The sequence below is a fragment of the Buteo buteo genome, chromosome 8, assembly GCF_964188355.1.
Source record: "Buteo buteo chromosome 8, bButBut1.hap1.1, whole genome shotgun sequence".
Lineage (NCBI taxonomy): Eukaryota > Metazoa > Chordata > Aves > Accipitriformes > Accipitridae > Buteo > Buteo buteo.
This window is the reverse complement of record NC_134178.1, coordinates 18,022,875-18,132,303: the sequence shown is the minus strand read 5'-3', so window position 1 is coordinate 18,132,303 and position 109,429 is coordinate 18,022,875. Positions and strand designations below refer to the sequence as shown.

Below are 109,429 nucleotides of genomic sequence, written 5' to 3'. Positions count from 1 at the left end.
TGATAGAACGGGAAGCATTTAGAGATTGCTAGCTTGAGGGGTGACTGGCTTGTCCTGTGACTGTGCGTTTTGCTTTAGGTAAACAAAACCAACCAAAGTCGATGGTTCATCTCACTTTTACAGTATTTATGTAACATTTATGTCATTTATTTAAAAGGAAAAGAGCCCAGTTCATGTTTTTCTGGAAGGGGTAGGATAGCATTACTTGATTCATTGTACTATGTGCAACTCACCACCTCTTTTTGTCAGGGGTGCCGAGTGGTGGTGGCCTCTCCTAGGAGTTGTTGTCTGTGCAGTAAAGCGATGAGCGGTATTGTGGCGGTGGCTGGTGTTGGCTTCTTCAGAGTCTTTCTTTCACTGTCAAGTTCAGCATACTGTCTCCCAGGCATTTCTCCGAGTAAATTTAGTGTTACATGTCCCGGAAACAGTGGAGAGCCTTCATTGCCATGGATGGCAAAAACTGGTCATAAAACTTTGCAGACTCCAGTTGGGTATTGCATTTAGCACATACCTGACTTGTTCAAATGGAAGCAAAATGTACTGATAGGAAGACTAAGTACAGTCAAGTCCTTGTTATCCAGGGTAATCTCAAGTAATACACATGCTACAGGACATGCTGAAGAGTTCACCTTGACATCTCTACAAACAGCTGAGAGACCAGCTCAGGATCCAGCCAGGAGACAGTGGAGCTGCTTTTATATGGAGCTGTTTTAGGTTTGGCAACTTATCTTTGCTTCTGTGCCACACAAAATCAAACATACTGATTCAAGACAAGAACTTCAAGGCCCTAGAAATAATACTGCTGCATTTAGGCCACGCGGTATCTGAGCCTGAAACCCAGCAGAGGCTGAGCTGCTCCACCTCTGCATCACAGATAGGCCACCTGCAAGGTTAATTAAATCACTTAATATGTGTTGCTTAAGCAACCTCAAGAGGACACACTTGGTTTAGTTTTACTATCCTATAATTCTTAAAATTCAATCAGTTTTAACTTGTAACACATCATGGCAGTATAAAAGAGTGGTGATAGAAAGAAAAGCTACATAAAGCACCCTGTGAATGAACTTCAAAAAAACTGTATGCAGTTTTGCTAGAAGTACTTAGAGGCAGATGCCATCTGCAGCAGAAGACGGAACCTATTCAGCCCTGACTATCGTGACCAAGAGTGTGGGCACTTCCAAATGGACGTGCTGGGGTTTGGCGTAGGGGCATAACACCATTTATCCTTCTCTCTTCCAATGTATCCGCACCACAGTGCAGCTAGGAAAGAAGGAAATGTTCATCTTGTTCTACAGCCAAGACACCAGAAACTATATTTTATAAAGCAACTTCTGTAATCTATTGTTAGCCACAGACATCAAAGGAGGTACTTACTCCCAAGTCAATGCAGAAGACTTTTCATAGTCATGAGCATGAAGTTATGGGCAGTATTATCAATAGTTGAATACATTCTAGTCAGAGACACTCTTTTCAGGGCAGAAAGGAAAGATGGTCCAAGTGGTTAGACTGCTGATCAGTCACTGCAGGATGCATTTCAACTCTCTGTGACTAATACCCTGCATGACCTAAGTCAAGTCTATAGTGATTCATCAACACTTAAAAGTTTTGTCATTTTTTTACCATATATTTTGCATTCTCAATGCCATCACCTGCATGTAGCTACCTCATTGTTGCAGGACTTAACATGAGTACATTTTTTTCCAGATGGGAAATAGAATGATCAATGATGAAATGGCTTCCTGGAAATTTTGCAGTCTTCAACTAGGAAGCTCATGGCTTTTTCCTGTAGGATCCTATCACTTGCCTAGGTGGATTGCCAATCTGGACTTAAATTATGATGCCCCAAACAGTATTGATTTGTATTAAAAAATGTTTCTGAGCTCATTGGTATACATTGGTATTATTCTCCTTTCTTGATTTTCACCAAGACAAATAACAGAAGAATCAAGGCAATAGTATGTAGAATGCTAAAGAAATGGAATTTTGCTATTACAAACACTTCTCAAGTTTACATTCATTATAACCTTTCCCTAACAAGAAAGGCTGAATTTTTATCTTTTCATAACTTCTGAACTCTGTTCTCTGATTTTTCAGGGATGGCCTCTCCAAAGCACTCACTTCGTGAGAAACTTAGTGAATGTTAGCTCAGAAATTACATCAAGGATTATTATTGCCTGGCAATGTGGTGTGTTAACCTTGTGAGCATTCATTCTACTAAGAAGGTGACATTCCCGTTCTGAGTCTTGAATAATTAAAATGCTGTTATTTAATTAATCTGTCAAGTGATTATATACAGGAAATGTAGCTGGCATAATGTTGGAACTACAGCAAAAAGCAAAGTCAGCTCACGCAGGCCAACAGTAACCATCACAGCATTGCATGGTGCTTCTTGTTAAGTGAACTGTGCTTGAGTAAAATAAGCAATTTGGGGGTGAAAGATTCAAGTCTTCTTGTTCAGCACTTTAGCTGTCCAGTTCACTCCAGTTTAGGCTTCTTCCTAAGTGTTGATTTTGCTTGGAGAAGTAAATTTACCCATTTTTGTTTCTACTCATAATATTGCAGAGTTATAAAGTCAGTGTTGCTCAGTTCCACACTCCAGGACCAGTATGTTAATCAAGGACAGTGGACACAAAAGCAGTCCTATCTCTGGCTGCTTGTTTCACCTATGCATTCTCCTTCCCCTTCTCTCAAATCCTCCCTTGCCAAACATTTGTGCGCCTGTGCGATGAACCAGATTAGGGAAGAGATCTGCATTAAGACTAACCCAAAAGAAGCCTGGCCAGCTTTCAGCTTTCCGGCTCACTACATGGCTGTGCAAAATCTTGACCTGGCACAAGGAAAGATGAAGGGAGACAGGGCAGCAGTCTCCGTGTGGCAGTGCTGCCTTATGCTATCTTCAAATATTTCTGGAACTGCCCTATTGGTACAGTGCTTTTATTGAAGCTTATGCTAGCTACATTTTTTAAAGTCAGAATACCACTAAAGCTAAAATACATATGTATGTTTGTGATTATTAATATATACAATATGCATACATATTAATCTGTATTAAACAATCACTAAAACGTCTCTTTCTGTTATAATCAGGAGTTACTTGGTACTTACTGGCTAATCATGACTTTGACTTGGCCTTGATCTTTTTTTAGCTACTCATCTACACCATTTAAATTCTGCACAGACATTGCCATCCTAAAAGACCATCCAAAGGTCAGAGGGTTGGCTATTGGCAGTTGGCTGCCCTTTCACCAGCCAAAATCTATTACTGTACATGTGGAAATCCCCATCTTATCTGTAGGCACATGTTTGTCAAATTCTAGGATGGCAAAATTTTAACAAGATCTTCAGAAGTTCATAAAAAGGACAGAATGTTAATTTCTGTTTGCTTATTCAGCAGTGGGAACCTGAGCAATTGGAAAAGAAGGGATAGAAAAGTATCATCTGCTGAAGTTGTAACATCTGACTGTGTTTGTCCAACAGCACTGACATCTGGCCAATGAAAAAATGTGAGTGGCATCTTGAGGGAAGCCTGAGGACCATACCTAGTTTGCAGAGAATCATGCTTATACCTGAAACAGAGAATTGTGAACCACATAGGGCTGAACATTCAGGGTGAACATAATTCTCTTAGTAACAGCAGCAGCAGTTACCTCAGCTTTTCCCAGATTGTGCTTATCTCACTTGTGACATAATGAGAAGGAGCACTCTCATCAACTGGAGTACTTCTAATCAACTAAGTACTTAGGTCATTGGTCCACAGCTCCTGGGTTAAATGCTACCCTCATCCCAGGCTTATCTCACTTGCTGGTGCAGAGGATAGCAAACCAGACAGGAAAGCAAGATTTTCTTACCATTTGTGTATTCTTACCTCAGTGTATGTGCTTTCTGCTATAGCTAATCCAGTTAGCTCAAGTCACTGGAAAGCACTTCTGGGGATTTTAGAGCACTATTGCCTTTGCATGGGATCAGTAGATTAAATTGTTTGAAAATGTTGACATATTAAAATAGTGGTGACAGTCCCCAGCTCAGTTAAGGATCCAGTATGTTTGATTCTAACTGCACAAGTGGCAAGAGTTCAGAGGTTCCTCTGAACAAACAAGATTGGAAAAGATGATAGTCTCAGAAAGGAATCGATGCTGTTTGTATTGACTTTGTATTGCAAATACAATCAAGGTATAAAATCATGCTGTGACACTGATACAGTACAGACCAAAATACAATTCAAGAGCCTCTACTTCATGAGAGAAAGCAAAATTGTTGAGGTCTTTCTGGTTTTGATGTCATAAGAAAGCAAGCATAATTGAGCAAAAATGACATGTCTTCTAGATGGTGAGTTCTGTTTTACATGAGGTCAAGTCCAGTATCAGGTAAGGGCTAGAGAAACATCTCTCTTCAGTTTTCAAAGTGGTAATATGTGAACTTTTTTCCAGTGGAGTGCACAGGAGCCTGCAAATACAAGCCAACTGCTTTTGAAAGTTCGTCTGTTCTTGTTGGGGTGGGAAGAATTTATCAGTACCTATATGGATGTGGAAACTTGGAGAACATCAAACTGCTGAGTGAAGGAAATAGCAATTTTAGGCTGTAATTAGAAAAGTGGAAGAGGGTGGCAGGCTCAGCATTGAAGAGATGAAGACTTCTGCAGAAATAGCACCCAAAGGAAGTCATGAAGAGTAAAATAAATAACAACTCTCTGCAGACTCCTGGAAAAAAAGCTGCTACCACACCTGATTTGCACTTCTTTCAGCTCTGCAGACACTAAAAAGAAAAAATTGTGGCTAAAAGGTAGGGTTCTGAGATCAAGACCACAACTTACGGTGGTTTGGCACCTGGACCACTGAGATCTGTGGTCTTCTTTCTTCACTGTGCCATGCCTTGATGTGGATGCCCAATCTGCAATTTTCTAAGAATGGTCTAAACCAGTACTAGATCTTCAGGACACAGACGGAGGTTTTCACAATTTTTAATACTTTGTTTCTCTACTCGAATAATTTTAAAGACCTTGTCCAAGGAACTAAAAATTTTGTTTCTCACGTTGTCCCCATTCTTATTTGGGGATTAATTTTAGGGTTCTTAATCATGTGTCATCTGAATATACCTGTTAAGAAATCCATTAATTCTCCAGAATTCAGGCCAGTGGGAGTTTTGTGGCCCACCTGTCGCTGAATCAGGCCCAGGGTCTGCAGAGCACTCTCCTGCCAGCACAGAGCATGACCCACCAGCATGACCTGGGGAACTTGTGTGTGTCCCATTATTTCCTGGCTACTCTGTCAGCCCTGTATATCTGCCAGCAGCTTGGAAATTGGCCTGAATCCGTGCTTGGTTGTGAATCAAAAGAATTCCAAAGACACCTTTGCACCCCTCATTTCTGCACTGCATAACCTTCCTAGCTGTAACTAAGGATCATAGCTCGCACAGTAATGCATAGTCTTTCCTATGTGATTCTTGAAGTGTTTAAAGAAATGTTAAAGAATAAGTGCTGTGCACCTCTGCAAAGCAGGAGATACTATACCACACTGTACAAATAAGAGAATCATGCCACAGTGTAGTAAGAGCCAAAGGCCATAGGATGGATTCATGCCAAAAGTTGGGACGATCGCACAGGACTTGTTCCCATTATTGCATGCTAAATTCCAAAAGTGAGTTCTTGTGTCTGAACAGTAGACACATCACCTACTGCCTAAAAAACCTGTGAAGATGAAGACTGTACCATTGCTATTTAAGTTCCACAGTAGAGAAAAATAAAGTAACATATATGTATGAATAAAATAATTATGGACATTTACCAAAGTATCATTTAAGCATGCAGCACACTTTACATATAAAGAATAAGCAGTGAACATTTTGTAATAAACAACTTTAAAACAGGTAATTGTGAATGTACCGGTGTTGTAATACATACAACAAAAGAAAAGTTAATGTCCTGGATGTTTATTTAATAAGAAAATCACCCTAATGTACATTTAATCAGCAGGAACTAATGTTTGTACTGTGCTACGACAATATGTAAAGCTACCGAAATACAGTATTACTTTGTTCACTTAGATTTGCGTGTATTTGCTAAGTGTTTGATCTCCGATGCTTTCCATACTACACAACGAATGAGTGAAACCAGAATGAGAGAACTAGGCTGAGGGAAGCAAAAGGATGTTACCAGACATCGAAGTTCCAAGGTGAAGGTGGCAACACCACATCCCTGACTCGGCAGTATCAGTAATTTTCGTTGTCGGCTATCAGCCAGATTTAATTCCAAACCCTATATTGGGGTTAAAATTCTTGAAAGAGTAATTGAGCAATAAAGAAATCTCTGCCTTTTTTGCTTTTGAAGGATAATTGTCCCAACTGTTTTTCATTGATGGTACTGCTTACCTTACCAACTCTGCAGGCTAGGTGTTCATTGCTTAGCAAAGAATAGATTTTATCTGTGTTGCATTTGAGCTTCTTCATTTCTATCATTATTTTTTTTTTAACATAGTACAGTGAATTGAATGTCTAAATGTTTGTTATGCATCTTTATGGTTCAGGTTCTGAGTTCTATTGACTAAAATATGGGCATCAGTAAGCCATGTGTGAGATTCACGACAGATTCTCTAGTAATCATTTGCTTGCATGAAAATGGTCCAAAACACATATTACAGCATCACATCAGTTATTCTGATCCACTAACAGATGTCCTTGTTGTCAGCCAGCTGGCAAAGAGACAGCAGAAGACATTAAACCAGTGCTTGAAGTGGGACAATATGTGGCCGCAAGCCATATCACCACTCTCTTACTTTGAACATCAGCATGTTGTGGGTTTAGGAGGGGATCATCTATGTTCCCAGCACCTGCAGAAACAGAGAGAGCAGCTGTCTTGTTTAATCACTTACAAAGGCTTTGGATAGGTTGGCCCAGAAGACACCACCTTCACAGAAAGGAGTGGTGGAAGGCAGAGTGTACAGCATTCCAAACCATACTGCTGTGGTTTTGCTTCATTTGAACTTAATTTGCTTTATTAATAAAAGCAGACATGTGACAATTAGACTTGCTTTGTGCACAAACTCAAAAAAATACAGTGGAATAGGGTTCAGAAAGATATCTTTGGGAAAGACAGGAAACCCAAAGCAGTCATTCAGCGGTGTGTGATTCCATTTATAATGCTTTTGAAAACACAAGTGTAACTCCCTTTGCTCTCATCAGTGGTTTGATACCTGCTTTTCCAGACTTCAGTATCCCTGAAATTTGAACTCTCACACCTAGTGGGGTACTTCATTGTGCCTCCATGACCCCAGTTGTCTACGATACAGTCTAACTAGCAATTTGTCTTCAATCTTGAATTTCTGTTACCACTGGCATGTACAGGAGAACTACAAAAGAAAATGCTCTGATCTGATGAGACTTAAAAAGGATTACAAATTTGAGAGCTAATAATGGATTTTACATACTAGAATCACAGTCTGAGCTGAAACAGTGAGTGTGCCATGTACAGTATTTTTACTGTTAAAAAAAATAAAAATTAAATTCTTATGATTTTACCCACTGATGATGTAGGTTAAGTTACTAGTAATGGTGTGGCTTATTCAGCTAATCCATGGTCAGACTTAGTAGTTATAATAAATTATCCCAGGACTGTCAACAGGGTGAAAATAAGGGAACTTTTAGAACAAGTGGGATTACGTTTTTTTTTTCCTGTTGTATGATATGTGGTTCCAAAAGGTTCCAAATGCCCCAGCAGCAATCCTGCAGACTTCTCAGCAGTTCTAAAGAAAAGGTTGTTTTCAGTTGTGCATCTATCTCTAGTTGCCTGTGTTAAAGGATTCTAGATATGTGCTTTCAGTGTTCCTCCCTGAAGTCTTGGAGAAAAGAATGAATCCTCTGCATAACAACTTACAGTCTCATAGGAACCTACTGCTTTAACTTTTTGTGTCTGGTTTTTGGGGTTCAGGAGGCTTAAGTGAGGTTATGGTGAAATCTGTGAGTGGTAGTGTGAAGATGAATAGAAAAAACCTTATATTTGGATATTCAGAACTTTAAAAAAAGGTGTTTCATCAGCAAGTGAAATTAGACAATGTTTCTCAATTTTCACTCTTTTGTAATCATTATGGCAAATTATGGCTTGTACAAAAGTTTTAAGAGAACAAATATTTGAAACAGTTTTCTTTTTCTTACTTTTTTGCATTTTTAAAATTCAAAAGCAGTCTGTCATGTCTATATGCCATGGGTTTTGTAACTTTTGGAAGCAATGCTTTAAAATTGAAATGTCATCAACCACTAAGCTGTGGCAATACAAACAATCCAGCTCTAGTAAGCAGCACTGTATTACTGCATTTAACATTTCAAGAATTGTGGCTTTATTAATAGCTAGCTTTGTTCATTTTAAACCACTGTCAATTTATTTATGGCTGTAAAACTGTAGAAACTAAGTGAATGGAATGGGAGTAATTTTCATTTTAGGTATTTCAATAGTAATTTTCTAATTTTGCACTGTGTTTGAAGACTTGGAATACTCAAGTGGCAGACAAGTTGATGATCTAAACTGTAACCTGGAATGTACAATTTTCCCCAAAAAATGTATGTGCTGCCCCACAGATATTACAGCTTTTCTTATGATGCCATTGATGGCTACGTGAGACTGCAGTCTTATGTTTCATAACATTTCATCCAAAATGGACAGTCACCTGACATTAAGATCTAACTGCTTATCTAAAGGAAAGGTATTCAGGGTATGATGAAGCTTCACACGTAGATAGAGATGTATTTTACAAGATGAGAATCTTAAACATTTTTATCAGGAGCCTGTAGTTCAGATAATTTAAAGATCAGTATTCCCTGCTGCCTCTCTGTGAAGGTGGCATTCCTGTCACTCTTACATGAGAATCAGGATTTAGAGAGCTCAAGCAGGAGCTACAGCAGCCTGCATATAGTTTATGGTGTTAAAACAATTAGCTGGTATTGCCAACAGAGCTTTAAAAGAAAGAAAAAAAAAAGATATTAAAAAAGATTAAGTACAGGTTTAGTTTGGAGATTTGATTTTGTTCTTGGATAATTGTGGATGACCACATAAGGAAAATCATAGAATCGAAACCAGGATGTCATTAGGGGCTTGCATGAACATGATATGGGGAAACAAGGTTGTTTTTTGACAAAAATTGCTGTAGCAAAAGCAATTTCTTAAAGTGATTAAGGAGTTTTACATTAATATGCCATACTGGTGAACAGTCAGTATCAAAATAGTCAATAGGTTGCACATGGTGCAACATTATACTATTTTGATCCAGTTCTTGTTCTGTCTTCAAAGGCTGACCTGAAATGGATGAATTTCTCAAATGTGTCCTCTAAGGGGCAGCATTGAAGAGCAGGTTTCTCTGTAAGCGGCTGCTGCTATTCGTTATATGGAGTAGGTGTGACTAACAAATTAGTGCTTATTCGCTGTTGTCTGGAATTACGGGTTTTCAAAGGTAACCAAAATGTTTGAGAGTCATTACTGCCAATCTGTCAAAAATCCTGTAGCAGACATGTTTCAGTTTAAGTGATAAAACCATTGGAATTCTCTCCTGAGGAGTACTCAAAATCATACAAAAAAGTTGGGTATTTTGTTAGGGGTTTTTTTAGTGGGAAACTGATGGCAGAGCCTCTTTGCATTTCTTTCTTGTGAGAAATATCAATATTATGTCGTTTCTAGAAGCAATATGTCATCTTAACTAATGCTAATTAGATAATATCAAGTCTTTCCTGTCAGTATTGCACTTAAACAATATTGTGTGGGTGACTTAATATGGGAATATTCTGGAGTATTAATATCACTGGCTTAGTCCTGTATATTAGATCACGTGAATATGTGCTTCTTCCTTATTAAAGTCCTGTGATAAGAGGAAGAGTGTGACATTAATAATGACAAAATGGTAGTGCTTGGTCCTTCACTTGCAGTCAGCTTCAGGGGCATGGGTAATCATTTAGGAAGAACAAAGTTCAAGTGCTCTTCTTCCCCTCTGAAAAAGAAGCAGTTTACTGTCCTACCCTACTTTGTCTTGTCAGTGTCCCAACAGAAAATTGGTAGAGTCTTGTTTTCTGGGCAGGAGCTGTCCCTCCGTAAGATGGCCTTTGAAATTGTCTTGTATACTTTATCTGCCAAAGTCTTTTTTTTTTTCCTAGTGTGCCTCTATAAAAAGATAATATCTTTGGGTTTATAAAAATATAATATCTTTCATTAGTACAAGCAATTTTGGCTGAATTTGGGTTCATGGGGGAAAGTGGCATGAGCATCCATCATTAAAGACCTTATCAGAGATGCACAAGAGTTCCAAACCAACTGTAAATAGGGAGGCAGGTCATAAGTCTGACAGTTTTTTACTTTGTAACCATAATGATTTCTTGTTTAATGTAGTTCATTCTACAGAACAAGATAAATTAATGTACACACATTCTGTCATTGTGTGATAGTCATGTGCCTGATACATCTACTGCACTGCTGAACTGTCTGCTCTGCTTTTGCTGGTTATAATATCATATGTTTTCTCTTCAGGAAGGGAGGGAAATGTCTAGAGGAGGTGTGAAGGCTTCCTGGACTATTATAAGCTGCATTTACTAACGGCATTTTTTTGCTAATAAATATTTTAACATTTATTGTTTCTAAACTTCTCCTTTATGTTTGCAGCTGGCAATATTAACTAAGGCAGTTTTGGTGCTGAACCAGCAGTGAGGTTTCAAGTAAGGGCAGAATACCAGCTGCTGCTGGGGATTTTGCCACATGCTTCTGGATGCTGATTTCTTCCTTAGAGCAGCAAAGCTTCATGAAAGATGTGTTGACTTGAAAGTCTTGTGTGTGTATCCATGAGAGCATGATGACCTCAGCCATCATCAACAAGTGAGGCTGTAATATCTTGTACTATCCTCTTCAGGTAAGTTCTTAAGTAAAGTAAGCTAAGCATTCCCTTATGGAATGGCAAGTGCAGTTGAAATGGAGTGATTACTCCACTTTTACATGAATATGAGAGAATTATCTTTCTAGCCTAGGACAGTTGGATGTGGTTTAGTGGTACAGTTGGTAAGCAAAATTGATGTATTTGTGTTTAAGTGCTTGCAAGAAAGTGCTGGTGTTTCCAGTTAGCCAGTGTTAGCCAATGATAGCTTTGAACATTCGGCTGCTGATCTCCTAGTGAGTTGCTGCACACTGTCTATCCATATCCTCCTTCACCATACCCTGTTGAGATGACCCACCATTATTCTTCCCATAATCAGTTTCTAAAGGTTATTTCCATCTCTACACTGATGTGAGTGAAGCGTATAAGTTTGGACCTGTTGATTTCTGACAATAGTGAGGCTTTTCCAGTAATATTTCTAACTTCAGCTTTCATCTTGTTTTCCATGCAAGAGATACACAAGGGTCTTTGGCAGCATCATATCTCAAAGGCTTCAGTTTTCCTCCTCTCAGTGGAATTAGCTTCCCATGATTTCTGTCTAGAATTTGCTGTGGAAGCGATGGAGTTTTTCACCAGTCAGATTTTCAAATGATTCAAGATGCAGTTATTTCCCAATGTTCTTAAGGCAGGTGTAAAAATTGTTGAGTCAACTCCTGTAAATCCACATTACCTCAACTGAGCCAATTTTTTAATTTCTCTGCAACAATCTCCTTCATTAGATCTGTATGATCTGTATAACTGAATTCAGCTATTGCATATCATTTTGCCATTATTTATAAAGTTTCTTATGTGCTATTTTTTAAGCCAGTGCTCAATGTATGTTTCATGCTGGTTTTAATGACTTAGTTTAATCTGATAGCATTCAGCTGTTTGTGAGCATAGAGCTTGGGGGAAATTACATTATTTTACCTGTGTTAAAATACTACCTAGGCAAGGAGACTGGAAGGAGTATCTAAGAACAGTAATGAAGTGCTCTGTTGGCCGCTTCACTTGTCAGGACTTGGGATGTTATGTTGTGAGTGAGGTGCAACAAGACTAAATAATGTATATTTGATCTATACCTTTCCATTATCTGAAAGACAGGAAAGAAGTATTTCTTCTCTGGTTCTGGATTTCTGGCTGGGAAAATTGTGATTTGATTACATTCTATTGGATGTTCTTCTGATCGCACCTAGGATAACTGCTGCTGTAGTAAAAACCACTTCTCTATCCAGTTCCATGCAGATTTGCAATGGTTCTCCTTATGGACTGCCAGAAGAGATCAGGTCAACAAAGAAATTCTATTTTTGTGGCTGGTGTGAGGGCACTTATTCAATTACCATGGCAGACAAATGGAATATACCATCTAGCTTTTAATATTTGGCAAATTCTGAGCCATGCAATCCAAGTGGTATTGGAACTTCTACAGGTAAAGTGGAGTTAAAGGATGTGACTCACCAATGTTTATGCTTTCAAAATCAATTCTCTGTAGCATGGATCAGCTTCACCCTAATCAGCCCCAATGTCAGTAAAGGGGACCAAATTCCTCCCACAGTGGAATTTTTAACAAATTTTGCTGCAGAAACAAGTTCATCAGAAATTGTCAAAAATGGGACTCTGTTTGTTCTTAGAGGAATCTATAAAATGAAGCTTTTCTCGGTGTGCAGTTTTAGGCAAAGCATTTTTATTTTTTTTTAAATTTCTTCTTGGAACATCTTCCATATGCTATAATATTTAAAGTGTATTTTTAAATAGTGACTGGCAATCTGTGAAACACCATTTTAGCATGAATGAGGTCATATGCTACTAAAATACTACTTATACTAGGAAACTGAGATGAATTGAAAGTAGCACAGCTAAAAAAGGGTAGGCAACAGGTGTTTTATTAGATAGCAGATATTGGCTTTTTTTACATCTGTAGAATAACTGATACTTCATCCTAAAAATTGTTAGAAATTTGGATGTTTCTACTACTGAATATCAGAAAGTCCCAGTGTTCCTACTATAGAGTATGTTCCTTTAAGGTGTTTTTGATGAATAAAACATGATAGCCTCTTCTAGCATATCACCAGTTTCATAATGTGATACAGGATTGAAAGAATTTTCCTTGGGTACCAGGTATCTGATGACTAAGTGTATCCTGGAAAGAAAGCAGGACACGCTGTGCTCCTGCACAAAAAAACTGGAGTTATCAGCATTCCATAATTTTCACAGAGGTGACTGTAAGGTGTATGTGCAGCCTCTTAAAAAGAAGTATTCTTTGTTTTGCAATAAATGGGAGAGTAATTTTCTTAGATACACAGATTTTATTCACCTACTTAGTGAATAAGACAAGTAGAATTTATCTGTACCCAAAATTTACAATGCCTTTGAGTATTAATTTGAGCAAGTCACAGAAGTGAAGTATCCTGGACTTCAATTTCCCTGTTGTTTAAAATTGAGATCTTCCCTAGTTTACTGTTATAAACTAATTTAGAGAACCTTTTAAAATGTGCTGTTTAAATCCATAGTGTTGAGAGTTTTAACACCATAGCCCCAATAATAAATAGATGATAAAATGGCTACAGTCAAATCATTCATTCTGATGCTTCAAATTCAATGTTCTATATACAGAATGCTATAATATGCTCACATTTTAAAAATATGCTATCTTCCATATAATAGTAGTTTCAGGTGTCTAATCATTGTGTAAAGCACGGAACTGATATTTAAATGCAAATCAGGGGCCTTTTGGTTTGTGCAGTTTTGGTATCTTAGTACATGATTCACAGCTTTCGGAAGCAGCACACTCCCTAGAGAAGGAGTGTGCATATTAAGTGAAGTACAGGTGATTCCACCTTCTTTTGTAAAGTGTGTATAATAATACAGATTAACTAGAAACACTGACATTTAAAAAACAAGTATACAATGGATACAAAACATAAAATTATTACGAACTCCATTTGCAAATGCACATACTATTTTAACTGAGTACAACTGAAGTGTCAGTCTGGAAACGTGGTGTCAGAGCCATCTGGAAAAACTATCCCTGGGCTATTCAGACATCATTTCTGTCCAAGACCCTTGCTGTCATGGCTATTGAAGATTTTGCATGTCTAAAGATTTTACATAGAGAGCCTTTTTTAGGGTTTACTGTAGTGGCATGTAATGAAGGCACTCATATCATCTGAATACCATCTGTCCATACAAAGCAGAAGAGGATCTTACCATTTGGGGGAAACCCTGGCTCCATGGAAACTGAAGCAGAATACGTTTAGTGACTTCACTGGAGCCAGGATTTTCTGTATCTTCAAACAAATACTTTCACAGTAATTGGACCTGTAACTGGAGATCAATATCAACCGCTGATGGTATTGAGCTGTAGAATGTTATTTGCAATAATGGTTGTGATCAGAGACAAATCTCTCTCCCTCCCCTTCCAAAGGAGACATATAGGGAGGAACCCTCAATCTTTCCAGAAACACATCAAGAGAAGAGAAAATGGTCAGCGTGGTCAGAGGCGCAGTCCTGCTTTTCACTAACTCTTTGAGCCAGAGCCCATAGTCTGCTCTGAAACCACACTGCAGTTAAGAAGACGGCCTCACCAGTTACCTAACTAATGGTGTAGCTGTCTGATACCCTCCTGGGTCACTGCTGGGGGAAAGGCAGTGTGGGTAGAATATCTTTGCAGTTTAGTCATTTCGAAGTATGAAAAAGGTCTTTTGAGGCCACAAGGGCAACCGCTGGCTTCCTGAGATTTGCACTGATTAGATCAATCCTGGGCTAGGGCCAGAAGGTGAGGGAGTGAGGAAGGATGAAAATTTGGCTTCAGACTTTCACGTCTCTGTCTGTCCTGCAACCTCTCCATATCTCAGCTGAGCCAAGAGAATCTAGCACTATGCCTGTGCAGGAGATGTGAGTTAGAGAAACCTTTTCCATTTGGAATTAAAAATATAAAATATACCTTCAAAATACATTTTGAAATATAAAAGGAGGAGAGCCCCCTTTTCAAGCACAGAACAATAAATATCAAGATTCTGTATAATCATTCCATAACTGTTCTCCACTTTTCTCCATTTGTTCTAATGACTGTGATAGCAGTCAATCAAAGAAATCATGTAGGCAGTGCATGTGCGTGACACAGCTACAGAAAATAAAAGTTTAAGCTGAAGAAATTAATCCCTCTTGTGATACTTCAAGATTTATCTATTAATTGCTTGCCTGTGGTTTCAAAACTGACAAAAGCTATCCAAAATCACACTAGGAAATCCTCTGAGTTCAGTCATATCTCTGATTTAGTCAGCTTCAGCTATCACTGCCATCACCAGCTCATCTATAAATACATCTGCTTTCACAGTGTACACATTCTGAAAATTTGCCGTTGCCTCCTCAGAAGTGCAGGGCTATCATCTGCTATTAGACAAGCCCGGCTTGACCAAAGCCAACACGAACCAAGCCTAACACACCAAGCCCATCCCTTATTGTTAGCTTTGATAGTTGCTGCTATCATTTGATAGTTCGCTTGTAGCCAGTCCAAGTTGGCAGTGTCAGCCCAAGCTGATTGGAGCTGCAGACATTTTTGCTGACTGGAGTCATGCTATCTTTGCCAGTTTGCTGGAATAGACACAGACACTGATTGGGTCATGCTGAAAACATTCCTGTCCTATGAAGCAAGTCTGTTTGTATTTTAGGTTTGCCAGGACTAATGAATTAAAAATCTTGGGCTCGCCACAGTTTGCTGCTTAATAATGCCTGTGACAGAAGGATTTTTTCCTCCCTGAAGCATGACAGCATCATAATCCCTCGTCACTGGCAAGGAGAGGAAGGAAAAGCGGAATTGTGGAGAAAAGCGGAAAAGGGTGATCTTTTGGGACAGCAAAGCCTATGGGAAGTGCAGGTAGCAGCATGTTGCCCTGACAGCTGTCTCAGCTTCTCAGACCTTGTCAGTTTGTTGCTATGCAGCAGGTGCAGCCTTTTCTTTTATTGAAGCTTTACTCCATAAAGGCAACGACAAGCCAAGGCAGTGGCTGGCCCTGGATTATACAAGTGCAGACACTCCGCTAAGTGAGGTAAGGCAACAGGTGTGAAAACTGAACTAAATTGATAGAGCTGTAACAGCACTTAATCTGAGTTCTGCTGCAGATTTTTTATGGAGAAACAGCAGCCAGTTCTATAGGTGATTGTTGTGAAGAAGAGAGCTGCTCATTAAAGCTCATTAAATTCCAGGTTGCCCACTCACCCTCATCTCTGTCTACAGAGATATTGTTCTTAATGCACGGAGAAAGCAGGTGGGGAACTGGGGGCAGTCAGTCTGTGTGTTTCCTGTATTGCCCTGTTTGCACACAGGCTGCTTCCATCCCTCTCTCTTCTCTTTGATTGCTTTTTGTGATGAAGATCTTGAGGATTCTGCACAAAAAGGAGTGCAGGGATAAATGCAATATATAAAAAAATGGATAGCAGGGTAATTGCTGCGTATAAAGATGAGATTTCTTTTCATGGATTGGAATAAAATGGAAACACTCTTTTGTGGTATGATAGAATTCACCGTTGCTTATTGAAGGGGTATTGATTTTTGCCCTCACATAGTAGGTGGGTTAAAGAGGTAATTTAAAGACATCGCAGACCACAGAGTATGTGACTGGGATAAAACAACAGATTTACTTCTAGCAATATTGTTATGGCAACTTTAAAACCTCTAGCAGAATGCATCATTTTAATTTCTTAGGCTATGATACAAAATGTTAAGTATACTCTTATGTGGAAGACCACTTGAGATAGTAAGCAGATGTCAGGGGAATGTGTACCAACAACACAGAATGATGAACAGCCTTGTTTCAAGGATGTGCTTATCACTTAAAATCTCTTCTTTTTTTTTCTTTTCTTTTCTTTTTTTTTTTTTGCTTTACCTTCTATTGGGAGGTATGGAAAGGAAATATGATAAAGGATTTTGGATTAGTAGGTCTGTTATTTTTTCAAAAACAATGAGATGTCTCAGATGATTCTTATAAAGTGAGGGTCTGGGGGAAAAAAAGAGATCAATAATGCTCAGACAGTAAAAATTATTTAGTTGAATCAATGCACTTCAAAATAGAATGTTTCACTTGACTCCAAGGATCTTTTCCTGAGTCCAAAAACATACACCATGGCAATTTAGGTGACTTTTCTGCATCTCTGCCCAATAGATATCAATTCAATTTTTGTGTGTCTTGATTATCAGTAATGGGGAATAAAGAACAATCCCTGAAATCCTTCATGTATTAGTAGAAAGAGACACTCTGAGCTCCAAATAAGATTTATTCAAAGTAATAATTTTAGATTATTTGTTGTTATTTTAAGAAAAGATTTTGCATTTCAAGTAACAATTTCTTGTGTAGCATTGCTACAGAGTAACCATATCACTCTGCTAGCTAAATATTAAGCCAGACAAAGCAAATAAAAAAGAAATGCTGAAATTAGTGGGCCAGATGCAAATTTGGTTCTCTTCCACTGATTGCAAGGCAGTGATGCCAGGGAAGTGTTTGATTCACTTGTGCATCACCATGGAAGATTATAATTCTGAAATATTGTTCTGTTCTATTGACTTTCTGAGACTGCCAAATAATTAAGTGTAAATTAGAATGAGGTGGTGGGATTTCCGTGCAATACAATAGCTACTTTACTGAAAAACTACTTAGGAAATTGGCTTATATTTTCACTAGCTAAATGCTGTGTTGTCTACTGACATGTGGTACAACTTTTAGTAAATTCATTGTATTTTCCTGAAGAATTTGTTTTCTAATTGACTGAGGAGTTTTTATGGTAATTTAAAAGCTACTCTCCTAATTGTACACATAGTTGGTATGGATACAATGCACTCTGGATAGCATAGGCTTCAGTCCGAAAATAATTTCTTTATGGGCAGATCTTTTGCATACATGAAGTCCCGCTGACTTCATGTTCTCCACACATGGAGCCAATCAGAAGTTTAATATCTGTGAATTTTAGCAGCTTTCTGCTTGATATACAAGGAGATTAAGTTTGCGTTCATCTATTTAATAGAGTTTAACCAAAACTATTCATTCAAAAGGTTAAATATACATAGTAGAGCTCTGAGTACAACTTTTGAGTGTTCAGAGATGCTTTAATTATACCAGTATGGATCAGTAGTAGCTAAGTCTTTTGTTGCTCAACAATTCTTTAGTGTCCTGCTTGAAATGAACTAGCAGTTTTCTTAACAGACAGGGTTTCATCTCACTGAAACCACTTTTTGGAATTGGTGGTCTCAGAAGAAAGACCGAGGACTGAGTAAGGTCCCAACCCGGGAGTCAAACCCATGCAGACAGACCCCCGCACGTGCACAGAGTTCCACTGAAGAATCACCACCAAGGTTTGGAGACCTAGTAACTTTTGACCATTAAGCGTGTGACTGTCAGGGACAGTTTGACTGGGGGAGCATGGGTGGAAGGTAGGAGGATGGGTGCCTCCTCGTTGACACCATGTGGAGTGGCGTGCACGTTTCCAATCACACGGCAGGCTTGGGGTCATGTTACTCTCAACTCCCCACCCCTTCTTCCTTCTTCACCTTCAGAACCAGGCAGCATTGCCACGAGTCAAGGCTTGCTGAAGGGGCAATGGCGGGGAGCAAGCAGGTGAGGAGAGGGGAAGCTTCCTTTGCCACTCTTCTTTCTACTCTGTAAATAGCAAAAGAAGGGCAGTCTCTGCACTGAATTTCACTTAAATCCTTTTTAAATGGAAAAGCGAAATGGCGCTCCTTTGACTTTGCTTCTAAACGTTGCTTAGCTAGAATGAGAAAGGTAGCTGTGAATGCATGAAAGGCATTAAAACTCATTTGTTGAATGGTGTCACGTGCTCTGTAATAAATATATTGTTTGTATTATTGCAGCTGGAACAAACAAGTAAAAGCATTGACTCAAGTGCCCACATGATCACCACCGCCAGGGTACCTGCTGATAAGCCAGTACGAATTGCCTTCAGCCTGAGTGACTCCCCAGGTACAGTTTCATTTGTGGAGTAAGCCACAATGAAATAATTGCTTTTAAATTTCACATGTTCTTACCAGTGTTTACAATATCAAATGAAGTGCAGTGTTATGGGTGGATTTTTTTCCTGAGTGATAGCATGTGATCAGTTTTCCTGTCTGATAACTTTTAATATTTCCATTAACAGTTTTGTTAGACTAAAACCACTAGACTGACAGTTTAGATCTTAGCTTTCTTGTAGTGGTTTGTGGAATATACTTAGGACTATAATTAACTATCATCAAATTTTTCTGCATATGCGGTTTGTCTGATTTTAGGGAATTTTAAAACCAGAAAAGTAAAATGATATTTTGTACTGAGGATGAGAGTAGAACAAGAAGAGACTCTCCTTTCAGCAGGAAGGTTGGAAAGTGCCACATGTGCCCAGCTTGGTGAAAGATTTCAGGAAACGGATGCCCACATAGCATCTGAGAAACCGGCAGAAATCTCATTGACGTTTATCCTGTTGGCTAGTGCTGATAGAGCATTAATTTCCCCAAACATACCCTGTACATACATGGACCATTTGGCCTTTGAAATAGATGAATATTATTAGTTTGCACCTTAGATATTAAGGTCTAGAGAGCTGTTGCCAAATGGTACAAGTCAGAATGAAATGAAGTAAATCAGAAGCTGGGAAGCATCCCAAAAAAAAGCTGGCTGTGCTGTTGCTAAAGGTGAGTGCCTGGAGTCAGGGTTGAGATGTGTTTATGGCATGAAATATAAGGATCTCTGATAAGCATAACTGAAACCCACTGCTGATGAGTGCTTTATGGGACGGTATGCATTGTAGGAGGCTGCTTTCTGAGCTTTGTGTGAATAGACTCTCAGCTTGAATACAATTTTCTCATTTTAAAAATATTTTAGAATATGCATTACCTTTCCTAGCTAATTGTTGTGTAATATTAATTGGCAGCTACAAGCCTGAAATAGAATCTCATTCCCTAAGCAAGGGAATTTAAAAACAAACATCTTCATACATTATTGCACATAATTTTCAGCTCATAAAGTTGATTGACACAGAAAGATGGGGACAAGGAATATAAAGAAGCACATGTGGCTATCTATGTGCCCTTTTTCATAAATTAAAATAATCTGGTAATTACATTTTTATTACGGAAAGTAATAAGGAATCATTCTCATCTCTCAAGATATAGTAACATGGTAAATTTCTTACAGGAATTATGGCAAAGAGATCTTGAAGAGAGATATAAAAGAAAGGGGAGTGCTCTTACAAATTATGGAAAAAGAATGCTTATGTGAGACACTGAAAACAAGTCAGGGAAAGCTGAGACCATGGGAAAATCAAAGAGGGTAGAGTGGTTTGTGACAAGAGATGGCAGTAGGAAATGACAAGGTTGTGAATAGCTTGGAAGAAGAGGACATGAAAGGCAGGAAGCCTAGCTTCCTTAACATTGCATCATATTTTATTTTTTACTTTTCTATCCTGCTAATAATTCCAGCCTCTCTCTTAACATTTAGAGAAATAAACTCAATTACAGAAAGTTAATCTTTTTTTGCTACATTTTGTTAAACTTTTCCATAATTTTGAGTCCTTTAATGTATATATACAAGTGTTCCTGAAGTATGCAATCCAGAATCTCTGTGAGTACTAGAAAACTAAATAGCAACCAGTAAAGTGAGTGCCACGTTCTCTGCATCACATCCCCTCAAGGGCTACCAGGAGGTCTAAACCAGCACGCCATTTTACCATGTCACAAGAATTCCACTCTTGCTCTTAGTGATAAGCCTGAACATGGTTATTATATTCGATATATTTAAAGAAAGCAAAGGAAATAAACTTTCATCAGGTTTGAAAATTTCCAGCAAACCACAGTTGAATCAAGAGAATACAAATGAGTATTTAGAACTTTTTCTTTTAAGATGAGCTACAAAAACATTTAACAGGTAGACCTTTAGGTATTCTATACTTGGCTTTTTTTTTCCCCCTCATTTTTTTTATATTTCTTGAATCTTTTTTTCTCCTTGACAAGGATATTTGTTTTCAGTTCAAACAGGAGTTACCTGCTGTAAGTGTGATAGTAGAGCATCAGGTGAGGCTTGTGTACTGCTGGGGTATATATACAAAAAGTTCTTCACCAGGGCTAAGTGGTGAGGGAATCTGATTTAAGCTTTTCCTTAAATTTTACCTCACTTGAAAGGCACAGTGACAGATTTCACCAAGAAAGGCTGCATTCTCCTTCCGGGGGCTGGACAACTGCTTACTAGGAGGAACTGACAGCATAAGTAGATATAAAAAGGGGAAACGGAATGTTTCTTCTGGGTGGTGATTATCTCACTGGCTAGGATTGTAACCAAGCACTGGGTGTGAGGAGCAGTGAAAGGAGAAACTGCTCTCAACTCATGAGAAGAGATTACTCTGTGTTAACTGACCTACAAGACCGGAGCTGGCTTATCCTGAGTGTACAAGAAATAATTTAATTGTTACACTATTTGTCAGTCAACACCTGATGACTGAAATCCTGGCCTGCTTTGTGCAGTATTTTTAACGTGAAAGTAGGCTAACCAGTTCCTTAAAAGTCTCAGGAGCCGTCCATCAGCGGGTGCGATATAAGAAGACAGTTTTATTGTGTATCTCTTATTCCTGTATATATAGATATCTATGTTTGTCTCTTTTACTCAAGTTCACTAAGCTGGCATCAAACACAGGTTTTCCAGGGTGTGTCTGCACACTGTATTGCACCAGTTTGACTTAAGGTACCGGTTTAAATTAGTGAATTTGAAACATATTATTTCAGCCTATCTTATATCATTTGGAAACTAATGCAAGTTGAACTGAATATGGTGTTCCAAAATTTAAATAAGTGTTCCCAAATAGAAAGTTTGTTGTAGTTTATCAACATGAATTTAATTAAACCAATGAAATTTGATATGTCCTAATTCGTATCACTCTTATTTACTGAACATATTAAGATACAATGATTATAACAGGAACTTTATTAAATTTAGGCAAGTTGATTTGTTCTGTGTAATAGTTCTAAAGGAAGGTTTATAGGTAAACATTGCTTCATCTTCCCTCCTAGAATAAAAGCTTGAATCTAGCTGAAAAGTTCTGCTAGTGACATGTGGTGATAAATGACTGGGTTTGAAATTAATAATTTCTTTTGTTTGAAATTAGTCTACCTCTGATAGCACTCTCCAGAAAAATCACTGATAACAAAGGCAAAACATACATCTTCTAATGAAACTGACAGACAGTGGAACAGTGTAATAGTTTTGCAAGCATAGCAAATGACTTATTTTACTCCTCTTTATGCCTTTGTTATCCTAGTGACCATGAAGAATTTTTTGCTTTTTTAGTTGATCATGCAAGACTATTTTGCAATGGTTGCTTCTTCAGGAGCAACCTTCAAATCCCTACTCCATCCTCATTTTAGTTGTAATGGCAACAGAGGCTTTCCAGCATGTATTGGTTGAAAACCAGTGGGAATTGCCAAAACATATGGCTAAAATTTACAAAGCTGGTTTTCTAAAAGTACACCCAACCTACAAGTAAGTGGCTTGATCTTTTGGAAATTAGACAGGAACTTAGGTGAGATACCCTCCAAGGGATAGTGGCTGTGCATTCATCAGAGGAAGCTTTAGGCTTATGTGAAGGTATATGGAATAGGAGGGGTTTGCTCCTATCTCTTCTATTATGGGCCATTCCTATTACTGGGAGGTCCACAACTCTTATTATCGAGCAAGCCTTCGTAGCCTATTCTTGGGTCAGGCAGTGACCATTCCCCACTATTTTATGAGTGAGGTAACTGCGAGGTTGTGTAAGGTCATGTCAGGCAGGGCTGTGAATAGAAGCCTGGGAGCTTCACGCAGCAGTGCCAAGTCGCAGTCACTTAGCCACACAGCCTTCCAGGACAAATTTGATGAGTCTATGAATGTCTGTCAGTAATCAGGGCTGGATCTGCTGGATCTCACTGCCCTCCTAGGGCCAAGGCTGGACCCCGATGCCGTTTGCCAGTGTTGTCCCACTGTGAGTTGCAGTGCTTGCGGTTGAGTTTGAGCACTTTTCCTGTGTAAGGGCTGATCCACTTACAGGATAACAGCCTACTTATGTTACCAATTTAATTCTTTAGTTTAGGAGGAAGAGTTCTGAATACACTTGCCCACGCATGTAGGAGAAAAAAATAGTACCTGATTGTATAATTAAAGACTGGATCATAACTCAGTCACTCAAGGAAGCAGAGCTGTGATTGGCATTTCCTAAATTTCAAGTGCTTGATTTAGCAACCTTATTGTGCTTTCAACACATTTACATTTTTATGTTCTATTTCTGTCTATCTTTGTGAAGATCCCAGAGAAACTGTAATTTGTGAGTTTATACTGCAAGTAAATCAGATGTTGTTCTTGAAGTATTTATTCATTAACTATTGCCCATAGCCCACAGTTCAGCTGAATGGAGCAGTCATATAGGAAGAGACTGGGGTATTATATTCATTGTACCGGACATTCTGTTGGTCAGACAGCGAAGTGTGAGCGATTTTGCTCGTTTGTCTACATGATGGAGGTCTGGGCTATTGGAATCTCCAGAAGGCCAGAACATGATTAAATAAGTGAATTTTTCCAGAAAGCATGATTCATTCTCAAATGTTCAACGTTAGCATGTACCAGGGGACCAAATGCATCAGGACATCACTGATAAGTAGTAAGCCTTTTGTATGAAGACAATCAGTCTTAATACAGTTCAGCCTTCTAAATCAGATGGCTTATGTGGATCTCTGTACCACACATCAGAAGCCCATCTCACGTTTGTATTAGTAGGTGCTGTCAGCAGATAGACAAGAGCTTACCTGGACGGCGAAGGCTGAGCAGCTTAGCCTTGCCGTCCTTACACAGAGCTGCCTATTGCACCATTTCAGCATGAAGGTGCGTTGGCTGGGCAGCATGCTTTGGGAGCTTGTTCTTTTGTTATGCTGTTAGTTTTGCTGTAGGAATGGTCAGAGAGCTGGCTCTGACATAGAGGGTACTTTGTCTTAGCTCAAGTGATGGAAAGCAAAAGGAGGAAGTGATTTCCCCAGAGACCCTCCGTCAGATTCTCTCTGTTATAATCAGTTTTCAGCAACAAGCAAAGCGTATGTATGAACCTGATGAAACAACCATGAAAGTCAAACTATTCCATACACATGAACCAAACCTTTGGTTAAAAAAACATCAGCTGTGTGTGCAGAGAGTTCATCTTGTAATCAGGGTACAGGTCTTTACCTTTAGTGCACTTTTAAATATAGACCTTCAAAATTAGTTTCGGGATCTATGGGAAATCAGGAAGTGCTACTCATTTAGAAATCACGCAACAGATACTTTAACTTCGGTGGCTGTGACAGAGTCCCTGATCGGACTCCTTCACATCACAAGTTAGAGCTGTTGAGTTTGCTGGGGTGGCCATGACATTCACGTGTATGTTTTTCCTCCTTTCTTGTTTTCCTTTGACCAGAATCTTGACTCATTTTCAGGTACAGCAAGTTGCAGTGTCTGAGTTTTTAAATTTTGATTTTTAAACAAAATGTGTTTTCAACAACCAGCTTGAATTATAAGTCCTTTTTCTTTATGAGTGACAGGGAAGGGAGCAGTAAAATAGTGACCACAGGGGTGAGATGCTGTTTGTATCTGGTGAAGAATCAGCCTAGTAATTTTCAGGGTTTTGTGGCACTGAAAAGCCACTAATTATTATAAAGGTGGTCTTTGATTATATCCGTGATTCCCTATAACAATCTAGGCATTCATTAAATATTGATAATAAATTGAGAAAAGGAGAAAAAGAGATATTTCTGAATTCTGTTGTCTGGTTAAGGAGATGTAGAATAGGAAAGAACAAATACAGACAGATAAGGAGAAAATTATGAGAGTGTTTTGATCTTCAGAACATTTTCTTTGACATTTCAGACACTTTCAATGTTTCTGGTTTTCAGAGTCATAGATTTTTAAGGCTAGAAGCCAATGTGATTTTGTTTGATCTCCTGTGTAACACCCAGTATTCAGGCTTGTAAGGGCAATAGTGATTCTTTTGGAAAAAAATGCAAGTTTTTATCTTTTCTCGTGACTTTCTGAAAACATATTAAAAAAAATTTTAGGAGGCAAATGGCTGATGTCATTTGCTTTCCCCTTGTGTGAAATCTAAATGTGTTTAGTTTTTACCAAGTGATTTTTGTTGTTATTGTTGTGGTTGTTACTTTGACAACAGTGAAATACAGACTGACCTGATGCAGTAATTTATTTCATTGGAAGATGTGGCTAAGGTTTTTTGTTGTTCTTCTTGTGGAAAACAAGATTGCAGTTAGCTGTGAGGATTTCTGCTAATTTTTGTAAACTAAATACTTCAGCTGAAAATGTCAGAGGAGCCTAAGAGAATTAGAAACTCAGAAAAATTTCAAACCACTGGAGTCCCCAACTTTTCTCGAAGATGTTCTATACATCAGATGATGATTTAAACAAGTTTTAAACTAGCATAACTAAATAAAAACCTAGCAGCTGTTCAATAGATGCTAGGGCAGGCCCATTATAAAATGTACTATGGTATGCCATAATGGTTAGGTTACCAATATGTTCTATTTTTAGTACCATTGACTCAGTCACTTGAGTTCAAAAAATAAGCAAGGAACATCTGTTTATTGAAAGGATTTCCTCTATAGTAATTTCTTTCTCTATTCCATCCTTTTTAAAGTATTTCCAATCTTTTTTTTACTGGTTCTTTTCTGAAGATAATCCAATATATTTTCTAATATTCTGACACTGCATTAATTTTGTTTTATTATTAAGATCTGAGGCAGTGAAAAATTAAATATTGGTTGATGCTTCTTTAAAATTCTTGGGGTTGCTTTTGTTTTGTTTTTCTTAAGTTAAAAATGTTTGAGGTCTCTCCTTAAAGCTACTGTACCAAAGATTGTACTGCTGGAATTGTCAAAACAAATAGCAGCTTAACTGCTGTTCACGACTCTGGTCCAATATCTCTGTCAGAATATTTAACAGCTATTCAGCCAAATATTTGTAGAGCAGCTGTACCCCTAGTCGCACTGAGTCCTATTCCGTCCTTCCTTTTAGCCTTGCTATGTGATTCATCTTTCTTCTTTTGGAATATTAGTCTATTTTTAAATATTGTACAAGAAAGCAACAGCAAATTAAAGGTAAACAGCTGCATATCAGTGTGATACAATTCTATACAATTAAAGCAATTTAATTATTTTCCAGAATGGGCATGTTTGGGACATGGTGTGAAAAATGAAGCTGGGGGGGGAATGTGGACAGACGGGTATGACTTTTTGATAATACTGGCAAGACCCCTACCCGATGAAAACATAGAACTTCACTTTGTTTCCTGAGGAAGTTCAACAGCATTTGCTTTTGCCCTCTGTATCACTATTTTTTTTCTTCTCTGGGCACCCCTTCCTAGAGGTGCCTAGCTCTAACTCTGTTAGTTAAAGTAAGGCTCTGACCATATGTTAGCCAGTATGTTTATTCTTCACAAGATAGGGTGACTTATTTTACTTTTTCCCCCTAACCTACTTTGCTATTGGACCACTGAGGGAAGGATAAAGAGATAACAAATATTTGACAAATAATTTAAATCCTAGTCTGTACTTTTAAAGTATATTCAGAATCCTGCTTTGATATGTGGTCCTCTTAATCTTGTTGGGATTCTGTTGTAGCATACGACTCTGCCAGCATAGAGTAGGTTGCAGGATCTGACCTACGTTAGCAATTTTCTCCTATGAGAGCCATCCTTGTTTAATTTTGACACATTACAAATAACTGACTCTGTAAGCTAGCTAATAGTAACCTTCTCTTCACCTCCGGTAACCTGTAGTAAGATGCATAAACAGTCATCACAATCCAATGCAAAACTGATAGTGTGAAAGTCACTGAGAAAGAAATATTGCAGTGGCTAGCTGTGACGCTACCAAGTATGATTCATATTTCTGATCTCAGTCCAGCTACTAGTGGGCAGGTGTCCACATCACAACACTGACGTAACTTGCACAGCCTGTCCCACCTTTGCTGAAGCTTGTACTAAAAATAAAGAAATAAATAAAGACACAGTTTGGCTTGTTGTCATGAATGAACTAACTCTAGCCCATAAAGATTGTTATCTACAGGTTAGGGTAAAGGCATTTCTTTGCAGTATGGAGAAATTTGTGGTGCCTTTCCCATTCTATCACATCTGTGTAGGTAACAGTCTTCTAGTTCCAGGGTTGCCAGGCTGGTTTGTGTGTTCTTGTGGTTGCCTTTGGGTGATGGGAGAAAAGGTTTTTATTATTGTTGGTTTAGCCCTGGTAAGTCATTGTATTGTGATGGGGAAGTTATCTTTCCCTTCATTCAAGTAATGAACTCTTCGGTAGTAAGAAGGTTCTTTACTTTGCAGTGCAATGGAGAACTCAGGAAGAAAAATTGTTTGGATTTATTGTTTTTATTAAATTGTCACATTCTTCTGTGCTAACTGGCTTTGTTTTGTTTCTTAATTACTGCAATACAAAATAGGCTTTCTGTCTTTCCAGCACCTAAACATTTTCTTATTGCCAACCCACTAGTATTTTCAAGGAGTCTATTAAGGGATCTCAAGTGTAGAAAGATAAGCAGATGCGGAGGTGTTTGCAGGACCCTGATATTATTGTGAATATATGCAATGTAGAACTATATTAAACAGATCATTTGAAATGCTCTTTTTGGTAGACATTGACTTTTAACATCATGTTTACCTTTTAGACGATGCTTCCTCTGAAAATTTCCCTTTGGCATTTCCAGAACTAGATCAGCAGCTGCAGGTAACTTTTTTTTTACTACAGTTCTACTTCACGTTTACTGTATTTGTTATGATAAAAAATCTCTGTTTGTTACACTAAAGTGAAAGTTTTCAGTGGTGCTTCTCTAACCTATTAACATTTAATAAAACTGTATATTTCCATAGAAGAAAACATTGTCTTTTCAAGATCTGCGGAAAAATTGATTTGGCATTTTTAATCAATTGCAGGGAAATGACTATTTTAACAATCTCACCAGCTTTTTAAATTTTTTTTGCAATTCCTGTGCAAAACACAGCATGTACTGCTGCACTGCAATGAAGAGAGTTCCTGTGGTTTTGACAGGAGAAGGAGTGAGCCAGGTTTTATATTCTTATGCCTACAGGCTGTGGTAAAACCGGTATAATCGACTTTCTCTGGCACATTCCAAGAGAATGTAAAGGTGTATTTTGTAGTGCCATCTTATCTCTAATCTTAGGTAACTAAAGCCAGTCATCAGGATTGATGAGAGCCTCCTCAAAGTTACTCTAGCTCATGCTGCACAGCCAGCAACCCTAATGGTTGCCCTAGCAGGTGTCTGCAGACAGCACAGGCTAGAAGTGGTGAAACCTTTTGTGACTGGTCCGATGTGTCAGCATAGCACGATGGAGCCCCGATATACTGGATAATCAGAGGGCAGTTGATGGCAACTCTGCGGCTCACCAGGCACAGAGCCAGTTCTGTATCCAGGGATTATTTCCCTTTCCTCTGTAGCAGTTCTGGAGTGTTTGTTGGCTTTTGTAAACTACTTCAGATTATCTGTTTCCCAGGAGCATTTAGACTTCCTCTGATATTTCAATATGAAGGCAGTTGTTTCCTGAGTGTAAATTGAGAAAGGCATTAGCAGACCATGTTGTCCAATGATGTCATCCTTCCTGTCCCCATCAACTAGTGAGACAACACTGGAGGGCTGCTGACTTAAAGGACTGACTTTTCTCTCCTGCTGCTCTCATCAAAAGGATAACTGGGGAAAGAACTGAGGATGACAGAGACTCTTCTTGCTCTATCTCTCTAATCCTGAGAATAGGGGCAAGTTCCGTAGGCGTAACTAGGAAAGATTAAAGGAATGAATAGCAATTTAAGATTTGGGCTGAAAGGAACAGGGTAGTATGTTGGCCTTTTTATGCCACTGATCTTCCAGTGCAGAGAAGACGATTGATATTTTTTTCCCTCAGAAGAATTCAATTTGAGAAAAGCAATATCGTTTCATGGCTAAAGCACTGAATTGAAAGTAAAGAACTTGAATTCTGTTTTCAACTCTGTCAGTGACACATTGTGTGATCCTGGAGGAGTTGCTTCATCCTTCTGCTCATCTCTGAAATTAGGTTAATATTTTTTACCTTTTTTGTTAAAGAACATTGAGATCAGTGGATGAAGACTGCTCTAAAAGAGCACAGTATGATTATCATTGCTGCTGGTAGTACATAAAAACAAAATTACTAGTGTTAGATGTAGGTACTTTACAGGCCAAGTGATGATTTTTTTATTAGCACTTTTATGACCCATTTCTGGAACATACAATGTACTCTAAATATGTAATTTCGTGATAGACTGAAATTGCTCCTCTGGAAGCATTCAAGTCTGCTGGATAAATAATAGCCCTTCAGTAAAAGTTTTTTAAGTACACACTAGAGCAATTCCACTAAGTACACCCTCTTGGTCTGTTAAGTCCCTGACATTTTTTTCAACAGAACCTTCCTTTACTCTCATGACCTCCATATGATAACAAATTCAAAGAAACAATCAAAGGCTTTGATTCAGATAATGTTCTTTTTATTATCCTTCAGAAACTCTGTTTGGTAATATCGTGGTAGTTGAAAAGATAACTTATGAGGACTATCTGACTGACTCAACCACTCAGAAGTATGAAGTTAGTGGTAGTGCTTCATCCTTTAGCTTTTCAAGCTTATGTGCTTATTTATATTTAGATGCCTTTATGCCTTTCAACCAGAGGCAGTTAAGTCAACATGGGTTCTGAGCTGATGCAAAGATAACAGTGCATTTAGCTTTGGCAATGAAAATTTGAATTTCCTTGCTTTTGTCAATCTGGATCACAGCTTAAAGTTATAACTACTTAATGCAATTACATTATGTTTATACTACTTGAAAATGTCAAACAAGCAATAACTGTAACAAAGTTGTAATTTACCTAGTTACGTTTTCTTATTGATTACTTTTTAAAATTGCTATAATCCAAACTGCTAAGGGTGTGTCAGCCCTGTATAGCATGTGGTTGCAATTTATGTTAATGTAACCATACCATCTTTGAAACAGGTAGCTCCTGTATTACAGAAGCAAACTACAACATGGGCTTCACCAGGATCTGCAGAAGTACTGAGTGGTGGTGTCCCTTGTCATTCCATCAATGCTTTTCTCTATCCCAAAGTTAGCTAGCATAAACCAGCACACATGAAGTGTCATGCAAATGAACCCTTCAATGGACTGTGGCATAGCAACCTCAAATGCTTGAATTTGTAAGAATGCTGGCGCATATTTTCATAATAAAAATATCACATCTAGAGCAACAAGATTTTTATCACCATGCCATAAATATAGTCAAAAGCATTTGTATTTTATTTAAAGAAGCAAACTATAAATGCAGGGTAGGTGGCTATATAATAATAGACACTTAAAAAAGAAAAAGTTATAACTTTCCAGGTTTCAAACATACAAAGGAAAATTTTGAAACATGTTTTAAAAAACAAAACAAAACAAACAAAAAGCCAAATTAGCTGATCTTCAGGTTGGATTTTGAAAGCAGCTTGAAAGCTATGTAAGTTCACTGAGTGACTTGGAAAATCAGAGCCTTAGAATTTTATGCATGCAGGCAGCAGACCACAGGCTGAGTACCAAGCAATTTGCACCTCTGTTTTAGGCTTCAAGCCCTTGTCCTTCTATGTTAGGCCCTGGCAGACAACTTGGCTGTTTGAGCAGAATTACCTAGTGTTCCCACTTTTCCTACCACGATCCTACCATACCTACTCCCTGGACACTGGTATCCGATGGCAGGGCAAAGTTCAGTGCAGCCTCCCCCTGACAGGGTAATAAACCCTGCTGTTCAAGCACTGGCGCCAACTTTACAGAGGTAAAGGTAGGATTGGCTGGAGAAAAGGTATTTCTAGGAGACTAACTGCAAATAGCTAATTCTCTGTAAGGACTTTTACTAGGGGATGATCCTAGTTGAAAGTTACAGGTTCTTTCTGAAGAATAGAAATGATCAGTCTGGTGTACTGATCTGCTAGCTAGGTTCAGACCAAAAATGTTGTGTTTTCCAAGACCTTTTTGAATGTTACATTTTTCTCCTACTCTGAGAGGAATAAATTCCAAGAAGCAATTTGTAAGAAAATAATATCAGTTCTCTAACTTAAATTTTTGCTTTTGTTGTTTTTTTTTGTTTTTGTTTTTTTTTACTTAAAAAAAAGTACTTTTTTTTTTACTTAAAAAAAAAAATTAATGTATGGTCAACTAGACACAAAAGCCCTGCATATAAGAACAGAGCAGTTTAAGCCATATGCAGCAAAAGCCTGGTCTCTTTTGCAGCTTTAATATAAAAAAAACTACAAAGAAGTTCCTGATATGCTACCAGTGAAACAAAGCTTATATTGGTAAACTTCTTTTTTTCAATTCCTTTTGTTTGCAGTATTGGAAATGATTTGCTTCCCACTGATGAACAACACTTTGAATGAGGAAAAAGCACTTATTTGGGCTTCAGTGTCATTTCCCCCCCTGCCCTCGTGTAAGCAATGTGGTGGGTAGTGCAGCGAGGGTAGGCTCGCTACGTTTCTCGGTTTGTTATTAGGAAACATTAGTCTTTGCCTTGTGTAAAAGCTGGACTGGGCCTTGGAAGGCCCTTCCTTGATTAGCTGCATAGTGGGTGGTGGCCCCTCTGACAGACACTCTACTACGGGTTATCATCTGCTATATTTAGACACCTACATCAGCATCCGAGGCCGCCTTGTTTCGGTCACTGAATACAGAGGAAGGTATCTAGTGTTAAGTACCCGCTTTACTATACTCTGTGTGCTGTCTGTCCTGTTCCAGCATTTCCTGTGACTTGCTCTGTGCGTCTCCCTCTTCTCCATCAAATTCTTTATTCCAGCTGGGAGTTTGATCCTGAAGAGGGAAGAATACAAGTCACATACGGATGCACATGGTGTCCTGTAATTCTTTATCATCACTTCTCATGAATTCGTGAGCTTGAGAGAGGCATTTATGTCATAGTTGTACTATGTAATCTGTTGAGATCAATGGAATTAGATGATTGTTAAATTGCTGCAACAGAGAAAAGGCTCCAACCATTTATAATATCATTTTTTTAAGTTAAGAGGTAGTTTTTCACGCTTTAGTGAGAAATGTCTATATAAAAAAACAATGAAAATATTATGAAAGGGACAGTTTGTTATGTGTGATACAAGCATTTAGCAGAAACCTTGTTTACTCTGGAACTTTAATAATGGAACTATTGCTTCTGCTGACTGCCAAGACTCTTGTTAGACACGTATGAATTATTTTAGAAAGTTTAAAAGTATACTGTGTTTTTAAAGGGTATGCTCTATTTTTTTAATATGTATAAAATTCCAAGAGAATTCCTAGAGTACCGTGGTACTCTATAATTAGATTTGATTGCTTATGAACTTGATAAGTCTCCTGTAATGCTGCTGTGATAACTATGATCTTATATTAGATTACGTAAGACATGGATGTTTACAAGTCAGAGCATCATACTAAGGTTAGGAAAGAATGGAAAAATCTCTCAGGAAAGGAGAGCAAAACTCAGTTGCTCTCATCCAGTTGACTCAAATTGTTTGGAGGATAGAGAACTGCTTACTTTCATAGTAAAACTAGACTAAACTAGATATATCCTAGACTAGATATATCCTAGGCTAGATATCTGGAATTGGTTGAAAAGTTCCAGTTGCTCTACAAAAAGTAGCTGCAATGTGCAGATATCACTCTAGCTTGGAATAATATGATTTCTTCCATCATGGAAGTGTACACAAGGCCATATAGTGAACATAGGCCATGTGCAAAATATTGGCACTGAACTTTCTGGTTTTCTAGAATAGTTTAGCTAAAAATTACCAAATCTACAAAAAGTGAGACACCACTCTTTACTTAGGCCAGTGCTAAAGACTGCCTTCCAGACGAGTCCACATGCTCAGCTGGCAAAACTGCATGATACAATTTTTTCTTCAAACTTCAACCTTTTCAGGAGAAAGTTTTGATTTTTTTTCACAGTAGAACCAAAAAGTAAATGCAAACAAATGAAGGTGAATAAAAAAATAAACTGTTTTGAAGTTTTTGAACACTTGGGTGACACTATCAACTATACAACTTTTGTGGATATGGAATGCTGATATTCATATGGTAAGGCAAAACACACTTTGACATGTGAGTGAAGCAAAAAAATTACTGAAAACTGTCCTGTTGTGTGCCCCAGTAAAGATTTTAATTAGAACAGCTCCTTCAACCTATCTTAAACAACAGGCAGAACAGCTCAGCGTTCTATTTCTTCATGAACTGCCTTTGCATATCATGTTCCAACATCTATCATATCTGGATTCCAAACAAAAAATCTAAATAAACAGTGCATATGTCTTGTAAAGATGTACATACATATATGCAGCTACAGAATAGCCTATAACAGGAACTCTTCATGTCTACTTGCTGGATTCTGTTTGTCAATGTCACAGTGAGTTAGTCAACAAAATACAAGGAAAAATCAGACCTTGTTGAAAATCAGGCATAGTAGGATAAACCATTAGTATGACTGAAAGCTGTAGCTTTTGTACTAGCTTTGTGAACAAAATCAGAGATGCTGTGTGCGCATATTTTGCCAGCACAGGAAAATGAGGGTGGATGACACTGAAGCCTGAAATAAGCAAGATTAAAAGTAGCAACTGTTGCCATTAAATATAACTTTCTTTGGCAGGAATGGGTTTTGCTTATGTAGCAGCTATGCTTTTATATATATTAATTTATGGACGGGCAAGATACTTCATGAAGTAACAAGCTCGGGCTGTCCTAAGGAGAAATTAAAGTATGGCTGTTGGCTTTTGAGTGAAAAAAATATATATTTTGTTGAACCTTGTTAAGGTCTGTTGTAATTAGTCACCTGGGTAAACTAGCGAACTCGTACCAAAAAAATAGGATACAGACTTCATGGTTGAAAAGTGCTCTCTACTGGGAATTCTAGTTCTTCTCTGCCACGGGAATGCCATCAGGGCAGCATCTGCAACACTTCCCATGGCCTGGCCACAGGCATTCCAAAAAGTCATTCCAGGTGGAATGGGGAGCAGAGAAAGTCTGCTTGAATAAGCTAGGGAAAATGGAAATTTCATCTAGGATGGCTTAGAGGAATGCAGCTTTACCAAGACATAGGTCTTAGAAAGTATATGACAGCCCTCTATAAGTACATCTCGGGTAAAAGAGGTAGGAAAAAGAACCACCATTTGAATGAAAGGTAGTGCTGGCACAATAAAAGACTTACAAACCTGTCTTCAACAAAACCAAACTGGAGGTGATAAAAATGTTTCTAATCCTTGTTGAGGCTCTGGACCAGTCTTACAACTGAGGCAGGGGACTTCAGTTTTTCTAAGACAGAAGTGGGCAAGCCTGTGAATTGTAGGATTTGCTTCTGACAACAGGGGACTGGACTCCCTGAATTTGCAGGTTCCTCCTATTCCCATTCAGATGAGTATGGGCTAGTCCAGTAACTGTTACTATTCTGTTATTGTTTTCTTTTCTGCAGAATATGTTAATACTGTAAATGTCTGCTGGCTAGTTGGAGTTACCCCTTTGGAACAAGCAAGTTTTGCCTGTGTTGCTGCATTTGTTTTTCAGGAGTTTGCCCTGCCATCTTCTGAAAATGCTTCTCTTGGTGGGAACAGATATATCATTAATTCTTTGCACTCTTGTTTATGTTAAAAAAGTAGGCTGTTAGACATGGATAAAATAATTTCTCTGTGCTTTTGTGTTGGCTTGCATTTTCTGGTGGGCAGCAAAGAACTGACCAGACTTGTATCTCTCCATTTTTTCTTGTGATTGCAGCAGAGGTGTTTGTTAAATAATGAATGCATAAGCCTGTTTCATGTCCTTCTGGCCAGAAATTACTCATGGACATTGTAGGTACTATCTCCAAAACCTTTCTTAGAAATTTCAAAATTACAAAAGAGCAAACTAAATTGTCTGGTCATCTAGTCATATAAAAACATAATCAAATTTACATTTTAAAGTAAAAAGACACTCAGAATTTTAAAAGTTCTTGATATAGTGCTTGATAGCATCAGACAAGATTGAAAAGAATTGTATGAACAGAATATTAGTAAACTGAATGTATCTTTTGTTGTCAGTTTATTTTGAGTGATAAAATATCAGTGTAAGAAAAAAGGACACTGAAGAGGAAACAATGATAGGAAGGGGTTTGAAAGTCAGCAACTGGTTCTAAGTGGGAATTAGATACTAAGTCTCAGCATAACTACATAATTTTTAGCTCTCTATATATATCTTTTGAGTGGGAAGCTGGAATATAGAAACTGAATGCTGCTTTAATTTTTAAACTGGTTTAAACCAGCTAGATTTGCGGAAACTAAGTTGGAAGCAAAAGCGAAGGTTTTTTTTCTTTTGAAGTATCACTGTTTGGGGACTTTCCCCTGGGTACTGTTCAAAATTGTTTTATTGTGACGCATTTGTTGTTTGCTGATCTCTGGTAGATACCAGAGATGCTACTTTGGCTCACCCTTGCATTCTTGGATTAGAGCACTGAGACTTCTATATTCTGTCTCGTTAAATTTATGCTTATTATTTCAGTGGCTATATGAATGGTCCTATTGCTTGTCCACAACGAAATGTAATTAAAAGCCCTTTCCTAGGGACCAGATTCATCAAGTAATGGACTGCCCTTTCCCTGGGTTTCCAAATTCTCCAGGCTCAGAGAGAATGAAACAACATGCTATGAAGCAATTCTGCCACAGCACTTTTACTTTTAGAACATGGAAAATGAGTGTCTGTGTTAAAATTTCAGTGAAGAACCACATACTGTCTACAAGTACTTGCAAGGTCCATACATTAGTTACATTTGTTCATTGGGGTATATCTGAAGCCAACTTACCCGACCTCCTGGATAAAAATATTTTTAATTTTTGTCTCTGAATATGTTTAGTAAAATTTAAATTTCCAGTTTAGCTAAAACAAAGGTTTACAAGATCATAAATAGGAAAAGTCTGAAGACTTGTGCTTTTCTTTTCCTAACAATGACTTTGAAGGAATATTATGCTACAGAGAAGAGTCAAAGTAGGACAACAAGAAATAAAAAATAATCTACTTATATTGTAAAAAGCAATTGGATGTTCTTTAACTGGACAGTAAAGGAACTATTTTAAGTGCTTCCTTTTGCTTCAAACAGGTGGTTCAAGCATGCTATTTGGAGTTCATTTACAGTCAATTGCTTCATGGCTAATAACTTAAAAATACTACACTTCCTGAAAGTGTTATAGCCAAAATGTGACAGTCAAGCCTGAAGTCTGAATTAAATTGCATTCTTTTTAAGGAACAAAAAGCACTGACATTTAACCAAACTGTATTTTCAAGATCTTGGTTGAAATTTATAGGAGGAGTCCCAGGACGGAGTGGTTTTATTTGACGTATTTATTACCTCCAGTGTGCATTGAAAAAAATTAAAATCTTGCTGCAATAATGTTGGTATTTAGCTTAGGAAGTACAGTGCTTTTGCCTTCACTGTGTCTTTTTTACCTGATTTTTTTTAAAATGGTTGTCATCCTTATACTCTCAATCTCACCTGCACTTCTAATGGAAATTTGAAACACTTTGCAAATATACCTGATTTAACTGTCATACCATTTCTGCTAACTAAGTATATCCCCTTCTTCTACAGTAAACAGAGATGCAGAGAAACTGGGTATGATCTTGAGCAAACTACTTACAGCTTGAGGCATTGCTGGGATAGAACCTGTTGTCAAATCTTGGCTGCACTGGAGTCAGCAGTATAACTCCTGTTGAGTCCAGCAGAATCAGCCCCAGTGTCCCAGTTCATGGTCCTGCCCCATTTAGTAATAAACTGGAATAAGCATTGCATCTATGAAAAAAAGAGTGCTTAGTCAATAGCTTTCCATGTCTTTTCTTCTCATCTTGCAGAATTGGAGAATAAGAGCTTGTTTGCACTCAGATTACCCTTCTGCTTAGGGCTGCAGTTCCTGCAGTGAAAACACGCTCATGTATTTTATGGGTCTGACCAATGCATAAACTTTAGCATTCCTATATCACTGTAGCTGAAAAAGAGGGAGGTAAGGGAGAAATCTTTTTTTGAACAATCTTTAGGCATACTTTGCAAAGTTGACAAGGAAAGTTCTGAAAATCCTTCCAAGGTTTGAAGGTTTATGCATGTTCTTATGCAGCGAAGTGATTTTCTCCCTTCCATGAAAGGCTATCACTAGGAATATTTGGCTCTATCCTGCAGCTGGGGAGGGGAATCTTTACATATTCTCACAGGAATTATGATAAATATTGTATCATTCAAAAGCAGTATATATTTTTTTTTTCTTATTATTTTCTTAAAGCCACTGCCTCCTTGTCATGACTCTAAGGAATCTATGCAGGTGTACAAACAGCACTGCAAAATAGCAGAAGAGTACCATGAGGTCAAGAAAGAAATTGCTCTGCTGGAAGAAAGAAAGTGAGTAATTTTCCTGAAGTATTTACTGTTGTATATTCTCTTTGTAAAATCCTGTTTTAAACATGAGGGTTTCACATGATATTTTCTGACCTTATAGCGTCTGCCTGACAGTCACAGTACAGCACAACAGTTAGACCATTGGTCCATAGGATCAACTGGGGCCACTAAGGACACAGGGTTGTCATAGTTCAGGGCCATCAGTTACACAGATGTCCCTTAAAACCTTCATTGACAGCCTCCAGGTCACATAACAATCTAGTTCAGCTGGTGCGAGTCCCCTTTTTAGTTTTAGGAAATTTTTTTCCATTTAACTTTACACATTTTAATGAAGAACATAATTAGGTTAGGTTTTGAGTTAGGTTTCGAGTACCTGGCAGTATTAGTAAACATTTTTTCTGTGAGGTGCATTGACCTTTTAGGTGTTCATATCCAAAGTGCATAAGCTGGAGACTTTTTTTCTTGTCTATACTCACACCCCTGTCATCTTTGCATGACTGTTAAATGGCAAAGTGCACTCCATGACTCTTGGTCCCTTTCCACAAGAAACTTGAAAAAGAAATTCAGAAAGAGAAAAGAAGGTGAGTAGTGAAAGTTTCTAACAGACAACCAACCCCAAGGAATAACAGTTACTGCTAAGTAAACTTTCTCTTTCAAATGCTTTTTTATTCTTGCATTCACACTGAAGGTGACTTCAAGCAGTGTTGCCTTCCTCAGGGAGTTACCTCAAGTGTCGATCTCTGAGACTTGTGAAAATTAAGACCACACCATCATTCTTCCAGATCCTGCTTGAACAGAAACATTTGTAATATAGCAACAGGGGTAAAAAGAGCTCTGTTGCAGAGTGGGCTCTGAGTAGAAGGTGGACCACTGTATCTGTTTCATAGCAGTCTTCACGCAGCTGACCATGCAGTTCAGCCAACTTTGCATCCATGGGAGTCTTCAGCTGCAGAAGCAAAGTGATGGGAGGGGAACTGGTGAAATCCTGTAGTCTTACAAGATAGCCAAAGATGTCCTTGAATCCAGACTATGCAGGGTAAGAAAGTGACACTTGTCTTTATCAGGGTTGATGGCTACAGGCACAAAATAGTTAGCTGTTGCCTAAAGTGTCGGAACTAGTTGAGGTTTCCCACTACAAATCCCCCTTCCAGTGTAGGACCTGCATAGCACTCAGTTGCTTACAGACTGGTGCAAAAGTTAAAAAAGACGACAAAATAACCACAAGAGATTAACGCTACATTGTCCCAGTGTTTGCATTTGATTTATCATTAATTAAACTTGGCCAATCAAAAGTAATTTGTGTTTTTAAAGAGATGTAGAGAAGGTAATTAATTCAAATAATTTGCAATGATTTATCAAATTTGATTGCTTACACGGGTATTTAGCAACCAAGTGAATTCAGTGGAAACCATGTGTGTTTGTCTTCTCTGAAAATCCAGATGGAATATAAAATATTAAATGGTTGTTTAAGTACTTAACTTTAGATGCATAAATTCAAAAGGTAGCCTTAGATCATTTGGTTTGTAGAGTCCACTAATATAAATGCATTATTTTTACTGACACATCCCTGAATCAGTTATGCACATTTACAAAGTAAACTTGGAGCCCTTGAAAACTAGACTTGTGTACATATTTTTGCATTTGCTAGAATGAAAAAAAAAAGCCATTTTGTTTACCTATGGAGTCTGTGGTACTAGCTGAATTAGAAATATTTTGCTCCTTGGGAATGGCAGTTAAATGCACAAAATTGTTTACCTGAGCTCAAAACTATCCTGATCAACCTCTAAGCCCAAAAGTCAGGCTCTCAGCAGTGGTTATCCTGGATGAATTAAGGGGCTTCAGGCTGGCATTTTCCTTCATTCCACCAGTGGATGTCAAGAGTGAAACAATGTGAGGAAGCTTCCACCACTGCTACCATTGCTGAATCTGTTCTGTGGGTAGATTTAATGCCCCAGTAAATATAAGTTAAAACAAGAGTGGCTGAATAAGGCAGCATATAGAATGATATTGTGATTCTTATGTGCCTTCTAATTCCATATTTGTGGCCTAGATATTCACATGCTGTGTAGCTGTGAAATGCCTAAACATGACAAATATCAGTGCAGCACCTTTCACCACCTTCCAAATCTCTTAATCTGAAGAAGTGATCCTACAAGCACTGGGATTGAAGATGCTTAATTTCCTGCAGCTTGGTGCACTGTGGTTATTTGATTTTGATGTTTAAAGAGCTGCAAGTGCCAACAGAAGCTTTTTTTTCTCCAGACGGGAACTATTTATGACTCCATCCTCCAGGTAGCTCCTCCATTTTTTAGTATTTTGGAGGAGGTCTCATGATACTGCCTTTCACCTTTGGGTAGCAGCTTGTTTCTATAAAACCTTCCAGAAACTAATGGGGACCTCTTCAGCGCATGAAGTTTGGTTGAAATTGGAAGGTGCATTAAAAAGTTATTAGGACACATATACCTGTACACTCATGTAAGCGTATACAACCTGAACACATTAACCTTGATTTTTTATATAAAACTAGATAGAAAGGGAGTGCAAGTGTGGAGGTGAAGGAGTAAGCAAGAAATAAAAGAGAGTTTTGGTCTAGTGATCACTGATTTATATCTAAAAATGTTCTCAACAGTTACAGTTTGAAAGTTAAAGGAAGTTTATGGGGTAGCATGTGCTGAATGAAGAGAAGATCAGTGGATTACAATGGCCGGTGTGGCATGCATGTTGAATATTCCATTCTCAGAAGGGGACAATGCTTTGACTTTTCTAAAAAGTCTGATGAGATGTACAGATTTTAACCTCAAAAGCAGTTACAACCAAATTGAAAAGATGGAGTTTGCAGCTTTCTGAAATTTGCCCCTGTTGCAAGTGTCTTTATCTTCTTCTACATTTGAATTTGAATGTAAGGAAGTAAAGATTCACAATCGCCTAATACACTACTATCTATTGTCAGTTTCTTTTACACATTGTTTTTATAAAATGGACAAAGATAGAGTTTCATCCCTTGTAATGGGAACAAAAAATCTGTGCAGTGTTCTTCAATGTACATTTTTACCAAAGGCGACCAGAAGTGCTGTTGGATGGTACCCCTGCCAGTGCTCTGAAATTCCTCTCCACAGATCAACTCACCAGTGGAATTAAAATGTCAAGTCTCACCTCACAGTGTGTGCACCTGTGGTGCCTACTGGTAGTACACTCTGCACACAGAATACTGAAGACAATGATTGTCAGGAAAAGAGCAGAAAATGAATTGAGCAAATATTTTTGATTTGTTGGTCAGAAGGAAGAAATAATGTTAAGTTAACCTGACATAAATGACTGTACAGGTATTGGAGCTTTTTAGTAAAACAAAAATTGGAATAGTGTTCATTCTACTTTAAATTTTTATTCCAACCTCCAAAGTTCAGTGTAACCTTTTATACATGAAATAATACATGCAAGTATATTTCTAAAGGAGGCATCTTTAAGAAATAGAAAGTTGAATAACATTCTTTTAAAATAGTCAAAAACATTTACTCTTTTGCAACTTTTCAAAGGCTTTTGACTCTGCTTATCTTGACTTGTCTCTCACTGTAGTGTGAGGATCAAGTACGGCCGAAGTATAGAAAGGCAGTGGTGTAATGACGAGGGTTGCTTTTCATCAAGGCAGGAGCAGAGCTTATTTGCTCCTTTCTGTTGTATGCAATGTAGATGGCAAGAGAATATGCTAGGCTGGGAGCGCGAGAGAAGGCAACAACTATTTCACAGGAAAATGGGAAATGTGGGAGAGAAATTGAGGTTGCAGGTTCAAAAAGGGGAAAATCAAAGGACAAAACAAATAAAGGGAGAAGAAGTTACTCAGGAAAAAGACAAACAAAAGGAAGGAAGAAATTGAAAGAATTTAAAAGAACATTGTGTAGATTTTTTTGCTAATAAAAATAATCATAGCTTGCTTTGCTGTCTTCACTCTAACTCTTCCTATTTACACCAGCAATATCTAGTACAAGGGACAAAATCACTCTGGAATGGAAGACAGGATTGAAAAGGAAGAAAAGGGTGTGGAAGCGAGAACACACCACATTTAGGTCACAGAATGTAATTTAATTTATGTTCCAGAAACACACATGTATTTCCATAACAGATGTTTTTGGGTATCTAAGTTTGGGTGAAAGGGATGGGATGGCTGGTTATTTTGAGCACTTGTTATATTGCTATTACTAGATAATGACCCTGGATTATGTAGTTAAATATTAGAGTTGCCATGGTTGCTAGCTGTATCTTATATTCTTAGCACTGGCTGGTTTTCTCTTTTTCCTCCCCCAGACAATTCTAATATAACTCTCCAGAAAATATCATTTGATCACCACCTGGTTTAGGATCACTAATTTTCTTTGCCATGGATATGATTTCTTTTCCTCCTTTTACACATATTACAGTAGACATGCAGTGGAGATGTCTGCTTAACTTTGTGAGATCCTTCTGTATGCTTTAGCACGCTCTTGTGACCAAAGGACTGTTTCTAAGGTCTCAGGTCCAGATGGCTTCTCCAGGTACACTATTTCTGGAGTGTCTTTTACGACACTGTTGAGACAAGCAGTCTTCAGACTTTCAGGTACTGCAGAAAAAGATTGGTGTAAACCATACAGGCAACCTTTTATCTTAATAATTTTCCCATTCTAGACCTGATTTTTCATCATCTCACGTGTATCCAAAATACATGTTACTTGCCAAATAGTGGAATTTACAGCTTTTCTAATACAAAGAGAAACCTCAACTTGCCCTATTGCAGTGATGAATATTTATGGACCTTTTATGTGCTGGCATCTGACACATATTTTCATTTACATTAAAACAGGCTGTCTCATTGTTTTAAAAATTAATTAGTAGACTTTGGACACGCAAGTTCAGTCTCCTCACTCAGCAATTACCTTACACGGTCTCATGATTCCTCCTGACGTGAAAGCCATGTCAGCTATTGGAAGAGTAAATGACCTTATGGCCACCACAATACACAGGTACATGTTAGCTGGGAAGAAATGGGTAGTACCACAGATGCATGATCCTGAATATGTTGTTCACAACAGGAGAAAGTCAAGTCTGCCTCTTTGCACTGTGGAAGCTGTTTTCCTTGAGTCCACTCCATCTCCAAATACACTTAATCTCCAGATAGTTTATCTATCTGCTTCGTCTGTCACTTTTCTTGGTATCTATTCATTGTGACTGTTACTGTAAAGGATTTCTGTTATCTGCATGGTCAGTCATTAAGGCCAGGACAAGAGAAATAATTTCCCTAAGACCATACTGGGTTTTTCTCCTGCTCTGGTGTGGCTTGTGGTTTATTGGTTTATGATGCAAATCACACTTGACTTCCCTTCCCACCCAAACCCATCCCGAAAAAAGAACACTTAAAGTGTACATTACAGATTGTCTCAAAGCTTCAAGTACCTCAGCACCATTTTAGAAAATACCTTATCAATGCTGTTAATATTTAAACTCAGGGTAACCATTAACAGAAAACACAGATTAAACAGTGCTAGATGTATTTATTAGGCGTCCATAACAAAGGCTAGATGGTGCAAGAGCTTAGTATGGTGTTCTTTAACCTCTGGAAGCTAAGTTCAAATCCTGGATTAGATCAGAAGCAAATGTTAGTTACTGTCCTCATCCTTTTGTGAGCTTCATAAACCACACCATTCATAACATTTAGCAATTCCCTGGTACTCTAATTTTAGATCTCTGGCAGGCTGGCAGTATTTGCCTGAAACTTCACCCTACCCTGTAAACAGGTGTTGATCCTGATGGGAAGGGAATAAGTAGGTTCTGCTGACTCAGAAGTGGGCAATTTTACTCCCTCAGTCCAAGGAAACTGTTTTCTGCGAGGGAGGCCCTAGAATGTGGACTACAGCAATGAGTATATTTTGATTTGAATGCATTTATATTTTGTTTAATAGCAAAGCTAAATCCCAGGGGACAAAAGAGTTATCTCTGTTGCTTGAGTATTACTGGAGAGCAGCACGAAAGCCATGCCTGCACATAGCCTCATCTTACCAAATCAGGACTGACATTCATTAATAGAGCTGTCTGAGTTTGCACACTGTCTGTGCTACTCCTGGCTCAAGTCCAAATAAAGTAGTTAGTACCTTTCCTTTACACTTACTAAAAGTTCCTGTGGAAAAGGTTTACCTGCTTTTAAGATGCTGATTACTGCTTAGTGTGTTCACTGTATCTCCCTTTAAGAACCTTGTTAAGTGTAAGAAAAGTATGGAAGAATGATTCTGAATTAATTTGTTTGGAACACTTCTGAGTAACAGCCTGTAATTTGAAAGAGCTTAATTTAATCCTTCAGTCCGGCATTGCACCAGTAGAATAATTGCAAAGAAATATTGCTGAAGCTCTCTTTTGGTCCCAAGAGACAAAATTCTTCTAGAGGAAGCCCTAACAGACTGAAGTGATTAAGGCTGCTGGACTTGTAAAATGTCATTGTCTCTAAATGCATTTCTCACCCTTTAAAGCATACATGCAATTACTCCTTCGTGGCCTATAGTTCCATTAATAGGAGCTGGAATATCAAACTGTCTAGCAAGATCAGCTCATCTTGGCCAGTTTGAAAATTGGTTGATCTAGCATGGCCCAAGCAAAGAGAAATGAACTTGTTGATGGCTTGCTGCTTTTAAAATTGTTACAACTCTGTTGTGCCAAATGTTAATAGAATTCTGCTGAACAAAAATATGCTCTTGATATTTTCTCTTGAAGAGCTGGTTGAATATACCTTTCACCTGGTGAAAGGGAAGAGAAGAGGCTTTGCTGCAGCATAGCTGCTATGCGTTACCTCAGTGGTATAAAACAAAGCCAACATATTTAGCTACAGGAGGGTTTCTATATACTTCAACTTCTGGATGATTTAAAATTGCTGTAATGGCTGCTAATTCTTCCCTTCTTTTTTTCTGTATGGGAAACACAGTTGGAAGAAATGAGTGTGCTGGGGGTCTCTTCTAACTTGTGTCTCCTTGAACTGCAGTTACTGTGACCATAAACAGTCAGCTAAACCATGGGCAAACTGCTATCACTGAAAGCTGTAGTAAAGACAGAGGAAGATCAAACCGATCCTAAAAGAAGGCCACATAGAAGTGTTTTTCAAAACCCAGGTGCTTACAGCTTTGCTGCTGTAAGTGGTAGTTTTGCAGCTGTAAGTAATGTAAGCGATCAGCAAATACTGAAATGTTATCGTTTCATGGATACTCTGCCCTGTGGTGATAGAGTTACTGATCTGTAGGAATTTCCTGTCTGAAAGCACTGGTTAGCTTGACAAGAGGGCTCCTTTAAAGACTGCAGCGAAAGCTATCCACTTTGAAGGCATTACATCTTCCCACTGATGATCTACAAGCATTGTTTTGACATGACTGAGAAATAAAGTCACAGGGCTATGAACAGTTAAAGATTAACTAATCTCTGAGATAGAATGATCAGAAGAACTAAGAACCTTTTAGAAGAGACTTCCTGTAGCAGGGGTGAATAAGTGATTTGACTTAAAGGGGGAAAAAAGCAGAGGCCAGGCTAGCCTGCTGGGTAGCTAAGTGGAGAGTGATTAGATACCCTGTGAGTTACTCATGCCTTCAGTGTGTTTTCTTTTAAGAGCTCTTTTATCTTAACTTGTGCTGACGTAATTTCAGTTGATACTGTACAGGAGACTCCAGCTCCTGGCCAGCTCTGGGAATACAGGGCACTGTGTGACTCCAGAGAGAAGCAGTAGCTTGAATCCTCCTGTGTCTGCTCTTAAAAAGACCAGGAGGGGTCAGGTTTGCAGCTTTATCACTCTTCCTGTAGGACTAAGGACTGAGCATAAGCACATTATAGAAACAACATACGTAGCTCAGATTTATGTGCCTAGTATTTACTAGAATCGTTTTTCTTTGTAGCAGAGAAAAGGAAACCAGGCATACTTCACAGAATTTACTCATAAAGCTAACCAACTGAGCAAAACCCCCCTTGCTCTCTTTCAGATATGTTTAGTATTGAGAGAAAAATGAATTGTTATTCTTCAGGCAAAATATTAGCATGTGGTCTCCAAGAACTTCATTCTCCCCTATGAAATGCATATTCAACTCTTACTGAAGTTAGAGATACTTGAAGGTCCACAGCATTTTACAGGTTTTGTCGCTGAACAGCAAACCTATCAGAGGTTTTGGCAGCTTCATCTTTTAAAGGGAAAAGGAGGACTCTAACAAATTAATTTTCAAGGTCTTTGCTTCACAAGAGCTCAAGTAATACCATGTTAACACCTATAGTTCAGCTTTAACCTAACACACGACGACAAATTTTTGCATGCTGCCATTTTTAATCTTTGGGTTTTTTTCATAATTGTCAGAAAGGAGCTGATTGCCAGGCTGGAACAAGTGGAAAAAGAAAGCATGGATGCTGCTCAGCTGGCGAAGGAGTATGCAGAACTGACAGAGGAGAACCGAACACTGAAGCTGGCCCAGACGCAGTGTGTAGAGCAACTGGAAAAGCTCAGAATACAGTACCAAAAAAGACAGGGGTCCTCATAACTCGCAACTAGCTTATGTGAGGCAGTTACTACAGGATTGGTCCTGTGCTGCAAAGAGATTTTAAAATAAAGATCTGTTTAATATGTTATAATACTTTACTACAGATACAGAGTATGTAGAAGTCTATATTTGATTTAATGCTTGCCAGCCAGTAGCTTAATATAATGGATATTTCATCCATTATATAATGGATATTTTATTTCAAGTAACATAATTGAAGTTAATCTATCCTCATTATATGTTCTAGTAGATCAGATTTCCTTTCTAAACATATTTCTTCCAATTTAAGAAGATATGGACACACTAGAAAATGATATAAATAGTCTCTGTGTTGGGAATTTGGACCATACTAAGGCATACAGCAGGGACAATGTTAATATATGGAATACATGTATGTTAATTTTAGTTTGGTGAAGATTTTTTTAATTATTTTCCTCATGCCTAAAGTGTTTGGAAGTTATCTTAACACAGATCTCCTCACTGGTAAAAATTATACTTCATTATTCCATGTCGACTTTACATTGTTGTATAAAATCTGAGACATTGCACATTAAAAATTGAAGTAACATAATTATTTTTTATCAAACGAGTGTACTGGCAGTAATAGTTTGCAAGTTATGAAATTAAAAGGAAGCAGATGAGATCAACCTTTCCTTCCTCAAGCACAGAGATAGCTTGAAAGTCTCTTTATTGTACTTTTTGGCATGCATGAAATGAAAAATTAATATATGAGTATCACATCATAGTTTCCACTGAGAATATGTCAGTAAAAGTACTGTGAGGATATTTTGTTCTTATTTTCCCATCTGTTTTGAAACATAAGTGGCTGTAAGTAGGGACAGGAGTTCCGTGATACACAAATGACCTGGAAGTAAAATGTTAGTTTTACTTCCTCTATTTATCCCTGTATTTTCCTAGATCAACTGAAAATTCTTTGTTATACTTCCATTTCTATTCATACAGTATTTTTTTCATTAAAAGCGGATATAGAAAAGCCATTTTATGTTCTGAATGTTCTTAAATCACCCTGTATTTTTAACTCTGCTTGACAGATGCAGCTTGTTACATCTTTGTGAGGTTGGAATTCAACTTGATGTGTCATTAGTACTGAAATGTGTCTTAGTAATTGAAAACTGGGAAATTAAGATTTCTGCCAGAACTTTTGCTTTGATTATTATCACTAATCTATTAGAAAAATGGGATTTTCTGTTAATCAGAACAATTCCTGGGAAAGTCTTTTGACACCAAAATGTTCCCCTGTAATTCCGGCACCAAAGGGGACAAAAAAATTACAGCTGCCCTTTATTTCTCTGTGATAACTATGTACAGTATTCCCTGCAGATGAAAACAGTCTCCGCATTACTACAAGCACTTGACACTGCAGTAGGAGAGTATGAGGAGGTAGCGGGAGAGGACAGCCTTGTCTCCACTTCTCCTCCTGAGCCGCAGGGCAGGGGCACTGCTTACTCCCTTACCCTGGCACTGTGGAGACACAAAGGGAAATCACCCGCTCTGAGGCATGTGCTTTCTGCTGGGATGCTCTGCAGGCAGTAAAACTCTGTATTTATTCCTCTTTCTTTGTTATCTGAGGGTCCAGTTTTCACTGTATCTTGTGAAAGTTGAAGAGAAAAAAACATAATGAATAAAAACCACTTGGGATAGCAAGCCTGGGAATGCTGGAAAAGCCTTGTCTGAGTTTTGCGCTGATGGGAAACATAACCTGTACAGACTTCAGGATTTTGCTTTGAGCACAGGATGCTGCATAATCTGAGATATATCATTTTTATCTGTATTTATGTGTTTTGAACAACAAGATTGTCGTTTTAAAAATTGATTTGCTGATTTAGTCACAGATTTTTCTATCTAGCTTTGGAAACAGCCAGACTGGTGATTTTAGTGAATTCATTGGAAACTGCACAAAGTACATAAAATTATTTCATTAGCAGAGTGACTTTGGATGCAGATAGATCAGACAGCAGAACTTTACTTATAGATAACTTTGTTCACCTTTTATTTTCTATTTAAGTGCAGCCATTATGTTTTAGATGTCAGAATAATATCAGATCATACTCTTTGAGAAAAACCTGAGGAAGAGCCAAAGTCATGTGGAGAAGGAAAGCTGGGCATCATTTGTGACATACAGTGATTTGAGAGTAGCCAGGGAATATGGCTTTTCTAACCTATAGAGACTGACCAGTATGGAAGTCTTCAGGAAACATTTTTACAGGTGTACAGACACCAAATCTGTGGTGTGGTCCCGCTACCAGTCTGGCTAAATATGGAACTCTTAAAACATCCCAAACTAATTGAAGTCAGAGATCTGTATTTGATCTGGACTCTGGCTATTTGTAGTCAAATTTTTCCTCTTGCTTTTAGTTATGGTGAAAGTAAAAAATAACTGCTTTGTATCAATATATTTGCCTGCCAGCATGGATGCTTGTGTGCCTGAGAATAGTGACTCAGAGAAATTGCATCACAATCCAAATGAGTAAAACTGAAATAGAAGTACCAAGGACGAAAAATTAAAGTATCTCACAAAAACAATTTTTTAAAGAAAAAATAGCAGCGAAATGGGATTCTAAGACAGGAGGGTAGATAAATGGAATTTTCCAAAAATATTCATAGGCAAGTGAAATTAAAATGCAGAAAAGTCAACATAACCCAGAAGATCATTCAAGTGTTGCAAAGAGTACGAATGGCTAGAACAACCTTCTGAGAGGTAACTGCTGTATCTATCATACATCTCTTGATTTTTTTATCAAGAGCATAATAATGATAATGTTCATATTCAATAAATCTCCAATTTTGACATGCTGAATTTTTCTTTAGATGTTAATTCAAACTGCATAGCTCTGCTGACTTAATAGCTGAAATTAAGTTTTTTAAGAAAACATTTGTTTGTCGTATTTATGCTGTATTTTCCAAACAGACAGTTATGATTTGTGTCCTTCTGGAGAGGAGACCTTAAATTGGTCTGCTAGCTAGGTCCATTGTAAGTATAGCACTGTAAAAAAGAGTTTTATACAATTATTTCAAATAATGTTTTTACATCGTATTTCACCCAAGAACTTAGAAGCCAGTTTCAGCTTTTGAGTTCAACTGCCAATGAAATGTTCCATTTTATAACTTCTGCCTACAGCCTGTGACAACTGCAGTTGTATTCAGCAAAACAACAGCACAGTCTGAGGCTCTTGCTGGCAATTCACCAGTGGTCAGAAGGCAAGGAAAGACACGTGAAGGGCTCAGATGACAAAAGAAGTTGCTAAATGCATACAGCTACATAGGTACATTCTGTTACACAGATAAAGTGTATTTCCTGCTATTATCCAGGTTATTCAGGTTAGTAAAAGTAAGCAGGCCACTACAATGACAAATGCATTTGCTTCAGACCACTTAGGAAAACAGTGAAGTACATGGGTTTAAAAAAACAAGCCCTGTGCTTTCCATTTCCTATTATTACAAACTAACTTCCTTCCATCATAACAAATGCTGAACAAGCTCAATTTAAGTATTCCAGTTAGCAAGGATATGACTCATGCAGTCTTGAAACAGCCAAAGGCCAGGGTGATTTTACACTTGAAAAAAAGTCTGGAAGATAAGGACCTGCAGGTTTGGGTTTGGCAGCTTTTTTTTTAATTTTTCCTTTTCCAGCATCATCTTTATTTTGGCTGGTTTTGTGAATTAATAATCTTTGGAAGTGTGTCACCCCCCCCCCCCCAGAGGCGTTAATTGCCATCTAGGCCTTTGTGAGCATTGCAGACTGTTCACAGCAGGTACAGATATGCGAGGGTACAAGGCAGAGGTGTGCTCTCAGCCTTCCTTTGAGCTATGTGGTTGAGGAGCTCTGGCACGTGTCCATTTTCTGCTCGGACTCCAGTCACAGACTGCCTTGCAGAAACGAGCTAGTCGCCGTCTTAGTCACGGAGTCACTTGGTGGTTTTTCCTGCATAAAATTCTTTGCTTGTTCAGCACACAAGATGGAAGTGTCTAGAGGAGCGGGGGATGCTGCTGTCTGGAGGAGCCTCGCCTCTCTTCTCGTGGAAGGTGCGAGGTGTGCAATGACCGAAGAAGAGGGTTGCAGGGAAAGGGCGTTAGTTAGGTCCAGGCAGCGATGTAGCAGGGGGAGCGCCGGCCCTGGCCAGCAGGATTGTGAGGAGAGTTGACAAAACCTGGGTGCTGGCATGACTCTTCTCTCCCATGCACAGACTTCCACAGACATACGTGCACACCCACAGCCCTGAGGGTCTTCTCCCTCCTGCTAGAGGGTCCTGGCATGTATATGCGTGGATGATATGGTGAACATCCTTGGAAAACCCATGATGAAACTGTCTTCATGACAGACCTGGAAGGTCTGCAGCAATGGAGGCCTAGGGCTATTACTGAACAGGTACTGAAAAGCTGGACCCCATTGTCCATCCTGCTGGGCTTCTCTGGGACAAGAACAGACATTTTAAATTCAAAGAAGTCGATTCTTTTATAAGAATGAAAAAAAAAATCTACCTTGCTTGGGACAGTGCCAGTCACCTCTAGGTTCTTCAGCGCTCCTTACAAGGGATGTCATGCGTTACTCATACCTGTATGAATGAAAGATAACAATCGTTCACAAAAGACTGTTAACCTCAGCCCAGGCTTTCTAGACTGCACAGTCTGGTGTTTGTTTACACTGTAGAAAGCACAAGATCTAGCATATGAGTCACTCAGCTTTTCTACACACCAATCACCAGTTCCCCCTTCTAACCCTCAGTTCCTCTAATCCCCCCCCTGCCCCAACCACAACCCCATGCATCTGTACCCCTTACTGAGTAAGCAGCATCAGTCTAGAGCTCAGATCCAGTTGACTGGTGATCTCATGACGTAGTCTGATGATCGCCGTGTGCTCAAGATGGTTTCCAAACATTACAACCGTACAAAGTTTGTGGTTTGGTGCTGGTATACGGCAGCAAGGCACTCTGCCAACATGCAGGTGCTGGCTGTGAGATATGCTTGCTTTCTTTGAACTGCTTAGGAAAATATGAGAGCGGGTGGTCTGTGGATTTAGTGATTTGTCTGAATTTTGTATTAGATTTTAATACAGAAATTAAGGAAATGAAATGAGGATGTGTGTGCTGATGTAACAAATGTGTGGCCAGATGCCAGACTGTGCCTTGGGTGCTCAGGTTGACTAAAGTGATATGAGAACTGTAAGTGATGGAAAGGAAGTAGTTAGAGCTAGGAAGAGGAACTGGTGAGTGAGCTGTGTGCCTTAACTGCTTGCTTTCTCGCTTTTTATGGCTTGCACCAGTGACATGTATAGGCTGTTGTCCTTAGCTCAACATTAAGAAGCTTTTGTTTGGATGTTTCCCAAGGCTTTTCCAAGCCTAGTCTATGCAAACATTTTGTAGTGGAATATTTACTTCATTAAAGTTATGTTTTTGTCTAATATGTCTAGTATCGACAAAGCTATACTGCAATAAAGATGCTCACAGCATTGCAGATGGTTCCTCTATAGAAAGAGGAATAACCAGTATCAGTATATGACTCTTCTCCTAATCATAGAATCATAGATTCATAGACTATCTCAAGTTGGAAGGGACCCATACGGATCATTGAGCCCAATAGCATGCCAGCTGCTGTATTTGCATTAAAGATAAATAAATTACAGCCTTGATAAATAGCCTATGTATAGTGAAAACTACACTGAAGCTAGAGCACTTCAGTACTGAAATAAATGCATCCCCACTAATGGGCTTTTGCTGCTTTCATCGCGCAGGTAGGGTTTGGTGCTTTTATTAACTAGATCCCCAATTACCCACGTGAAGGGACAGTGATGTAATGTTCTGTGATAGCAAAACTTCCACCTCTGTCTTGTGACTTTCCTACAAGTGTATGACACATCTCAGCTCACAACCCAGATTGCCCTGTGCCTACAGACTTCCTCCACAGCCACTGCATCGCAGTGCTCGCCCCAGCTCCCTCCTTTGACTCTTGCTTTTCACACTCCTCTGCTGTGGTTGGATAGCTGAAATAAGTCCACCAATATGAATTTTTAAGAGTAGTCAGAAGCAAATGCATCATTTAAAAACATTACCTGCTAAAAACCTTGACCGTCTTGTGGTCAGACCCTTTTGTATTCATGTTATGCAAGTACATCAGTATATAGACTTGCTGATTAGATGTCAGTACAAAATAATACAAGGCAAGTGTTAATATTCATGGAAGACAGAGGCACATTCAAACATACTCCTATAAATACTGTTCTAAATATTAGGTTTATTCAGGGACCTCATTCCCTGGTTGTGTGTCTAATTAGAAAAAAAAGCCCACTACTCATACATGAAACAGTACCTCATTATGAAGTCATCTGCACCAAGAAGAATATGAACACTTATTTTTGAAATAATTTCAAAAAAGGACTATTCTTTCAAGGAAAAAAACACATATCACAGTTCCCAGCTAATATAAATTACATCCAGCTATGCATTAACTGCTAAAAATGTGCTTAAATCTATTTATAACCTTTTAAATAGCTCTCATTAGTTTAAGTCTGTGAAAGATACCCTTACATTTGACTGTATGAGCTCCCCCTGGTGGGTAATGTGACATCTCCCACTACTGTTAGGAAGCAGAGATACCTCAGTAAATGTTTTGGGTATACAATTATGTTTGTCCAAGTGGAGTTTTGTTTATGTAAGTGTTTATAGCTACTAATTCTTTATATATCTAGGTATAGGGCAGTATACTAATTTCTCACCATCTGATCACATCTGAAACTACCAAAAGAGTGATATCCAATATTTTTAACATACTACAGATACTAGCACAAAGGTGTAGTTTTCAACAACACATTGGACAGCAGCTAACATGAGCACCCAAGTTAAATGAGTTCTGGCATCCTAGAGGAGCTGAAAGAGTTCATAATACTTACAAATTATATTGTTATAGCTTAATTTAGCCAAAGTACTTCTGTTGAGTTCAGTTGGTTTTATGTGCCTGGAAATCTGGCCTATATGGCTTTACTTTCTCAAAGTACTAGACAGTAGTAACTGATTGCAGACACTTTATGTAAAAACCACTTATTTAATGGTACAAAAACGAAGTATCAAATGTGCTTTAAATAACACGGAACAGCTGACTGATGTACTTCTTTTTTGCTGGCAAATTTTAATATGCCTTAAATCTCATACAGCCTGGTACTCATGTGTTACACTTTTCTAAAAGAAAACACAAGTGTTATCTTCCTATTTTTCTCTTTGTATTTAGGGTAAGTAATCTGAACATGGGAAGTGTTAGACTTCAGAAGAATGCCCTAATACATGGGCAATGTTCTAGCCACAGTTCAGTTTCAACAACCCAAAGTGGTTATGCTGGAATATTAGGATTGTTTTACCAGCAATTAATTTGGTGGCTCTTGCACACAACAACCACGTTTTTGGAAAATTTGGGTTCGTAGAATGTTTTGGAAGGAAAAAGAGCAGAAAAAGCATGCCAGTAAGTTTGCTTTTCTACTTTAGCTATTTCAGAATTCCCCTTTAATTAACAAAAAGAGGTTTATGTTTTTGTCACTTGGCTGAAACCTGGCAAGAGACAAAATTCTAATTACACTGTATTTAAAGGTGAGGCATGAAGATGAAAGAAAACATAAGCAAGATTTTACCAAAGGCAGTGGACAATATTTTTGCTAGCAGTTTCTGATAGCTGTGTATCTCCTGAGTATGACTGTACATGCAGTGTTTTCAGATGTTTATGATATTCTCCTTATCCTATTATTTCTATTCAAGAGACTTTTAATTCACAGTCTGACTGCCAGAGTGCTCTGATGTAAATCTACCACTATATTACTGTCCAAAAGGGAATCATCACTGAATTTTTATCAAGAGAAAGTGTCATTTAAAAGTACTTAACATTGCTTCTGAAATGAGGGTGTCCACATCTAAGTAAGCAGGGCTGCCTGGTAGGTAATGAGCAATGCCAAGAAGGCACCACATGGTAAACTGGATTTAGGCCCTGGTTCAACACAGCATGTTACCATGGGGCACTGTGGCCACATCAAACAAATCTCTTGAACACATACCTAACTTTAAGGGATGAGTAGTTCCCACTGATTTGCCAATAGGACTATTCACAGTGTTAAACTTTTCTTCATGCACTGAAGTGTTTTTCTGGATCAAGGCCAGAGAGACCAGCACCTCAGCTTGAAACCTGACTGTTGTAAGTTCATTGGAATTTAATTACATGCTTGGAGTGTTTAAACACCGTGCTGTGTTGGGGCCTTTCCGTTGAGCTGCCTGTCAAGGAGCTAAACAGGTCCTCACAGCGTCTAATAGCAGGGAGGACCTTCATGCTGTGAGGTGTGTACAAAACTCAGGCATTTTGCTCCAGCACCTTGATCTGGGTCTAGGTCCACTTGCAGCTGCCAAACGAACCAGATGCTGGCATAAGATGTCAAAAGAAATGAAGAAAACATTCTCTTTTGTCGTTACTGGTAAGCACATTTGTTCCCACTTGCACAGCTGCAGCCATGCCAACCCTTATGAAGTGGCTCTGTAGGGCCATTATATGGAACTATATGAGTTTAAAAAAAAAGCAAGTAAATACAACAGAAGAAATGTCAAACATTGACAAAGCACTATAAAACACATCTAGAAATGGCTCTTAACTAGAAAAGTAACAGCATAATACCGTTAAAGAATTTTAGAAATACTCTTCTTGCTTTTCTTTTCTTTGGAAAAATTTAGCAGAAATACTGGACTAGGATGAAAATGCCCTGAGTGTCTCCATCAGATAGGTCCATTCCTTCTTTCCTTTCCCTTCACATGCCCCTGCCTATTCTTCCAGTAAGAGGAGATCTCAGCTGCTTCAAAGATGAGATAGAGAAATAAATGTTTTTCAGAGCTGTGGTTGCAGCACCCTTTTCTTGGAGGAACTCCCCTCTGCTTTTGATGTAGGGACTGGGCAGAGGAGGAGTGCTTGGGTTAAAGGTGTGTTGTCTGCCCTCCACATGAATGCCTGCTCAAATTTGGATGTGTAATAAGCATATGAAATTTTCAGTTTGCATGTGGCAAGTAGAGACTTAGAGCTAAAATATTTCCTAGCTGAACTTACTCTGTAACCCAAGAGCTTCAATGCATTGGTGACTGTTCAGCACACAGATTGCTCTCCCCCACAAATGCATACTTTGGACAGGCATATATGACCACAGACAATTTTGCTTGTGATTTCATCTCACAATTTGATTCTCCCATGCTGTCAATACCCTTCCTTTGGTCATTGTAAATGGTGAAGGAGGAAGATGTCTTGTTTAAATACAAAATGATCAAACACCTGGACCCAGGAAGGAAGAAGACTCTGCCTTTAAATTTGGCTAGAACCCATTGCTACTTTTCTGATTTGCTTTATCATCACTAATCACTACTAATCAAAACCAAAGCTTTTCCTTCTTTGTCTTTCCCCTTCCCTTCCCTTCCCTTCCCTTCCCTTCCCTTCCCTTCCCTTCCCTTCCCTTCCCTTCCCTTCCCTTCCCTTCCCTTCCCTTCCCTTCCCTGCCTTTCCCTTCCCTGCCTTTGCCTTTCTTTTTTCCTTTTCTTCTTTTTTATCTAGTCAGGAGTATTAAAACATATGCTTACAAAAGATAAGGAACTTAAAGTAGAGTGCCTTTATAAGATAGATAGGCAGTGAGCTCAGACCTATCATGATATGTACAGCTGAACAAACAGAATGACTATTTCAGTATGATCTTAAGCATTTGGAGCTTTTTGTTTGATGATGCACTTTCCTATTTCAAGAGTAGGAATTTCTTAATATCTGTCTGAAGCAAGCAGAGGATTTATGAAACACATCATGTTCAGCTAGTCTCAGCCTTACTGTAGCATTATTGAGGACTTTTATTTAAAAATAAAGAAAAACTTCCAGCCCCATTTAATTATTTATTAAATACATTTCTAAATACCATTTTAGTTACAAGAGTCAATGCCAGCTAAAGGATATTAGAAGAAGAGGAGTAGTCCACAGTGGGCTTGGATTTAATTCAAGTTTTAAAAACTAAGTAGTGTTTGGGTAAGCAGCATGCAGTAGTCTTTCAGGGCTTCATTCTCAGGGACTGGGTAATAGGGCTTTCTGAACATCTTATTTTTGAAATAAATAAAAATTGACATATCACAGCAAGCCAGTCTTCACCTTTGAAAATTTAGACTGTATGAAGATCTCCTCTGACAACTGACAAGTACTTGGACAACACAGAAAGTGCCCCAGTTTAAAAAAGACACGAGCAATTCAGATTGCATGTTATCTGGGCGTGATGCTATTCTGGGAACAGAGTCAACAGCAGAGAGTAGGCTTTTGTTCAAACTGTAAGTGCCTCCTATAGAGGTCTTTTACTTTTCCACTGACTGTATAGGGACCTTGGGGTCCAGTCACCCACCCGTTAGGTCTCCATGGGCCTCTTCCTTACTGCATCTCGCATCTGTATAAAAAGCCATTCATTCACTTAAAACTTGGCTCTCTGCACTTAAGTATTAGCCTTCTTGGAAGGCTGTTAAAACTGAGACTCCTCGTACTCTGAGTCATGCTATGTGGACATAAAAAGTACCTAAAACTCGGATTCTGAGTCGCATCAGCACCAAATTGTTCTGTCTTCACTTGAAAAACCCCTCTCAGAAACCAAATACATATCAACAAACTATTCTGCCAACCACACGAAGGTGGGTGTGGCATGGGTACAAACTGAGCACACATGAAAGGGAACTTGAAATCCTTATGGTATGTCTGGGCAGCTACAGTCATTGCTCTCCTGAATTTAAGGGTCTGACGTAAAGCCCCACTGTGTGCCATACACAGTACAGCAGGTTTGTGTGGATTCCCTTCCTTATGGAACCAGCTCCAACTTTTGCAGGGGAAAGTGCAGCAAAAGGGACTGCTCCACACCTTGTCTGGCTGATTCTGCCTGTCGCTCTTCATGTGACTGGCAAAAGAAGGCAGAGAGGTCTTCAGACAGAAAATGTGGCCATTTGTCACCAGGGCTCCAGAGGCACCATCAGGTGGCAAAGGCGGCAAAAAGACTTCAAACCTGCAAAGCAAATGCTCCCACAGCTCCACAGAGGCTCTGTGGCACTCAACACTAAGAGGAGATACAATGGAAAATGAGATGGAAAATACAATGGAAACATTCCTGTTAAAAAACAGTTTTAAAAAATATTACTGTGATGCTGCAAGGAAGATGTATGAGATACAAATGGACAGTTGTCTGTACTATATGGACAACTATATTCAAGAATAACTTGAGCTTTTTCAGGGTTCAGCCTGAAGCATCTTCAAAGTGGAACAAGATCATTTGGTACTTATGTAGTCTATGAAAGAAAAATATAAAAAAGAAAAACAACAAAGAAATGCTGTCTCTTTGCTGCTTCTGGTCTAAAACCTGATAAATGGAAATCCTGGAGACAGACAGCTGATTGGTGGTAGGACATTGCCTTTTAATATGTTGAGAGAAGAAATTACTTGGTGACTTGAGCTAAGAAATACAGGAAATACACCCTACAAACAAGTTTGCTCATCTGCAGTCTTTCACCTTCAGAGGGTTTTGATGATGCCTCAGTTTAAGAATAGATTTGTTTATTCTACCTTAGCAGAGTAATAAGGATCTGGAAAGAAGGTAGATATGAACTGTAAACCTTCGGACAGTGTACATGGGTCTTTTGGGGCTTCCTTGAAAAACTGTTTTGGACCATTTCCTTCATGTGCAGAGGACAAGGAGAAAAGCATGTGGTGGTTTCTTAGCAGCCTCCTCCCCAGAACTGGTCTGTAGGACCCAAAAACCCAGGACACATCTGCTGACTCATCTCCGCTGCTGCAGGAGCTCCTGGGGATTCCAAGCAGGAGCACACCCACGAGGGAGGGAAGCGCTGCGCCTGGGCTCCCCGGCAGCCTTTGCCATGCCCACACCTGCAGCCCACTTTGTCCGTTCCCTCTGAACAGCTGACAAGCTGATCTGGATCGCTATTTTTTTTCAGCTGCTATTCCAGGTGATTCCTTCCTGGATCTTGTTACTAATTTTCTTTAAAGTTGGGCTATGCACTTTGTGAAGTTGGCTCCAATTTCATCCTCCTTCTGCCTAATTATTTCTGGAAAGTCTGTGTGCAGTTTATCCATGCATCATTGGTATGAACCAACAGTCAATTTTGATAAAGCAGAAATGTTTAATTTGAATGCTGTTTATAAATAGTCTTGGGACTAAACTTTTCTGTTACCTGTTCTTTCTGCTAGAACTTTTATTCCTCATGTCCTTTTGTGAATTGAACCATTTCATTGTGTTTTTCGTTAGAACTGCTCCAACCTGCTGTCAGATGGCTGTTTCTATAGAAAAATTAATGTAATACCCATGCCAAAACTTTATTAAAAAATGGAATTTATTGGTAGCAACATAATAACTGTCTTAATTTATTAACAGTCAATTAACTTTCTTGATGGGCAGATTTTCCCTGATTGTAAGAGTCTCTAGCAATAAACTACTTGTTTTATAATTATTTTGCTTTCCAATCTGTTACTGACCTGTTGATTTATTTTTCTTCAATGCTCTTTTGAGCCCCTTCTTTACTTTTTTTTTTATTATTATTTTTTAACCAACAGCAACAACTTTTCTCCCCAGTATAAGCGTATTTGTCTTTCACTGCCTGTAGGGTAGGGAGAGGACTCTATCTCTAGTATGTCTGCTTTGGCACTGATAGTCTGGAGGCACCTTTCCTGCCTGGAACCCATTTTCCTAGAAGTTTGTTTCCTGCCTCTATCTGACAATGCAAACATATTTTGTACTTTAACAGTTTCTATAAGCAGGATGAGTTTAAATTCAACAGACAACGATACAACTTGTCTCAGCACTTCTGATTATTTTTCTGGAGGATTTTTTGGTTAACTAATTCTTCTTCATTCCATCAGTAGTTGAATTTTATGCTTTCACTGTAACGATTTTCCAGGGCATTATCTACCTAAAGACTATTTTTTTCCTTTGGATGAAGCTTCATTTTCAATATATATATATCCCATAATACTTGCTTAACTATGGTGGCCATCTTGCCAATGAATCAAGTACATCTTGGATCTGGAAGTTAGCTAGCATAGCTGGTAATATGTTGTATTTTGCTGTTTAAAGCCTTGACAGCATCTGAACAAGCTCAGTTTAATCCAAGCTGATTTTCACATTTTTAATGGCCTGCTGCCTATTTTTATAACCCATCAATACAAGCTTAAAATAATGCACATGGATTAAAATAAAATCCTTGTGATGTGTCTAGGAGAGTAGCTATTTGATCAACAAAAACAGGCTAATGTCTGGAGAAGTAATGAACAGAAGGAGGTGAGAAGAACCAATGAAAACTGGTGACGGCAGTTTTGTTATCCGTGACTTTTTACTAATTTCTGCAAAAATCATTCAAAAAATGCTCAGAGGAAAGAAATGGAAAGCCTTGTCAGCTTCAAGGACAGTGTCCTCGTCACCAGAAAACAGGTTAAATAGGTCAAAGCACACATGCGGAGGACGAACGCTGATCCTCTCATGTTGCAAGTGGGTCCTTGTCCAGCAAATTTTGCCAAATCTGTGAGCGGGGGGGGAAGCAAACAAGAAACAGGCCCTTGAGGTTTGAGTAGTGGGGCTCCCCACCCAAACTTTATGCTTATATTCTGTGGTATGATTCGCAGCCCTGAGGTAAGGGGCTGAGCACTTTCTGTTTCCAGCTAGGTGCCCCAGACAGAAGGCAAGGTGCTGCATGTTGCAGGAGGCCAGGCCTCACCTGTGCCTGTCACATGCGCTGTGCTTGCAGCAAAAATGCCACTCAGCACTCCTGCAGCCCAAAATTCAAACCGAGCATTTAAGCAGGGACGAGGCACCAACTTTCTTTGGCTGCTGCTGGCCTGGGTATACTGAGATGCAGAACCAGAGGCACTGAGAGGATGCTCAGGTCAAACAGGGAAGGACGGAGTAAACTTAGCCATGTTCAGGAGGAGAAGCAAGGAACATATCGCTTCGTTCAACTTTTTGGATGTAAGTGGGCCTCAGTTTTAGATAACCAGGTATATTTGTTTACCTAGATATACCTAGGTATATTTCCAAACTCCTCCCACAGGCCAGTATTTGCAGTCGTGCCACTCTATCGCCAGCTCACGGCTGCCGTTTTAACTGCTATACCAAAGGCAGTGTGTTTGAAACACACTAGCTGTTTGACTTGTGAAGTTGCCTCCCTCCCCTTTTTCTCCGGTTAATATTTTACATCTTCTAGCTCCCCAGAAGAATCACTGAAGACCAATGCTTGCAAATAAAATGTTGTTCTTTAATTTTTCAACACAAGCTTTTGTTAATGTCTTTGCTAGTTATTTAGGCATAAGCTGGATGTCCTACCTAAACTCAGGGTAGAATTGCAGATGGGTGCACAGACCCCAGCTTATAGTGACCCTTCCGAGGACACTGAGCACAGCAGATCTCCTCAAGGCTCGGCTGTGCAAACTGCTGGGAAGTTCCTGGGTGCGAGTCTGCTCAGCTCTCGGCGGGGGCACTTGCTTTCAGATTACAATGAAGGGCCTGTAGGATCGTACATTGCTGGTCAGAGACCCCCGTCACAGGCCTCATCTCATGAAAATGCTGGCCTTCTTGATTGAGAGATTCATCATCTTTATTATCGTTCATCGGGGTATACTGATTTATAGTACCAGTGGAGCTGTGTCACCTTGCACCAGGTGACAGTGCACATTAACTCACGTCCTTCTGGTTGTTCCCCTGTTCTAGTAAATCAGCTATGTGCAGCAGCAGATGGCTGCTCCACAATACACAATATTACTCTTTATGTAACTGTTAAGATACAATGTCATTTAAGGAATTTCATGACAAATACGATAAATGAGACATTTAATTTAAACATCATTTTATATTTAATATTGAAAATAACAAGATAGGACTTCAGAGGTAGCTTCTAAGGTGGATTTCTCTATTCTTACCAGCATCAGCAGTGCAAAAACTTGGCAGAAGTTGAATTCAAACAACTGCACCACTTGTGATAATCTATAATGTTATTTCAAAACCAGAAAGTACCTAGAAAATGCAACTGACTCTTCAGTCAGCAGTTTTTTGCGCTGCATCATTTCCACTGTGATTGGCAAATAACGAAAAAACAAGCAAGCTGTTCATGTCCTAACAGAAATAAGCTTCCTTGGCACTGTACAGCTGAGAACTTTAAAAACCAAATCTATAATGCAACGTGCATTTGAGAAGTTTCTACCAATTTTTTAGTGGTTATCTAAAGTATTTCTCGCTTTATGCAACAGCGAGTATTGATATCAATGACAGCCAACTTTGTATTAATAGAAACATGTGAAGCTTAGTCATCATGCCTTTACAAATGCAACTGCCAACAATATAAAAGCAGTTATAAGTTTCTTGTTGGTAGAAGAACAGCCACTAATCCAAATAAAGATGACAGTGCTGACACATGACCTCTCTCAGTCAAAATGACAAGATTTGCACAATGAGAGACAGAACTGGTAGAATCTCAAACTGTGTTTTATTTATATATCAGTTTACATTTTAGCTGATCTGAATGTACTTTGACACACAGGTTTAGAAGCCTTATATAGAGACCAGTTGGGGAAAAAAATAGTTTTCCAAAGACAGTAAAATTGGTTATTATTGATTATTACACAAGCGCATTTTCTCAAAACTGTTTTTATACAAAATATCTGCTATTCCTTGTTTTTTAACATCAGTGCTTGGAAGTTTCCTTCCCATTCTGTTACATTATTTCAGCCTTCTAAATCATATTATACCACCAATGAAACTGCCAAGCAGTATTAAAATAACATAAATCAAAATGATGGAGAAAAAAAATCTCTGTTTCCTGATATGCAACAGAACAGGGTATGTTTTGAATAGATTTTTTAAAAGCTTGCTCATTCAGATCTTAGTGGGACTACTCCTCTGCTTATTGACATGTACCCTGTTAAATGTCTTAGCAGATGAAGGACTCAGCGTATACTATATTCCATTTTACTCTCTCTTTGGAGTATTTAGCACACAACCCTAGAGTTGTGTAATTTTGCATAAACATTACTACAAAGGCTATAAATGCCAATCCCAAAGCCTACGTTCCCAGCTAGAGTGGCAGGTCATTTGCATTCCTGAATGCTTCTGTTTCATTTATTGCTTTGTTCCAGAAACATTGTTAAAAACGCCCCTGGATTGTTCATCCTTACCTACGCCTTACAATCTATTAATAAGGCAGTAGTCACTACTGTGTACCTACATAATTTCTGTATGTATTTATTAAGTTCATAGAGAAAAATATCTAATTTGTGTTCTACTCTCTGCATGCAAAATATTGCATGGTTTTGTTACTTAAACTATCATTTTAAGATTTCTTCTCCTAGCACTGCATCAGCTGGGCAGTTTCTGCTATGTTTCTCTGCCTGAAAGGAATGTGCAGTGTAATATATCTCCTGGTGTCATATAATAATCATTGTGCAATAAAGTCACTAGCTGCCTCAGTTCAGTATGTTCTCCCCATTTTCTGAGCCCGTATGTGAAACGTGACAGGTGGTGTCATTTTTTACTGGGTAGTGATTCATAAGCATTTAACTAGAACATTGGTATTTTGCTCTTTCTTACAGGGACTTCATGCGAGATAATCACCACAATTTCTGATTTACAGCATTTGTCATAAAGTACAAGGCATTTGCATTTTATTAGGCAGTAACTTGCTTTCACATGGCGGGAAGGCATGTAAATGAGCACTCAGAGCTGAAGGTTTATATCTTATCAGGACCAAACACGACTGTGCTCTGCCGTGGCTGCACGTAGAGATGTAAACGGGTTGACCGTGACTTGCAAAACTCCACCTGAACCCCAGAATCCCGTATTTTCCAAGTCATTCTGAGGTGGAGGGACGTGAGGAGAAGTAGGTAACATACACAGGTGCAACACACTCTGGAGAACATTGCTCCTGTGAGCAACTCACAAACCCTGAACTGACCCTGCATGTTCTGAGAGATTAGTCAACAGGAGACTGCTCTGCTGAGCTCTCCCTCTGAATGCCCCAGTAGTAGCAGTGTGCTTGGCAAAAGCAGGTAGAGACAATATTGCTCTGGAGATCCTACAAATGGTCACATCTCTTAGAAAGGCTGTAAGGGTCTTGAACTCCTATGGAGTACACTCAACCAGAGACAACAGTCTTGCACAAAGTCCTAGTACAATCAGCTACATACTGGGATAGTGTTTGAGTCAACATAGCCAGAATTTGCTACAAAGATAAAAAGATGAGGATTTTGTACAGGAGAAAAGAGATCATAGTGGCATATGAAATAATACAAGAAAATTTATCTCCTAAGCTAAACAACAGTTGGAAAACACCTTACAGGGAAATAAAGGTCATGTTTGTGATTCTCCGTATCAGGAAATACGTCTGTGTGCAAAGAAGTACCCACAAGAGTTTGATTCTCTCCCACCCTTCTGGTAGAGTGGCAGCCCTTCACTCCCTCTGCTTTCCCTCCTCTTCCTCACCCCTCTGAATGCTTGTTGAGAGGTAAAGCAACTAACATGTAACCCAGCTGGTCTCTTCTGGGGACTGAAGACCCTACATGAGCTCTGCAAACAAGAGATAGGTGCTCATTTCAGGAAAGATGCAAAATATGCAATAGGAACTAGCAATCACCAACATACTTACAGGCTGTTTTTCATGACTACACTCACACCTAAGATACTTTTGTCCAGTCTGGATATTGAATCTGGTACAAGGCATAAAGTAACAGTAGGCTGCTGCGTGATCCAGGATGTCTAAATAAGTCTTCACTGACTTTTTCAGGTGTTTTTGCAGGGTGTTTTGAAAAGCTCTCAGGCTAGGTAAGCTCTGGCTGGAACAGCATCCAGGCTCCAACAAACACCCAAGACACAGTCATTAAGTGTAACATTTACATGTTTGCCCAAGAAAAACCAAGTCTCAAAAAGTGTTGTAATCATTCAACAGCAGCAAGAACAGCACCCGAAGTTTTTGCTGAGTAGATATGTCACCTTAGCCACTGACTAGGCAGCTTGGCCTATTTCAGCCCTCCTTTAGTACTTCATCCCTGTTAAGGGAAGGCTGAGGGGGGAATCTCATCGATAGGTACAAATCTGAAGGGAGGGTATAAAGATGACGGAGACAGGCTCTTTTCAGTGATGCCCAGTGACAGGCAATGGGCACAAGCTAGAGGCTCAGAAAACACTTTTTTACTATGAGGGTGACTGAGCACTGGCACAGGTTGCCCAGGGAGGTTGTTGGGAGTCTCCATCCCTGGAGATATTCAAAAGCCGTCTGGCCATGGTCCTGGGCAACCTGACGTAGGTGGCCCTGCTTGAGCAGGGGGGCTGGATCAGATGACCTCCAGAGGTGCCTTCCAACCTCAACCAGTCTGTGATTCTGTGAAGGGAAAGGGGAAAAGAAACAGTGTATTCCTGAGATAAACTTTGAAAGTGATTTCAAGAAGCTCCTACCTTGCACTGTGAAAAACCCACCTCCAAAAGGTTTCTAAAAAAGGTTGTGAATCTCCTCCAGTGCTGGCAGAACCAGTCTCTGCAGGTGTGGATCATCAGCTGTCCAAAGAAGGGAGAGGAAAATTAGGAACAGTAGGAAACTGTCTGACTACTGTGTCCTAGGCAATACCTCATAAGACATAAACTTAACAAAGAACCAAGTTATCAGGAAATGACACTGTATAATCAGTTCCATCAATTCTATAACAAGTTCCAGATTTGCAAGTACACTTTCCAATTCTCAACTTGCTGTTTTCAGCAACTTTCTTCCTCTGACAAGAGATGACGACTAGTTTGTGCATCATCTAACGCTCCGTTTTTGAGAAGAGACTCCACCACGGTCAGACCCAGTACAGAGAATCGCATGTATATTTCTCTCTTTTTTTGCATGTCGATGGTGATACCTCCTTCTGTGTCTTATCTGCACTGGGTTACCTTTTGCTGTGTGTAGCAGTTTTGGGCTCTTTGTGACTTTCACAGAACTAAGCTAGAGATAAAATCAAAAGTAGAGTTAAAATTGGCCTCATTTTCCTTTCAGTATGAGTTGAATTGTGCACTTAAACCGTGACTCATCATGGCTTGCAGTCACACCCAAGCACACGAGCTGACTGGCCAGGCGCTTGAGAACAGGCAGAAATCCAGATAGACACAGCAGATGGGTGAAGATTGGTTCCCTCCTCTTACTGGATCACTGCAGTGACAAACAAACTAGTAATCACTCTGGTTTCTCAATTGAGACTCCAATTTGGTAATGAGTCCCAGAAACAGAACAGCTTCTGTTGTGGGACATTTAACGTGCAGGTCTAAACAGAAGCAGGCACTGAATCAATTTTTCCTCTGTTATGACAAACGGGAAAATGTACAACCTCAGAAAAATAAATCCCCTTTTCAGAAAGCTGTAACAGTAGAGTTAGTATGTCAAACAGTCAGACGGTCTTCCTGGCAAGTCATTGTGTGATCAACACAGAAGTAGTAGGTTACAATAAGAACCTTATGCTGTGAAATTAAAACCCAGACGAGTATTTGAATGTATGGTATTCTTTCCTAATTTTGGTGTGCTTCCCAGTCTTACCCAGATCTTCAAATACATCATTCACTTTTGCAATCATCCTGTGTAGGAAAGGCAAGCTGGGTAATCATAAAGAACTTATTTAAGCAAAAGAGTAGCTTAATTAGGTACCTCTAAAAAACTATGTTATACCATGCTGCAAAAATTTCTATGTTGTCTCTTCTTTATTGCACTGTCAGACATCTCCAAAAGCAAATGCAATTTCATTGTTCACTATTTTGGTCCTGGTATATTTACAATAGCCTTCAGACAGGCTGTGTGCAAGTCCTTCAGAAGTTTTCTACCAAAACATTTTAAAATTAATCCTTCTTCAGCCATTAGACTCAAAAGGCAAATATGCTTACATATACTGGAATGACAATTCATTTCTATATTTTCTTTCGGAGTGCTTCAAATGTTTCTGAGTAATGCCAGAAAACCTAGCCTTTTGAATCATTTAACCAGTGTTTTTGTTGTTCATCTGTCTGTCTTGGTTGCGTCTGACCTCTGGGATGATTGTAATAGAAAAAATATTCAGCTTTTCTTTCCTTTCTTCACTATGACTCAACATCCTTGTCCTCTCAGGGGTATGACTACATTTCTTAGGGAATGGGTCCAAAGTTTCAATGTTTCAAATATTGCAGAGATTTATGAATGTGCATGTATGTGAGAGAGAAGCCACTTCTTTCCTCCTTCTGAGGGTCTCACCAACAAATACTTTTGTCATTTAAGAAAACTAAGGGTACCTCCTTCCATAGATATAATGAACGTTCCCGGGGTTTTCGTCTGGGGTGGGGTGGGGAGAGTTTACATTTTACTAGAAAAGCAACAAACCAGTACTCCAGATAGCCCTGATAATGTGGCATTAATGAGCAGACTCCTCAGTTGAAGCAGTTTAGAGTGAAAGCAAGAGAAGGGTCCTGAACCAGATACACATGGGAATAACGCACTACCAGCTCCTAGTCCTACTAAACTAAGGGTGTACAGAGGGGCCATCCCAAGTTGCTGATTCAGGAGACTGTCGATAGACTATATTATAAATTAAAGAAAACAGATGGGCTCTTCTTTCCCTAGTACCGCAAAGGCTATTTTCTGAAGAGATGACTTTCTTCCCCAGCATGACACTTTCACAGGGGACGGGCACGTGGAAGAGGTGGGGGCTGCTATGCATTTAGTTTGTGGTCCCGTGAATGTACACCCTCAGCCCCCCAAGCATGAGATGTTTCACCAGGTCTCCCTCCATCTTCCCCAAACCTTGGCCCTTCCATGAATCTGCTTGCAGATCTGCATCTGGCTGAAAGCTAAGCTTCTGCTGGTTTCAGGCTTAGCGGTTTTCTGCTGCAGGGAGCTAATTCATCCAAAGCCCACACAGCTGTGATCCCACAGCATGACTTGAGCCTGCAAACACTCATCAAGCCCCAGATGACATACACTGGCTTTCCCACATACACCGAGGTTTCCTCCCAGGCTTCAAAAGAGCCACTGTGCGATAATGCCTGGTCTGGACAGTCTGGCTGCAGTCATTTCACCCACCTCACCTCCTCAACACTTCTGGGCTTTTCCCAGATCCCTCAGATCAGGCATTGCTGTCTGACAAAATTACAGCCATTACCAGTTTTACTCCAGGTTTCCAGGAAAGCAAAGCCATTTTTCATTAATAAATCGTTTCCCTCTTTCAAGCTAAGCACCTAGATGGGGCTTTTTTAGCTGTCTTGCTGCAATTCTCATTCTTTGGTCTTTACATACACCTCCCTCAGCCTATCTAAGCGGACCTCTTATTTTCCCCAGCTAGACACCTTTAAATCTGTTTCCCACCTTTTTGCCATTATTTACACACGGTTTATAACTCCTTTCACAGAATCAAAAAAAAATTCTCATTCTTTTCAAGAAAAAAAAAAAAACATTTTTTCCCCATTGAAATATTACTGTTTAATTTAAGTTTGCTGTTTTAAAAAATATCAGGGAAAAAAAACCAGTTTTAACTGAGAAGCCAGTTTTCATTTTAAGAAGCTTTGATGAGTATTTGGACCAAATTAGCTTTAGATTTATGATAATCACTTTTATAACTGCACTTTAAAAGACAGTTTACTAGAATGGGATTTATTTCTACAAAAAAAGCATTTTTTCTCTTCTTTTATAAACAAGGAATTTAAAAATATTTTCCTGTGATTAACAGTATGCTTTCCCAGAATGAACAAAAGACTTTTGTAAGCAAGAAACCATGAAAAATAAGCATGTGTGTTCCTAAGAATTAGAACAGTACCACACACACACAGCAGAAGACAGTATGGAGATAAATTCTAGAGGAATGTATTTACAGACTTCAAAAAACATTTTAAAATAGGATTCAGATTTTCAGCTTGTACCTATTGACCTAGCCCTGAGGTTTCAGTCACTTAAATACATCACATACCATAGTAGGTCCTTGATAGCTCGATTTACAGTTGGAAAACGTTATCTAAGTGTAGATTAAAAAACAGCTTTTGTGTTTGCAAGTTCACAGGAGGGAGTGTAAACGGACTAGTCTTCTATATGATGCCTACAGAAGTAATATTTGATGTGGGTGTGTGTACAATGGGGTCTTCAGGCTCTGCCCCATGAAGCAGGGTGGCAGTTTCTACCAGGTGAGTCCTGAGACAGCTCGTGGAGTCAACAAGTGCAGGAGTACACCAGAACAGGCCATGAGCTCAATTATTTGTTCCAGAGAGACCAGACCAGTCGCAGTTGGGATCTTTTCCCACTCCATCTGCCATCACTGTACGTATGTCTTGATGATGTGCAACACAGCTGCTGTACATATGCATGGAAAATCTGCTGCTCCGGGGAAATGCTGGAATCGCTGCACATGCATGAACGTAATTTATTGCTTGCAACACTATGCCCAGTGCCTCCAGGAAAGCATCGGACCTACTCCACATATGCAGTACATTCAATCTATGCATGTAAGCCTGGCACATCCAGGACAAAAGCATATCTTTTACACCTGATTTGTACACTAATTGGGCGATCTGTACACTAATTGGGCTTACAATCAGAAATGCTGGATTCATTACATATGCCTAATCAGTCCGTTGCCCTGTAGGTAAGGGCCAAGACAGAAACCCTTTTCTGACACTGAGATAAGTGTCCTGCTCAGCTAGAAAAAAAGGACATTTCATGATGAAAGGAAGATGGACCTTTAGCACCTATTTTTCTCAATGACTCCACGACCCTTTTGCTCTCAAGGATTCTGATCCCAGCATCCTGCAGAAAGTAAGTGCGGAGGCACAGGTTCCACTAATGTGTAGTCCTCTGAGAGTTATGCCTCTAGCCTAACCCAGTTATCCATGTTCCTGCCACAGACAAAGGCATGAGACAGGCATCTCCAAAAGGAGTTTCATCACGCCTGTCTCAGACACCTACCATAGGAAGGGAGAAATTACCCCGTGGAGATGCCTATCTAGTTCCATTGACTGCACGGGAGCCTAGATAAGTAGCTTAGACTAGACTGCTAAATTTTAGATTGATAAAGATAGGTGAGATGAATCTCACCTTTAGCATTGGGATATGTTGCAATTTACCTCTGGAGAATTTATTAGCCAAGTTTCTATGGTATGAAAGCAGCTTCAGCATAGGAAGAGAAGGCAAGGGCAGGAAAGATGACACACAATATTAAAGATGGCCTAAATGTTCCTTATTTTAGGCTGTGCCCTGTAGTCAACACAACTCCAGAGATTAGACCACTTTCATCTCTCTGGGGCATTACCAGCACATAGCCTAGACAGAGCTCAGTGGAATCAAGCCACAAGCTAGTGCTGGCTGAGGCTGGTGCATCTAGTGTGCCAGAAGCAGTAGACGACACTAGCAAAGAGACAGCTATAGCCAGGCTTTGTAGGGAAACAGCATTTGATATAATGGGACTTAAAATCCCATCGTTGTCAATGTATCAGAAAAAAAATCTATTGCAAAAAAAAAGGGACATCTTTCTTTGTTTTCTTCTAATTATATTTGTTACCATGCTTGCTAATTCTGTGAGCACTTATAAACTCAGTTTTTATATTGTTTTATCTTTAAAACATTCATTACTCATCTGCAGGAAGACGTACTTCCTTGTTTTTCAGTTTAGCTCCCAGATCTCCTTTTTGCTGGTTTTACTTCTCCTTTTTAGGAAAAAAATGGACTAACTTTTTATTTTTCCTCTCTCTAGTTGCACCTAATTCCAATGAGGAAAGTACTTATTCAATTCTTCAGTCTGACTGTGAGTGAGAAGCAAGCTATTATGCCATCATTTCATTCCGTGTTGCGTGGAAAGTCAGCATTGCATCATCCCTAGGATCAAGAACAAGAGATGAAGATCCCTTCTTGGTGGGTGCGGTCCAAGATTTGGTAGCCAATCTTCAAGCCAAAGTAAGAGCTCCTTTTGTTTTTATTTCTTTCTTTCTGTTTTGATTTATTTCTTCTCTATTCTGTTCCCTTCTCTTCCCCACAAAAATCTTAAGACCAGAAAAACCCCTACCTTTTAGTCTACTGGTAGGTATTTTAAGTTTTCTGTTTATGCTTAAACATTGAGAACAACCTGTATCTCTGCAACTCAATTTTTACCACCTAAACAGCTGTCTCTTAAAGCTGCTTTCTTCACATCTGGGTCCTAGGGGATTGGGAATTACGAACATGCATAAGAGCATGAGAACTACAAGTCATAGAAAACATAAAGAGCAACTGTAGAAATTTAGATTCAGAATACATTATTATTAAGAACTGGTAATACCCAAATCTTAAGCAAAAAGGGACTATTTGAATATTATTATCAAATAGCTGTCCTTAAATTTATTCGCCAACAAATTGCTTATGTTATTTTGTAATTAAACTCCGATTGTACTGGGGAATATACTGACCAACTAATAACAAAAAATAATTAAATGCTGCCTTCTTAATGAGATGAAAGGCAGTTATCAAACAGTCAGGGAAGGAAAATCTGTATTAGCCTCTATCTAAACTGAAAACCTCAGAATTTTGCTCAATACTCCTCATATGAACGGCACAGAGAACCACACCCTCCCTCCACGATGTATGATTTTGCTGAATCCTGTGTGAGATTAAAAACACCTCAGATGTTCACGTTATATGATACAGTTGTATTTAGTAAACTGGGGCCACCAATAATTTCTTGCTTAATCAAAATACAGGAGTTGTACAAGCACAGGAATAACAGTGGTGTTACACATGAAGAGGACTGTCAGAGGGGTTATTTCAATTTATGAAGTACTGGATGTAACTTGTTTCTTTAGCAGAAATACATGCAAACAAATCTGTCAGAGAATTCCCAAAGAAAAGGGGAGAGTGGAGGCAACCCTTCTCCTAGAGAGGGATTCTTCTTACCGAAAAGGCATCACACCTCCTTCAGAGAATGCTCACAAGATTAGTGTGTAAAATGAACAAGCAAAGACCACAAGCGTATGCATTTTTAAATTAGTAACTGAATATCCAGATTTGCTCTTAATTCAGCAAACATGTTTGGATCTTCCACTCCTTGCCTGGTCCCACCCTTTACACTGCTGTTGTTCTTTATAGTCTTTCAGCACCTCTTTTATTTGATACGCTCTTCACTTCACTAGCTCCAGCGTGGCATATGTGCAACATTTTTGTCCTGGTTGTTAGCATGGATGATCATATGGTCATATAATCCTGCTTGCTGTAGGCCTTTCAGAGAAAGCATTGCTTGACTAATCTCATGTACAGCCAACACAGTAGATTGATGATCGATACTTTATTGATGTTGCTTTTATTTGTTTTATAAGATTGCCACTTACAAAAGACAACTGTTACTCAGCTGTATTAGCCCACAATAAAGACTCTTAAGAATCCAGGCACACGTAAAAGTAAAATGAAAGGTGTGTCATTTTGGAAGACAGCTACAGTTTATGTGCCAGGCCTACAGCAGGTGTAAGAAAAACACAGACTGACTTTCACCTGGTGCAAATCTATACAGGGTGTTAAGATCTATCATCTTGAATGTTGTCAATGGAGGAAAGACAGCTTTTATTTCTCAGACTTTTCCATCCGCATGCACAATTTTCAAAGTAAGTACTATGAATTCTCAGAGCCTGGAGCAACCGGGAACCCTTAAATAAACTGGAACTGCTACTTGGGGTATGATTGTACATCTGCTTTTACAGTGCTTCGGGTTGCTGGTTTTATTTTGGGTGCTAATGAAGATGTCTGATTAAAGAAATGGAGACAAAGAAATACTAACAAAATGCACTTTACAAAAACTGAGACTAAAGGACAGAGAAATGATCCAAGGAAAAGTGAAGCCTGCCTGTGAAATGCAGCCAGTCCCCACTTAAAAAAAAAAAAAAATCCCATTCAGAACCCTCTTTTCAGCTTGCAAAAAAGTTAATAAAGCAGCAGGGATTTCCTGTCTGTTACCAGATTTAATCTGGTACAATGACTTTTGAAGAAAGCTATTGAAAAGTTCCATTCTAGTTTGCTGTGAAAATGAAACTGTTTGGTTCACTGGGCAGGGGTGGAATCAGTTCTAGATCTGTCAGACCTCCTACCTGTGTAATTTCTAACAACTGGCTTGCTTACCACTGAAAGTAAATAAAAGAAGAATTTCATTAGCATTACCATTGTAATGGTAGTAACTCTGTAGAAAAGAGTATTAATACATGTAGGAGTAAACTAATATATAAAAGTATGTTTTTAAGAATGACACTCCATGCTTTTCAAAGATAAGCATTTTTCCCTATGGTTTCATCTGTTTCTGAATTGTGCAAGGTCAGGCATTACACCCAAACATGAGGGGAACTCCCTCCCCTTCAATACACACCCATCATTACTAAATATTACCAGTAAGATCTTTGCTCATGCCTTCCCCAAAAATTCTCAGGAAGGCTAAAATGAAGTTTAGAATGTCTACTGTAGAAACAGCTTGAGAAAGTTACGTGACACTTAAATACAGTGTAAAACAGATTGTGTATTTCTTGTCTGCTTTATTTTATGAGGCATAAATGCAATCTTATAATTCAAATGTAAACAAAATAGTTAAACTGTTAAAATGTCATAACAATGAAACACCCATTAGTATTCTTGGCAGTGCATCTTTTGCCATCATTAATGTTTTCTTCAGTAATGCAGCTTCTGGAAGGAGGTTGCCTTCAGTGGTGTCCTTGAATAAAGAGGTACATGGAATTTACCCCCCTCTGATCTGGCCAACAGAGAATTTTTTTGCTTTTAATATGCAAAAGGGGTGAGGTTTTTTCCATCTTTCAATCAGTTTCCCTTTGCATTGCCTTCAAGACGCTGCTGGGGAGAACAAGCTGACCTCTGGCTATTTTTAGCAGAAGGAAAGACCTTACTGCTACTCTAAGTTGCTTTGGAGGAGATGAATATCTACCAGAGCCTAGTAGAAGTACTGAAAATTCTCTGGTCCTGAACAGAGTAACACATAGCAGCACTTTCTAAGACATCTTGGCTATCTGAGACAGCATTTGTACACGTAGATGGTGTCACACAAAAATACTTGTCAGGACCTGAAAACAGTATGCAAGCTACATACATATAGCACTGGACATCCTAGTCTGCCTTTCAGTAGGCATAATAGCTCAACAGTAACACCACACCATTTTCAGCTCTAACACTGGTGTGACTGTTGCTAGCTGAAGGCTATCTCTTCACCACAACTGGCTCTGCAGTATTACTTGACATGTTATCGTCTCTTACACAGCACAGCACTGAGCTCAATAGCTGGTTGACAAATAAGACCTAGGCGAGGACAAGGTCTGTTAGCGGGACCCTTCCAGCAAATCACCCTCACATCAACGCAGCTCGAGCTTCCAGAAAGCATTCTGGACCACACGACATAAGCTCAGCAAGTCCGTAAGTTAGACCAGCAAGAACTCCCTCAGGGTGGTACCTTTACAAAACGTTAGTTTAACATTTCCTAGCACAGAAGCGTCACTAATCACGTTACGGGTCAAGCCTATTAATCGGTGGCACTTCCCAGCACAGGCCTCAGGCCGCATCTCCAAGAGTAAGAGCTTTACGCTAGTAAAACACATAAGGCCCGTACCACCCCACCACGACCCTCCCCCAGCCCTCCCGGATGACACATGAGGCGACGGCTGCGGGGCCGAGGCCGGCGCCGCGACCAGCCCTTCCCACCCGGCAACGGCTTCCCCTTGGCTGCATCTACGGCTTCCCGCCCGCGGACCTCCTTCCCCTCAGAGAGGCGGCGAACGGCCCGCCCAGCGCCCAAGCCAGCCGCCGCGACCATCACGGCTCTTCGAGCTGTTCCGGCGGGCGGGGAGGCCGCCGCCGGTGCCGATGGCGGTGCCGGTGCCGGAGGCGGGCGGCAGGGCCCTGCGCCGCGCCGGGGAACGGCTGCCGGCGGGGTGCCGGCGGCGGCGCGCATGCGCACTGCGCAGCGGCGTGGGCGGCTGCGCGTCGGCGGGGAGCGCCGCGTCCAATCAGCGGGCGGGGTGTGTGCGCGGGGGGGAGGGGGCGGGGGGCAGGGGCGGCGGGCGGGTAATGTTGTTGGGAGTCACCTGACCGCTGGCGCCGCAGTCGGGCCGCAGCCTGTGCCAGGAGCGGCCGAGCTCGGGGGAGCGGGACGAGCAGGGGGGGCGGGCGGGGACGGAGCTGCCCTCCGGCCGACTGGCCTGCGGCGGCAGGCATTGAGGTGAGCCGAGCCGAGCCGGAACCGGCCGCCGTTGGGAGCGGGCGGGCGCGCGCGTCCCTCCCTCCCTCCGTCCGGCGCCCGTCGGGCTGAAGGGGTGGCGGAGGTGGGGGGCGAGGGCAGCACCATTCGGGCGGCGGTGGGGGGGGTGGCGGAGGCTGAGGCGCGTTCGCAGGGGCGGTGTTAGTCAGCCGGTCTCCTCCTTCCCCCCCCCCACTGCGGCCGGCGTAGTGGCCCGTTCCGCCGCGGCGGCGGGGACAGGCGCTGTCGGCCCTCGGGCGAGGGCTGCGAGGGGTCCCGCGGGGGAGCTGCCGCGGTCGCGGGGGGCGGCCAGGCCGGCGCAGGGCGGTGGCGCCCTGCCGGCGCTGGGCACCGGGCGGCGGCCGGCTCCCCCGCCTCGCTGCCGTGCTTCAGGTATTCCCCCCCCCCCGCCCTTCCCCCGAGGCCTGCGCCCAGCGGCGCCGCGGGGCCGGGCAGTCAGTCGTTACTCAGCGTCTGCTCCCCGGTTTCCGCGGGTGCCCGTGTTCACGTGAACTCCGGTGACACAGGCGTGACTCTCCCACGCCGCGGTCCCTGGCCCTGTGCGAAAGGGGCAGCTCAGCCCTGCTGGAAATCCGGCGGTAACCCCGCTGCGCTGAGGTGGAACGTGCAACTGGTGCGTTCGGTGTTTGTTACCCTTCGTGGGAGCTGGGTAAGGTTTATTTTAGAGCGTAAACAACGAGATCCAGATCCTGTCTGTCTTGTTCTGTACAGTGAGATACTCGGCATGCTTTCGGGCATGCTGAAAATGTAGTAATTCTGAAAGAATCGTCACCTGCTCTTCTGTCAAACTGTGTTTACTTTCTTCATTTTAGTATGGCAATGTAACAGTACTCCCAGATTCGTATATAACTGGCCCCCCTAAATATTTGTTGAATTAAAAAAGGAAAAAGCAAACGTTCTAGCAGTAAAGGTAGAGTGAAGATAACTGTATGTACAGTTTCATCATGCGGTAACTTTTGACAGACACATTAATTTGAGGCACTTCAGGAAGGCACTTTCAGTGTGTGAAAAACATTTGACTGTAGTAATGGAATAATTGCAATCCAGGAACACTGTAAATTAAGGTTACATAGCAGTCTGAATACTCTTACTAGAGTCAGTTCTTTAATCTTAAATATTATGCCACACTGAAGAGAAAACAAAAGAGTATATTCCTGTCAAACATGGTTCAAAACCAAATTGAAGCAACTAAGATATTCGAAATCTAATTTCGTGGTTTATGAGTTTAATTTTAAAGGTGACTTAAATGGCATAATTACTCTTGGACGCCCTAACACATGTGAGTAAGTCTGAGTGTACGCTAGCAAGTAGTGAGGCCCAAAAGTGGCAGATTTGCAGGGAGGAACGGTTGTCGCTGAAAACAGAATATCCACGTTGTATGCTTTTAAGATGGGCTTCCTTCAAGCTAACTTTACTGAATCCCTTAGTATTCAGACTTCTTTAGATTACTTCCAGAGTAGATTTGCCAGTTTAATTCAGTCTAAAAAAGAACCTGCTCTTGTTGCCTGGGTCCATCTTGTGACATGAACAGAAGCACAGTGAGTGGGATGTTTGGGAAGTTTGCTTCGCTAGCGCACTCCTGATTCTAACCAAAATGCTAAAGTGGAGGTTTAACTTGCGTCTACTCTATTTTTCAGTGTTTTATACTCAAAAATGTGCAAGATCTTGGTGACCTAAATATTTGCTTTTAATAGGTTCTAAAGTCCTTATGCTAAGGATATTTTGAACAGTAATAGATTTCTGTTAATACAAGTATTGTCTAATATTAAAACCCATATCCTTTACCTGATCATTTGGATCAGCTGGCACTCCCATTGGGCATTGAATAGACATGGCTTTGCACATGAGTTGTACGAGTCCCAAAGAACTTTGCCCTATGGTTTACGGAAGCGTAGCTCAACAAGTCTCCTTGTCTTGTCATTTCCCCCCCCCCCCTTCCCAGTTTTATAAGATGAGAAGAGGTGTTCATGTAAATTCCTCATAGATTTCCTTTTAATCATAGACCTGTCTTTCTCCCTGCACTGGGTATGCTGGTGTGACAGGGAGGAGTGGTGGGTCAGTCAAAGGATTCATGTTTGTGTCTTGAGTGCTGGCATTTTAGTTGTCTCTTAGAATTCGACCACTGAAAGTTTCATGGGGGAGGTTTTAGGGGTAGAAAAAACCTGTGTGATATTTATAGCTTAAATCCTGTTTATATGCAATCCTTAGTTAAACCATAGGTAACATATTAGTTGATGCAGATGTGGGTAGGAACAAAACCATAAATGAGCAAAAAATAACTGCTGAAACAGTGATTAAGTTCTATGAATTCAGCCTAGTATGACCACAGTGGGGATAATGTATGATGACCCACCTGCAGCTTTCCTTGCCCCCTGCCTCCAGTTCAGAGGTTAGCAGTATGGAGAGGAAAAAAAAAAGTAATAGAAAAGCTCACTTTGCTGTAACAAATCATAGGCTGTATCACAAAAGTAATTCAATCTCCAGCAGTATGCTGTATTTTTCAGTTAAGGCCCTTTTCAGGGTGGAAGGAAGTTTTGTTCTTATTAAGTAATATGAAGGGAAACCTTAGTATTTTGTACAAATATGAGTTAGCAGGTCAGAGTAAGGCTCGACTAGCCAGTCAGCTACTGAAGCTTTAGAAAGGAGGGGGAAGTGCTCCATGAAGGGCAAATCAACTTTAGAAGCATTGATGAAATACAAATAAATTGAGTTTAATCATTAGACATACATTGGAGAGCGGAAGAAGTAGCCTAGGGCATCAGTCACTCAAAATACTTTTAAATGAGAGCCTGCATCTTAAAGAATATTCAGTTAATCTTCAGAATCATGTTGAGATAATTTGTTTGTGAATGATTTCATTTGAACTGTCAAGATAATGTTTGTAGGTGTTTGTTTAGATTCCAGTCTTGGCCCCATTGACTAATACTTTGATAAATAAATAGATAGTGTTTACTATCCCTGTTTACATTTCTTTTGAGATCAGTATTTTGTATGGTGCCTTCCCAAAAATACTTATTTACAGCTCAGCTCATAAGGCCATGTCTTTTAACATTGTATGTCAGATAGCAAATGGTCTACAGTTTCCTGATGGGAAAACTGAAACACAGCTTTATGTGATGTGGTAGAGGTCTTTACTAGAATTACCATTCAAAGTCTGGTCTTCTGCATCTTTGTTTCCTTATTATATAAATATTGCCAGTTCTGATGAACCTATGCTTTTCTGTTTTCATAGAAGTGTCTGAAGTTCTTTCAGATTTATGTCTAAAATATTCATAGAATTTTGTTTCAGTTTCACATACTGTAAAGAACAGTTGTGGAAACAAATCGGAGTTAAAAAGGTAATACCAGAGGCAAGATTATGAATATAATTTCCAGAAAGTATTTCCTTTGACTTGCCAATATATTTGCTTCCCTATTCTTTCAGGTTGTTTCTTGTGTCCTTTTAAGTTAGGGTAGGACATATTAGAACCACAGATGGTTAATCTAGTATTCATGATAAATATTTTGACATACATACTTGTGAATGGATTCTGACAGTCATTAAAACAAAATTCATGTGGTTTGTTTAACTGTGGCACGGGGAAGAATATGTAGCTATAAATGCAAAGGTATTTGTCCTTTAAGTAAAGGCAAGAGTTGACAGTAGATGTTAGGTGTGCATGCTTTATGTTATGCCAGTTTACCCCTTATCCTAAGTGAATATTTTGTTATCTAATCTAGTTCTTATTTTAAAAAAAAAAATCAAATCAGTTTCTACTAGTATTTTTGGGGGTGTAGTGTTTGTGGGGGGTTTTTTTGGTGTTTTGGTTTTGTGGACTTTTTTTAGGTGAACTATGCCTTTAGGAAGTCCGTGCATTGTTGTTATCTTCCCAGAGTAACTCTGTTTGAATACCAGCAGAATTGAAGGATTGGAAGTGATGGGATTTTGCTGCAAAGGAGTCTCTGAAACCCCTTCAGTCCTGTTTCATTTTTTAGCAGTGAAACAAACCAAATCCCACAACGTTATTTTTATCCCTGCTCCAAAAATTAAACAATTAGTGTTGTGTGAAATAATGGCAAACTGCAAAGTAGTAATATTTTTTTCTGGCTTTGATATGGACTGGGGGAAACTACTCAAACCTCTGCTCTGTGGAAAATTTCTATGATTACATGGTATCAATCCTTTGCTTTTTTCTTTGAAATCCTAGCTTCTGGAGTCCTGTGGCTACTATGAATCTCAGGTTCCATCCCCACCATCCCCACACCCCGAGTTCTCATATAGCTTGCAAATACTAAAAAAGTGAATATTCAGGCTTAAAACCTGGAAAACAAATTAAGACTCTCAGCGCAGACTTAAAACTTGCCAGACTTCCCGTGATTCTTTTTAATTCTCGCTTGTGACTTGACAAGAGTCCAAATGCTGTGGTAAGAATTATGTTGCAGAAATACAACCTAGTAATGTTTAAAAAGCTCATGTATGTAATTAAGCTGTGAGCAGTATCATCCAGGCATTTAGACTAGTAAATAATATAATTTACAATTTTAATTATGAATGTGCTAATCATCTGAAGATGAGACCTACCTTTTTTTTAGAGGAGAAAGCATTGCTCTTATGGAGCGAAGCTTGCTTTTTGCTTTTTTTAAATCACTTTTTTCTTTTAGAGTCTTCTTGAACTAAAGATGGAGAAGCAATAAACATGAACACTAAAATGCTTGTTCATTCCTTGTCAGCATAACATGAATCAGCAGCTATTAACTGCTGTAGGCATTCATCTGTAACGTAACTTTATTTCCTTAAAAGGAGAGGTAGCTGGGGGCAAGGACATAGATATAAAACTTTAGAAAAAAGCCTTTGCAGTGTATTTTGAATAAACTGTTTTGTATCCAGACTGTTTTGTTTTAGCAGTAGTAAATGACAGTTGTCCCTTTGTACTTTATGTCTGTGAATGACAGAATTTTTTTATAGGATAAAGTAAATGTCCACCCTAAGGAAACTGATGAAGATAAGTGACCTGCTGGAAGTTGCTCAGTAGATCAACGTAGGAGTCAGGAAGGGTACCCAGAGTTTGTTTTCTCCAGGCTATTTTTGGGGGGGTCTACAATGCCTTTTTTGCAACTGTTCAGGAATTTAAAGTGTTCTGAGAGTATAGATACGTTACAAGCATGGTGATAGCTGAGCAGACCTTTATTGTCTGCTAGGTGATAAATTAATCTTATTAGTTTTATCATGATGGTGATCACAACTGAAATTGCATCTGGATGTCCAAGTTCAACCAGCTCAGGTAGCAGTGACAGCAAAGGTGTCCCTCCTGCCTGGGTTCTGCAGCTACTGAAGGGGAGCTTCACTCTGTGCTTTCTCTTATTTAAAGAGTACTTGTACTTTGCCCATGTACAAGTGAGAGTTACTGTGATTACTACAGAGGATTGATACCCAGTATGGTATTAGCAGATGGTTGTTCACTAAGTAAGTAAAGACTAAGGAACAGGGTTTTGTTTACTTTTTTAGTAAATTGGGTAACTTTTGGGCTGGATCAATTACAGGAAATTTGTGGTTGCTGAAGGTCAGAAAACCCACCCCATATGTGTAGACTGAGTTGATTGTGACGGTAGAGCCACATAATTGATATCTGAGTCTGGGGATAAAAGATTTGCTCTTCTTTTTAGGAAACTGTGAAATGGATTTATTGACTGATGGAAAATAAGTAGGAGGCTGTTGGTCTTGAAAAGAAAGCACTGACTTGATAGGCTGTAACTCCTGTAGCTCAGGTATTTTTGTTTGGCTCTTGCTAGTACCATTGCTGTATTAGTAGAGCTTAAGACAGAAGAACCACAGGTCATTTTGTGCTGGTTTGTTGCCCTACTTGCTATTAAGTGTATTACAGGTGATGGCAACAAAGTACAGTCATGTGTTTTATTTGACAGTGAGTCTTTCACAGGCAATCATTACATTTGGATGCCAGACTTGATTGAATCCGAATGCCTGTAGATTCCCATTGTATCTTGGTGACCATTAGATACTGGATTTTCTTTTCCAGGTCCTTAGATTTGGCAAATCAGCTATGTGTTTCCTGAAAGTGCAAGCCTTCAAAGTAGTAAAGGCATGACCATTATTGATTTACATGGATTTCTGTGCTCTGATTTAGTATTTTTAAGGACACTTGAAACACTCAAACTCAGAATGTTCAAAAAGTGTTTTGGTAAACGTGTACACAAATCATAGGTGTATCATAATGTAAATAGAAGCAGAAATGACAGTGATTTGCACTCTCAAATCTGTATCTCAGTTTTAAGGGCCATTTTAGTATTATTTGGCTTAAAGAGTCTCAGAGCCTATGGAGCTCATTTTTGTGACTCATTCGTTCTTTCTAGTTGTGAATTTTCTTGTAATGCCACCAGCAGAGCTTTCCAGCGTCAGCTGGTCCAATGTTCAAAACAGTCTCTTTAGCTGTAAAGCATACCCCTTTGTGTGTTGAAATCTCACCCTTTTCATTTTTTGTGGTGTTTGAGTATAAACTAAAGGACACTGAATTTACTTCTGTGTTAGCCATCTTATTGTTGTTCTGTGGTAAAGTTCCTGGCAGCTGTCACAGGCAGACAGAGACACCTCCAACTGTTATTTTTGTCGTCTTTGTTCAGAAAGAATGATGCAAGTATGCAATAAACCAGCTATAAGTGTACAGAATTGGTGTTATCTAACTGTTTTTCTAAGTTACTGAAAAACTTAGTTGTAAACTATATGGCATTTTGGGGAATTTTCTAACATTGATGTAAAATGCAAGATACTCTGTTTAAATCTTCATTTAAAGCCTAAAGAAGTTCTTACTATTAATTCACTGCATTGAATAATAATGTTTTATTTATTTAGTCAGTTTGGTTGATTTTTATGATCCTGTATATTTGGCATTCATTATTAATAAAGTATTTTGGACAGAGCATTTGTGTTTTAGAGATCCTCTACAGAAAAGCTGGAATTCTTTGGTAGCTATTCAGTGGGCATCTCGATAAGTGGCAGTGATTTGGGATAATTGCTGCTGCTGTTAATATTTGCAGTGAGCTGATGGGTGGTACAGTTGCTTTATTGTTCTAAGGTTTTGAATGTTGTCTTAGCATCTGCATCTTATTGCTATTGCTTCTGGTTAGCCATATAACTTTCCCCTTTGAATGGGATTTATGTTTGTTATCAGTTTTTTGAAACCACAAAGGACTTCATCATTATGGCAAATTGTGAAATTTGGGCTCAATAACACTAAAAAAGGCAAATGCTCTTATTGAGTGTTCTATGTCAGTATACATATACTGTGTGTTTTGCTGCCCTTTGCATAACGGGGAAAATTACTCCTCAGCATTAAATACTTGAGAAAGTTGTACTGTGTCAGATCCTGACTTTTAGGACTGGTTTGCTAGGAAGACCTATTGTAAAAGGCATTTACTGGTTTTATTGTTATTATTTTAATATATATGTGTGTATATATTATATAAAAATTACTTATTACTTATATGTAAATACAGAAATAATGTATTATATATTATTCAAAACTATATATCTTCTTTGCGAAATGCAATACAAAACTCTTTCCAGGAATGCGTAATTGTCTGAATTTTCAGAGACATACTTAAACATCAAGAAGTTCTTTTGCTCTGTCATAAATGTATGGAGGTAAGCTGGTTTCTGTGCATGCTTTTATCAGCTTCAGTGACAACTTGATGCTTTATATCTTCCTTCACCTCTCGTATAACACTTTTCTTGACCACAGGATGTTGAGTGCAGACTTTACATGTTGCGGTGGTGCTGCTGAGCATGAAAGCTAATCTACCTTGTGCCAGATTTGTATGTGTGTGGATGAGAAATTCATCACACTATTACGAATTTTATCCTGGTAGTATGTTCCTACTCTTACGCTATCTATTCCAAGGTAATATTATCTATTGTCCTTCCATAACTCAGCAACAACAGTTCCTTATAGCTTTACCTGGTCTTAGTCATAATGATTATAATCTTCGGAATATATACTTTTTTTTTTAGAAAAGTATCAAATGGGGAGACTTCATGGTTTACCTAAAGGTCTGCACCAAGTGACTCTTTAAAACGGAGATTGTGGGGGAAAGAAGTAGACGATCATTTAACTACTTTTATTATTCAGTCAGCTAGGAGTTAGGGTGGTAGTTGCTACCAATTGCAAGCAACCAGATGAGCAAACCTGCAGTCTAATTTTAAAGTACCTTACACTTACTATACTTCGCAATTACCTCCCTGTTAATAATATAAGCTAATGAATAACTTCAAATGCATGAGAAGAATGAGCCTTGGATGAGATCTGTATTTGCCAATGAGTCTTGATAGGCATCTTGCTCTGATCTCTACACTGTGTACTTAAACAAATGTATATTCCTTTTTTAAATGTTGTTGCAGTGCTAATTTTCATTAAGATAATAAGTATTTTATATGTTCTTAGAAAATAAATATATACATCTAGTCAATTAAAAGTAGAGATGTCTAAATTTACTGAAGATATGGTAATTTTACAGGTAACTGTTAAGCATAGTTTTCCTATTGAATTGTATGCTAGTAGGGAGAAAAAACAAAAGGAGTAACTTCACTTTGATAAAGCAGAATAAAGTTTTATAGCCACTATTTAGGAGAAAATATTTTTACCCTTAGGCAAAACATTTTTTTATCTCGAAATCACTGTCCAATAAAGAATGGAAACTTCATAGTAGCATGCTTGTTTGTTTTCAGAGTAGAACTTGATTCATTCAGCTGCAAATGTTCCTCTGTGTAGTTTTTATAGTAGCTTGTGTGTTTATATACATTCTCTCTTTTTTTTTTTTCTTCTCAAGACTATGAGGTTATTGGGTGTGCAGAGTTTCAGGTGAGAGGAATTTGAGGAATGCTCTTGTACTGACAGTACGAGTTTTCTTCCACTAACTGAGGATTTGTAGTTAGTGAGCTTTCATGTTGTTCCTTCTTTAATCCTTTCAACTTGCATTGTAAGGACTATTTTAAGTTTTGGAAGATCTTTTTGGACTCTCCTTATTTTTGATAACTGCTGTATCAAATATCTTAATATTCTCACATGTTTTTGTTTCTTAGTATCTTTTGCATTCAGTCACACGGTTGGTTGTTGACACTGAATTAGTGAACAGTGATTTAAATATACAGTCATCTGCTGATTTTTGGAATACTTTTACAAGTTATCTGTGCCTGCTTTTAGTTTTCCTTACTTAAATGTTAATTTTGAAATAAAAATAGCATGGTAGAATAGGAGTTTTAGTCTGGTTTCCAAGGAAATAATTTGTGTTATTGTTCATAGTGTCCATTTTCCTTCTTTTCAGTAACTTGTTGTTGCTTTCATTTGAATTGTCTGAGAGGGGAGAAAAAAAAATCTGATAGACTATATTTGTAGAAAATTAAATTATGTGAAATGGACACCTGCACTGGGAGGAAGAAAGCAAGCCTAGAAAGGCCTGTCCTTGTAGGACAGTTACAGCATGAGCTTGTAAATTATAAAGCTTCTGTAAAAAGCACCATTGAATTGTTTTCTCAACTTCACACCTCTTCCCTATTTGTCCATCCATAAGCAGAATTAATTTTGACAATTTTTGAGTGCTGCAGGAGAATAGTTAAAGTAGAAGAAAAACAGTTTACGGAAGAGATGTACTTTTTCTTTTTGGTACAACAGTAGGTCTTGTTATTGTGGATATGTAAATTACAAATTTACTTATGGACAAATGTATTTTGTACTCACATACCGCTGTGGAAAATCTAGTTGGCTGTCATGACAAATACTGTCATAAATGTGGTGCCATGCCTTTATTACACAACTGGAAAACAGAATTAAGACATTCACAAGTTTGACCTCTGTTAGTACTTCTCGAAAGTGTTACAGCTTTTTACAGTGGTTACATTTTGCCTTTCCTGTTTGATGCTTTTTGTTTTCACAGAATTTTCAGCCTTCTGTTTCTTTTCCTTTTGATTTCTCTCTTTATCCTGTATGACAATAGTGAGATTTTACAAAGAAGACTGAGATAAATTTAATGTTTGAGTGTGGTGGTTGGTTGGTTTGTTTGGTTGGTTGGTTTTTTTAAAGGTTCTTTTAAATTTCGAAATGCCTAATGAAATGCTGCATTTTATATTTTGGATACCTCAAAAAAGCCTGCATCCTGCTTAAAAATACTGGGGATATAACTTGGCTGATGAAATCTTCACATTATTCTGACAGAATGTTTTACTTTCTAAAGTGTTAAATTGAGTTATGCTTAAATTAAATATTTTCACTTCTCAAGAAACAGAAGGTAGTGTTTCAGTGTTGAAATCTGATTTTTTTTTTTTTGTTTTTTTGGCAGCAGCAACGTTGGAAGCTTACTATCAGTGCTTCAAGTAGGCTGCACGCTGTCTTGAAAGCATGTTGTGTGCCTTGTGGGGATCAATTGAAAAGGAGGGTTGACTGTCCTCTGGTTATCTATATATATATATGAACAAACTACTGTTCCTTTTAGCCTTCCATGCTATGAAAATGTAATGGGCTGAATTGGATATTGGAACTGATTATTTTGTAAGGGAAAACCGAAGAGCAGCTTACGTGATACGTGGGTTGTCAGTCTGAAGGTTGGGAGAACTTTGGACTTCAAAAGAAGAAAGAAAAAAGAACCTTTAAAGACCTGTCTGTAACTATAGCCTCCCTCATGAGTTTTGCCTAGGTGTTCACCCCAAAATATGTAATCTTTAATACTTGCCTGTGTTCCCCACCACTGTGGATTTAGTTTTCCATTTTGTCCTCCGTTCCATTTTGATGATTTTTTTTTTTTCTTAAACCTTCTGGTAACAAATACAGAGTCATACTTTGTTAAACTGTGCGTGCTGTAATATCTGAGGAATATGATAAGTTAAGGATATAGAGCAAACAGGAATACATGATTAATATTGCACTGCTTACTTCTCATAAGCTATTACAAGAATAGAATTTCATGAATAGCTGTTTCACAGGGAATTATTTCATAATTTCCATTTAAACTGATTGCAAGTGAAATATTTCCTAAGTAAACAAATATCTGTAGTCTTGCCACTAGGTGTATGAAAATGTTTAAACTCGTTTTTTGCTTCCAGAAATAAGCCCTTTAGAGTTAGCAGTTCATGGTATAGCTATTGCTTACTGGGGAAAACTCTGATTTGTGTAACTTTTTTTTTTTCTTCAGAACTTTTATTTTCACACAACAAAATCTTGTATACTTAAGCAAATGCCCCCAAACAGACTTACAATTTGGCAAAGACAAAGAAAGCAATCTGTATGTTTTGTTGGTAAAGTTGACTGTGAAGTTGCGTGTACAGGGTTCCATGAGGGAGTGGGAAGGGCAGATAACGCTGATGCTCTGCGCTTCACCGAAGTCCAGACTGGTACTGTGCCACTACTGCCACTGGAAATGTGGATCTTTCTTCTGTCTTTCTGTTGAAAAGAACACTAAAAATGCCTGTATGCCATGAAAATAACTTGAGTAGCGAGCACCCAGGAGTATAGCTGGCAGGGTGGCTGTGTCCCGTCCCCGTCCCCCCACCCCCCCCACCGTGTTTAAAAATGGCCATGCTCTCCTCCCTCCCTGTGTTGTGAAAGTTTCCCATATTTGAAAACTGAAGATTTGCATTGGCTACGGTTTTATTGTTGTTGGGAGCTGGCATATCATAACAACCTGTGTTGAGCAATATAATGATTGGGTAGTCCTGTGTCAGCTGAAGTGAATCCCAGCAACTGTGTTCAGTTACAGTAACTCTTGGGTAGAATAGTCCAGTGTAATCTAAATGCTTGGTTTGTTAAGGTAACACTTTCCATAGTAATATCATATTTTCCTTGCAGGACAGTTCCAAATCTGATTATGTGGTTTCTTGATGGAGCTTCAGATGTGAGGATGCTTCTTACTAGGCTTTTATTTTTCCTAAACTGAAAGAAAGGCTTAATCCAAAGAAGATAAGAATTTAGAAATACAGTGTAAAGATCAGAGTTGGAAACACTCTTAAACTTTGCACTGTCTGGGAGAGCTGACTTCTCCCTAGCACCTTTTTTTTTTTTTTTTTCCCAAATACTAGGAGTTCAGGAATAGCTTCAGGACAGTTATACATGAGCTTATTTCAAGGCTTTAGATATCATATAACTTCTACTGTTGTTTACTATCCAATAAATACTGTTATTTCAGAACTTAGATGCTCTGTCACAAAAGTGATTCCATTGTCAGGTGACCTGAATTAGTGATCTATTAGGAAAGCAAACTACCAAGCATGACAAGTCAAATAGTGATGGGGGGGGGGGGGGAAGGCTGCATTAGAGAATTAAGGCAGGTGGAAAATAGGAAAACTAATCTGCTTTAAAAACAAAAAAACCCACCAACCTACTAGAGAGAAAATGAGAGTGTTTTACCAATGCCTGATGAGTTTAGCAGGCAAACTACTTTTGAAAGAAGATAAAACGCAAATATTTTTGTACTGGGTGAATCAGTAAACGGAAGTAGCTTACATAGTATTTTGGTGAATTTTGGCTTAATGCATCTGTTTATCTCTATGTTTTCATGGTGTTGGAGTCAGAATATACTGGTAACTGAAAATGAAAGCTTAAATAATTTTTAGGTGTTACAATAGTTATGACTCTTAATCACTTGCTGAGGAAAAATCTGTTCTTTATCACTGAAGTCACATGAAAAATTGTTCCCTTTTTTGGCCTATGAGACTACTAAAGCAGGATTTTAAGATGTGCATATTAAGGTTTGGGTACTTTAAATGCTCATAAGCATGTATTTATGTATTAACATGTATGAAATATTGAGTCTTAATCTTAGTCTTAAAAAGAATTAGAATGGGTAATGCATGTTTAACAATTTGCTTACGTTTTAGTATCAGTAGGTTCCTGTTGGATATGACTTTCGTGTGTACAACTTGTTTTTTCTTCTTCCAGATTTGAAGAACAGAAGCATGCTTTCCACTGAGACTTACACTACCATTTGTGATACAGAATGTCTCTAAGTGAGAAGAATAGTGTGGTTTTTGCATATGAATCTTCAGTACACAGTACCAATGTACTTCTCAGTCTTGACGATCAGAGGAAGCAAGATATTCTTTGTGATGTTACTATTTTAGTAGAAGATCAGCGATTTCGGGCTCACAAAGCTGTGCTTGCAGCTTGCAGCAGTTACTTCCTTTCAAGAATTGTGGGCCAGGTGGATGCTGATCTTATCATCACTTTACCGGAAGAGGTGAGTGTCACTCCCTTCTGTATTTTACCTGCCAGTGCTTCTAATCTGTTTTGTTCAATTCTGTTTTACAATAGGCTGGTGCTTAACTGAGAAGTTAAGGTAAGGGTTTTAAGAACTGACCGGAAAGAATTTCTAAGTTGTAAAGCTGCCATTGGTTGAGGTGAAGGCTAGACATATCAGAGTGTATATTATAGACTGAAGGTGAGTGAATGCTGTCTTGGGAAATGTATAGGGGAGATCCTTTCAATTAAGTATATATTACTTTTAAAATTGTGCACCTATTTCAAAGCATGTAAGTTTGTCAAAAAACAGGCCTAAAATGGTAAAGAGGTATTGCAGAACTAGCCCTCCTATATGAAAAGAGAATACTTTTGGAGTAATAAACAAATTAAAGCTTAAAATGGTAATACCTTTAAATCACTATCATTAAGATTTGGTTTTGTATGTTTGAGTAATACAACTGTGCTTACATTCCTTGCTTGCTGCTTACTGTTGTTAACAATTTTCTTCTGCTCAGTTCCCCTTCCTTTTTACACACTGATCATTAGCAGCCTGATTTTCTTTTCTACTGTGTTTTATTACTTTTAAAACTGAGAAAATGTATTGCAATTGCTTGCTTTCTTTTTTTACCCCTAAAATACATATTCTTAAATCATACTGAATTTCAAGGCATTCAGTGGGAATAAGAGAGAACCTGATATCTGTAGGAAAGAAAATTGATTATTATGTATCTGGAGCATCCAAGACATTTAAAGATTCCAGTTGGTATTTAGTTCAGTTATAAGAGGCATGAGACAACCAAGTGACTGGATTTTTATATGCAATGCTGTACTTGTAGATGAAAAGTGAAGAGCCTCAAAGTGCTCTGATTGTGCCCAATGGTAGCAGTAATCTGAAGAGTTGGTTCTTAAATAATCAATGGCTTTTGGGGAGGTAATTTATGGTAATTAGCTTTGGGGCTGGGAAATAACATGCAAATTGTTGGCAACTCAATTAGAATCATTAAAGTTGGAGGAAAGGTGCGCATAAATGAGTATTTATGGTGACATTGGAGATTACATTATAAACTTGTTCATGTACAAGAATGAGTTGGGTGTTAATGCAGAAATGATGTATTGAGAAAGGTAGCTACTGTACTCAGGTACAGGCTCACTGGCTTTGTAACATACTGAGATAAGCACGAGGATTCTCTGTTAACAGAATCTTTCTGATTTTATAGAAAACAGAAAACTAAAAGGGGTCAAGTGGTCTCTTTGAAGAGCTTCAGTGGTCTTTGCTATTCTCTGTTGCGTAATGAATTTCTTAAAAATGTTACAGCATAATACCACTGTCACTTTTACTCAACCTTCTTACTGTGTCCGTGTGTTCGTTTCTTACTATACTTTTTTTCCTAGTGGCTTGGTATGTTGATAGCCTGAACATGTCTCAGATTAAACAAAAAGTAATGGTGGGAGCTGATGTGGAAGGGAAGTAGGATGCTGGGGTACACAAAGGCATGACTTGGAGTAAAAGAGGGAAATTAGTGGTGTGTAAAACTTCTGATGTTTATGAGAGAATTTTGCTTTGGGATAATGTTAAAAATAGGATATTGAAAGAATAAGAAATGTACATCAAAGTTGGAGAGGGGGAAAAATAATTGCTGGTGCAAAGCAAGTGTTCAATGAACACTTGAAATAAACCTGAGTTAGAAGGAACCAGAGTTTGTAAAGAAAATGGAGGAATATAATAATCCTGATATTTACTAGATCATAGACTTAAGAGGACTCTTATTGTGATTTAGTATTACTGATGTAAGAACTGAACCAACTGAAGCAACAAGCAAAAATACTAACAGTGAATCTCATCTTTTAATCATTTGATGTGATCACTTGGTAAAAGCATTTTAAGACTCAGCAACTTGAGCTTCTCTTCTGGAAACTGCTAAATATTTTGAAATGCGTCAGTTTATGAAGCTGCATGTTTAAGAGTGCGGCAAACACTGATCACATTGTTTGATGTGATTTTTTTTTCATTAACCTTTTTAATCATCCAAAGTATTTGAAGTTTAAAATGAAAGACACCAGTCCACAATCTGAGATACCAAAATACTTTTGGAATTAAAGTACTTCATATATATTATATTGTAGAGACTAACTACTGACATCTTGGTGTAGGTTCTGTGTTGTTTTTCCACCAATGTTTGTACTCAATGAGGTAGACTTCCAGCACAAATACAAATTAAATAAATGGCCACTGCAAGAGTTGCTTTTCTAGGTCAGTCAGACCAAGACTCTTTCTAGGGTTCTGTCTTCTTTGATGATAGCCAGATAGAAATGTGTAAGAGAAAGCAAAATGAGTACAGAGTGGGGGTTTTTTTTCCCCCTCTTGATCCTTCCAGTTTTTAGCAATAGGTGTTTCTACCTTATATAGAAAGAATATACAGTTTTGAAATACCATTGTATTTGTTTCGTTGAATTTCATGTATGAATGTCACTCATTTGTAAACCTGCTTTAATGTTTTATTGACTATGCTAAGTTTGAAGGCTTCTTGGCAGCTTATGGATAAACTCTCTTTTACACTGCACTTCCCCACATTATTAAGGATGAATAAATATTGTGATGTAATCAGTAGTCTTCTCTCCAGAGCATATTTCAAACGCCATTTTAAGAATTGTTTAGAGAGATCGTAAGAGTTTACAGGCAGTTTTGCTGAAGTGTTTCTGTGCAGAACTCTTCAACTTCTTTTCATGTATTATGTATTCTCTAAAAAAAAAAACCACCAAAAAAAAAAACCCAAAAAAACAAAAAAAACCCCAAAAACCACCAAAGAACCACTAAAAAAAACATACAGTCAATGAATTCCTTAATTAAATTGCATGTATAGTTAATTTTTTTGCTGGTAGAAGAATTCAGTATAGTTAATGCATTAATATAGCACTTTATTCAGCATAAAGTCGTGTTCGTTTCAATAAAGGAGGGGAGCAGAATGTGGGCTTGAGTTTGAGTAGTTGTAATGGACATATGAAAGGCTAAAGGAAGTGTCATGTCATTTGTAATATGCTGATCTGTTTACAGCTTTCTGTCTGATTCCTTAGTAATTTTTTCATGTGTAGATGATGATCATGTTCAGTTTGTAACAATACAGTTTTTGTTTATCTCTGGATTCCCTGTCAGGCAACTGTTCTGTGGTAAAAACTGAGATGATAATGATGGAAGTGTTCAATTAAAACTATGTACTCCAAAGAGGCTTTAAACTGACAATAATTGGTTTTAGTGTACAGTTTTTGGCTACAATTCTTTTCATCTGTGGGAGGAGGAAAGGAGTAGTAAATAATAGATAATAAATAGTAGTAGAAAGTAGTAATAGATAATCATGTGTGGTCAAATTCCATTTTTTCAAACTTTTTTTGGTATCAGCGATGCATAACACTGAGCAAATAAGACTAATTGTTCTTTAAAGGAACAATTAAATACCAGCAGCATTTTGATCTTATCCTAGAGTAATTGATGTACAGCTTGGGTTTGAAGGTATTGTTGTAAAGTTGGAATCCAGTTACTGGTTTTCGGGGTACAGCAATATTTTTCACTTGTTAGTACTGTATTGGCAGAACATCTTATTAAGAGATTGATCACAGTGAAGAAGATAATTGCCACAAAATATACAGGATAAAATTGTATCAGAGGATTTGGTTCAGAACGAGTGTGGTCAGGTTTTCTCTGTGGAACAAACCTGCTGCTTTTGTCTTGTATTCTGTCCTGCTGGTGTGGTTTGCTCACAGGTAAATTTGGGTTCTGTGTGTTTCTCTATTTAAACCCATATTGGCTATGCTAATATTTTTTTTCTTTTCTTTTTTTTTTAATAGGTAACACTTAAAGGATTTAGTCCTTTACTTCAGTTTGCATACACAGCTAAACTTATTTTAAATAAAGACAATGTGTCTGAAGTTTGCAAATGTGCTGAGTTTTTGGGTGTACACAACATTGAAGAGTCTTGCTTTCAGTTTCTCAAATTCAAATTTTTGGACTTTAAATTGGATCAGCAGGAATGCCCTAGGAAAAAGTATTGTACACAGCGTTGTCAGAAAACAAACCCTAAAATTGGCAACGTGGATGATGGAGACCTAGAAGTAGATGATGAAGCAGAAGAACTTTTAGAAAAGGAACATATTCAAACTCCTGACACAAAGGTCTGTAAAGATGAAGAAAATGCTAAATCATCGCCTGCTCTCCAAGATAATGCCAATCAAACATGTGATCCTATACATCTAGAAAGGAGTAGTGTTTCCAGCTTATCTTCCCAATGCCCGAAGTATAGGAAATTCCAGAAAGCTTTTGGAAATGACAAAGTTCATACTTCAGAGTCCAATTCCAGTATTAAAGACATTCGGGTGCCACCAATTGCAGTTGCCTTTCTTGAGAAGGAGGTACCTGATAATGATGGCATACAAAAAGCTCAGGAGGGTGTACCTATGCAGCTGGTCTCAAAATGTGAAGAGACTCAGGTAAAAATGGAAGAAGGAGAGGAAGGCATTGAGAAAAAGGAAGAGTCAAAGAGAGATTCTGTGACTCAGAATGTGTCATGTCCTGTGGAGAAAATGGATCTTGCTGCTTTCCCCCAAAACTCTGCTGCACCTCATGGACTCAATGCTGTGTCTTTTTTACATACTTGTGAGCAATATGGTAACTTGAATTTCAGTAGTATGCCAAACAACGCGGTCTTAGCTGAAAAAACTGTATCAGGTACTGGAGTTGGGAATGACAAAATGGAAAGTCAAGATGACACATCTTCAAAGGTCGATTTGTGCACTAGGGAAGCCACTAACATTACATCAGCTGGTGATCGAAGCAGTGTGGAGAGAGAGGTAGCAGAACATCTAGCAAAAGGGTTCTGGAGTGATATTTACAGCACAGAAGCCTGTCAGATACATTTACCACCTGCAGTTCCAAAAGAGTGCTTGGAGCCAGTATATTCGGGGAAAAAGTCAGAGTGTCCGTGGCTGGGTATCAGGATCAGTGAAAGCCCTGAACCTTGCTCTCAACGAACTTTTACAACATTGAGTTCTGTCAACTGCCCCTTTATAAGCAACCTTAGTACTGAAGGATGCTCCAACAGCTCTGAGATAAGCAGCGGAGATTATGTTCAGGGACAGCAACAAGAACAGTGTCCCTATAATTATGTGATAAGTTTGGGAGAGGATTCGGAAACTGACACTGAGGGAGACAGTGAATCCTGTTCAGCAAGAGAACAAGAATGTGAGGTAAGAATATCTCAAAAATCTAATTTTGAGTCTCTTGGGAGAGGGGTGTGTGTGTGTGGTTGCTTGTTTTAAAAGTCTGGGAAATGAAACTTTAAATAACCATTCAAAGGTTTATATGGAAGATCACTGTTAATTCAGGCAGACTTATGAAGCATTTTTTGGTAGAATATGGAAGTGGTAGATGCTTAGATATTAGATCTCTTCAGATATTTTTCTAGAACAACTTTATCAGAAAAGGTTCGGAGTCTTAAACCAAGGCATGGGGGGAGGAGGGGTTAAGAAATCTTTTTTTTTTTTGTCTACTTCAGTTAAACTTAAGAACAGTAAACTTCTTGGAAGCTTCGATTTATAGAAACTTAACAGTTTTCTTGGGTTTATTCTGAGCTGTGGGGAGAAGGGGGGAGAGGGATGATACTTCAGGTCTACTGTGAAATGAAGCTTCAAGTTTTCAAGCTGGCTTCAGTAGCTGTGTATTTAAGACTGCTTTAATAGTATTGCCATCTCTGAAACTGAGGTTATATTTGTTACTCCAACTGCTGAAATTACTTGGCACTTCTTTCCTTTATGTCATTGATTTGGTAGTATTTTAGGCAGATGCCATACATAAGTAGTCTAATCCCAGAAGATTTTACTATATATGTAGAATGACTTCTGTCACAGTTCTTAGAATTGTAGAATTGCAATAGCTGATGGATCATGTAATGTCATGAAAATTCAGGGTATTTTAAAGTACTAGTTTTTTTTCTTTTGAAGATGCAGGGCCTTTACTGAGACTTAAAATAAGTGGAAGGATACCATCAATATAGAAAGTTGGTAGGCCAAACAAAAGGCCAGAATTGGTTAAATACATTCCTCACCTTTACATTACAAAGTAGATGGCATCATTGCTCAGGGCAATACTCTGTCTTGTCTTTTTTTTTTTTTTTTTTTTCTTTTCTGGTTTGTCACGAGCAGTAGTCAAACACAGAAGGGGTTAAACAAAATTCAGATCTTTGACCACAGCAAGGTAACATTCTGCTGCTTAATATACTCAAATGTAAGGGTTAAAATAAAGTGTCTTCAGTTGGATACTTCATAAAATATGGCAATTATTTTGTAAAGGTAAAGATGTTTTTCAGTATTAATCAGGACTTTGTGATCTATGTATGTTTCAGAAGCTCCTGCTTCTGTAGCTCAGGTGTACAGATAGTAGCAAAAGCCTGGTTCTCTCTCTTCTCCAGCATTAAGGATTAAAAGACAAATATTGTAACTTCGATATTTTAAGTAAATGTCTGTTTCATATGAACTTTTCCTGCAGAAAACTATAGGTACAAAAATGTATGCAGGATACAGTCTTAATAGCAGTTTAGGGGAACCTTTAGACTGTATTAATGATTCTGGATGCTGGTTTTGTGCATCACCTAACCATAATTTACTTTCCTAGACTGTACCACCTAATTGTTTGCTGCACACATAGATGGATTTCATCCTACTCTGAATATGCTTTTGAGGATCTAGTGTAAATGTGCAAAGTACTCAGTTATCTCACCTGTGCTTGAACTCATCTAGTTGAAACCCCTGGGTTTTATCCACCTCACCTGATGGTTACATTGCTCTTGTCTCTGAGGTTTAGGAAGAAAGATGTGTTGTGTGGTAAAGAATGCTTAAAATGGGTAAAGAATGCTTAAAATGAAAACTTGAATTGGCCTGTTGGTGTTTGTGTGTATCAGTTTCACCTTTGATTTACAACTGTATCTTACATTCTAGGTAAAACTGCCATTTAATGCACAAAGGATTATCTCACTTTCCAGAAATGACTTCCAGTCATTTCTGAAAATGCATAAATTAACTCCTGAACAATTGGACTGTATTCATGATATCCGAAGACGGAGTAAAAATAGAATTGCAGCACAGCGATGTCGTAAGAGAAAACTTGACTGCATACAAAATCTTGAATCTGAAATTGAAAAACTGGTATGTATAGATATTGATTACGTTGACTTGAGTCTTTCTCTAAACGTCTTGACTGGACATCTGGCAGTAGTGTGAGAGTGAGGTGGCTTACTACTTTTTTCACTCAAGCTTAGAAAACTTTATCAGTCTTAAATGACTTCTTGGTAGCAGTTCTAGATTTTCTGTGCTTTACTCTACTCTAAAGTCCGCAGAAGGAAAAATGTGTGTACTTGTTTCCATTCAAGTAAAGCTGCATCACAGTGTAATTTTTGGTGAATGGTGTTTCTGAAGCCCATCAAAATTAAGCTTAATTGTACAGAATGATTCCCAAACGGTCATCCCACTCTTAGTTTTCTACCTTTTCCCATTTCTTCCTTTGTGCTTTTGTTCTTCAGCTCGTGGTATTGCTCATGATCAAGTCTACAGTTATGCAATTGTTAGTTGTGTAAGTATTGTTCTTGTAACATATTAACATGGGCTGGTGAACTGTTTCCTGAGTCTTGAATCTTAAAAATGAGATCCTTGCAGGAAGGCGGAAGATACAGCAGAACTCAGGAAGCTGCTTGCCTTTTTAGCAGTTGTATCAAGATTGTAGCTGAGGAATTAATGCATCCAGATTTCTCCCTAACCATCTGTTAATATAATTTCTCCTTCTTAAAAGGCAATAAAAAGATAAGTGTGTAACTTAAGAGAAATGTGGATAATCTGGAGTTCTCCTGGCAAGAAAATAGAGTGGCTTTTTTCTGGTCTTTGTTTCTGACCCTCTCATCTCAGTTTCATAGCTGATTGTACCATGTGCACTAAATAGTTCAGTTGTTTAGGGTCATTGTACTCTTAATTCTTGTTTAGGGAGTATTTTAGACTTTGTGTTTATGTACATGAATTTAGTATCTGCATTGGCTAGGAACATATGCAGTCATGTTGCACCTTTCTCCTTACGACTTCAGAGTGAAAAGGAAAATAAAATTAGAGCAAAGTGCCGTGGGCTTGAAACTTACTTCCCTGAAGTGGTCCATCATCTTTCACTATGTACACTTCTGCAACAAAGGAGATTAATGGAAGGAAGGTCATCAGTGCCATACAGCCCTGATGAGTTGACAGAGCAAGTCATTCAGTATGCTGAATGAAGAAGATACTCTGGGAGGGAGGGAAATCAGGGAATTGTGTTGTTAACAGTTACATTATTCTGACTGAAGAGAGAAGTTGCATTTCTGACAGTTCAGAACTTTCTGCCTTTTTTTTTGTTGTCATATTGTCATTTCTGTTTGCTAGGTAACTTTGTCAATATTGTGCAACACTTAGGGGGGGGGGAGGAGGCGGGATTAGAGAATCATCTGCAAGATTAGACCTGTAGTTGACTAAGTGACTGATAATCATAGTATAATATCCTTTCTTCTGCGGACCTGTGCTGGAACAGACTGAATGTCTGCTGTTTGACAGATATCACTGTGCAAGCTCTAGACAATGAGTGTTGAGAATTGTGAAGTGACATTTGAGTTATGACTCATGCTCTAGGCACAAACATGTTCCAGTTGCTTATTTTTTCCAACTGTGCAGGTAAGTTTTTTCAGAACTTCCTGAAAAGACCTTGTTTGGAGCTGTTGAGCATGTCGGACAGGAACTGGTGTTATGCACCATCAAACTTGTGTAAGTTATGCACAAATACAGAAACTTAAAGATCTATCTAGGCATAATTTCCAGGTGGGTGGAAGAAAAGAGACATCTGTGAAAGGCATTGTGTGGTACATCCAGGTGGCTTCATGCATGATGACTCCTGCCTCACTCCTTCTCTGGGTCAGTCACGTGTCTCAGGCCTGTTAGTCTTTGATCTTCTTGTGGTATCCTCTGTAATGTGGCTTTGAGAGAGGATAATAAGGTGTAGCTATAGTTTGAAAACTCTTGACAAGTAGGTAATACTATGTGCTATAACCTGGTAGGAAATATTATTTGGTTAAATTCCTCATCCTGGCTTCCAGTATGTGCAGCATGTTGTCTTGTACTAATTTCTATTTGTTGTTGCTTATCAGGTTTTTGTTCTCTCAGATTAAAAGATAATATTTGTGTTGTGTTTCTTGGGAAAGTCCTGTATCTGGAACAGATTAACCCCCTGCATAAGTAGAGGCTGGAGACCAACTGGCTGGGGAGCAGCTTTGCTGAAAAGGACCTTGGGGGTCTGGGCAGACAGCAAGCTGAGCATGGGGTCAGCAGTGTGTCCAGGCTGAAAAAAAGGCCATCAGTGTCCTGGGCTGTATTAACAGGAGCGCAGCCAGTGGTTTGAGGGCAGTGATTCTACTCCTATACTTAGCACATGTAAGACTGAATTTTTTGCCCAGTTTTGACCCCTCCCAGTGCCAGAAGTACATTGACAAACTGGTGCAAGGTTAGGACAAGGCCACCAGGATGGTCTGGCCTGGATTTACTTCTGTGGTGAGAGGCAGAGGAAACAGGACTTCTGCTTGGAGAAGAGATGGCTGTGGGGAGACCTAATAGCCATCTGCCCATATCTTTTGGGAAGTCCTCAAGATCACGTAGCCATTAGGAGTGGAAGAGCTTCATCTTCCCGGGGGTAGTACTTCACAGCAGGAGGAGACATTGTCATAAATAAAAATGGGAGGTTTCAACTGAATATAAGGAAACACTTTTTTCCAATGGGGACAACCAGGCAATGGAACAGGTTACCCAGAGAGGTTGTACATGCTCTATCCTTGGAGGTTTTTGTGACATGGCTGAGCAAAGCCCTGAGCGGCCTTATCTTACCCAGAGCTGACTTTGTTTTCAGCAGGAGGTTGGACTACAGACCTCCTGAGGTACCTCCCCACCCAAGCGATTCTGTAAAATTGAAAGTCTTATGTTAAGCTTTACTTATATGGAAGAAAAATGCTGTTCGGTACTGAATCTAACTGTTATCTGGGAGAATTAAGTTTGGTCATTTCTCTTGATCTTCTTTATTGGTAATATAACTTTTTACTCCCATACAGTCTTTGCTTACTGATCTTGCAGGTGAACCTATGTGTTCTTTTTTTTTAACTAATGTTCTGTATTTGAGAATACATGTGGGCCAATTGAGATGTTGGCTTGTTAGAAACAGCTTCTGAGCACCTGTGTATATTCACATTCCTTGTACTTTCTCACCTCAAAGCTTTAAAATGAGGGTACTTATGAGGGGGAGCAGAGTGAAGGACAACTGGCCTCAAGAAGCACTACTTCCCTAAAGATTCGGTAGCTCAGAGGAGGATGTGTCAGTGAGTGACATACTATAAGCTGTGATCCAAGAAACGTAATTGAGATCTTGTTATATATACTATAGCAAGGAGAGGAAGTGTGTGAACTAAATAAGTTCTTCACCAGAAGAATTAAAAGAGCTCTCAGTTTGATGATTATTGTGATCTCAAAACTAGCTGGCATTACTTTGCAGTATTAGTGTAATGCTGCTAAAATAAAACAATAATATTTAAATACATTAATCTGTCAACAGCTTCGGATGGGGGCAGGGACCTTACACTGGAATAACGATTTCTGAATGTTGAAGTTTGTGTTAACCGGCAGTCCAGGTAATTTCATCAGTCCATAATACACAGCTGAGTGCCTCTACATACCCAAAATGTACATAAAGTGATTTCAGGTTAGGAGATCTGGCAACAGCTGCTCCCAGTATGCTGACAAGTGGAAGTTTACTAGCAAAGCACTCCTTCTAATCATTTTAGGCAAAAAGGACTGGCAACAACTGCTTCTCTTGCAAAATGCCACTTAAAGTTAGTCAGTTCTTACAAAATAGAAGTTGTAGAGATTGCAGTATGAGTTTCTCCTGCAAAAGGGAATGTGAGAAGGACTGAAAATAATTAAACTTTCCAGGAGTGAATTGACATAGCAATTGTGATAACACAGAGTCCCTATGATTATTTCTTAAAAACTATTTAAAGCTTTGTATGTCTTCAGAACTCTGCCTCTTAATTAATTAATTATAGAACTCAAAATGTGTGGCATGTTTGGTTTGTGTTTTTTTTCCCCTTTTTTTCCCAATTGTTTCCTTATGGTCTTGCTTGTTTCCTGTTGTTCTTTGCTATTTCCTTATTTTTCTTTTTTTCTGGATGTTGCTTGTTTCCATGATTAGACCAGCCCCTCAGTTATCCATGTCCTTTCATCTTCAGCCAGTAGTATCAGAAGTCTCACAAAAATTCATGACATTGAAGTAAAACAAATAACGAAAAAGCTGATTTTTAATGAATGGTACATTTTTCTATTTGATACTCATTAGTGAATTGCCATCCCTTTTGCTGCCTCTGGTGGGTTGGCCCTGGCTGGATGCCAGGTGCCCCCCCAAAGCTGCTCCATCACTCCCCCCTTCAGCTGGGCAGTGGAGAGAAAATATAACAAAGGGCTTGTGGGTTGAGATAAGGACAGGAGAGATCACTCACCAATTACCATCATGGGCAAAACAGACTCAGCTTGGGGAAAATTAACTCAATTTATTACCAATCAACCAGAGCAGGGTAATGAGAAAAACCCAAATCTCAGAACACTTTCCTTCTACCTCCCCCCCTTCTTCCCGGGCACAACTTCACTCCCAGATTCTCTACCTACACTCCCCAGTGGCGCAGGGGACGGGGAATGTGGTTTACAGTCAGTTTATCACATGTTATTTCTGCCGCTTCACCCTCCTCAGGGGCAGGACTCATCACACTCTTCCCCTGCTCCAGTGTGGGGTCCCTCCCATGGGAGACAGTCCTCCATGAACTTCTCCAGCGTGGGTCCTTCCCACAGGCTGCAGTTCTTCAAAAACTGCTCCAGCATGGGTCCCTTCCACACCATGCAGTCCTTCAGGCACAAACTGCTCCAGCGTGGGTCCCCCACGGGGTCACAAGTCCTGCCAGAAAACCTGCTCTGTGGGCTCCTCTCTCCACAGATCCGCAGGTCCTGCCAGGAGCCTGCTCCAGTGCAGGGTTCCCACGGCGTCACAGCCTCCTTCAGGAACCCACCTGCTCCGGCGTGGGGTCCTCCACGGGCTGCAGGTGGAGATCTGCTCCACCGTGGACCTCCCTGGACTGCAGGGGGACAGCCTGCCTCACCAGGGTCTTCCTCATGGGCTGCAGGGGAATCTCTGCTCCGGCGCCTGGAGCATCTCCTCCCCCTCCTTCTTCACTGACCTGGGAGTCTGCAGGGCTGTTTCTCTTACGTATTCTCACTCCTCTCTCCCACGGCTGTTCTCTGCAGTTTTTTTCCCCCTTCTTAAATATGTTATCACAGAGGTGCTACCACTGTAGCTGATGGGCTTGGCCTTGGACAGCAGTGGCTCCATCTTGGAGCCAGCTGGCATTGGCTCTTTCGACATAGGGGAAGCTTCCAGCAGCTTCTTACGGAAGCCACCGCTGTAACACCACCACCACCACCCCCCCGCTACCACAACCTTGCCACACAAACCCAATACACTGCCCTGTGTTTGGAAAATCCTTTTGCATTACATCGGTGCTAGATTGTAAGCTCTTCAGAGCAAGGACAGTCTTATTTCATGTCTGAGTAGTGTCTGCCACTCTTAAGCCTGTTTGCTGTGTAAATAAAACTCAAAGCATTTGTTGTGAATGAGATTGTTACAAAGCTTTGGTTTAGCAGCAGTTTAGGATTTATTAATATTTTGAGATAGATCACAAGATTAGTTTGTATAATTTTAACAGTGATTTGATGGAATTTGTTACAAACAAATTTGCGACTTAAAGATTCGAAAATGGCAAGGATCACCTGGCACTTACAGCAGGGTTGCGCACAGATGGAGGTTAAATCAAATCACACACACGCACAGACAGAGAAAACAGTTCCAAATCACAGAGACAGGCAGATAGTTCCGAACCAAACTGCAAATGCACATGCACAGATAAAACAGTTTTGAACAAAATTTTACACAGAGGTTAACCTATGATTAAAATTTCCCTTTTGTGAGTTTCATAAATTACTCACTTTTATGTGTTGGCATTCATCAACAGACGCTCAGTAAACCTCACAAAATCAGGCCTTTAAGTCCTCATGAAATCATCAACAGACAGTCCTTCAGTCCTTGTGAAATCTACCCTGAGAGGCTTCCCAGCTGGGTCACACAGCCTGCTGCGGTCCTGGAGAGCTCAAAAGGTCTTGCCTTGGATCGCTATTTATAGGGTCTCGAGATGATTGGCTTTGGTCGCTATTTTACATACTGGCTACAGTTTGTGCTGAGTCATTCTGATACACAGTTCGGGGAGCAGATGGCCCAGGTGTGGCCAAAGAGCCCAGAGCCCAGAAGTCTCTGTACTTGCAACCAAGGTAACAGCGTAATGGGAGGTTTTCCCAAAGCATGCATGGCTTATCCTGAGATCTCAGAGAGGCCTGCGGGAGGCTGCACCACCACAGCATTCAGCTGGTATTCTCCTGTTCCAGTAGTAGGTTACCTACCTAGTGGCACCTCTGTTCTTGTCTCTTCAATTACTAAACTGTCATTCTCTGTCACTCTACTTGAACTTCCAGTGTTCTAGTCCGTGCCTTGAAACAGACCGAAGTGCTGCATTTCCAGAGAAAATACTTTGTTTACAATTTTAGCATGTTTTATTTCTTTAATTTTCCTATATTTTCTATTTACTTCAGAAACTCTTAACTCCATTGTTTGTTCTACAGTACACTTAGCACTGAAGAATTGAATTTATTTTATTTAGCAGAGTAGTATCAGTAGTGAAAACATGATATCTGGTTTTCAACATTTAACTTTTAAAATATAAATCTCTATGAAGACTGTTTTGCTTAATGTTTTGTTAAACCAGTGGTAATGGTTTAAATGTTACCCTGTAGAATTAGTGTTTCAGGAATACTTACAGTAAGTGAAGCTAGGTTTCATTTATTAAATAACTACAAATTACTTTTTAGCTGCCAGCACGAGTTTTGAAAAAGTTGTATGTCTGAAAAATCACTTCAAATAGCTGAGTTGATAACACTTCAAGAGAGGTTAGGATTGTCCTTTTGAGAGGCATTTGATTGTGTCAGTGTTTACCTTCTTATTGCCAAATTACTTCTCTTTCAGCAGACCAGATTATTTACAGTCTTGTTTTAGCTTTATTAGGAACATAACAAACTATAGGTTTTGTGTTAAAATGCAGACTAAAAGGCTATTTTTCTTCTTGCAGCAAAATGAGAAGGAGAACTTGCTGAAGGAAAGAAACCACATTTTGTCAACTCTGGGTGAGACAAAGCAGAATCTGACTGGACTTTGCCAGCAGGTGTGTAAGGAAGCAGCTTTGAGTCACGAGCAAATACAAATACTTGCAAAATATTCCTCCTCAGATTGTCCGCTTTCATTTTTATTCCCGGAGAGAGAACGAACAGCTCCATCTGAGCTTGCGATACCAGCGTGTATAAAGTTAGCAGATGGTCTTTCAGGTGTTACATCTACAAGCGAGCAGAGTTCTTGTTATCAGTGTGTGAAAAGTGTGTGTGATGCAACATATGATCAAGTACAAGAACTGCATCCAGTTTCTGTAAGAACATTAGAGAAAACTTCACTTGTGGAACAGTGTGGACAGAGCGGTGGTATCACAGACTTCTGTCAGCAAATGACTGACAAATGCACTACAGATGAGTGAATCAGTTCTCTTCCTATTGCCAGCCTCTCAACATTGCAACTAAAAGTGAGATCGAGCATTATTGTAAAGTAACTTAGTAAGTGAAAGAGAAGATGAAACTTCATCTTACAAAACTACATTGACAATGGCATGGTCATTATATTACTTGGCAAGCTTTGGGTTTGCTCTGTGTAGTTCTAGACTGTAATTTGTATGTGTCAGCCCTGGAGCTTTTTCTGTGTGGTGATGCTAAGGAGAGTTCAGGAAAGTTGTTGGAAAGTATAAACTCTGTGCACAGATATTTATTTGTCAGAAAGCTTTCATTCGGGTATAGAGCAGCCTTCACTCTGATTTATGCCACAGTACCTAATGCCACTCTGCATCTCAAGAAAAGCCTCCTAACAGGTGTTTATGCACAATGACTTCTATACATGGAATTCTTATCTGTTCAAGATTTATTTTTTCCTGGTAGACGAACCTTAGGGAACTTATATAGCTCTGTAAATGTTTATTTTGTAGATGGGTTAGGATGACATGACAGTATGAGGAGATTCTGGCAAGTGCTCTCTGGAACAGCTCATTGCTTCCTGCTGTTCCCATTCCTGTGCCAGAGCCAGCTTTTATTGAAATATATGCCTTTGTCTTAGCTCTCCAGTATGTAGTTAAGACAAGTGGAACAGCGGAGGTGCTGCAGCATACCGCTCTCTTCTCTAAATTTTGTGGGAGGAATAACAACATACTGGGAAATGCAGAAGTTTGAAATTGATGCAATTCTTTGATTACTGTGCATTGGATCCTCTGGCATCTGAATGCCATATGCTTGTTAAAATTCATTGCTGTATTGTGACTTGTCCTAGCACCTTCAAGCTTGCTGCTGTTTGTGGTAAGTTGGAATCAAAGTATTGTGAAAGTTTTAAGGACAGATTTTTTTTTGAGGTATTCAGGCACCAAATTTGTCTATTTCAGTGCCTGATTGCCTAAAGTAATCTACAAATGTATTTGTTCTCTGATCATTGGGACCAGTGGAGATCTATTTCAGAATTTTAGTCTTCAGGATACTTTTATGGCTAAACCGATAGTACATTTTCAATGGCTTGTGCTATAAGCATAAATATATAGAAGGTATAATAAGGAAATGAGCTGGAGGGATTTCCTTTATTTACTTTGTGGAGGAGAAATTCAGCCACTAAAAATAATCCCCATTTTTTAGATTTTTACATGGCAGTAGATGCATATTGTATGCCAACGATGCTTTGTTACTTACATGTTAATCTCACACCAGAACTAAGTATTGAACCTCACCACAGAAAACTTTGGTTTTGCTGGTTTACAAAACATGAAGAATCTTGTACAAGCCAGTGGAATTCTTCATTTCCTACCTCAGAGTGTATATTAGCTTTTTGTGTCTTTTGTGTGCATGTACAGTAGGCAGCAACTAAGCAAAGGACTGTTGTAAATACTGCTTTGCAGTTTTATCTCGCAGTGAGACAAAACTTGTTCTTGGCAAGGCTCTTCTCCCACCACCCCCCATAGGTAACATAGCATTAATAAATATATTAAGACTATTAAGCCACTTATTTAAAACAAACATTTAAAATTTGACAGATTTCAACAGTACTTCTCATAACCAGCACGTAATATAAGTGACTACACTACCTCACCTATGGGATTGAAAGTTGATTTAAATCTCTAGTGATATCCGTGGATTTTCATCATATATCATTACTTTTTTAAGGAGAAAATTTATGTTAATGGAGCATAGCTTGTATAAATCACAGTGCTTGCAGTAATTGAAATTCAGAAATAAATACTATATGGCAGACATCATGAGAGTTCTACTGCTTTGGGTATATTTTCAGATAATTGAGTTGAAATTCTTTTAAATGACTATCATTTATATATGTTGATCGTGTATATGTATTACTCGTGAAGCTCTCTGGGTTTTTTCTCCGGCGTCTGTATATGCCTGGTTAATTTAATCCTGCCTCTCTTCTGTGCTGCCACCCTGGGCAGTGTTTTGCTCCTAAGTCTCCATTTTATTTAAAAAGCAAACCAACAAGAAACAATGAAAAACAAACCAGAAAGCCCCAAACCTCTCTACTGCCCATACGCAATATCACTTTTAAAGCTGGTGATATTCTGAAATGACGTGGATAATGGCATTAAAGCATTGTCCTAATAGTACACATACTCTGAAATGGGATTCCTTGGGTTAAATGTTTGTTACAAAGGCATGGAGCATGTATGTAGAGAATGACCGACTGGGAGCTTAAACATATCCAGTGGCCCAAACACCTGACACACTTCACTATGGATGTTGGAAAACCGGCTCAGTGGTTACCAAGTTCAGAGGCCGGAATATCTACCAAAGAGTTGTGCTCCACTGCTGCAGTCTGGTGATCAGCCAGGGTCTGAATTCCACCCAGCACATGGTGCAGGGCTTCCAGTGCAGAAATCATGGCTATCATTGACATATGATAAAATTCATGTCATGTTTTTAAACCCATGATGAACTTGATGAAGTTTGAGGGTAGGCTTTTTGCCTAACCAGCTGTGTCTAAATTTTTAAAATATTTATTTAATACAGTAGACCTACAAGTTGCATGTTGACTTCTATAGCCTATATCATCAACTTGCAAAAGTTAAGAATGAATGACAATTTTATGATACAGAATTCTCAGGTAAATGTTTTGGAGTTTGGGTTGGGGTTTTTTTTTTCAGTAAAGAAATACTCGATTTTGAAATTGTAAAATACTTTGTTAAAGCATGTTTTAAAATACTTTTGACGGACTATCTTAAAGCCATAAGAGTATGATGGCATACAGATTGTAAAATAAACAGATAATTACAACAGTTGATTTTGTATCTTTCGTAATTCAGTATTTTCTAAGACTACAATAAAAACCACTATCCTTTCTACAAAGGCTTTTCTTTTTTTGTACAAATCTTTTGCAGTGAAAGTCTTTACTGGTGCATTATTCACTTATGTAGTACTACTAAAACGTTTCTGAAAACAGTAGCAAAGTAGTCTGTATAATTTATAAGTTCCTGAATAATACACACAGTAGCAAATATTACTGAGTTGGAATAAATTTGCTGTGAGTTTATTGGACTTTTTTGTGTCCTGTTCTGTTTCAGTGAGCTTTCTTTTCTTGGGAACTTTGATATTGATTTATTTTTTAAATTTTTTTAATTATTATTTTAAGGGAGAGAAGAGGTAGGTGGCTGATTAACGGGCTATTGTAGGTTTTTGGGGTCTAGAAAAAATTTGGAGGTGATGATTCCGTGCATCACATAGATCAGTGCATGAGACTGAGGTTTATCAGGGGAAGTTGTAATGATATGTATGTTTATTAAGCTTCTCAAGAAGTATCTTTGTAATTGTAGATCTGTTGGGTCCTTTTACATAACGAGAAGGATTGCAGAAAAGTTACCCTCTGAGAAACTGCATTTATCCTAATCACCGTCTGTACTTCTGAAACAGTAAACTGTAATACTGGATCTAGCCTTTTAATATTGTGTTTTACCTTGCTCAGAAAGCTTTTCATTAGAAGTCTTCCTTCATTTAAACTTTTTGGAACCTGTGCATTTGACGCTGTTAAGTCTGAAAGTACTTGATCCCACCAGCAGACCCTTTGTTAAAAGTTAAAATGGGGAGTGTGGGGTGAAAATGCTGGAAAGCAAGGTCATTGATCATAAGGTTCAACTTGCTGCTTATAATTGATAAGGCAATAAAAGCTGTCTCTCTTTCTCCAGGACAGTTTTGTTCTTTGAATTTGTAGTGACTTGGATTTAGTTAGCGTGTTTTGCTTTTCTTGACTTTAAGAACCTAGATGCTAGCTTGCACAAGAATGTTAGTGTGGTTCCTCTTTGAGGAAACTTAAAATCTTGATGCAGAAGTATGTGATACGTTTAAACTCCTTTTAATATTCAGCAAGAAACAACGGCAATGAAAGCTGTAAAGTACATATGCCAGAGATCAGTACTGGACAATTAGTTCTGCCTCTGAGTCGTTTTTAGGAAGTAAGAAATGAGGAACTGCTGACAATTGGCACCCTTTATGTGAGCTCTGGCTTTTTATCTGAGCGTGACCAAGCTAAGTCAAACTTGCTTAAAGTGAACTAGCAAAATTTCTCCAGAAGTGGAAAAGAAGGTAAAAGCACCTGCTTTAACTGAAGCAGTTTTGGAACAAATTTCTATAATACTCTTCTGACAAAGCATGAACAAAATAGGTGATCTTTACAGAGCAAAGTGAATATTGTCCCTTTTTTGGCACTGAAATAGAAGCTGGACCTTTATCCCTGTTTGATATTCTATTGTTTGCATATTGATTTCTTCTTTGTTTTCTTTTTGTTCTTAAAAAGAATGAGCCTCAGAAGCACACAGCTGCAATTCACTAGCATGTATAAAGGAGCATTTTAATATTGGTACATTAAGACTTACTACCAGTTGAATTTTTGTGGACAGAACTAAAGGTAAAAAAGAAGGGAAAATGAACTGTTTTAGCAGAGGTTTGAATAAGAGAGACTTCATGAATATTGTAAAAGCCTATTTAAGCATGTGTTATGCTCTCCAGGCCTCTTAAACTTGTATACACTGCACTTCAGCTTTTTTATTACTATTTTTAATCTTTCTGAATTGCAAATATTAATCTGACAGATTGTGGACACTAGCAACCATTTTTTTTCCCCACCCTTAGATAACTGGGATGGGACAGGGAAAGCAGTGTTCACCTCAGAGACTGAAGCTTTAGAAATGAACAATATGTTTAAACAAACATTTCTGTTGCGAACAAGGTGGTGTCTGAAGATCTAGGTAATGGCATTTGTTGCTGGGAAATGTTTTGTCATTTTAGGTTTAAAATAAAGGTTTAAAACAGGTTTAAAAATAATGAATGAGAAGTGCTTATTTTCCTGTTGAGGCAGGAAAGATTCAGGGTAGAACTTGTCAGGAGCACATGCTAGAACCCAATTTTCTTCTAGTTTAAAGTAGAGAAGGTATCTTTTACTTTTCTATCCCTTCTCCACTGTTTTGAAGAAAAGTGCAAGAAATATTTGTAATAATGCTCATTCAGAATACAGTGTAGCTTTCTAACAATGCTATTAAAAAAAAGTTTAATGTATACTAGGTATTGTAAGCACATATACAAATAGTCCCTGTTCCAAGGAGATTTTGATTAAGGGATGTGAGGTATCCCAATAACAGGATTTGCAAAGTAGAATATAAACTATAAGCTCATTTTAGTTTTGGGACGTTGTTTTGACTTGTGACCTACAAAACACTTCATTAGATAGGCATTCTGGGCTATGAGGAGGGATAGCATGACTGTAGGAAGGTAAAACCAGCTTTAGACTATGACAGCATAAATCTGTTTGGTGGTGGATTATATTGTCTAAATAGTAGGTTTACTTATTCTATAATATATTGCCAATATTGCCTCCCACTTAAAGATGCTATTACCAGCTAGTGTACTGAGCAGTAAATATTTTATATATATATAAAGAAAAATAATTTCCCTGAACTCATTAGAAATGCTAGTAGCTGCTAGACAGCGGGATTGACACACGTCATGGGGTACCTGGTACATTCTTTAAGCCGTGCCATCCATATAGGAGTTAATGCATGTGTCATTGTTTTCCTGACTGCATTTGGATCTGGTTTTGAGAGGCAACTGTGGAGCAGGACAGCTGATACAATACTTCTTTCTGGCAATGTCAAGCAGAGGAGGCCACGTTGCATCGTCAATATTCACTAGGAATTCTTGAGGTTATGCTTATAAAGTTCACTAGAAGCTGAATATATGCTTGTAGACAGTCTTGAACTGCAGTTATCAGATAAAAGTATTGTGTGTGTGTGTAGTGGTTTCTTTCCCCTGTCAGCTGGTGAGAAGCTTTTCCTAGTGCTACAGCCAGTAAAGAGCTTCCAGCTTTCTATGTATCTATAGATGTATAAAAAAATGAAGATACAGGTGAAAACTATCAATAGGTTTTTATAGGTTCTAGTAGTAATTTAAGACTTTGTGTATTTTGTGTATTTTTTTGCTAATGAAAAACTGGTTTATCAGTGATTTCATAGTGTTCCAAAGTTAGAAGGTCAAAATGAATGTATTTGTAATGCCAATAGAGGACATCAGAAAAGTGTTATCTGCTTTTGGGATTTCAGTTGGAACTAAATTAAACAAGCAACTTCTTTGTTTGTTCTCTCAGTTTTTTTAATTAAAAAAACCCAAACAAACAAACCACCACCAAAGGAAATAAAACCAGGCAGTGTCAGACTCTGGGAGACAGAAATTGGTAATTTACAGGATTTCCACATTAAAAAAAAAAAAAAGACTTTTCCATTATTTTCTTAACAGGAAAACAGGTTTCTAGGTTTGCTTTCATGGAAATTTATCACAATTTTCACTTTTTAAAAACTCACATTTCTGCAAAAGGATATAAGTTATGAAGAGCCCCTTTGAATACAGAAGAACCTTGATGCCTGAATAATTTGGGGTGTGAAGATTCTGTAACTTTTTTCTTCCAAGCTGCTAATACCTGCCTTCAAATTAAGGGCTAGTGAGGGTCTTGCAAGTGTAATATAGATTCCCAAATCTCTATTTCATACAGTTACATGAAAACTTGATTTTTCAAGAGTGCTGATGTACTGTTGCTTTTTCTTTTATTTGTGCCCATGTTGTAGACAGATACCTTTTCATCAAAAAGATCTGTTGATCTGGGATGGGGGTGGTGGCGAGAACAGCAGCCAGCTACGACTTAGTCCAGCCTAGGACTCCTTACAGAGGTCTTGCTGATGCTTAAATAAGGCCCTTAGTCTTGCTCACTGAGCTGGAATGTGAGCACACAAATGTGGCTGTGCATCTCTCTCCATCGCTCGTCTTTTTTCTACAAATCCTACCGATCCAGTGGCTGCTTTTGGAATTCGAACTGTGCAGCCTATTTTCTTCGTTAAACTATAGATGGCAGCATGACACTGCGTCCTGCCTGCATTACTGCTGCTCAAAGTGAGAGCAACTAAATCGGCATTTCTTGGTTTAAAAACCTGGAAAAGTCACGAAAAACTAAATTATTTTTTAAAATATAAATTCACAAGATAAATTTCAATATCTAGCTTTTCAACCTGCAAATTAACACTCACCTTATTAATTTCAACAGATTAGTGATGCAAGTGCAGCATAGTGATTACTGATGTTGTTCTGTTGAATTCAGGTCTGAATTCCAAAAGTGTACATTCTGCCTGTAACTTTTCATTCTTGAAGTATATTTTATCTTACGGACTTGAATTCAAGACAGAAATGAGAACAACGGTAAAAATAATTAACAAAATATTTCCCGATGCATCGTG

The 109,429-nt window shown here is 38.9% G+C and overlaps 2 protein-coding genes across 8 annotated transcripts; both read left to right on the top strand.

The window, feature by feature from the left end:
* The first annotated feature begins 15,550 nt into the window (after positions 1–15,550).
* On the top strand, positions 15,551–50,942 carry MAP3K7CL (MAP3K7 C-terminal like). 3 transcript variants are annotated; one of them, XM_075033851.1, is made up of 6 exons: positions 15,552–15,919; positions 18,068–18,216; positions 18,733–18,841; positions 27,581–27,639; positions 37,230–37,345; positions 45,684–50,942. In XM_075033851.1, exons 3-6 carry the CDS (start codon positions 18,772–18,774, stop codon positions 45,862–45,864), a joined length of 426 nt encoding a protein of 141 aa, XP_074889952.1. In that variant the 5' UTR covers positions 15,552–15,919; positions 18,068–18,216; positions 18,733–18,771; the 3' UTR covers positions 45,865–50,942. The 3 variants fall into 3 exon arrangements, with proteins under 3 accessions (XP_074889954.1, XP_074889952.1, XP_074889951.1); XM_075033853.1 differs by lacking the exon at positions 18,068–18,216 and having other exon boundaries at positions 15,551–15,919; XM_075033850.1 differs by lacking the exons at positions 15,552–15,919; positions 18,068–18,216 and adding an exon at positions 18,430–18,478.
* A 23,016-nt stretch (positions 50,943–73,958) lies between these two features.
* BACH1 (BTB domain and CNC homolog 1) lies at positions 73,959–104,941 on the top strand. Of its 5 annotated transcripts, XM_075033849.1 has the most exons (6): positions 73,959–74,091; positions 87,045–87,342; positions 91,185–92,579; positions 94,326–94,532; positions 97,987–98,062; positions 101,651–101,874. In XM_075033849.1, the coding sequence occupies exons 2-5, from the start codon at positions 87,103–87,105 to the stop codon at positions 98,029–98,031; spliced, it is 1,887 nt and encodes a 628-aa protein (XP_074889950.1). In that variant the 5' UTR covers positions 73,959–74,091; positions 87,045–87,102; the 3' UTR covers positions 98,032–98,062; positions 101,651–101,874. The 5 variants fall into 5 exon arrangements, with proteins under 5 accessions (XP_074889950.1, XP_074889946.1, XP_074889949.1 ...); XM_075033845.1 differs by lacking the exon at positions 97,987–98,062 and having other exon boundaries at positions 101,651–104,941; XM_075033848.1 differs by lacking the exons at positions 97,987–98,062; positions 101,651–101,874 and adding an exon at positions 94,907–95,672.
* The last annotated feature ends 4,488 nt before the right edge of the window (positions 104,942–109,429 follow it).

Excerpts from the sequence above, each read along its gene's own strand:
- BACH1 (XM_075033845.1), top strand. The coding sequence starts at position 87,103 with ATGTCTCTAAGTGAGAAGAATAGTGTGGTTTTTGCATATGAATCTTCA. Across the intron at positions 87,343-91,184 it reads TCATCACTTTACCGGAAGAG|GTAACACTTAAAGGATTTAG; the intron begins GTGAGTGTCACT and ends TTTTTTTAATAG. Across the intron at positions 92,580-94,325 it reads CAAGAGAACAAGAATGTGAG|GTAAAACTGCCATTTAATGC; the intron begins GTAAGAATATCT and ends CTTACATTCTAG.
- MAP3K7CL (XM_075033850.1), top strand. Across the intron at positions 18,842-27,580 it reads CAGCCTGAGTGACTCCCCAG|ACGATGCTTCCTCTGAAAAT; the intron begins GTACAGTTTCAT and ends TTTACCTTTTAG. Across the intron at positions 27,640-37,229 it reads AACTAGATCAGCAGCTGCAG|CCACTGCCTCCTTGTCATGA; the intron begins GTAACTTTTTTT and ends ATTTTCTTAAAG.